The sequence below is a fragment of the Eubalaena glacialis genome, chromosome 20 (assembly GCF_028564815.1).
Source record: "Eubalaena glacialis isolate mEubGla1 chromosome 20, mEubGla1.1.hap2.+ XY, whole genome shotgun sequence".
NCBI classification, from domain to species: domain Eukaryota; kingdom Metazoa; phylum Chordata; class Mammalia; order Artiodactyla; family Balaenidae; genus Eubalaena; species Eubalaena glacialis.
In genome coordinates, this window is record NC_083735.1 from 13,448,472 (window position 1) to 13,572,623 (window position 124,152).

The 124,152-nt window shown below is 44.8% G+C and overlaps 1 protein-coding gene across 1 annotated transcript; it reads right to left on the reverse strand.

The window, feature by feature from the left end:
• Positions 1-6,051: 6,051 nt before the first annotated feature.
• ENPP6 (ectonucleotide pyrophosphatase/phosphodiesterase 6) lies at positions 6,052-99,847 on the reverse strand. Its single transcript, XM_061177402.1, has 8 exons — positions 99,525-99,847; positions 55,779-55,958; positions 34,190-34,301; positions 29,500-29,641; positions 28,147-28,326; positions 25,417-25,554; positions 10,868-10,991; positions 6,052-6,297 (listed from the first exon to the last, which is right to left on the reverse strand). The coding sequence occupies exons 1-8, from the start codon at positions 99,763-99,765 to the stop codon at positions 6,092-6,094; spliced, it is 1,323 nt and encodes a 440-aa protein (XP_061033385.1). The 5' UTR covers positions 99,766-99,847; the 3' UTR covers positions 6,052-6,091.
• Positions 99,848-124,152: the final 24,305 nt, after the last annotated feature.

A 124,152-nucleotide genomic window follows, 5' to 3' on the forward strand; every position in this document is an offset into this window, starting at 1 on the left:
GTCACTGTGGGAGTGGAGGGGTCCTTCTGAACACCACCTGGTTCCGGAATATGGTGGAAATTCAGCTCCTGCCTGTCCTACTGACACCACACTGAAGCCAGACTTTCCTAAGCAGCAGAAGGGCAGGGGTGGAAACACAGTTATTCCAGGAAGGGGATTTTGTAAACACCGCTTTCCTCCCTCTGAAGGCTTTTCTCCACTTCCTCCTGTCATCCACTCCTCACTTCTCAGTAGCAAAGGCAGATCAGACTCAGAAGGCATAGGAGGGAGGGAGCCGGTGACTGCGACTCTTCCTCCTTCTCCACATGCTACGTCTTGAGCGTCCAAGGCTCTGAACCCCCTTCTGCTGTCTCTTCCAAGCCGTAGGGAGATGACAGTACAGGCTTGTGTTAGCATCTTGTTGAAAAGTCGAATTAAGCATGGTGAAGACAGGGCTCATTTATCTTTTGTTCCTTTCTTCCCATCTGCTGCACTTCCTCGTGTTCATGGCTAAAGAGGGGGCCTATTGAAATGCTGAAAAAGAAACCCCTGCCCTCTGGATTCCGTGTCACACATTAGTCATTTGTCAAATCCTCCTACTTTCTACAAAATGTTTCCTAACTCTGGCTTTTCCAACCCATTGCTACTGTGAAAAGCTCTGTCCAAATTTAGGTGACCTGACCAGAGTGTCCTAACCTTTTCCCCTCCTTCCTTCCTTCCATAATTCATTCATTTCATTAGGCAATTATCAACTATTTTGTGGCAGATTTTGTTGGTGCTGCAGATCTGGTTTGGAGACTCCAAAAAAGAAGATTCAATCCTGGCATTCTGCTTAGCTTACAGCCTCGTTGGAGAACACTTGACAACAAATTATTACAAGGCAATGTGACTTGCTTTGCAATAAACGAAACAAGAAAAGAATGTGAAAGCACAAAAGCCTTACAGAGAATCTAGGCTCTGAAGGATAAATGAAAGTTTGCTAGATGGAGAGTGGGAAGGTCCATCCCAGACATGGGGCCAACGTAAGAGAGTTGACAATGGCACATTCAGGGGCTAAGCTGAGAAATTTGAGATGAAGCATTGAGAGATGTAGGGGGAAGTCAAACTGTAGAAAAGGATGGGAAGCAGAATTTGGAATTTAATTCCATAGGAAAGAGAGACAAGGGTGGTTTTTTAACCAGGTCAGTAATGTGATCAGCCTTGCTTTTGCTGCCAGATAATCCTGCAGGCCAGGCAAAGAGCCGACAGGCGTGGGGACATCAAATGGCCAAGAGCAAGATCCCAGAGGAGGCAGTGGGTGAGGTTCCTGACACCAGCTCCTCTACTCTAGAGCTGATGCCTTCTTTCAGTAACAGGTGTTACTCCTGTTTTCTCTGAAATTCTCTCCATGCATTGCCCATAGCAACTGGAACATTTTGTTCTACAGAAATGAGAATTCAACTGTGTTCAAAAATGGAAGAAATGACATAGGGAACTATATTCAATATCTTGTAATAAACCATAATGGAAAAAAATGGAAGAAAGGAAATGACTCTATTGTGAGTTCTGTGAGGACAGTAATGGTCTTTTTTCCTCTATGCATCCCCAAAACATAGCCCAGTACCTGGTGTGAAGGAGGAGCTCAAGAAATCTTTGATGAACTAGATTGACTACTCTGAAAGCAATTTGAAGGGGGTATTAGTTTCCTGTAACAAATTACCAGAAACTGGGTGGCTTAAAACAACAGAAATGTATTCTCTCACGGTTCTGGCAGCGAGAAGTCTGAAATCAAGGTGTCAGCAGTGCCGTGCTCCCTCTAAAGGCTCTAGGGGAGGATCCTTACTTGCCTCTTCCAGCTACTAGTATTTTGATGGGTGGGGTTGCATGCAGCTGGTGTAGAGAGTGTACAGCCGGGGGACCTAACCTGGTCAAGAGGAGTGTAAGGAAACATTTAGCCGGAGTTCTAAGGCAAGGGGACACTTACTAGATGAGGATGGGGGTACTAATCAAGGAGGAGAAAGTGATGTGAGGGAAGTGCCCTAAGGCAAGAAGAGCTTACAGAGTGAAAGGGAGAGTGACATGAGATCAGGTAGAGAGAAGGGCGGACATGGTGCCAGCCCCGATGAAGCTACAGGTGTGAGATTAAGACGTGGGGAGTCAATGTCGGGGTTTGGGCAGGGACGTGACCTGGTCTGACTTGCATTTGAGAGAGACCCTCAAATGGAAGAGAGGAGAACGAGCTGGAGCCAGCCCTAGGCATCTCAAGGAAGCCTGTCAGGAAGCCAACACACAATGATACATAGAGCTTCTGGCTGGGATGCTGGTGAGAAGGGGCATGTGGGCTGTTACTGGTTTCCAGGGTGAAGCCATAAGGATGCTCTGGGAGGTACTGAGTACATTTGAGTGGTAACATTGGCTATAGACTGAACTCAGGATGCCACAGGGATCGTGGTTATTGCATTTTCATGAAATATTCCAAATAGGCAAATCTGTAGAGATAGAGTGCAGCTTAGAGGTTGCCTGGGAGCCGGGTGGGGGGAAAGGGGGAGTGAGGGCTAACATGCTCGTGGATATGGAGTTTCTTTTTGGGGTGATAAAAATGTTCTAAAGTTAATTGTGGTGATGGTTGCACAACTCTGTGACTATACTGATGCTGTTAAACTGATACTTTAAAGGGAAGGATTGCATGTGAATTGAATCTCGATAAAACTGTTTTATTTTTAAAAAGTAAATATGCTTAGTATATTTAAAATCTAATCTCCTTCCTTCCTTCCTTCCATCCATCTGTCAAGTTTATAAGCTTGAGATGGAATATGCTTAGTCCATGAAATGAAGTATAATTATATTGTCAGCTGGGTGATAAGAAAAAATAACAACCCAAAAAGGAAAGGTTTGTTTAATTTGAGGAACTACAGACAAAGAGAGAGAATATCTGCTGTGTAAGCAAGTCTGCTCAGTGATATTCATTCTTTTTCTCATTCAACACATATTTATGGGACATTTATGAAACATTTAAGGTACCGCACTAGGTGCTATTTTATGATTTCAAAGCAACACACAAGTATAACTGCCATAGCAGAGACCTGAGACCAAGTTTCCCATGTTTTATAACCAGGCTGTCAAGGCTACCATCTCTCTTCCTCCTAGTAAGTAGTTTACAAGAGCTGACTTTGGTCTATCACAGATTGCTTACAAAGATTAAACACACTATCACATTTGGAAATCTCTCGATATTTACAGAAATGTAAAACACTTTCACAGAAAATTCATAAAAGACCTGTGTGTCTTGAACAGTGAGTTTGTCTGATAGCACCGTTGGGGATCTTAGACTTACAGGGACTTGGGTGTGGAGAAGCCTCTCCATCACTGGGGCTTACAGACCCGCTTTGGTTTAAGAAGGGCGGGAATCTGACCCAGCTGGGATCAGTAGCCAATGCCAGCCTGATGGCTCCTGAAAAAACTGGCAGATTATGAAGTTGCTGTCAGGAGACTCAGGTCTACCAAGGTCAAATCAGAACCCATCTCTCCTGAGAGCAAACCCAGACCTTAGAGTCACGTGACTTAAAAGTGTTGTCCATGCCAGATCCTCTGAACCTGCATCTCTGGAAGACCACATGAAGCCTGCAGTCCCAGGAAGTTTGCAAACTGCTGTCTGTGGCTGAATTCAGACCTGCTGTGGATTTCCAAGAGCCCTTTAAAAGTAAAGAGAGTTGGGACTTGAGCCCAAGTCTGGGCTCTTGAAGGCTAGAAAGAATTTCCTGGGCCTGCTCTTATTTAAGTCTTCAGAAGTTAACTGAATTGGGTTCTGGCGATTAGGCCTATGGGCAGGGAAAGTAGCCATTCATCTTATCTTTAATTTAAAGATCATTCCTTTCATCTATCTTAGGTATTTGCAGGTCAGCCCAATTACCTTCCTCCTGGAATTAGCGGTGAAGTAGTAAAATAATCCAGGAGAAAAGGTGTGTGTATAGTCCTAGCAGATATTATTCCGATGGAACAAAATGCGTTTAGAGAAAGTAGAATTTTCCTTGGGAAAATGACATAACTTTAAAACAAAAATCAAAAGAAAAAATTCTAGCCAAATAATTAAGCCACTAAAATATATGCATTGCTTTAGGTAAAAAGTTTTTTCCTCCATTCAGTGTCTGAATTTTCTTTATTATTTACCAATAGTCATGATTCCAAAAGTATCTTATTCTCATTTATCTTTTCAAGACTACTTATTGAGTAACTACACTTTGTCAGACAAATATCTGAAATTTTATTATGTAACTTGAAGATGTTAAGGATGAGGGAGGGGAAAAATTGGTAGAACAGAGCAGGAAGGACAAATCCAAGACCGTGTATCTGTTTGTACCCCTCCGGACTTGGATGATCCACTTTTAATTGAATCACTGGGTTTCTTTTAGGTCTCCTTCCTTCACAAGGGAGCACAGTGGGCTGCACTGGATTCATTAGAACCCAGTCCTTTAAGGAGAAAGAAAACTTTGAACAATAGATGCCTATTTCAACAACCGGTGCCAATGTTCTGAAAGCACTAATTGGCTTTCAGCCGGAGAACAAAGGCTGATTTGCCTTTCCAATTGATTCGATGGTCTGCTGGCACTTTAAAAACCCATTACATAAATCCCTAGAAATCTTTTGTGAAGATAAATTTGATATTTTTAAGCAGTGATCCTTTGCTCTCATGATTCAAGGCCCAGGAACGGTTCCCAACCTTCATGAATCAGGGTGAGCATAGATTTTCATTTTTCAAGGTAAACAGCACATAAGGGCTTCATCGTCCTGACGAGACCTGATCTTTTGCCTTTTCCTGACAAAAAGCCTCATTTGCAGATGTGCCTCATTTAGTGCAAACTCATTTTTAATGCGATGATATATGTATATGACTCTGATCATATAGAAATGCAGTTATCCCTTGTTTTGCAACAAGAGCTCCTACAGCAAACTTAGAAGACTAAACTAAAAACATTTCGTCTCAGGCTCGGTGCCTCTTCTTTGGGGTTTCTTAAGGTCTCTGAGGTGGCACTTTGACCAAACTGTTTCCTAATCCAGGGGCTAAGTGGTTAGTGACTGGGATTTGACTCCATCATGTTGCCTCCATTCCCCGTGCCCCACCATTTTCCTTGGAATTCTGGGTCACTCAGGGGTCCACTTTGCTGTGGTGGTTGAACAAGCAGTGCTCCAGGACCCTGGTGCGTCAAACTTACGCTTAATTGCATCACCATTTCAAGCAATGAAGTGAGATTTCTTTAAGTATGTCCACACCATCATCAGCCAGACACCCCTCTCCCCGCCCGTGATGATGTCAGGGGTCGCTAGTGTCTACACTCTGTATGGGGATCCAAAGAGAGGCAGCCTCTGAGTGAGCCTTCCCACAGGCAGACAGGCAGGCAGGCAATCCGACGCCTGCCGTGTGCATGTTCACAGCATGATATGCTACGAGGAGGCTCACAGAAGCCCGTATCTATTGTAAACTTTTCTGCTCCTTAAGGCAGGGAGAAACTTTCGTGCACTCAGACTTTGGGAGGGAACGCATATCTTTCACTTTGTTCCATGAATCCTGCAGTTCCCATTGATTTTGATTGCTGGGTGGGCCAAGCTAAGCTATGTCCTTTCTGGGACTTTGTATAAGGTGAAGAAACCCCATGAGCTGAGTTAGAAATAGCAGCTACTGCTTCACATGGGCCTCCTTTGTCCCAGACGGAAGGAGCAGTACGGGATGGTGGCCGTAGACACTGAGGGTGGCTCCCGGGTTTAGACAGGGCACAGACAAGGGCCTGCTTTGTGCAGAGCAGGACAGAGAGGGGCCGGGAGTCCACGGAATACCCGCCCAAGGTCTGGTCACTACAGGGGTAGGCCCTGCTTAGTTCATCTGAGTACATGGAAAGAAAGGAGAAAATAACCTATAGTTGAACAAATGAAAAGCTAGGAGTTTCCTTACCTCCGGAAAAAGCAAAGTATTTTTGTTTTTGTTTTTGCTTTTTTAAGAAATAGGGACTTTTATGTATAGAACCATCCAAGACTAATATATTTACAATTGTATGGCCTCGATTGAATTGACGAAGCTATTAGTGAAATAGGAAACGGCAAGGCCTCCCCCGTGGGGCACGGCACACACTGCGCTAGGAGTTCAGGACAGCAGCGCCAGCAGGACCAAGGCCAATGTGCAGGCGCCCGGCCGCGGTGCCAGGGCCGAGCTGGCCGGGTCCTTCAGCATGCACGTCACCCGGGACCAGGACCCGTTGTTAGGCAGGGGGGCGACACCTGCCACGTTGCACATGACGTTGTAGACATCCACGGATCTGATGGGAGCGGCTCTGAAGTTGGATTTGAAATCTGAAAGGGAAAGGCAAGCAAAGGAGTTGTCATGGTCACTCCTGGGCAGGGCAGAGACAGGGATGGAGTCACAATGCGGAGGAATTACATTCAGCATCCAGGCATCTTGGGACTGGAAAATCCGCCTCGTCCGTGGGGCCTGGACAAGGGATTGTGAACCTGGAAGGAGATCTGGAAGGTTCTAAGTTATGATAGGAGGTTGCTTTCTATGGCTCGTGGAGATGTTTCTTTGAAAGACAGATCAGACAACAAACTCTCTCTGTGCATAACTGTGCTTCCCTTGTGACAACAGAGCTTTCCTTGGGGACCCAAGGGCTGTCTGAAGCTGCTCATTTCTGCAAGCACTGCGGAGCCACTGTGGTCACAGAAGGCTGACTGTCCTGCCGGGCTCCCCAAACCCAATCCAGCTGCATACTCTTCTTCCAGGACACCTATCTGGCAGGGACTGGTTAGCCTAGGTGCTCCCCAGTTCAAGAATGTTTCCCATTTTCCTGCCACATGGAGGTCCCAGGACTGGATGGAACCTGAAATTATATCGTTTCCTCAGTGTGCCTAATTCACAAGCAAAAGCAACGGTCTCCTAAATATGTTTGGAAGATCAGTTGAACATTCCTTGGGAGCCTTTCACTGGCAGATAGAGTAACTTAGCTGTGGGGAAAATAGAGAAACTGTAGCGGAGTTAGAGACCTGAGTGAAGGCTCAAGGGAGCTCGTGAGGGAGAGCGCTGTGCCTCTACCCAAGGCAGTGCCAGACTCCACGGCGACACAGGCCCCCGAGGGCCCGGCTGGCTATTCACAGCATAGCAAGTAAGGGTGCTGAAGGAGGGGCTTCAGTCCAAAGTGGACCCTCTCTTTCTCCACAGGAGGCAGAAAAGATGCTGAATGAAAAGTGTTTGTTTAAAGAGTGAGTATGAGACTTTAGTAATATTCATAAGCAGCTTCACTTTTAGGTTCCCAACCAGAGCTTCCAACAAAGTACCCAAAACTTAAGAAGCTGAATTCAGGAAGGAGTTTTATCCATCAATAAAGGCCCATGCATGTGACTTTTGTCCCTCTAAAAAAAATTTTTTTAAAACAGGTAGTTTGGGGGCTGTAAAGCCAAATTTTCTATCTTAGAAAATAATCTTTATAATTGCTCTGCTAAAATGATCACATATACTTGATTTAAAAAGCAAACAAACACCAACAGCAACATAGCCCAGAAGTGTCCACACCAAATTCTACTCTTGTATTAACCCTGAAATTATAAATACAGAAGGAAGCTATACACTGAAAACTCTGCCACAGCGTATGTTAGACCCAGGGCAACTTCCCAAGTGGCGGGTTTTGCTTATTTTGAAGAATTAAAGTTGAATTCAGTATAAAGAGGTTCACAGGCTCTACAACCAGCCTGTAGCCACTTACTAGCTGGGTAACCTCAGGGGACAGGCATGGAGATGGCGCCTAAATCCTAGTTCCAGCCACACTGTATGTGCTCAATAAATGGGAACTGTTATTAGTAATAGAATAAACGCCCAGCAAGGGAAAGTATGGATTGAGAATATTCACCCTATAGATTATTTGAAGGGTTCACTTTACTTTTAGGGCAGGGAGGGTAAGAGTCAGCATCACCTCAGGGTAAACACTTACTTTAAAAAATCCAGAACTCCCTGGAAAGGAGAATGTAGAGGATGCCCTGGAATGCCAACCCTTCCAATATCAAGGACAACACTACAATTAGAGAGGGTGGTGGTAACGCTTCCCCAGAGAAGAATCAGCTGCAGCTGAGAAATCAGTGGCAAGGTTGCCCCGGGGACGTGGGAGCGACTCCTCTCCCTCTGACTTGCCGTGGACCTGGATGTGAGATCATCCTGCCACATCGCCTGGTGGCCATGTCCTGTCACATGGGAGGGTGGCAGACAATAGCATATCCAACACAGCCGTCCCCAGCCTTTCAAACATCTCCTTCTTTAACATTTGGCAGGAAAATTTGAGATCAAGCTCTACTGACAAAAAAAAATGTTAGAAAAGATCATCTTTTTATGTTGAAAGTACAAAATCAAATCCGGTACATGTAAGCAGGAAGGAAAGTTGGGGTTTCTTTCCCACTCCAGCTGGTTCACGGCTTCCTGGTCTACAGGGCTGGGATTTTGGGCCCAATGCAGAGATGATCCAAACTGGAATGAGAGCTTCTAGAAAATTCCTGAACAGCAAAACAATACCTGATCCAATTGGGGGAGGCCAGCCAAGCCCTGCTAGCTCAAGATGGTGTCTGAACCTGGAATGGGAATCCAAGTTATTTCCATGGATTTACATTCTTTGGATATTTAAACTGTTTCTCCTAAAGAGAGAAGGTTCTGGAGGCTCCCGCTGTGCCTGACCACCTTGGGCTGCTTTCCAAGTGAGGCTTGCTAGCTCGCTGGCAACTCACTGAATCACACTCCTGCTGTCTTATCTCGAATGTGGAGTTCTCCACGGCAAGATTAGGTTGTTCAAATTAGAAACTGGGATGAACCAGAGAGAGGCTATCTTCCAGAATTATTTCCCTTTCTCTTAGCTGGACCAGACTTCCTGACTTCTAAAGCTGTATCTGGGCAGCCGCAGCGATGCTCAGCGTCCTCCATGAGCGAGAAGTACCTACAATTAATCAGGAGGGATGTACCTTTATCTCAAAGTGCAGCTAGATAGCTATTAAAGGCCTCGCTCTTAAATTTTCTTCTGAGTAAACCGTCAGTGTGTAAAGCTGTTCAATCTTTCATGAGAATTAGAGCCAGAAACGTGATGGTTTGCGGGAGGCTCTCGAGGCTCTATCTGCCTGGAAACATTTTTGCAATTAGCCCAGTCCATTTTCATCAGGGGTCGTCTTTCTGTCTATAAAAGGCTTAGGCTTTTAGTTTTAAAGGAACGGATGATGGAGGCCTTTGCTAATGGACAAAATCTCCCCACTGAATTTAAGCTATTGCAGCTTTGGGTACAATAAATTAAAATTTTCGGTTTGTTTAAAATTTTCGGTTTGACGCTAGATGTGCTTCTGCTTTAAAATCTGCCCGAGACTCTTACTCAGAAACACTCCAACTGACAACTGTTTTGCATTCATGATCTGATCCCTCTCTTCTGGGGAAGGAGGAGGCAATGTCTTTGAATGAGCGCCCTGCTGGCTAATGTTCCCCCATATAAAGGCCGTGGCCCTGGAATGTCTCTAACCTGATCGAGCAGCTGTCACCTCAACAACATCCTCAAGGCTCCATCCTGAGTTCACTTGGCCTTTGAGCTGCGCAGCTCTAGCCCGGGGCTTGGCTAACAGGGAGGGCCTGTTAACTGTTATCGGTTGATGGCGTCATGCTGGGGCATCCTCTGAACTCTCTCTTAGGCCAATGTCATGACCCCAGTTGCGCTCTATAAATGTTTGCTGCTACTGGTGCTGATGCTTACTTAAGGACATGGGAACCTGGATGACATGTGGGCAATGATTTGGACTGACATGTTCCCTAAGCTCAGGCTCCCAGAGGCGCCCAAGGAGGGTGCAGAAGCTGACACCTTGTAGTTCTCAGCAGCTATTTTGTGGTAGGTAGAGTGACCTGAGGCAGATGGAATGAAGGGGGCTGACACATTTCTCTGTCCTGTTACATCAAGGAGAAGGGCAGGGCTTCCAGGCGTGATCTCTAACCTATAATTTGAAAGGAAAGCATGGACTTTCATGGGCTGAAACATTTTGATCAACATCCAGAAAAAGGAACTTGGAATATGGATATTGGGGTAAGCTTATTATGTTTAATAAGGAGTGTGGACAGCAGGAAGGAAGATTAGTAGCTCATGAGCCAGTCCACTGATTGCTGATGGCTGTTGACGGCTTTTTACTCTATTTTTTTTAAAGGGGGTATCCAGGTAGTAGTATGATCTTTAGAGCGTTTGATAAACTTTTCTAAAATGTGAATTTACAGTGCTGTGTTTATTAAAGCAAATAACCAAAGAGGCTCTCTCCATCTCCCCTCTCTTCCTGCCCTGGGAATGTAGGTCAAGGAAGGCACAGTAAATTTGCTTTCATCCAAGACATCCCGAGTCATTCTGGCTCATTCTCAAAGTCAGTTACAGAATAATTTCCTAGCCTGCCCTTGAGCACATCCTAGCTTCTGGTGGGCCCTAAACCAAATGACCTGCACAGGGGTGGGTGCTCTAGCCAGGGAGGAACTGTGGAAGAGTCAGACCCTGTGAAGCGATCGCGTCAACTTCAGGACGCGCAGCTGTCAGCAACCTGGTGCCTGATAAGCTTTCCTGGACATCAGATGGCTGTGAGAGAACATTTTGATGAATTAAGTAAAAAATGAATCATAAACATGTGGAACACTTTTTTCACTGCGCTCGAGATTTAAAACTTACAAGGAAAAGTATTTGGCCACGTTTGCCAAAACCAAGAAGCATTTGAAAGCCAGCCAGCCAAAGACACTTCATGGAGACCGGCTGGGTTTGCTCAGCTTTGCTCATAAAGAGGGTCCATAAAGAAACCACTCCAGCTTTACTAGTGCCGTCAGCCCCTGCTGGCTGACGCTTCCTTAGGAAGGGATGACTAAGAGAATTTGGTCATGTCTTCCTACCGGGTCCGAAGGCCAGGAAGATGCCCCTCATGTCCCTGAGCTCGTTGTCGTATCCATGCCATCCGCGCTGCCAGCCTTCCCTCTTGCCAGTGCTGTTCATCCAGAATGGAAGCGTCTCTCGATTCTGAAATCAAGCAAGGCATTTACATCGCCCTGTGTCCAGACATCCGGATGAGTGAGCATCCGGTCCAAACTACCACCCAGCGGATTTCCTGCTCAGCGGTCTCAGTCAGGGTCATCCGACCTCAGCTGGATCACTTCCTACTCCAGGTAGCTCAGACCTTTGGAGACGGCCCATTAAATTGCCAAAGAGCTCTAGTTCTGAAGGTATCTTCTTATATCGGGCTGGACTGTACCTTGTAAGCAGTTTTAGAGTCACTAAATATAGCATGTCAGAGACAGAAGGGACGTGAAAGTCTACCTGTGGTATAATAAAAAATATAGTTGGCCTTTGTCCCGGGTTCCCTGGCCCAGAATGCCTAAACCCTTGGAATTTCCTGAGTGATAGGAGTGTTTTGTTATTCGAAGTGAGCCCCTTGCTCTGATACCTGAGTTTATGCTAATGAGGTGACTCGCTGGGGTAGGGAGCTACAGAGCTTCAGGATAGGGACTGCTCACCTGAGGAACCAACCACAGGATGAGAGGGTTAGAACTTTCAGCCACATCCTCTGACCTCTAAGATTGAGTTCAGTCACGTGGCCATGCCATCGCAGTGAAACCCCATATAAAACCCCGGGAACAGCATAGTCCAGGGAGCTTCTGGATTAATGAACACACGGTTGTGACGGGAGGGTGACGCACCCAAAGAGGGCCTGGGTTCTCTGCACCACTCACCCGCAAACTTTGCCCTGTGCATCTCTTCCACTTGCTTGTCCCTGAGTAGCATCCTTTGCAATAAGATTGTAATCGTAAGTATGGCACCTTTCTGAGTGCTGTGATTCATCCCAGTGAATTATCGAACCTGAAGGGGGGTTGTGAGAACCCTCAAATTTGCAGCCAAGTCGGACACAAGAGTGGGCAGCCTGAGGACCCAGGACTTGTGGCCAGAATTCAGATGTGCAGGCAGTCTTGTGGGACGGAACCCCTTAAAGTGTGTGTCTGCTCTAACTTGGGGTGATGTCAGAATTGAATCGAATGGTAGGACACCCAATTGCTATGGGAGAATTGTTGCTGGAAAACACAGCGTCTAATCGAATCACTTTGTTTCCTTAGTACAGCACGGAAGCCCTGAGGCAGCCGGCTCACCACAATCCCAGGGCGCCCACCGCAGGAACCACCCGTCCTGCTTTCTTCCAGCTCCACCCCGGGGGGTGACTCAGAGCATATTAGTCCCCTCCTCTCCATTTAGTCAACATTTGAAGATAGCACCCGTGTTCCTCTGCTCCGGGCCTTGTGTATCTTCACTTTCTTCGCCCATTCTTCACTCAGGATGGCTTCCAGAACTGTCACTGCCCTGTCACCCTTCTTTCCTGCAAAACTAAGTTTTCTTAGACTGCAGCTGCTTACTTGAGAGACAACAAGCTTAAAGAAGGTTTTGCAAATCCTAAGGAGGCTGCAGCCAGTTGGACACAACCTGAGCCCTTCTTGGCGGACTGAGCCTCCATTTCCGATGTTCCAATCATCTTCTTGCTCAGCACAGGGTTTAATATTACAAGCTTTCCAAATGCAGGAGGTAGAACTGACTGGTCGTGATGACTGAGCGGAAGCAGGAGAGCTCAAGGACCAGGGATTCACAGGTTGGCTCACAAGACTCGTAACAACACGTGTATTTTCTGTGCTGTACGGTTCACCAAGAGCCTCCCCCAACATCCACTTAATCACCACCACCTCCCACTGTGGATGGTATTATTTTTCCTACCTTGGCACAGAGAGGTTAAGTGACACTCTTAAAGTCACACAGCTGTTGAGAGGCAGGGCTGGGATTGGAACCCAGGTCGACAGTCTCCTGGTCCTCATGCGCCTTCCGGGACCCCATAGCCAGAGGTCGCTGCAGGGCTCCTGCCAGCACTGGACAGTGGGCTGTCCCTGTCCCTTGCCTCTTCACTCACTGAGTGGTGGCCAGTTACAGAGTATGGAGATGAGATTTTGGAACAGGATGTGGGTTAAATTCCAGTTTGCCACTTTCCAGCTCTGTGATCCTGGGCAAGCTGCGTAACTTCTCCAAGCTTCAGCTTCCTTGCTGGATATGATAATACCTGCCTCACAGAGATTCTGGAGGATAAGCTGGCTGTGCGCTAAGCCCGGAACACAGTAGGTGCTCGATAAATGGCTGGGGATGGTCACCAGATGCCACTGGCTGCGGGGCGAGGCGCTCGGGTCCTGTGCAGCAGGGTCAAACCCTCCTTTGCTTATTTAGCTGTCATATCGCATTGCACACCCATCCAGTCTCACCCCATAAATCACTCCCTGGCATTACTGCTTTCCAAATCACACTGTTTCATTGACTCTCTGTTTCCTGAATTGCCATCATCCCCTATCCCGCCTTCTCCAGCTGTAGCTTGTATTTTTCAATGGGAATATATTTATTAACTTACTGCATTTCTGACTTATACTGTTTTTTGTTCTTCGTCTGTGGTGATGATCACAACACATCCCAATTTAGCTTCGTTTGCTAATCTCACATGCTGTTCCCCCCTCCCCCAGTCTTTAGTGATTCCTGAAGAACTAGGTAGAACATATCACTAGTGCTGTCACTAACCATGAACCCCATGGGACATATGTGTCCCGTGACCAAGGGGCAGGTGGAAGAGAGATGAGGACTGATGGCCCTGATTTTAAAATTCCAGCTTAATTCCACAGTTACACACACACAGCAACAACAAATCTCAGCCCTGAAGGTCACTGGGGATCTGTCTGATCATAGGTCAATCCACTAGTTCTTATTAACACGACAGGTTGCTCCAGTGAAACTATTCTTACTGATTTTAAAAAGTAATAGTAAACTGGCTGGTTATGTGAGAAGCTAAGTGATTGAACGGATTACATGACACAATCTAATTACATTATGTAATTAACCTCAAGAAGGTGCAGGGATGATCTCCTTCCTTGTCCTCTCCTGGTGGCTTTCACCGTTTCGCTGGGTTCTGTATCCCCACATTAGCATCCCAGCGCAGGCCTGTGCAGCCGTGACACATACCACACAGGGGCAGCCCTGCAGGTGAAGCGCCCCAGACCTCCCCGCTCCAGAGCACAGTCCCCAGGCTGGGGGTCCTCAAGCTACTGGCTGAGCCTCACCCCTCCTGACCCTACCAGGCCCAGGGGCTGCCACACAGCGCCACCTAGTGACATCCCGGGGAGGTGCCCGAACCCTCCAGGAGAGCGAGCTTAGAGGGGTCTGTGTGTGTGTGAGCGTGAGTGTGTGAGCGTGAGTGTGTGTGTGAGCGTGTGTGTGTGAGCGTGTGTGTGAGCGTGAGTCAGTGTGAGTGAGTGAGCGTGAGTCTGTGTGAGCGTGAGTCTGTGTCTGTGTGTGTGTGTGTCAGAGAGAGAGAGGAGCCACTATGAGGAAGGAGGCCACCAGAAGGCTCTAGCGCAGAGCGCGGGCAGCCCTGCGGCTCCCCAGTAGCGGCCCCCAGGGAGCTCTGAGCGGCGGAAGGGCTGACACAGAGGAGGCCCTGCGAGGCCGGGGGACCTTGTGTAGTGACCGCACGTGGGGAGAGCGTGAGAAGAAAGCACCGTGAGGCTGTCGGAAGGAGTGAGGCGGTTTCTACCCGAGGTTGTGCCAGTCCGACAGGGTGACCGACTGTCCCGGTTTGTCGGGGACTGAGGGGGTCCAGGGATGCAAAACTTCCTGTTTTAAAGCCAAGACAGGCCTAGGCGAACCAGGGCAAGTTGGTCGCTCTGTAATGAACACTCTCTTGTCAATTCAAATAAAATCCTCACCAAGTCCATTTGTTCAGCACCTTCCAGTACCTTCCGGGACCCCTCCTCTGTACCTGGGTGGACAGCAGTGCCGGGACGCCCCCCTTCATGAGCCCCTAAACTAGTTTGTCATTTCCAACAGGAAGGACGCAGAAAGAGTTCACAGGAGGAACACCATGAGGAATGGTTGTTATTATGTTTATAGACGTGGGTTCTTTTATTTGGTGCCTGTGTTGTATTTTAGTGCCTCACTCCACTACCAGAAGCTTGCTGAACTGGGGAAGCCAGGAGATTACTTATGAGATAAGAGTTGTAGTTTCTAGACTAGATCTTTGTCTCATTCATCCTTGGCATTAAAAAAAAAAAAGTAGCACTCACTGTTTACCCCCAAATCAGCAAACCAGTTAACGAAGTTTGTTCAACAATTGCCTGGACCTATCTCTTTGACTTACCATGTTTGGATTCCTTTCTGCTGCTGAGCTGCGATGTCTCGGTAGCACAGTCATTAAAGGGGGTGGCACTGGGAACGAGGATCGGGGTGGAAGCGGGGATGGAAGGCTGGGAAGAAGCAGAGGGTGGCCTGAACAGTCTGTAGTCATTACTGTCTGTCTGCACGTGGCAGAGGCACTTGCTTCCATAAACTGTCTGGTCATTTACTCGCTTTGTACTGTTGCATTTGGGGAATATATTAGCACATATATTTCTCGACGGCTCCTTCCGATTTCCCCTGGGCGTAGATCAGAAAATGGTTACTAACCCACAGAGAAGAATACTCCTGAGGGGGCAGGAAATGTTTTCCAACTCCAGGAAAACATCTGGACTCCCGGTCTTGCCTTGCACCCCAAAATGACTTCTCTTGGGGCGGCCAAGGAGGTGGTAATCCGTTCTTCGTGGGTTCCCTCCCAGGCCAGAGGCGCCGTTCGGGGTCTTGTCTGGGTCCCCCTGCTCCAGCTGGGTGACCTCCTCTCCCGTCTTCCCCCTTGAAACTCACCATCTACACTGCTGGATCCCAAGCTGGCTGTGCACACAGTGCCCTGAGCGTATCCCGGCTCCCACCTTGGGTATTTGGATTCAGCAGGTCTGTAAGGCAGGGACTCTGTCTATTTAATCATCGTCCCCCAGGTGACCGGCATGCATCCTCTGGCCTGGAAACCGCTGGGAGTCATTCCCCTGGCTCTGTCCTGTTCTGTGTTCAGTGAGTAGCCATCGTTTCCTGAGAACGCTTCGCGTTATGCTGGGTTACCACGCTGAGGTCAGAGGCTGTGCCTCAGGCCCCTTCGTGGGGTCCCACACAGCAGCGCAGGGCCTCCCTCCCAGAGAGAGCACAGGGCCTCCCCGCGGCAAGCTCAGAGTCCAGCACAGAATCGCTCACACAGGCTGCTTTCCAAAGAGGAACCTGGGCGGCCGACCGGCTTTTCCCACCTGCCACCCAGGCTCACTCGCTGGCGCCAGGTTCACTGTTGGTTAAACATTTTGACCATCACCCCTCGGGTCAGCCACTAAAAGTGTAATTCCTGTCGAGGAGTAGGGTCAGGGGCCCGAGGGTCCCCTCCTCCTCTCTTGATGAGGCCTCTCACCCCATCTCTAGGGCACTGGGGAACAAAGTTGAAATCTGGTCCGATTAAAATCAATAAATAAAATGTGAACACCTGTCTAAGGTGTGTGAGGGGCCTGATACAAATGAAATCTACGTTATTCCCCTAGGACAGGGTTATAATAGCGACTTCCCACACCCTCCACGTTGCAATAAACTCACACCATCTCAGGCTGGAAAAGGCATCCAGTGATGTATCAGAAGTGGCTTCGATTAGAACTCTTGTGGAAGGGAGCGCAGTCTGGCTGGCTCTGGGCTTTTGCTGCTAGGGTTAAGGTCGAGCTAGGCGTCTATTACAAAGCACTGTGTCTCTGGTTTTGTGGCATCATCATTTTAAACCCTCCTCCCGAGAGGCTTCCTGTGGGGATGACTCCTTGGAGCCCCCCAGGAATGGTGGTCATGAACCTTCAGATGTGTGTTTGCCATGCACCACTGCAAAGACTTTTCCCCCAACGGTTTCTCTTTCTCCGTCTGAGAAGGCTGCCTCTTTCTAGAACAGAATTTAATTGCTCAGGCCTCACCCTGGTCTGACTCTGGCAAGCCCGCTGCCACACGCAGCCTAATCCTGGAAATGGAAAATGCCAGACAGCAAAATCAGCAGGGACCAAGGGCGGCAGAATTCCTTGGAGTGGAGGGAAGCGTTGGAGGAGAGCACCGAGCGGATGGGCTTTCTTTTATTCTTTTCTCCCCCTGGACCACGTTTACTGAAGCGTGCCAACAGTGAGGAGGGCGCCCGTGTGCTCTCCGACATGCGTACCAATGACCCTAGTCACCCCCGGAAAGCAAGCAGCTTCCAGCCCCCAACATCAGCTTCCTGAAGCTCCATTACTTGGGCCTGGACAAAACCACTCCAGCTGCCACTAAAACTCAGAAGCCACATTCTCCAGCTTGTCTTGATTTCCCCAAATATTTTGGGTTCAGGCCTAACTGCCATTCAACCCCGGGCCTTAGAATTGAGCCCGGCATTTCATATCCTTTGCCAATTTTCAAAGTAAATCTTTCCTCTGGAGACAAATTCGGGCCTCCCTTGGAAGCTTGGGCCTGAATTTGCCGCATTTCCCTCCACTCAGACGAGAGTCCAGAAGATCAACAATGAAGCACCCTGTCTCACAATCTTTCACCAGCTTCTGGCTGCATCTGGCTGCCTTTTTGAGCACAGTGGCATGAAGTGGGCACTGCTCAGGAGAGGCCGCAGGAATTAGCCCCCTGGAGCTGAGTAGGGACTGGGGAGAGCTGATGTATCCGCCCGCCCTTGGGCCCCAGCTGTGGGCTAACTGAAGTTAGGACAGTTGCCGTTAGTGGTTTCAACACCTTTTTTTCTGTTGAAATCTCTTCTAGGGCTACTAATAATTAGCCAAAGTTAAAGGCCTGACTCAGCTTTCCTCTCTGTCTACTTGGTCACTGATTTACTAACCTACAAAATAAACAACCTATCAACAAGTAATCAAGAACCAACTGTCTCAATATTTATGAATTCATCTCTTAATTCATATATCACAAACATGTACCAAGTTTCTCCCGTGTACTAGGTTCCACAGAGGAAAACAAAGGTCAAGATGCCACAGACCTGCCCTCAGGGAGCTTCCACCCCAGGAAGGAAGAGTTCAAAAGCAGACAAACAAATGCAGCACCTGGGGAGTAATTCAGGGTTTTGTGAGATTCCAAGATGGAGGAAATTAGGGAAGAGTTGGGTATTTCATGGAAGAGATGGTATTTGAGTTGGGCTTAAAAAACAGGCGGGAGTCAGGAGGAGAAGGCACTCTGGATCCTACTGATGGTTTATTGGGCTATTGATGGTACCAGAACCCACTGAGTACAGGTGTGGACAGCAGGTCAGGAGAGCATGAAGTATGTTGGGATCCAACCACTTGACATCCAACGCTTGAGTCTTGCATTAGAAAAATCATTTTCACAAATATGAAAATTCTGGTTCAAGTATGTGCAAATCTCCCATGTTGGTGAGAGGAAAGGAGAGGGCTGGTTAGGAAGAGTTTTTTGCATTGTGACAAAAGCAAGAAAAAAATGAATGCCAACGTTAGAACTTTTGTGAAGGAGCTGAGACTTATCTCCAGACCCCACTAGGAATCAGAAGGGTGAGTCCATAATTCTAGTCCACGAAATCATAAATACCTTGAACATTTTAGTGGAAGATTTGAAGGCTCTTTGGAGAACTGGATGGACTTCGTGCTTAACGGTTACATCTGGGTTGTAATTCGTTGTCACTCCTAGCTCTGTGACCTTAGTCAAGACATTTAAAACTCTGAGCCTCACTTAACTCAGTAAAGTTGGGATAACATCCACAATGCAGAAACAGTAAGCAGGGGACACTTAATTCAAGGTAGCTATTATTACTGTTGCTGCTGTTGTTGTTGACCAACATTCTTAAAAGACAATTTTCTAGATATATTTATTATCTGAAAAATGCACAACAACTGGATGCATGTGTCATTGAAACTTTTGGGGGGCGGTAGTGGGGAGCTCATTCTAAAGGTTCTAATGATCCGTGATAAAGAAAGATTAATTTTACAGTGCTCACTGTCACTAAGGAAAGGTGTATGAAAAAACACTGATAGGGCTTCCCTGGTGGCGCAGTGGTTGAGAGTCTGCCTGCCAATGCAGGGGACACGGGTTCGAGCCCTGGTCTGGGAAGATCCCACATGCCGCGGAGCAACTAGGCCCGTGAGCCACAACTACTGAGCCTGCGCGTCTGGAGTCTGTGCTTCGCAACAAGAGAGGCCGCGATAGTGAGAGGCCCGCGCACCGCGATGAAGAGTGGTCCCCGCTCGCCGCAACTAGAGAAAGCCCGCGCACAGAAACGAAGACCCAACACAGCCATAAATAAAAATAAATAAATAAATAAATAAAGTGTAAAATTAAAAAAAAAAACAACACTGATGGTCTCTGTATTTAGTGGGTAGACATAAGAAATATAAGAACTGGGGGGGACTGCTCACAGCCTCAGATGCTCAAACTCTGTTCTTCTTGTGAGCTGTGCGTTACAGTATCCCGAGGATTATGGAGCACGCCCCCGCCTTGCTGAAATTCCCGATGGTGTTCCCTTGCACTTAGGTGGGATTTGAAGTCTTGCCCGTGGCTGGGCCTGCTCAGGCCCCATCGCCCTGGGCAGCCTCAGACGTGTCGCTGTCCCTCTCCTCACTCCCCACACGTGCCGCTGGGTCCATCCCTTCAGTTCCTCTCATGCTCAGGGCCCTTTCCTGCCTCAGATTCCTCCAGCATCCCGCTCCGTCGGCCAGGAAAGCAACCCCTTCTCCCTGCCCCATCGACGGCCACTAATCCTTCAAGTTCCAGCCTGGAGGTCACTTTGTCAGAGACCTTCTGCCCCTCATCTGAGTCAGGCTTCCTCTCCTCCCAGACCGTCTCTTTCATGACACCCTTTCTCCATTGTAACACAGTGCACTTTGTAACTGCACGCTTATTCCTTTGTATGGCATGCGTGCTTATTTAGTATTTGGCTCCTTCCCTGGGCTGTAAGCTCCATGAGGGCAGGAGCTCCCAGGGGCTCCTTACTCTCACTGGAGTTAGAACTTTGGTAGGTTACATGGAGCAGGCACTCGGCAGATGTCTGTTGAATTTAGCAGATGAGTGACTTTTTTTAGGTATGTGGATTTTGGAAGAATGTACTTGAGTTTGGCGGAAACTACCCACAGAATTTCTCCACTTTGCATTTTGCTCTGTTGTTCCTATCTATCCTATATGCCAAGGACATTTAGCATCACTGGACCGGCCTCCTGAGGGCCCGTGGACCACCCTAGACATTGTGACCACCTCAGTCTGCCCCAGCCCCTTTCCAAGTGCCCCCTGGTGGAGGGTTGGGTGCAGAGCATGGGTGAGTGAAAAGGGCTGTGAGAAAACCACATGGGCTGGGAGAGTGAGGCCCCCTTGTGCTCGGCTCAGATGCTTCCGTGAACAGCGTGACCCTCGTCCCCTGGCAAGGACAAGCAAAGAGAGGGTTTACAGAGGATGGTGACCAGGTCTCAGGGAGACAGAGGGGTGGGGCCTCCATTTAGGGAGCCCTGTTTCTATCCTTGAAGAAAGGAGCTTGGCAGGTGTGACAGGCTGGGGCTTAACCTAGGCAGGTGGCCTGTGTCTTTTGCCTCTTCATGGTTAGTCCTCTGGGAAGATGAACACCTTCAGGTTTCTGCCCCTGCAGGGGCGGAGGCCAGAGAAGGGACTGGCCGTAGTTGGAAATCTAGTCTGTATATTAAGGAGCACAGGGAGAAGCAAACTGGGGGAGCCACTGGGCAGGGATGATGCCAGCCGTCACGCCGGATACTTGTGCAATTCCAGGTGACAAAGTCAATAGGTTTCCCTCTCTATCTTTTTCAGTGACATCTCTCCAAGTGACCATTAAGAAAAAAAAAAAAGAACTCAGTTGCGTCTTCCTGTTAGAGCAGCTGCCTTAGAGTCCACAAAACTTAAACTGGTGGCAAAAAGTTGGTATTTATATGGGAATGGCATTTTTGCCAAGGAAGCCAAATCTTGTATGTTTACGGGATGGTGGTTGTAGGGAAAAAGGAAGGGGAGGTGGGATTCTATTTTATTGGCCCCAACCAGCATCGATTTGTCCTGACTCAGCTGTTTTCCTAATCATGTCAAAGCCAGAAAAAAAAAAGACTCCTCTGCTATCCAAGCCTGGACCCAGAGAAGTTGCTTTCAGGGCTGAGAATTCGCCCTGCTGCAGATGCAAAGTGCAATCCAGACCGTCCTCACCCGGGCTGTGCACTGGTATTCAGGTTACAGAGCAAACACAATGTTCTTTTACGGTGTGGGGAGAGAGTTTGCAAATAAGGATGTGGGAGATTAATAGTCCTGGCACAGTGCAGGAACAGGGAGCTAGAACGGCGTTTTCAATTCTCTATAGTCAAGTAGGTATAATAAACAACAGAGAGATGTAAAAGAAAAATGTCTAAGACAGCAGGGAAAGAATGGGCACTCGTTTTTAGGATTTTTCAGAAGATAAAGAGATAAAACCCCAATATTAAATCTAAGTAGGCTCAGAAATTATAATTTTCATATATGAATCTTAAAAATAAAAATCCATAAATTTGAAGACAGGAGTAAAATGATTAAGGTATTCAGTCTAGAAAACTAAGGTACCACAAAAGATGGACTAAAAAATACCTAAATTTCTCTCAGGACCAGGGACCGGCATGATTTTCTAAAGAAACATTTATGTTTTTATGTTACAGACACCGTAAGTTACATTGATATAACTGATTGCACTTTCTTCTTTGAGTTGGCGGCTAGGAAGCTCAGAACCACCTTGTGTTCCATTCTATGTTATGGTAAGTGATTTTCAGGACTAACAATATCTACAATGCAGAGTCATGGAGAGAAACAGAAATAGTAACTAGGAGATACTTAATCCCAGATGGCTATTATTATTGTTGCCGATATTGCCAACCAACATTTTAAGAAGAAATTTTTCTTGCCAGATTTTTTATATGTGCAAAAGGCAGAAAAACTTTATGTTCACTCCATTGAATCTCTGGGGGAGGAGTCATTCTATAGTATGTAATGAGCCAGGCATGATAAGGGAAGATTAGTCTTATAATACCCATTATTACTAATTAGAGCTATGTGAGGTGACATCGACAGTCTCTCCATTTAGGGGGTTAACACTAGTCCTTCAGAACTAATTTTATTTTTTCTCAACCTATTATCTTCCTTCTGATTTCTTTCTTTAAAAAAATTTCTGCATCAAGTATTTTAAAATTACCTCAAATCTCCTTTTTGAAATAATTATATATTTTTAAAAAGCTCTTCAAGTCATTGTCGGTAGTTAGGCATTCTTCCTTCCCGTTCTTATGGCTTCTCTCTGCTTCTTAAGCCATAGGATGAAATACCAGGTAGCCCTTGCTAACTGGTTGACTCTTAGTTCTGATTTACACAAACAAATGTGTGTGTGTGTGTATTTGTGTGATACATACAAAAGTAATATAATATGATATGATATGATATATATGATATATGTGATATGATATGATATAATATATAATATATAGTGTGCAATTACCATATCGCGTCACTCTCAACAGACAGTGGAATATGCCAGTTTTCTGCAGGGGAGCAGGTACTTGGACCTCAGCAGGTGGATGCTGGGAGGCGGGGGAGGTATGAGGGAAGTGAAGCCGGGGCAGGAGGCGGCATCGTCAGATTCATCACTGGGCTAAGCGGCCACCACCAGTCAGAACGTTAGCGACGGTGCTGTTTGTCCTCGCTCTCCTCTCCCCTCCTTTTCTCTGCTGATCTAAGTTTCAGCCACCTTGTCTGCCTGATTCCCAGCTGCTGTATCACACTGGTCTTGCGATTGTGGTCCCCTGGCCTGCATTTCAGCACAGTACCCTATCTTAGGACCAAAGCAGACTCAAGGCAGGAGTCTTCTAGCCACACTGGTGAGTTGAGTGATGAGACCTAGAGGGAAGCTTGCTGGTGGGTTCTGGGCTGAGGCGGATTTATGGTGCAGTTACAGAAGCTTAAGCATCAGGACGTCTCACTTGCATGGGTTTCTTCCAAGTCCCTGTATCTAATTTTATATTCATAATTAAGTACTATTTTCTTAAAGAGAGACCTCCTCCCCCCAATTTTATTATAATCATGAGAGTCCCACAAAACTTCTATCTGCCTCTGATTCTGGGATATATATTTTGCTCCCTAATAAAAGTATGAGATGTACAAAAAGAAGCCACATCCCTGCTTTCCTGCTTTGGGATGAACTGAAGGATGTGATGCTTGGAGCTACAGCAGTTATCTTGTGCTCTGAAGGGAAAGCCAAAAGAACTGCAGAAGAACTGACTCAGGGCCTTGATATCGAGTTGCTGGATGAACCACCCTGGAACTTCTTACCTCTAAACTTCTAGTTATGTGAGATAATGAATCTTTATTATTTAAGCCATTTACTCAAGCGGTCTATGACTTACAACCAAGAGCATCTTGACTGATACCCCAAGTTTCCCCATCACTGTGTTTTAATCACTCATTGGGAAAACTTGCATCGTCTTGCTAGATGTGCTAATGCCAAGATACTGTATTGACAGTTCAGATACTTCCAGACTGAACCTCCTCTGACAGCACTTACGGCTGGAGCAACTTCCCTGGTGACCGTCCACCCCTCCTGGAGGAATTGAGATCGCTCCTCGTGAGTTGTCCACTGTCTTCATGACACCCTCTGGCTTTGCCACTCTCCCTATGTAAGCCAGTTTTTCCATAAATTACCTCAAATCACCTCTGTACTCTTATAACCTCCCTCCCTGCCATGGACCAGCCTCTCAGTGTGGTTGATTTCAGCTAAATATGAGAAAGTAAACAATAGAGGCACATAGTCCTACAGAGAAATGAGTGACAGTTAACTGTGGATTAACCCTCAGCATCTATTTGCTTTTAAAAACTTAAAACACTTTTACCAGAATATTCTAAATTGAAAAAGTTGCAAAATGTAAGTCCTTTTGTACGGCTTGGGAAGTTGGCTTTATGGAATAAAATTGAAGAGGCACCCAGTCAGGTGACCCACTTGACTGCACGTGTGTTCAGTGCAAAGTCCTAAGAAAACCACTGTAGATGAAAATGCTGTGAGCCTAGAATAACCTCACTCCAGGTGAACTTCAAACAGTGTGATAAAGTGACCAGAAGCATTAGAGCGCTTAGAGAAGAGAGCGTTAGGGGGCAGAGGGACCTTCTTGGAAACTTCCAAAATCACATGGCATAGGAAGCCAAAGTCTGCTGACCAGAAGGACCCAGCTTGGCTGCGGAACAGTGCAGCTGACACTTCTGACCAGTTCTGCTTTGCTTCCTCAGCGACCAGCTGCTTCTCTGGTCTGAGAGCACACAGGAACAACTCAGTCCTCCTGAACGACTGAGGTTTACGTCAGGGAATCCCCGTTTTCCACACCTGGGTCGCTAGACGTCCACTCATTTTGCCTGATCAGTATTTCTGCTGATCGCCACCTGCCCTCACTCTGGCAGGTTAAATACCACTCTTAGGCCTTAGACAGTCGTCCCGCGGTATCCACAGGGGATTGTTTCCAGGACCCCCTCGGATACCAAAATCTGTGGATGCTCGAGTCCCTTATACAAAACAGCATAGTATTTGCATATAACTACACACATCCTCCTGCATATTTTAAATCATCTCTGGATTACTTATGATACCTAATACAATGAAATGCTATGTAAATAGTTGTAAATACAATGAAAATGTGATGTAAATAGTTGCCAACACCCAGCAAATTCAAGTTTTGCTTTTTGGAAATTTCTGGAATTTTTTTCCCCTGGATATTTCTGATCAGAGTTGGTTGAATTCTACAGATGCGCAACCTCGAATTTGACTGTACTTTTTTGGCCTTGACCAACAACTCTCATGTGCCAACATCTGCTACTCTCTTCTACCCTGTAGTCTGATCAGTTCGTAACCCAGCTTCATACTCACACCGACAGTGATCCAGGCCCTGTCTGGGAACTGACTCTAAACAGGACATGACTGCGGATTCCCCTTTGGGGTGCCTTCCCAGCTGGCCGGGTATCAGAAGCTGATGCAACGGCCTGGGGAGCTTGGAGTCCAGGTGGGCAAGGAGGAAGCTGCTGAAATCATCCGGGCACCAGGCAATTAGGGTTTGGGCCCAAAATGCAAGATGAGCTCTGTAAAATCAAGGGGGCAAACCAGAGACCTGGACCTGTGGACTTTTGTTTGCCAATCATTTCTCTTTAAGGTGAAAGCAAAGCCAAGCCTCTCCTGGCTTTTCGCTGCCCTAAAGCAATTGCTTTGGTTCACAGTAACTGTTCCACTTTAAACTGAATAGGTTACACTGTAAGCCTGGGTAATTGAGTTAAGGCCCATTTGTTAAAATACAGCAAGTCTGGAGCCATGAAGTCTAAACCATGGCTCTGGGTCGGAGTCTCCAGTTTGCGTCTACAAAGTCACTTGACCAAGCCTTTGGATTCTCTAAAGAAGGAAATAATACAACAAATGAGACTTAAGCAAAAACCAAATTTTTCAGGTGGAAAAGGTGAATAATTATTTACCTTTGGCTGTTTGATAGAATTTGTATAATGAATATCTTGTCATATGTTTTATATTTACCTCAGTTATGAACCATCCTTCATCGGCCACTAGGGTCAAAGGAGAGACAAATTTCCCTTTCTTGTAATAGAACCTGCTCGGGATGGCCTCCTTCTCGTAGACAGTCATGTGCTCCACTGTTCTCAATTTGTCATATATCTGCAAAGATAACCAAGAATGACCAGGTTTGCATTCTCTCTCTTCAATGTATGTGAATATTTATTGGACCTGGAGGAGAGGGAGGACTTTATAAAAACTTATTTATGTCAAAAATACTATAGTAAAATAAAAAGGTGAATGAGAAATTGGTCTGCCTGATGTTAAATACCACCAAGATCAAAGAAAAGCATTTATTCTTTGACTAGACCTAGAGCATGTCCTATCTACACCAGATTTTTTTAAAAATAAATTTATTTATTTTATTTTTATTTATTTTTGGCTGCGTTGGGTCTTTGTTGCTGGGCGTGGGCTTTCTCTAGTTGCGGCGAGCGGGAGCTACTCTTCGTTGCGGTGCGCGGGCTTCTCGTTGCAGTGGCTTCTCTTGTCGCGGAGCACGGGCTCTAGGCGCGCGGGCTTCAGTAGTTGTGGCACGCAGGCTTCAGTAGTTGTGGCTCGCGGGCTCCAGAGCGCAGGCTCAGTAGTTGTAGCGCACGGGCTTAGGTGCTCCATGGCACGTAGGATCTTCCCAGACCAGGGCTCGAACCCGTGTCCCCTGTGTTGGCAGGCGGATTCTTAACCACTGCGCCACCAGGGAAGCCCTACGCCTGATTTTAAAATACTAGTGACTGTTTGCCATTAATTACACTGCTAATTTTCTGATGAAGATGTAAACCCTGTACCTCTTTCCAATATTTAGCAGCAGCTTAAATCTTTATGGCTAAAATTAAAATCAACTGGCTAGTGTTGATTTGTTGGCCCTTAGCCAAAGCAGCCATATATTCCTGGGTAGAACTGAATATAAAATTAAGTTTATCAATTCAACTCTGGAAAATAATTAGTCTTTAGGCTGTTTAGTAGAGAGTTTCTACTGGCCCCAGGAGTTATGATTTCCTACTTAAGAAAATCCATAATTCTTAAGGAAAGTAGGGTGCATTACTAGAAAGATTTTGGATAAGTGAAAACTCTGATGGCACATAACGGGTCTCACAAACTGTTGTGTCCATCACATGACAAACTGTCACCCAAACATAGCCCCAGTTCTGAATAATCTACCAACTGCTTTAGGCAGCTTGCAACTGCCTGATGTACACACCACATTGGAAGAAAGAAGCTCTTCCCAGCTCGTGAGCTGTTGATACTCTAGCATCCTGGAGACGCCATGTCCCTAGGTGCCAGATAGGAGATAACGGATGACGTTCCTTGCCAGGAAAACAGAACTTCTTTGCAAGAAGCCATTTACTGTGGGACCTGCCAACGTGTAAAATATTCTTCCCAGTTTCATATTTAAGGAGTTCACGAGAACCCTGTGCAAACATATTCAGCACCTCCACTTGCTGACCGTGGAGCCTGAGAAAAGGGGGCACCCGTCGGGGGAAGGGGACGAGGCTGGGGAGAAGCCGCATTGCGGGCACGGAGTTCCTCAACCCCAGACAGACAGATCTCAGACTCTCATGTGGGAGGGAGCGGGCAGGGCTGGGAGGAAGGTCTCTCTCTGGGCCAAAAGGGACGGACCCCAGCCTACACCAGTGCTCCATCAATACCAACCACGTCACTGCCGTGGGGAAGCAGGCCCAGCCGAGGCTGATTCCTATCTCCCTGCGGATGCACCGCCCCTGGCAGCGGTGGAGGCCTCCCCCAAGGAGGAGAGCGGTTTTCTCCGGGCGCGGAGAAGGCCCAGAGCCTGTGCTGGGAGACGACCAGGTCACACGGGGCAAAGCAGGCAGCCGGCAGTGCCACTTGCTCCTTCACCTTCTCAGCGTGGTTTACCCGCCACTCAGAGAGAAGGATTGTTTGGAGGGAGGGGTAAGTAGAGGCCTTGTCATCCGAGCATGCCAAGTCCCCGGGAGCCCTGCCCCACGTCACCTGCACGCCGTGGGAACTCCGCCACACCCTCGTGGGGACGCCCCCCTCGGATGGTGATAATCGTCATAGGTGACACACACATCGTCCCTGCAGCGGGCCCAGCATGCTTCTCCGTGCTTCACGGCCGCCCGGGAGGGCAACGACAATGTCGTCAGCACACACAGCAGAGAAGCGGCAGGAGGGCCGGTTAGGGAGCCGCTCAGCTTCTGAGAGCTGGGGTCTGGACCCCGGCCGGGGCCGCGTGGCTGCAAGCTGAGGAGCCGACCCACGGCGCACGCGGCCTCAGCCTGTGTTTGTTCGTCACCTTCTTCTCTCCAGTCCCTGATGAGAACAGATCAGACTGGCGGCTTTCCTCCAGAGAAGGGCCTTCTGTGCAGGCTTCCGCTGTCCCAGCTGCGCAGGAGAAGTGCTGCATTTTGGCCAAGAATGAAACGGCCCTGTAAGGGGCTAAGCCCTTAACGTGCTGAGCACCGGACGCCCTCGTCTCGTTTCGGGTCCACTAACGTTCAGTGGCCGTTTCAGAGAAGAGAAGACACAGGAGGATGAACCGCTGGCCAGAGGCCACTCGGCGAGTAAGGGGGCAGGTGGGTCGTCTGCCTCCAGAGTCCCGGCTCCCGAGGCTGCTCTGTGCTTCCGCCTTAAAGCTACACACAAAGACTCAGCAGAGTCACGGCCTTTGAGGGTGTGCTCTGCCCCCGTCCCCCCACCACCCTTCTCCCCCCATCTTGCCTCAGAATGCTTCCCGGGCGCCGGCCACAGGCTCACAACTGGCCCTCGGTCCTTCACCTGCTGCAGGTCATGGAGGCTGATGTACTTATCCAGCTCAATCACTTTGTCCATCCAGAAGATGTCAGTCATCCCGTGATCTGAGAAGATGATGACGTTGAGGTCGTCCTGCAGCTCCCGCTCCTGTGGGAAGACAGAGGCAGTCGGGGCGGCGTCCAGAGGGGGAGCCTCTTACACCAGCTGTCTGCCAAAGAGGTGTTTTCAACTACAGGTTATAGGAGGAAGCCCTCTTCCCCAGTTCTGAATTTAATCATCTGCTTGTCTGCCCTGATAAGACACGGTTCAAAATCATCACAGAAGTGCTGCGGGGAAGGGACGCGAGAGCTCAGTCCCCAGCCGATTAGTGCGGAACATAATGCATAGGAGGCTCCAGCCTTTTAAGATAGCCTTTCTGTTTTCATCCTCTTTGGGTCTTTCAACCAACTTGTGTGGGAATACGACAACTATCACTCGCCCGTTTGACACATGTGAAAAATTAACCCCACGAAAGTTTAAAAAAATAATATTTTAAGTCAGACAAAGACAAATATCATATGATATCACTTATATATGGAATCTAAAAAAATGATACAAATGAGCTTATTTAAAAAACAGAAATAGACTCACAGACAGAAACCAAACTTATGGTTACCGAAGGGAAAGTGGCAGGAGAGGGATAAATTAGGAGTTTGAGATTAACATATACACACTACTTATATAAAATAAACAACAAGGACCTACTGTATGGCACAGGGAGCCATATTCAATACCTTGTAATGGCCTAGAATGGAAAAGAACCACATATAATCTATCTATCTATCTATATATCTATCTATACATATATATATCTGAATCACTTTGCTGTACACCTGAAACTAACACACTAACACAACATTGTAAATCAACTATACTTCAATAAAAAATAAAATTTTAAAAAGTTTAAAAATAATACTTTGCTTAAAGTCATTCAGTAAGGGTATGGCAGGATCAGGGAGAGAACCCAGGCCTGGGTTCCACACCCACACCAATGTGGTTACCAGACTGAATGGTTTGGTAAAGCATCAGGCCATCTCGCCAGCTGAGCCAGGCGGTAATGCAGATCTGGGTCATCTCAGTGCCACTGGCCTGGCTGTAAGACAAGGGAGCTCGTGGTACCTGGGGAGGCGTTGTGTGAAGAAAAGAGACCCCTCAGACCCTTGAGCTGGCCCAGTCAGCTCTCAGCAGTAAGAAGGAAGATGTCGAGGGGTGTGACAGTCAAGGAGACAGAAGAAGAGTGACAGAGGGAAGGTTAGCCCAGTGGTCCTGGTTTTCGGTCACCTGGATCCACTTGGTCATGTACTTCAGGACGGTGTCCACAGCCCTCAGGGCTTCTTTCCTCTGCGGCGACGAGGGCCCATAGTGGTGGCCTTCCACATCGATGCGCTCGTAGTAGATGGCCACCAGGTCCGCCTGGCCACTCCTGCGGAGGGGGCGGGCAGGGTGAGAGCTGAGAGAGGCCCTGCCAGCTTTCTCCCCTCCCACCCGGCGGTCCTGGCGGAGGCATGGGCGTCCTCCCGCCCCTGCCCTGTGGTCCAGGCACAGCTGATACCTTAAAAAGAACAAGGGGGTTCTCCAAGGGAGAGACAGGAGTACTGCACCAAGACGTGCCGGTCCCGAGCACCCTGGTGACAAAAGTCAGAGAGCATGCTTATGGGCCACCTCCCCTCTCAGCTCATCATGGCCCAGGAGTCAGAAGAGGTGGCAACAGGCAGGGGACAGTTCTGATAACTCTCCTCACCACCGGCTGTCCTCAGAAGATCAGAGAAAAGAGAAGCGATCATTCAAAAAACGTCTCCTCGGATACGGAGGGTGGGAGGGAGACGCAGGAGGGAGGAGATATGGGGATATATGTATATATACAGCTGATTCACTTTGTTATACAGCAGAAACTAACACACCATTGTAAAGCAATCATGCTCCAATAAAGATGTTAAAAAAAAAAGTCTCCTCCATTATTGCTGGTCTTCGAGGAAGCCTCTAAATAAAACACTAGACTGTAGGTTTCACTGACCCGCAAGAATAAGAACAGGCTTTACCAGGCAACCTTGCAGGAGGCAGACAGGTTTGTGTTTGTGTTCAGGGCCTGACGTCTCTGGGGACCCAGGAAGGGTCAGCTCCAGGGTGGGCACAGGGTGAATTCTAGCACTGACCACACTTTCTGCATCCCAGAAAAACGCCCCCCTCGGCTAGGGTACTGGTGGTAAAAATCCAACTATTTAACCCTCCGTGCGAAGCTGAGACTGAGTGGGAACTAGTGACAAACCTGGAGTAGGAGGCTGAGGGAGTCGGGGAGGGGAGAAAACACCGTGCGATGTGCCCCCTCCTCCACACAGCGCACAGCTTCCCACTGTGACTGCCCTGCCCACAACGTCCCCCAAAGCACCTGAACAGAGCAATGATGCTGATGACGGTGACGGTGCGGGTAGCAGTAACAGCAACTGACAAAAGAGGAAGCAGTGGAAAAGGGATGAAGGCCAACTGCTCTGTCTGGACTTTAAGGGTTAATAACTAATCCTCTTGGCAGACTGCCTTATTTCTCTTGAAAAACTCTATTTAAACAAACACACAAGCGAGGCGGCCTGGTCTCTCCTGGTGTGGTCTCCCCCGACACTTGGACTGAGAGAACGTGTATCCTCAGCGCCTGTGGTGCCTTGGACCTTGCAATCCACAGAAGAGGAAAAAGAACCTCACAGTAGTTCCACAGCGTGGTTTGCACAACCCCACCCATCCTTCTGGTCTCAGGAAGACGGTGCTTCTTCCAGGAAGCATCCCTGATGCCCGGGCTCAGTTGGGTGGCCCTCCGGGGCACTCCCACGGCTTTCCTGGTTCATCTCTGGGTTGTGATTTTTCACACTGTGCTGTCATTGCCCATTTATGTGTCCTTCCCTCCCCTCTAAATTGCAGGGTTTTTCACCCTGGGATGCATTCATTCTCCATTGTGTCTCAGCTCAGCCTAGGATCTGGCATCTGGAGCTCTGTAACTGTCAGCTGAAGGTATAATAATAGTAAGTGCTCAATAAATGATAGTTATTCTAGGTCAGGCACTATGTTGAGGGCTTTTCATACATTATCCTAATTCATCCTCACAGCAACCCTATCAGGCAGGAATACATTAAACAGGGAGTTCAGTACTGGTGCCCACATCACACAGCTCGTGCGAAGTGGAGCCAGTACTGAGACCCAGGTGGAGCTCCAACACCCTGACCCAAATACTCTGAGAGAACTCAACAGCCCGCACCAATGGGGAAACATTCTGCTAAACCCAAATGACCATGTGGAAATGGTTCTTATTCTGCTATAAGAATCCCACCAACCCCAAGAAAGTAGGGCGTGAGACAAGGCAAAGGCAGCAGTGAAACTGAGTCACTTTCATTTCTCGGCATGAGCTCTATGTTTGTGGCTTGGATGTGCCTCTAAATTCTGGATCTGAGATGAAAAGCGTCCCTGGAGAAAAGCATTTGCAGATTTTGCAGATGAGGAAATAGGCCAAAAAGGATTCTAGGCCTCACAGACCTCTGAGACGTGGCTAGGACTGGAAATGTGAACTTCCCACATCCAAGGTCAGAACACTTGATTCCACCAGCCCGGGCTTTTGAATGTCCACACCGACTGCATTCACTACACGAGGATCGGTTCCAGAGAATGTTCAGCCTGGCGTCTTCCTTCACCATGGTCATACTTGCCAAGAGGGCACAACTTTTAATGATGCTGTGATGTTCTCGTACCCTGAGGTGTACTTCATCCACAGTTTGGAGGATATACTGGTTTCCAGTTAAGGGAAATTGCTAGTCAAGTGTTCTTTTCTCTTTTTAGAACAAAACAGACTGGCCCTTCTTTAAGGCCTACCATGTCCACCCTCCTCCACAATGGGGATTGGGGTAAGTTATTATTTAGTTGTTTCTCACAAATAATATTATCATCATTCATACTCGCTACTCTATGAATGACTAATCCAAATGCCCCCTGCATCTACAGACAGCAGAGAACAAAAAGTCACTAAGGGTTCCACACGTGTGTAGGCGGTAGGGAAAAGTTCTAACTTGGGAATGGCATTTTCATACATATCCCTAAACTCTTTTGAGGCCCATGTTCATTACACTGAGGGACTGATGGCATTTCCTCCACCACGTGTGAACATAATGGAACTTTCCACAAAATCATGCCCTCGGATATGTCTCCGCATTTAGCTGCCTTTTGTACTTGTGCCTGTAGCATCCCAGATGTGCTGGTTCACACAGAACATCCTATGTTTATGTGTGTACACGTCCAGGGTGGGGCTTGTATGTGGGAAAAATTTCACAAGGTTTACTGGTTGCACTAAAGCTCAATGAAATGCTTTCAGGTCACTACATTTTAGACACTTCACCTTAATACAGCAGCCACTGGGCTGGTTTCTTTAAGGCTATTTGCCATATTCATAAATCTCCGTGTGATCAGAAAGCTAGCAAGTCTCACAGATTTACCTGATGGCTTTGTGTTAGGAAGCTGTCAACCCCAGATGCCAGGAACACTGGAATTGCGATGCTTGAGATTCGGGGATTTATACACATGCTTTTTGTGAAAGACTTCTATGTTGGAGCTCGTTGATTCATGAGGGACCTGAGTCTTCAAGGGCTAAGAGCTCTTGCCTGTTGGAGTTTAGCTGACAAATTCTTGGTGGCCAGCTGTTTTCCACATGGGTCTGGTCTCCATCACTGGTCAGCTCATTTGTAATGGAGCGGTTGGGTGAGGAGTGATGGGTGGAAACGCCTGCAGATCTGTTATTGGCCATTTATAGCTTTCAGCCCAGGAACCATGCCAGAAGGACATGTGGCCATCAGCCCAATTACCTGAGAGATGCAAGGGGCCCCCAATCCTGGACTTCAGGGACACCCAGATCTCCCATCACCTTAGGATCCTGTCCAGATTTCTTTTCAATGTAAAGAGTTCAGAATGTCACATCCATTTTCCTTACTGAAGTGGGTTGGAGAGAATTAGGGAGAGAGAAATGGAAGTAGTTTAAAGGAATGGTTGAAGTTGCTGAGTGTTAAAAAAAAAATTGAGGGACTTCCCTGGTGGCACAGTGGTTAAGAATCTGCCTGCCAATGCAGGGGACACGGGTTTGAGCCCTGGTCCGGGAAGATCCCACGTGCCGCAGAGCAACTAAGCCTGTGTGCCACAACTACTGAGGCTGCGATCTAGAGCCCACGAGCCACAACTACTGAGCCCGTGTGCCACAACTACTGAAGCCCACGCGCCTAGAGCCCGTGCTCCACAAGAGAAGCCACCACAATGAGAAGCCTGTGCACCGCAACAAAGAGTAGCCCCCTCTCGCCGCAACTAGAGAAAGCCCGCACGCAGCAACGAAGACCCAACCCAGCAAAAAATAAATACATACATACATTAAAAAAAAAAATTGAAAACTTAGAAATAAGTCAGTTTCCCTGACACACTCTTGTGTGCTATTCAGACCATTACTGATTTCTGCATTTTTCAAACTGGGTGTGATAGTTCCATGTGGAAGAGAAAAAAAAAAAAAAAAGGTTCTATGTTCTAATATGCTAATAGGCTTTGTACATTTCCAAGAAGATGGCAGAGTAGGCAATTTTTCCAAACTTATTCCATCAAAGATCTTCCTTCTTTTGTCAAAAACTTATATCTTCGGAGAGTCAGGCATTCACTATATCATGATTAGAGAAACGCTGACATTCACATTGCTTCTCTATTTTCCATTAACACAGAGAAGGAAGTCCTAAACCCCTGGGGACTTCCTTGCTCTCAATTCAACGTTTCCAAAGAGTGCCCCTACCTAAAATTACTCAACGCACAATCATTCTCTACTAGAGGGTAGCAATCACCGTGTGAGAGGCTCACTACCTCTCTGAGACATATTTCACCTATACCAAGCCTTCTTAATCCACTTTAGCATTCATTATTGGTCCTGGAAACAGGAAGAACAGTGGCATGGCTAAGAATTTGGGACACTTACTTGAAGAAGTCAAGAGCATCGCTGACTGCATTGACAAAATTGATATCCGTTGGGACATTTTTATATTCTAGGCAGTAAGTAGGTCTGACACCAAGAATCTCAACCTCACAGCCTAAGAAGGAAAAAGATGGTAAATGGTTACTTTCTTCAATAATCAAGGTAGGGTTATGAGCCTATTTTAGGAAGCAAATACCATTAGTCAAAACAAAAATTGTGTTCCTTTTCATGAAATAAAAGAATGTATTATTGATAAGTGGTGTATTTAACTCTAATTTTGTTTAACTGGAGCAGAGGCTCTTAAATGTCATTCCTATACAGCACTCACGACAGGGACTAGCAAAAATTGGTTAATGGTTGTCTTTCCCAATTTGAAACAACAATAACAAAAATTAATTAGTACACAGAATGTCTCAATTAAAACTTTTTTCTATAGATTTTTTATAACTAATTATTCTAGTGCATCTTTGCCTATTCTAGAACCAAGTATGAGGTAATATCTGATTAGCCTGGGAATAAGAAACTAAAGACTTCACTAGTCTAACTGGACTCAGAAGTACTGCACTGATGGGCAAGTCTAAAAATCACTGAGTTAAGGCAACGATCCTGAGCCATGCCCTTAGCTCTCCCAAAATGAAGTAAAAGAATGAAAGGTATTCAGATGTTAGGAGCTGCTGTGGCCTCAGCTTTTCTGCCCCAGGCCCCTGAACAAGTTGAAATGGTTGCCCCGAGGAAGAGACATCCAACCTCATTATCAGAAAATAGGGCAGGAGAGGAATGTGCCAGTCTCAGTTTGTTAGTTGGGTGTATTTATTGGGCACCTACTATGAACTAGTCACTATGTTCAGACATAGTGTCTCCATCCTGTGGCATCCCAGAATCTAGCCTAGTAGGAGGAGGATTCCGTGCAAACAGTGTAATAGTTGAAGTCTAAAGTGAAGTGCACATTTACTGGGTGGTGAGGGAACTCAGACGAGGCACATTTAATTCAGATATTATTTCCTTCTGGAAGCTTTCCTCGAATCCCCGTGTTGGGCTCAGTCTTACAGACTGTGTCTGGCCGATGCGTTGGGGTTAGAAGTGGGAAGAAAGGGACGTCCAAGCGAAGAGAGTAGCGGAAGCAAAAGTTCAAAGTGAGAAACAATAAGGTGTGTGTGTAGAACAGCAAGCACGGTAACGTTCCCAGGCAAGGGGGGTCTGGAGACCAGATGGTGAGCTTTCTTGTAGCCCAGAGAAAATGATTCCCACTTACACTTGGTATGATCTTTATGAATCGTATAAAATAGCTGATGGTGCCTTCATTTTACACAGGAGGAACTGAGTCGAAAAGGTGAAGAGACTTCCCCATTGTCTCAGGGCAATAATGAGGAAGAGCTAACATTTGAATCTAGTTTTATCTGACTCCAAAACTTTAGGTATTCTTTTAAAACAGTATCTGACGAATTCAGACATGCAAGGACAGACATTATGGACATTAAGGACAGACAGACATTTTTCCATACTATTAAGATTTACTCAAGCTTATTGAGAAATAAGTCAAAATAAAAGAACGCAAGAATGAATAAGATAGGGTTTTAAAATAAATAGCAGTAAACGGTGAAATCACAAAATATAGTTAAGTATTAGTAATATTAATGTAGTTATGTGAAAATATTTTATTGAAAAATAAGGTGCATATTTTAAAAAAATGTCTAATGTAATAACCTGGATCTAAAGTTCCCAATTATTTCAACAAAAATGAAAGGAAAAGCATTTTCATTGTTGTTGGAGGGAAGGGATGGTCAATATATAGTGTTCATTCTAGACACTGATTTAAAAGTTTGGAATATACAGAAGAAAGTTGTATGCATAACTTCCAAATCACTAAAGGGAGAAAAAGAAGCATACAAAATTAATCAAATATCAAAGTACATGAAAAGTAAAAAAAAAAAAAAAAAAAAAGGAAATATCTAGGAAGCACTAATATTGAAAGCATAATAAAAGAGAAAATCAAATATATTCGTTTCAAAATAAATGTGAATGGGTTACACTCTACAAGAATGTCAACATGAAGTAACTATAAACTATTTTTAAAATTTACAGGTTAAGTAAAATGACACAGCAAGGTTAGATATAAAAGAATAGACCAAATAAACTCCCCCAAAAGTAAACCAAAAAATCAGCTCTATCAATAGTATTAAAGTTGATTATGGTCTCAAAAGCCCGAAACAGCTACAAATCCACATTAATAGTTTAGAATGTAAATGAGTATTTATATATCATAAATATACACAAATATACATAATTATTATTAAAGAATTCTTATAAGAATGGAATTGTTATAAAAACACAAAAGTTGGAAAAACTGATCATATCCTCATCCACAAAGAAAATCTCATTAACTTCCAAAAAAGTAGAAATTATATAGCACAATGTATATTATCTGACCACAGGTAATAAAACTATAAATTAATTATAATAGTTAACTAAAAATAAATCCAACTCCTTATAAATAAAAAAGAAAACCTTTATGAAATGATGTAAAGAGGAAATGAAAACTTCACTGACAGGCTAGTTATTAACAGTGAAAATTCTACATTTCAAAACTTCATGGGGGGACTTCCCTGGAGGTCCAGTGGTAAAGAATCTGCCTTACAGTGAAGGAGATGCAGGTTCAATCCCTGGTCAGGGAGCTAAGATCCCGCATGCCGCGGGGCAGCTAAGCCCGCGTGCCACAACTACTGAGCTCACACGCCTCAACTAGAACCCACGTGCCACAACTACAGAACCCATGCGCCCTGGAGCCCGTGAGCCACAACTAGAGAAGAGAAAACCCACACGCCACAACTAGAGAGAAGCCCATGCACTACAAGAAAGAGCCCACATGCCTCAACGAAGATCCTGCGTGCTGCAACTAAGACCATATGCAGCCAAAAATAAATTAAATAAATAAATAAATAATAAATAAATCTTAAAAAAAAAAACTTCATGGGACACATTTTCATTTAGGTCTGAAGCAAATCAGGAGCGTTGCCATCACCGCTATAATTTGTTACTGTTATAGAACTTCTTATCAGGGCAATTAACAACAAACAGAAATTTAAAATGAGTGCTGGAAATCAGGAGGCATGCATGAGTGTTCCTCTATGGGAACATTTAAAAAAAAATTTTGTCTGTAACCCTTGGCAAAATACTCATTTTGCTTCATGACACAGTACAGAACACACACTCTCACAGAGGAAACAGAAGTTTCACTAAAATATGAGCAAAGCACGCTAATACTTTATTCTATTCTATTCTGTTTTATGTGGGTTTTTTAAAACACTGGTTAACGATCCACAAATTGATGTCACTGTCCGTTATGAATCAAGACCAGTGTTTGAAAAACACCAATATGAGGCACACAACTAGGAGTGGATTTCTGGGTCACTCTGCTCCAGAGTGGCAATGTTTGGCAATATTTATATAATTTTTTTTAAATTAATTAATTTATTTATTTATTTTTGGCTGTGTTGGGTCTTCGTTTCTGTGCGAGGGCTTTCTCTAGTTGCGGCAAGCGGGGGCCACTCTCCGTCGCGGTGCGCGGGCCTCTATCGCGGCCTCTCTTGTTGCGGAGCACAGGCTCCAGACGCGCAGGCTCAGTAGTTGTGGCTCACGGGCCTGGTTGCTCCGTGGCATGTGGGATCTTCGCAGACCAGGGCTCGAACCCGTGTCCCCTGCATTGGCAGGCAGATTCTCAACCACTGCGCCACCAGGGAAGCCCTATATAATTTTTATTGTATACATGCTTTTCCTTGAAAACCACTTCACAGAACATATTCTAAGAAAATAAATTTGTATATACAAGCACCTTTATTACAGTATTATTTAGAATATAAAATTAAAAAGCAATTTAAACATTTGGTAATAAAGGTATGGTTAAATTACAGCACATCCAAATAATGAAATACCATGCAGGCATATAAAATTATTATGCCATTTGTATTTACTGCCATACTATTTTAAGTGAAAAAAGGCTAGTAAATAGTTTGTGAAGGATGATCTCATTTTTGTAAATATTTAAAGCATATTTAGGGCTTCCCTGGTGGTGCAGTGGTTAAGAATCCGCCTGCCTGGAGAGGGTGTGGAGAAAAGGGAACACTCTTGCATTGTTGGTGGGAATGTAAATTGATACAGCCACTATGGAGAACAGTATGGAGGTTCCTTAAAAAACTAAAAATAGAACTACCATACAACCCAGCAATCCCACTACTGGGCATATACCCTGAGAAAACCATAATTCAAAAAGAGTCATGTACCAAAATGTTCATTGCAGCTCTATTTACAATAGCCAGGACATGGAAGCAACCTAAGTGTCCATCATCAGATGAATGGATAAAGAAGATGTGGCACATATATACAATGGAATATTACTCAGCCATAAAAAGAAACGAAATGGAGTTATTTGTAGTGAGGTGGATGGACCTAGAGTCTGTCATACAGAGTGAAGTAAGTCAGAAAGAGAAAAACAAATACAGTATGCTAACACATATATATGGAATCTAAGGGAAAATAAAGGTCATGAAGAACCTAGTGGCAAGACGGGAATAAAGACACAGACCTACTAGAGAATGGACTTGATATGGGGAGGGGGAGGGGTAAGATGTGACAGGGTGAGAGAGTGGCATAGACATATATACACTACCAAATGTAAAATAGATAGCTAGAGGGAAGCAACCGCATAGCACAGGGAGATCAGCTCGGTGCTTTGTGACCACCTAGAGGGGTGGGATAGGGAGGGTGGGAGGGAGGGAGATGCAAGAGGGAAGAGATATGGGAACATATGTATATGTATAACTGATTCACTTTGTTATAAAGCAGAAACTAACACACCATTGTAAAGCAATTATACTCCAATAAAGATATTAAAAAAAAAAAAAAAAAAAAAGAATCCGCCTGCCAATGCAAGGGACATGGGCTCGAGCCCTGGTCCGGGAAGATCCCACATGCCATGGAGCAACTAAGCCCATGTGCCACAACTACTGAGCCTACACTCTAGAGCCCAAGAGCCACAACTACTGAAGCCCACATGCCACAACTACTGAAGCCCACGTGCCTAGAGCCGGTGCTCCGCAGCAAGAGAAGCCACCGCAATGAGAAGCCCACACACCGCAACGAAGAGTAGTCCCCACTCACTGCAACTAGAGAAAGCCTGCGTGCAGCAATGAAGACCCAATGCAGCCAAAAATAAATAAATAAATAAATTTATTTTTTAAAAAGCATATTTATGTCTAAGAAACAGTGGAAGTGAATATAACAAAATATAAGACAGGGTAAAATTTGTGTGGCTGGCTTGGTAGACATTTTTTGGCTAAACTGAAGCCATTCTGAACTTCTTTCTTCCTTCCCATCCCTTACTAAAGAAAGAGGAAATCTTTCTCATCTGCCCAGGGTCCCTTGTGAGTAGGAATGGTCATGTGACTCACTACTGGCATTGAGATCTGCTGAGATGCTTAGAGTGGGAGGCTGTGCTTTGATATGAAAAAATTAACATGAGTTGCTAGCACTACTTCTTTTCTTCCTTTGCAGTATGGAATGTAGGTTTTAAGGACATGATCCCTGGACCGGCAGCAACCATTCTGAAACCATGAGTCAACAAGCATGAAGGTAAAAAGTTAATATGCTAATATAGAGCAGAAGGCTAGAAAGAGCCCAGGTTTTTAAAGTGACGTTGTTAAACAGCTGAACTACATAAAGCACGTACTTCTTATGTGATACAAATACATTCCTATATGTTGAGTCACTGTTGGCTAGGTTTTCTAAAACTTGCAGTAGATAGTTTGTAACTGATACAGAAGGATAACAGTTGACTTTTATATTCTTATTATTGCTTATTGAATTGAACTAACTTTCCTAAAATAAATATCTGTTATTTTTGTAATAAGAAACCAAAAACATATTTTTAGTGATAACTTCCAACTTCTTTCTAATATACCCATTAGGACACAAAAGTTCTATTGTATGAATATCCAGTTTTTAAAAATTATGAATAATGCTGATATAAACATTCTTGTACATGTTCTTTGATGCACTTAGGTATGCATTTCCGTTGTAATATGTGTAGGAGTAGAATTGCTAGATTTGGGGTATGCGTATGTTCATCTTTATTAGATAATGCCAAATAGGTTTTCAAAGTTGCTATATTAATTTGCTCCTCCTGGCACTATATGAGCCTTTGTTACTCCACCCTTGTCATCACTTGGATGTATAACTATTAATTTCCATTTAAGAATGACTTCACTTGCATCCCACAATCCAAATATCCATAGTCACTTCTTCTTTGAACCATGAGTTATCTAGAAGTCTCTGGTTATTTTACAAATATACAGAATTAAAATTTTTCTTTTTATTATTGATTATACTTTAATTACACTGTAGTCAGAGAACACATTCTGCATGATTTCATACAGTTCCAATTTGTTGAGAAATGCTTTATGGCTAAAATACGGTCATTTTTGACAAATGTTCCATGTGTACTTGGGAATAATGTGTATTTAGTGGTAGTTGGGTACAGTGTTCTAGGAATATCAATTAGGTAAATATGTTAATTATGTTACATAAACTTTCTGTATCCTTCTGTTTTTTTATTTTCTTATATTATCAGTTACTGAGAAAGATGTCTTAAAACTTACTATCATTGTGAATTTACCCATTTCTCCTTTTGGTTTTATCAATATTTGCTTTATTTATTTTGAGATTGTGTAATTAGGAGCATGAAAATTTAGAATTATTACAACTTCTTGGTAGATTGAACTTTGTATCAACGTGAACTGTCTTTATCTTAAAAATAGTCTAAGCTTAGAGTCTGTACCGACTGATGTTATAGCTGCACCAGCTCTCCTTTGCTGAGTGTGTGCTATGTCTTTTAAAAATGCTATTACTTTAAACTTTTCTGCATACTTACATTTAATGCACATCTTTTATAAGCAGCATATATTAGTTTTTGCTTTTATGCAGTCTGATAGCTGTTTTAAATGTGAATTTCTATTAAAGTTTAACATAGATACATACAAAGTGAATAAATGATAAGTGTACTGTTCATCCTGACAAAGTAAATGCAGCTGTGTAGCCAGCACCCAGATCAGGACACAGAACATAACCTTCACATACAGGCACCTCCTCATGCCCCCTTTTAGTCACTGCTCTTCCAAGTGTAAACACTATTCTAACACTGTAGATTAGTTTTACCTGCTTTTGAACTTTATATAAATAGACTCGTTCAGATTAATTGGAGTATTTAATGAAATATTAGTAAAAAAAATAAACGTTTACTTGCAATGTACTTAAGGAAATTTTTATGTTTAAATCAGCCACCTAAATACATGTCTTGTATTCATTACACATTTGACAGTTTTTCTCTCCTTTCTTCATTCCTTTTGGATTATGTATGTATGATTATTATTGTTCCTTTTCCTCTCCTCTATTACCTTGCTACTTGTAATTTTAATTAATCTCTTTATGGAATAGTGCCCTAGAGATGATTTTTTAAAATTGAAATATTGGTCAATCGAAATCTAATATAAATTTGCACTCCCACAACTTCCCAGGCAATGCAAAGACATTTGAACACTTTAACTTTGAATTTTACATTTCTCCTACCTTCTGTGCTTCTGTTGTCATGTATTTCCATTCCGTATGGGTTTTTAATCTAAAAATTATTATTATTACTATTATTATTAATTTAGTTTTTCCTACACATTTACCCTTTCTGTGGCTCTTCATCCCTTCCTCCATCTCTGTGCTTCCATTTGTGACAATTTTCCTTCCACCTTAAGAATTTAGCATTTCCTCCACTCTAAACGTGCTGGCAATAAATTCTCTCAGTGTTCTGTCTCTAGAAAAAGTCATTATTTTGCCTTCCTTTTAAAAAAAAAAAATTTATTTATTTGGCTGCGCTGGGTCTTAGTTGTGGCATGCAGGATCTATTTCCCTGACCAGGGATCGAACCCGGGCCCCCTGCATTGGGAGCACGGAGTCTTAACCACTGAACCACCTCGGAAGTCCCTTGCCTTCATTTTTGAGGGATATTTTCACTGGATATAGAACTGATCATTATTTTTCTTTTATCATTTGGGGATATCATTCTATTGTCTTTCTGGATTCCAGTATTTCCGTTGGAAAGTCAGCTGTCAGTCTTATCACTGCTTCTTTGAACAATTTTCTATTGCTGCTTTTAAGTTTTTCTTATTTCTGTGGTATCAGCAGTTCTGAAATTCATGGGTTTCACAGCACTTCTTGAGTCTATGATTTGATATTTCTTGTCTGTTTCAGAAAGTTCTCAAACTTTATCTCTCAAATATTACTTGTGTCTCATCCTCTCTCTCTAATCCTTCTGTGGCCTCTTCACTATGTCCCATATGTCTCGAACATTCTTTTCTGCCTTTTCCATCTTTTTGCCTATTTAAGCTGGAGAGCTGTCTTCAGTTATAGAGTTCACTTTTTAAAAAAGATTCTAGTTTACTAGTGCAAGTCTCCATTTTGTCATTTAGTTCTTTTATCATAGCTCTCTTTAAAGTCATATCGGTATCTGGACCAGTGGGTTTGAGTCAATTGTCCACTGTTTTTCTCTTGATTTTTCAGTCAAGACTTGTCTGTTTATTTCTCCTGAGTTTCCAGTCAGGACTTGTTTTCCCATATTCTGGTTATTTTTTATAACTGAATGCTGCATATTGTATACAAAAAATTGTAGATATCATTTGACACTCCATATGTTGTTATCTTTTTCTAGAGAGCACAGGCTTTTGCTTATGAAGGGCACCTAGGCTATAGGCAGACCATCTTAACCCAGAGTGGATTTAGTCAGGGATTAAGATGACTCGAAGCTCAGCTTGGGCTTTATGAAGGCTTCAGTCCTCCAGAGGGTTTCACCCCTAGTTTACTTCTAGCTCCTTCTTACTCCAAGGGCATTGTCCTTTATTGTCCCAACTGAAAGTCTAGGATGTTTACTAGATATCTTCTGCTTGGTGGCCCGTGAACTTTTGTCATTTCCCCCGTCCTGTGATTCTGTCAAAACCTCAGTTCAGTTTCTTAGTCTCTCAGCTGCTGCTTCAGCGATCAGTGTTTAAATGCAGGGGAGACATGGTGCCAATTTCCAGATACACCTTGTTCTCTAGGTCTTAGTCTGTCTCTGCTCCATCACACCGTGTGCGCGTGCATGCGCGCACACACACGCACGGAGTCCAGCAGCGTTTTCCGTTGTTGCTGGCGAGAAGAGTTGTTGCAAAGTGGCTTTGCCTGTCATTGTACCAGTGGAACCCCGAATTTCAATAAATGATTTTTCAAAATAAAAAGTTACATTTTATTGGAAATGCGTCTCATAATGAAAGGAATAGGACGCTTTTAAAAATCAGTTTGTATATCCATGGATGAATATGATTGATCTCTAGAATGAGACAAGTTCAGAATCCATTCTATTCCTATTTGTTAAATCTAAGTGATAAGAAAGTTGTTTACGTAAATAAGTAGATGGAAATAGAAGTAGTCTGTCATTTAATTCTTTGAATGGCTTCTTTGAATGCCAACATTCACATAGTGATCTATCATCATAAATTTTTAAATAGTGTTTCAGCTGACAACTCAATTAAGTTTTTCTTAAATAATTTAAAAGAGAGCATTGGAAAACACTTGACTATTTTTACGTTTTGTTATTTTGTCACTAGATGCATTCTTTTCTATACACCTACACCAGCATTTTGAACTGTTTCTTTGTTCGGCCCTGGAGGCTTTTATATACGGAGGCAATGCACCTTAGTGAGGTCCTTGACTGCTGAGGGGTACCCCTTCCTTATACAAAGTAGGAAAAGGACATGTTTTTAATCAGGACAATTTTTGCAATATATATGAAAGTTGATGATCTTAAAACAGATTCCCTTAAAATTAATCTTGCTCTTGGAAATCCTTACAGTTTGAAGACCCTGAACCAGGAAACTAGGCATTAGTGCTGCTACTCTAAGGGAACTGGAAAGTTCAGAAAGCAGCAGGGCTTAGAGTGGTGCAGGCAGTTGGAGGTAAGTATGACTGACAGTTGTCATTTATTCTCAGGGTTGTTCCCCAGCTGAAGCTCTGTAAGCTGAGCAGAGAGAGGGAAAATCTTCACTGCAGAGCAAACGGAGCCTTATTGCTTACTGTCTCTTCAGATAAGCAGAGAGCCAGACAGTGGGGTGAAAAGATTGTGTCTCAACCCAGCAGAGATGCCCTGACGCTGCAGACACAATTAATTTGGATTGAATCTACATACCTTCATGTGGCCCTGAGAAGGGAGAGACCGGCACCCAAGTTCACAAAAACTGAGGCAAGTGCAATCATTCTGCGCTCTCTGTCCTGAATGGTCTCTCCCAGGTGAAATCTCCAAAGGCAAAAACAGTCACCAGACCTCTAATCTTAAAACCCAGAATGAATAAAAATGACTGGCAAAGGAAACAGCCAGCAAGCAATGACAGATGCCACGATGCAATGGAACATGGAATTAGTGAAAGTGGTAGATTTAGAGAGAGCAAGGCTCATCATTCCTGGAAGAATTAGTCTGGGGGCTTCGTTTTGTTTTCCTTAGTCTTTACCTGATAGACTGGAAGGGGTGTGCTGTGTGGATCCCACGAGCTATTTCTCTAATCAGGAGTCTGTGGGCCCCTTCCTGGACCCACCGCGGGCTCAGTCTGTGAACCTAGGAGCACTGCTCAGCCTCTTGGGCTGTTGCCTCCAGGCCATTTTCATGGCCTCCCAGGGAGTGTGGATCTGGTCAACTGAGGTCCTTCAGGTCAGCCCACCGTGCCTGAGGAAATCAGGGATTCCTGAATCTCTGCACAGGGGTCTGTGGGGAAACAAAGGCAGTGGCCTGGCTTTTGCATTTTCAAAGACCAACCAGGAACTTGGCAGTAAGATTTTGGTTTCACCAGTGCTTCAAGGACAGGCTTTGGCTTTACTCCATCTTATTTCCTCATTGTTCCCAGGGAACTTGAAAGGGAATTGCCCTTAATTAGGGCTCATTGCTCAGGTCCTCATCTTATCTCTGTCTAGGGTCTGCCTTCCTGCTGGATAGTCCCACCTCAGCAACCTAATAAATATATCCTGAGCAGAAAATATAGAGCTAGAGGGAACTTAAAGGACAACCAAAGAGGACCACCACTAAACCCATGCATCTTTGTGCCAAAAAAAATTTTTTTAAGTCACTTCTTCTTCAAAACACTTAACTTACATCTGATAGACAATTATTTTACTATATCTATTTTGTCATAGCAACATGACTGTCACAGACCAACATATTGTCAAAATAAATATGCAAATCTATGACGACTATAGTGTGAGCCATGCCCCCGTGGACGCAGCATCTGGGCACAACGAACAGCTTTCACGGCCCTTCATGGCAGCCTTACATCAGTGCCTTTTATTTTTCAGCTGAGAAAACAAACGCCTGAGATGGGAGAAGTGACTGTCCCAAGGTCTCCTTGCCACCTAGTAATCAGCTTCCTGGCTCTGGTACTTTTCCACTGCTTTCCTGACTGATCCTTGCTTCCTGCCAACTCTCTCCAAGGAAGTTGAGCCCATGAAAATCGCATTCTTCTAAACTTCCTAGAACACAGGTCCCGCCTTCCAAGTGCCGCTTGGCTTCCAACTTCCACACACCTTGTGACAATAACCCCTGTGAGCTGCCTTTTATGGGATATGAGGCAGGTGTACTGAGGTTGAATATGTGTCTCAAGAGAGCTTATTAAAACAGCTAAGTCAATTAACTCTTAGAAACATGTAACCTTTTCCAGGAAGATACATCTGAGGCACAGGAGCTTATGAGGACAAGTCCTTGGGGAAAGTGTGGCCTTTGATCTCAGAGACCCTTTCCCAGGTCAGCCGGGCCCACAGGGCTGGGAGGTCTCTTCTGATCTGGGGAGGGGATGGTGGGCTGGCCTGAACACAGGATGCCATGCAGACGGGCCTTGTGCACAGGAGCGGACAGATGAGATGAGAAGCACTCATCCATTAGAGCAGATTCTGGAAACTCAACTGAAAAGGACTCACTGGGCATAAAAGGTGACTAATAGGAACCTGAGGGCAGAGGGGCATGTGCCTAACCCAGGCTGGGTGTCTGCTTTAGGAAGGCAGTGGTGAAACCTTAGCAAGGCATCATGAGGCCAAAGGTGAGATGCGATCTCTGCCTCTGTGAGTCAGCTTTAGATGGGAAAGTCTCTGTCCGAGGGTCAGGGACCGCACTCCTCCCCAGCAGGCCCAGGTGAGGAGTGAGGGACTCCTGGTGCCCCTCATATCAGCCACGAGCAGCATCTTTGGGTCAGAGGCACATGCCTCAAGGTCATCTTAATCTTGCAAATGATTGCATGATTACAGTGACGTCATGCTCCCCAGGGGGAAGGCATCTCGACTGCTGCACACGTGGTGGTCCCCACCAGAGCCTCCTCCCGGAGCAGGTGGCTTCCTGGTATTTGGATCCAAGAAGGCTGGGCCTCCTCGGGATGCAGGATGCCGGCAAGCCCTTGACCCCAGGCTCAGCCTTGCCAGCGGCTTTGCTAGAACCCTAGCGCCGACCCAGGGATTCCTCATCCCCCAGCCCTCCAATTCGAGGCTGTGATCTCCAGGTCTTACAAACTGCCCTTTTCCTCCCACCATGTATCTGGGGGAACCTTGGTCTCCCCAACTTCTGAGGTGGTTCTGAACCACTTCCAGGAATGGCTGGGAGCAGGAGTGAGTGCTGCATGTGGCCCTGAAAAGCCAATGCTCTGCACACCTTGGGCAAACAGCCCGAGGGCCGCTCCAGTGGCCACACCTCCCAGCAGTCAGCGCCGCCTCTGCACAGAGTCCTGAGTGCACAGCTCACCCTGCCCGTGGCTTCTGGCCCCCAGCCCTGAGACATCAAAAAGCCAGACTCTGTCCTCTTTCCCTCCTCTGATGACCCAGTGGCCAGATCCCTCCATCCACCCCTTTCCTGGGAAACTCCCTGCCTGTCCCTGACTGGCCATGATGGCCTGTCTCAGAATTCTCATGGCGATTTAAAACAGGACTTGTGTTTCACTCTGTGGCCTTTGCTGCAAGTGTGTATTTGAATCCCTGATGTGACCTTGCAGCATTATCTTGGGCCAAGAGTGACCTGGCCAGAGCTTCCCCTTGCCCCCGTGCACCCTATGTGACGCATTAGAAGGACACAGGCTGAAGCTCCCTTTTAAGAATCTGGGGGCAAGGGTGGGGTTACTATATAGCTATTAACCATATGTTCTGGTCAGATACTCTGTATATCCTATCTCTTTTCACATGCCCAGCAAGCCTGAGAGGTACACGTAGTCATTCCTGTGGGACAGATAAGGAACCCGCTGCACAGAGAGATTAAGTGACTGTCCCCAGGTCCCACAGCAAAGAAGTGGCTGAACTGGTCTCAGCTGTTTTCTCTCCGGTCTTTACGTTCCCCTGAGGTTCCTCAGGCGCTTCACCCAGTACAGCAGGGAGAACAGGAGGGGAGAGGCCGGGAGGGGACAGAGCTCTCTGCACGCAAAGGGCTCTGGTGAGGTGAAAGCGCCACGTCTCTGTCCCACCCTAAGGAATCCCTCTGACAGCCGCTGGATCCGACAGCCAGCGGCCCACCAGCTGGGAAAAGCACTGCAGAGGCGGCTGAGCCCTCCTGCCCGCTGACAACGAGGGCGTGTTTGGTGCCGAGGGGGAAAGTGGAGCAGACCTGGGGGTGGGTGTAGGCCTCCCTCGGCCACCAAAAGCCAAGCCTCCAGCATTCTCTACCGGGGACTGAGTTTCTACAGGAAGTCCCGACTCTGGGCTTTTTTCTGCACTTTGTCAGGATCCCTCCCCCTGAATCCCTCCGCTCTCACCCTGGGCAGTGGGGGGGAGTTGAACTGGCGAACCTGGGATGGCCCGTGGGAAGACCCTCCCCGGCCTCGGCCAAGCTCAGGGAGGGACCCTGCACGGGGCGTGGACTCAGGCAGCCCCGGCAGCAGCCCAGGCGGCTTACTGTGTCCCGGCTGTGTGTTCTGGGAACTTCCATGCCCCCGTCTGTAAAGTGGGGATGACAGCAGTCATGTCTTAGGACTGCTGTGAGGATTGAGTAAAATTATGTCTGCGAAGTGCTGAGTTCACTTCAGATGCTCCAACTACTCATCTCTTTTCCTTTCCCTGCTGATGTCAGGTTTCAGACAGGCCAGCGCCAACGACACAGAGGGACCCTGGGGACTGGGACGGGGGGGGCGAGAATGACGGGAGGAGGCTTCTTGGGACAGTGTAACCGGCAGAGATGGGAGTGCGGGGCTGGCAGCCATGCCAGGGCTGTGGGCACCCAGGGCAGGCACGCCAGGTCTGTGCACCGGGCCCACTGCAGAGGGTCTCTCGCTGTAGTCCTCAGCCCCTCGCCCCACACCAGAGACGTCGGAGCCTCTGAGGATGCAGCCTGGGCTCTGATATTTCACAATGGCCTCAGGGGATTCGTAACGTACCCAGGGTGGAGAATCACTCCTAAGGAGGGAGAAACAAGGACAGAGATGTCCCTTAAACGGCAAGAAAGGAAGACCCAGCGGGAGTAAAGAGGATCATGACCTCGTCCAAACTGGATTACTTCCCAAGGCCTCACCTCCAGACATCACCACATGGGGACTAGGGCTCCAAGGTACGGATTTGGGGGGCACGTTTCAGTCCCCACCAGTGTCTGCACCCTTATTCAGAGAGGCAACTACTGATCACAGTTACCCGTTTCAGACTTTCTGTAGCAAAAAATAAACTTCCATTGGGTTAAGCCACTGAGACTTTGGGGCTTATCTGTTTCTGCAACTGATATGACCTAATACACCTTTGTTCCTTAAACGCAAGTCCCTTTACATACCAGAGCCTAAGTCCCTGGTTCTTAAGATCTGGCCATTTCCAGCTTCCGATCTCTTCACTCCTGCCTTAGTCACTCAGCTGCAACCTTGTCGTATTCTTTGTAGTTTCAGGAACACGACATGCCCTTGCCTGCTCGTCTTTGAACCTTAGCACGCGCTCCTTCCCTCTGCCTCAGATGCTCCTAGAGATCTGTCCCACCTGTGCATCCATTACCGGGTCTATTATAGTCCCGGCATCATCCACGGTGGATGGTGACTGCTGACTCCTTGTCTGGCCTCCCGACCTGAGAAGACGTGCTTGTTCATCATTAGAATATACGAACTCCAAGCGGGAGTCAGACGGTTCACTAACCAGAACAATAAAAGATGTTTTGGTTTTGTTTTCTTTTTATGTTACTTTTCCTGTTTAATTGAAAATCGTCTTTGTGGAAAAAATCATGGCAAATTTTATTCTTTGTATACTTTGTTTCCTTCAAAACCAGTATCAGATGAGGTACAATGATCACTGTCGCTATTCAAGCAGACTCTCCAGCAATAGAGGGAAACTAAAGGCTACGCTGGGGTTATTATAACGGACCTTTCTTGAGACTAAGTTGAAAAATGTTAAAGAAATTAACAACTACAAAGTTCAGAGCTTGCCAGCGATGCCCCAGATAATAAATCCAGACGCTGTCTCTGCCGCCCCGCAGTGTCGCTCGACAGTGAGCCCGGGGATGGCCACTCCCCTCCTGAAACCATTTGGTTCCTCTGGTCTCTGTAACAAGAGGGGCCAACAGATTTCAGCTGGTGTCGCTCTCCAGTGGCGCCTCCCCTGCCTCTCAGGTGACATCAAGCCCCTCATCAGATGCCTTCAAAGGATGGCATCACTCTCCTTGTACTTTTCCCAGCTCTTCTGGCTTTTCTCCTGCTTCCCGAGGAAGTCCATCTTTGGCTCCTCCGCAGACTCACTCGCCCCGTCTGGTGGTTAAGCATGAACTTCCTCCAGGCTGTGTCTGGGGCCATCTCCTCTCTTCACGTCGGCTCTCCCCCCGCTGACCTTCCTGCCCACAGCCTCACCGGCCCCGGGCCCTCCCGAGAACCACACGTCTGTGTATCTCCAGCTCACTCCTCGAGCTCCAGGCACACGACGTGACGTGTCTCAGAGTCAATGCAGACGTTCCTCTGCCTCCCAACCACTCCTCTTTCAATTTCCCAGGATAGGCAAAGACACACCTTCCCTCCTTACAGTCCTGTAAGCCAGAAACCAAGTGTCATGCCCATCACTGCTTGATCCCTTAATCCCAAATCCAGTGCATCACCAGGCCCTGGCAATTTTCATTCCTAAATATGTCCCCAACCCACCCATTTCTCCCCACTTCCTTTACCCTCATCCACACTATTCTCACCTCTTTCCTGGGTCTGTGCAGTACCTTCCTGACGGGTTGGTCGCCCCTCATCCAGCCCCTCTGGATGCCTACGTTCCTTTCTCCACGGTGCTGCCAGAGTAATCTTGCCAAATTCAAATATGGTACTGTCACCTTCTTCCTTAAAACCTTCCAGTGACTTCTTACTCCTCTCAGGAGAAGAATAAATTCTTCAGTTGGCCCATGGAGCCCGGCCTGGCCTCAGCTTCTCTCCAGCCCATCCACGCCACATCCATCCCTTAACATATGCCGTTCGCTCGGTCTGGATGCTCCTTCCCGCCAGCTCCCCCACTCCCGCCCCCCTACCCTACCCATCCCCTCAGGGGTTAACTCACGTCACCCTCTGGGTGAAACCAGATCCCCTATTAGATGAGGTCATAAGGCAATATACTTTTCACTCTTATACTTTAAACAAGTGGACTTTTCATTTCTATGGGCAAGTATTAGATTATCATGCATCCCCTTGACTGAATGGATGGTAAGTTCTCCGGGGGGGCTGGGGGTAGGGTGGGGAGAGCCCGTATCTGGTGTTGCTCACAGTCATCTCCTGAGAGCTTATTACAGGGCCTTGAGTCACACCCTTTTAAGATGTTTTATGAAGAAACAGATTTGCCATGATTTGTGAAGAATGGACGTTTGTCCCTGGATTTCTCTTTAAGGCTTCCTAGTTACCGTAACGGATGCTGCTGAGAAACTATGGGCTCTTTTGGCCAAGACACCATCCTGCAAAAGGAGACTGGATGTGGCTGGACAGCTCGGAAGGCTTTCGAGTGCTGGGGGAGTCACCCCTGCAGGCAGCAGTCCAGAAAGGCACCACCTCTTCAATTTCTCTGCAGCAGAAATGGTTGACGCCTAGAAATCCTGCAGGATGCTTTTGAAGATAGATCACTTCTCTGAGACAACCTCTAACTTGCAACGTGAATTTGTAATCTTCTTGTTGCTGACGCAGACAGACAACAGCAATGATGCAGACCTTACCCAAGTTACCAACAAACAAAGGAAAGGACTCAAGGTGAATCTGACCCAGAGAGTCTTAGAGAATTTTAACCCAAGCCTACTCTTGGCAGACAACATTAACTAGAGGAGTTTGGGCTTCACTGATACTTTAGTGAGTTTCTAAGACGTTTCCCTCACGTTGAAAAAAATCAAATCAACTAGGTATTATACATATGTATGTATTGCCACGTCAAAGGCCACCGGGCAGTCCTCATCATTGTAGCCTCTTGTATTACATGAGCACAAAATTGTGTGTATAGTAATGTATGCGTTTGTTTTTCTAATAAAAAAAAATCCATAGTTTTTATCAGTATCCTAAGGAAGTCTTGATTTACAAGTGTAGGAACCAGCAAACTACATACAGAATAAAGCCTCTTCTGGTCCTAAAATTACATACCTCTTAAAGCTTAATGCCAAATTGGTGGCAGTGTTGGAAAATTTAGTGAAAATCTGGACCCCCTGTATTTGATTGTTAAATATTTGCCTGAAAAAAAAATTCAGTTTTTATGCAGATATTTGGAGTCATGTAGATAGAGTCCAAGACCTTGGCTGTAACGTTAACCCACACATTTGCATGATTGATGCTGGGCTCCTGACCTCCTCTGAGCCTAAGTGCATTCATCTAAGTTCAACCCAATGGAAGGTTGTCAGGGACCCAGCACAGCAGGGAAGGGGAAGATTCTGTGAACAACCACAATTCCTGATCCATAGTCAGTACGTGCCTCCTCACGCATCCAGAGGAAATCCTCTTTTTAACAACCAAAACTTGACTGGGGCTGAGTCAGATACCCACCTGTTAACTCCCCAGCCAGCCCACCTCTGGGAAGTAGGGGAGGAGAAGCCAGCTGGAAATGTGTCTTTCCCCACATAAAAGGTGTCTTATTTGTCTCAACACCTGCACAGGACGGGAAGAGGCCAGCAGAAGACCCCAGACCCACACCCAACACCCTCCCGGGGCCATATGAATGGTTGCCCCCAATTCTTCCTGACTGCTTGGCCATAAGGAGTTAATACTGCAAAATCATGACTGAAGATGTAGAACTGAGAGCCTTCAGACCCTTGCTCCAAAGAGTTTTTAAACTACAGACTCCTAAAAGGCTGCTGTTTTTTGTTCCTTTTTTTGTATTTCATGATAGCCACAAGAATAAACTTAAAAACTGCTGCCACTATGTAAGGGAGCATCGACTGTCCAAGGAGTTCAAACTCTACTTCCATGCAATATCTTATCAATACTTATCCTCCTATATTCCCCCACTTCACCTCCTCCCCCAAGGCATCCTTCTCTTTGGGTTGCTCTTGATATGAAGTGAATATTGGAGCCTCTTCTTTCCCCCCACTTCAATGAAACTCCTTTGACCTCAAACCAGAGGGATGGAATAGGGGAATAAAATTAGTGAATGACACACACTCAGCTCTCATCCTTTGCAGAGCACTCCTAGGTCCTGGTGACGCTGGTCCTGGCTGATTTTGGGGAGCCTTCCCCCCCAGATATTTGAGTTAGGGCCTGGGATCATTCCCTGAGGCACATTTTCCTCTGCACAGTTCCACGGCACCATTGGGTGGGGTAATAAAGGGTCTGTTTACGATATTAAATTTCTCAAGGCTTGAGGTGGGGTCTTTTGGACTCTTTACCAGTGATCAATTTTTCAGTCTGCTGCTTTATCTACCTGACAGGAAGACTTGAACTACTGCCATTTCTAAATTGCACTTCTAAATATTGACTTAATGGCAAGACTCAAAGTGTCATAACACAGCTCACTGGAGCAATAAAGATTTTCCAGGCCTCATCAAGAGGTCTGTACAATGTCCGGTGGGGAGTGGAGAAGGAAGAGGAGGATTTGAGAAGAAAAATAAAACCAAGTCATGTTTAGAAGAAATGCCACTGCACTTCACTAAATCTTGCAGAGACAAATGAACACTCACTGGGCTATGAGCTGTGGCCGGAGGGGACCAAGGTGGAGGGAGAAAGGACAGCAGTGATCGTTAATCCCTCAGCTGTCAACCAGTAAGAATGGAGGGGCCAGAGCATGCCTGGCTTGGGCTGGGCGGCAGGGCCTTCAGAGACAGCTGGTTCTCAGGGAGCCTTTATTTGTGGATCCAGTTTAGAAGGACTGGACAGTGTCTAAGAAACATGAGACTTTTCATCCAATTTCTATCAAGACTTCAACACGGCCAGATGGTTAGCTAATCTTCATTTAGATCACTGAGGAAATTCTAGGAGGTTATCTGTTTTAGCTTCTGCCCTCCTGATAGGTAACACCGTAAACTGATCTCAAGGCGTGTTTGTCACATCACATTAGCTGTTGAACTGTGAATCAAAGAAAGCGATTGACCGTTTCTTGCCCTTCAGGAGCTATTTTGGAGGAGCGACAAGATATTTTACATTCACGTTAGCATTGAGACTTTGTAGCTACTCAGTGATACATAAGTTCAAATTGCTGATTATGATTAAGGAGCCAGACTCTCCAGGATGAGATAAAGAGTGATGCTCTGTAATACAGCGGAGAGAAGTCTGAAATATGGCAACTGTCTCCTTTAAGATCTTCCCCCCCTTTCCACGAGCATTGGCATCCATGGCTACCCAGAAGGCCATCAGAGGAGAGTGTATGTGGAGGAGGCATGTGGGGAGCTGGGAGGAGATGCCGGGGGACGTGCTCTTCAAAGCAGGAAGAACTCAAGTTCCAAGACACAGAAAGTTAAATTAACCGGATACCCTGGAAGATGGCCCTTATGGAATCGGGACAATATTCGTCTTGATGGTCCTCAGGTTCGTTTTGAGGTGGTCCCTGAGACCGCGTGTTTGCTCCCTGCCCCTCCTAGGCCTATGCCTGTGGGCCCTTGTGTTTGCTGAGGATGATTGCTGAGAATGACCTCAAAGTGCAGCAACATCTTTTGGCTCTGGATCTCATCACATTGGGCTGAACCTGAGCTTGGCTCCTCTATCAAGTCTGATTAGCTTGGCTGATGCACCAACTTGCTTTCTTAATCTTATGTCCAACTCCGTGAAAAGTTGAGCCTCCATTTAAGGTAGAGTTCTCTTCAACCCTTCCCTTGCTTGAAAGCTTCTTCTTATGTCAGCCCAGGTAGCCGCTATGGACCGAACCCCAGGCGTCCTCTGAAGCAACCCCAGCACTCCCCCGACACTGCATCTGCCCGCAGAACCAGCCTGTCTGTCTGTTCTTCTGCCGGGTTTTGAAGTAACGCAGCTGCCCTGGCCGTCCTGGGCTCACCTGTGGATGCCAGTCTCTGCTCTGCGGCACCTTTCAGGGCACTCAGCACAGCGCAGCTGCGGGTCTGCTTTCCCTGCTCTCCATCTGTCCTTGCTTGACGCTCCTCCTCCGAGAGCTGGCACAGCCTTGAGCACCCAGGGCAGCTCTCCACGTGACCACCTCCAACCAGCATCCTCCAAACTCTCGCTCCAGGCCCACGTCCTCGGTGTGGGCCACCTGTGACTCAGCCCGGGCTCACTCCTCCTTCTCGCCACACTCCCCCGCCCCCCAGAACCTGCCACGCTCTCACAGTTCCATCAGGCTGCCTCTGTCTCCAGCCCAGGCCAGCAAGATCCCTCCAGATGCTTCTCCCCACTTATCCCTTCGTTTCTTCTAGGCCTCCCTGATCTCTTCTTCCACAATGACAATCATCGGTATTACACCACGAAGAATTAGGAAAAACGTGTCTACAGCCATGTGCATGGAAAAGTTATATTGTCCACTCACTAGGAACACATCCTACCAATGGGAAGTCAGTGGTGAGCTGAGTATTCTGTTGTCACTGAATCCTGTCATCCTTAATGAAAGAGTTTGGCTGACAAGATGAGAGTCTCCTGAAGCCTCCTCACAGCAGCCAGGGCAGTCTGCATGAGTGCTTACCTCCCTCACTGAAGTAAGTTAAGTACTTTAGTTTCTCATTGATTTAGGATGTACAGGAGGAATATTAATATAAAGGGACTTCATTTAATGCACAACCAAAAAGTTGTAAGAGCTTTGAATCCTCTTTTCAGTATTGTAGGGGAGCTCAAAATCTGTAGAAATGGTACTCCAAATTCTTTTGTAAAGCAAATAAGCACCCTATAATTTATGTCTCCAGTGTATCCAAAATTTTACCCACGAAAACGCATGATATACTGCAGAAATATTGCTGAACCAAGGGAATTAGGAAATGGCATTATGTCTGGTCTGATGTTACAGAGTTTGAACCAAAATTTAAAGAAACATGTCCACAAGACATTTCTTGAACAAAGACCCCATTTTCTAAATCCTGGCTTGGTCTCCAAACATGTCTACATGCTTTGTTCTCAGAGACTCCAATGGTGCTTTGAGATTTGGAAGGTTGGACAGGCCTGGATGTCAACACACTCACCTGGCCAGTAGTACATGTAGACCTTCCTTTTGGCCTTGGTCAGAGTGATCCACAGAGGTTCCGATCCATTCCACCAGAGAGGCATCAGGCTGTCTCTGTTGACCCCTATGTCAAATGACTTGTTGGTGGCGGGGTCCCACATGTAGTTCCCGATCATCTGATGGACCTCACAGTGGCGACCTACGTTAATGAAAACACAAGGCTGTCAGTTTATTGCTCTAGTATTTTTACATTTCATCTTTATTTTCTGAATTTAAAAGCCATTCAGGCTCATTTAGGGAGCACAGAACAGCATAAATATTTACTTTTGATTTTTTAAAAAAAATCATAGATGTTTCTTCTCTCTTAGATTGTACCAGAAAGGCAAACAATCCAGTAAGAAGTCCAATATTGATTGAGGATGGGGACATTTTGAGTGAAGTTAATTTGCCACGTCTGAAGCTATTTTAAGTTAAACTGAGGGCATCAGGTGTAAAATCTGACCCATTGTTCGTGGCTTGACGTCTGAAGAAGAATCAGTGTGGACACTGTAGATTCCCTTGGGACGTGGGTTATATTCTCAACCCAGAGCTCTCTGCACCCTTTCCACATCCTCCTCCCACCAGATCACAAATCTAGATGCTATGGAGTTTGTTCCCTTTTTTCCTGGATAAGAGGAGTTATCACTTCAGCGCTGAACAATGATAGAACCTATGACATTTGGAACAGGATGGTGAAAAATAGATTCTACTTTTTTTTTTTTTGGAGGGATACTAAATTTTATTTTATAACAGCTGTATTGAGATATAATTCACTTGCCATAAAATTCATCCTTTAAAAGTATACATCCAGTGCTTTTATTGTGTTCACAAAGTTGTGCAACCATCACTACTGTCTAATTCTAGAACATTTTCATCACCCCCAAAAGAAACCTCATGCAAATTAGCAGCCACTCTCCATTCCCTCCTGCTCACAATCCCAGGTAACCATTCATCTACTTTCTGTCTCCATGAATTTGCCTATTCTGGATATTTTGTATAAATGGAATAATACAATATGTGGCCTTGTATGTCTGGCTTCTTGCATTTAGCATAATGTTTTTAAGGTTCATCCATGTCGTAATATCTATCAGTACTTCATTGTTTTTCGTGACTTAATAATATTCTACTTTGAAAAACAAAGCAAGAAAACAACCCTCCCAAAGGCATGTTACATAGAGACGAGGGTTGCTTCTGTTGGTTACAGAAGTGAAAGACACAGCGCTTGGAATCTTCTGAAACATTACGCTTAAATTATTTATTTTGGAGCAATCTGTTACATCTTTAAAGTAAAAATAACACAAACATTGGCACGTGCATCAAAAATTGCTGCAATTTCAGTGAGCGTCATTTGGCGTCGGGCTGAAACACGCTTCACGGAGCTCACTGACTGTGCTTAATCAAAGTGGCTTTTTTTGTTTGCTTGTTTGTTTGCTGTTGTTCTGTCTTCTTGCCAGCAAGCCCCCCCAACACCCACAATTTATTTTTAATCAAAAAAAAAGGAGAAACCGTAAAATAAAATTTTGAAAATTTGTAGACCCAAAATATCTTAAAGGAAAAACCTTTTATTTCATCACAGAAACCCACGCATTCCACAAATGATGCTTTCAACTTAAAGCCCAGAGAGCCAAACAAAATGATTTTTACCCAAAGCTGTAGAGTTCGTTTTTTGACCCTGACCGAAGCTTTCACATGTAAACTGATAAAATTAAAACATAAAAACTTTGAGAAAATGATCCAGTGATTAAGGAACTTCTTAGTTTTATTTATTCCTTCAACTAACATTTATTAAATGCTCCTATGAACTATACATTGTGATAGGTGTAGAGACTCAAATCTGAATAAATGTAGTCCCCATCCTCAAGTGCATTGCTATGTAATACTCAACAAAGGGTCCTCTGCATAAAAGAGACAGGCCTCCTGGGAGGGGTTAAGAAGAGGACCAGGTTGTAGTCTTTTTTTTTTTTAAATAAATTTATTTATTTTATTTAATTATTTTTGGCTGCGTTGGGTCTTCGTTGCTGTGTGCAGGCTTTCTGTAGTTGCGGCGAACGGGGGCTACTGTTCGTTGTGGTGCACGGGCTTCTCATTGCGGTGGCTTCTCTTGTTGCGAAGCACGGGCTCTAGGCGCACGGGCTTCAGTAGTTGGGGCAGGCGAGCTTCAGTAGTTGTGGCATGTGAGCTTCAGTAGTTGTGGCTCGCAGGCTCTAGAGCGCAGGCTCAGTAGTTGTGAAACACGGTCTTAGTTGCTCCGAGGCATGTGGGATCTTCCTGGACCAGGGCTTGAACCTGTGTCCCCTGCATTGGCAGGCAGATTCTTAACCTCTGCGCCACCAGGGAAGCCCAGGTTTTCGTCTTACTTGGAGAATTATGAGGATTCTCACCAACTCGGGTGCTGAGGATAATTCTTACTATTAAAAGTAGAGGCATCCTTCTTATTGGTTCATGTTCAGAATATATGTTATCCTTTTTGGTGTATCAGAGTTTAACAATATTAAGGGAACCTGCCTTATGAGTAAAAGTTCTTATCTATTTCCTTAACCCAAAATACTGCATCCCTTATCTAAAAATTTCTATCATCCTAATGATGCTCACTCACCCTTTCCACGAGGCAAGATAATCATGATAATAGTCATGGGAAATGTGTCCTTTAGGGTCTTTCTCTGTAGATGCTCTCTAGCGCTCTCCCAAGGGCAGGGAGGGCATCTCACCTGGTGCTGGTGTGTACAAACTCACAGGAAGGGTGAAAATTAGAAGGGGGTATGAAAAGCGTTACTGAAGTCAGCAGACCAAAAGGAGCCTCTGAATGAATCGCCAGGAGAGCGTCGGAAGGGCTACAGATATCAGATACGGGAATAGTAAGGGAAGGTACCAAGTGGGGGTGTGTGTGTGTGCAGGAGTCTCTACTTTTAACTGGAACTGTTTCAACTATTCTAGAAGGAATGCGTGAAACCCAAATCTAAGCAGGGGCCTCATGTGATTCAGTTTTCAAAACGTGCTACATTCAGAGAAGCATGAAGCAACTGAAAATATTTTTTTAAGTACTTATAACCTTTACTTATATATCTCAGAACCCCACAATATCATTTGATAAAATTTCCCTCTTCTTTTCAACACTCACGTTCAACACTCTAGACCCAAAGGGTGGTGCAGGCTCTCTCACCCTCCTTCGCTCTTTTCCTCATGGGTAAAATATTATGGCCTCCTTTAGATTGTAGAGCTGTAGTATGACTGGATTGTGGGGTGGGGTGTGTGTGTGTGTTTGTGTGTGTGTGTGTGTGTCAGAGAGACAGAAACAGAAAGAATATTCTTCCAGAGAATTTCTGCTAAACTAAATTCTCTACCTCTTACACTTATTTTTTTTAAACACCCGTAAGGCCTCATTGAGGAGAGGTAGGATCTATGTGTGCAGTTAACACACAGTTCTACCATATTTTTACATTCAGATGATGAAGTCTTGTTTCCTGTGGTTCTCTCGGCCCCTTGGCTGTTTTCATAATGGGTCTTCTCTCCTCACCATTAGGTAGGATGTAGCATTAGCTTTCATATTTTCTTTTCATACCAATTGGTTGTGGTGCCCGTAGACTCAGGTGAGCTTCCAAGACTTTAATTATGGCATTCTTCAGGGAAGTGTCTTTGAGACAAGGCCTCCAGAGACGGCTTTGGTTCCTGCTCCCACCTAGCATCCTGGCTGGTCTAGGCTGGCCCAGAGAGGCACATCCATTCTAAGGGGAACTCAGACCCATGGAGGTAAGTGATCCATTCCCACTCCCCCAAGACCCAACTCCTCTCCAAAGGCTGGACGTGAGGCACCAGCATGGAGGGTCCTGCCCACTTCCTGTGAGTGAATGGTGCCGAAGAAGATCCTGGGACCAGTGGTTTTCCTTATATGATTAAAGGGTTTCCAAGTGTAGAGGGAGCTGTTTCAACAAGAAGGTCATCTCAGACCCCTGTTTAGAAAGTGGGTTTTATTCTTTTAGTGGATTGGGCCTTGAGTTGAAGTGAGAGGGTGTGTTCTTCAAAGGCTTAATCACAGATGCAGTGCTAATCCCCAGGGGCACCCCTTTGTTCTGGGAAGCACTGCCTTTCATGGAAGCCGGCAGGAGACGTCAGCTCTCCATCTCATCATCTGCTCGAATCTTCTCTCCCAGCTGAGCTGATTTTCCTTCCCATGAATATATTAAGGCTGGTAGTCTGTGTTCGTAACAGTATGAGTCTGCTCTTCCTCAAGCTGGTTTCCTTACCTACCCAGGCCCTCTCTTGCTCTTTGGTTTTTATTGCTTGGCTGAAAGAACACAGCACAACACAACATGATGTACTGGCTTCTGCAGCCTACAAGCTCTGGTCTCCATATTTCTGCCTGACCTGTATCTATTTTTATGCATCTGCAACGTTTCTTGATTTTTCTCTGCTTTGGGCTTTCTAAGCAGACCTTGCTGTAGTTTGATTATTTGGACCCTTTGCTCAAGGAGTCAGTAGAAACTTTCCTGACACCGTCACAAACCACAGATCTCAGGTGGTTTTCGGGTGTGGTGTAAGGAAGGTCTACTTCCGCTCCTCCCCCTCCTCTCCCTCCTCCAAATGCAGCTCTGTGGGTCTTTAAAATTTGTGCCAGGAGGCTCAGTACTCACTGTGAAAATGCAGGCAGCTCCTGGTACAAACATTTCCAAACATAGATGAACATTTTTCTCCCTTTCCCCCCCTTATCCCTAAGACCTAAGAGTTTATAGACTTATTAATATAAAAAGTGGCAGTCAGCCCGACACTTGACAGAGCTGTGGACTCTTAACCCATCTGTAGACCCCACCTCAGCTCAAGAGCTCCTGCATTTTACTGGGAGCTGCTAGTGGCTCTCGCGCCAGTGGCCAGGGTGGGGCCGCTGTTTGTCTCTCTCCAAGTGTAGTGGGAGCTGATGCAATAGCGTCCATACCTAGAACTGCTGTAAGAAAGCAGCAGGATACGACACCTTCATTTTTTATTCCTCAAAGTCTTAGACAGGTGTGTTCTGATGTAATGACCATCACCAGAAGTTTCTTAGCAAGTACCCATAATCCTCTGCACCATATTAAATATTTCCAAACATCTCAAAAATGGCTGGCATTCACATCAAATGAGATGCTCGAGGATCTGCCCATTTTACCTGGAACTGGGAATCAATAAGTTTGCTGCTAGTGTTCAATCAGTCTTAATCTTTTCTCATTATTTTCAAACACTGAACGTTAATTCCTTTTATGGTTTCTTACTTTGTTTACATGCCAGGTATACAAAAATCAAAAGATGTGGTCCCTGTCTTTGAAGTGCTCAGAGCCCAGTATGGGCAACAATAGTGGTTAAGGGGACAGGTCTTGGTGTCAGAGTGCATAGGTTCAAATCCAAGCTCTACTATTCACTACCTGCATGACCTTGGACAGGTAGCTTAGACCCCCTGAAGCCTCAATTTCCTCATCTGAGTAACGGGCATAATAATAGTTACCATGAGACATATACATAAGCAGTCCTCTCTCTGCCTGGCAGTATGTGGCCATAGAAATGACCATGCTAGCTGAAACCATGCAAAGCTATCTTAATAATCAATGGGGAAATTACAACTGTTCCATGACCTTTAAAATTATTTGTCAAAATATTTTAAAACTCTCTTACTGTAAGTTATAAAGAAAATAGTGAAATTAATATTTATTAGTACACTGTAATTTAAAACATTAGGAATATTGAGAGTTAAAGAGTTTTACTTATTTAAAAAAAAAATCTTATCAAGAATGGTGTGGGGGCTTCCCTGGTGGTGCAGTGGTTGAGAATCTGCCTGCCAATGCAGGGGACACGGGTTCGAGCCCTGGTCTGGGAGGATCCCACATGCCACGGAGCAACTGGCCCGTGAGCCACAACTACTGAGCCTGCGTGTCTGGAGCCTATGCTCCGCAACAAGAGAGGCCGCAATAGTGAGAGGCTCGCGCGCCGCAACTAGAGAAAGCCCTCGCACAGAAACGAAGACCCAACACAGCTATAAATAAATAAATAAATAAATAAATTTATTAAAAAAAAAAAAAAAAAAGAATGGTGTGAACGGTGCTTGACTTCCTCCCAAGATATAAAACAATATGAGGGAGCATCTTTTCTATACTGAGGCAAATTTTCAGACCCTTTCTAAGTGTGGATCATCTTCAAACATTTTATCCTTTGTGTTTTCAATGTCATGAAATATGTCTGAGACTTGTTTTAATGTGAAGTAGTTTTGCTGGTGTCTCTTCCTCTAGGACATCTTCCTCCTTTTCATCACAACCCCTTTCTTCGTCGATAAGTTCGCCTTCACTAAGCTCCTCTGGCTTCATAGTGAGTCTCCAGTAGTGCCAGTGTCAACATTCCCATGGTCAACTATTTCCTCTATGATTCCAAGTCCTTTTGATTCAAATCCTGCAAAGTTATTTGCACAGTAAATGCAAAAATTTCTGCCACACCACACACATATTACTTGCTGTCACTTTCTGCCACAATGCTTGAATGTTTTCAGTTGCATGTTCTATGTCATATTTCCTCCAAAATTCAGCTAAAGAAATTGCATGATCTCCCACTGTAGCCTCAATAGCCTGTCCAAAAGTCCATCTAAGATAATAGGCTTTAAAAATTGAAATAACTCTGTGGTCTATTTGCTGGATTATTGAAATTGTTTTTGTCATAAAAAGAAAATGTTCAACTCTTCGGGTGTCCAAGAGAATCAGGGTGACCTGCAGCATTATCCAACAGTAGTAGTTCATTAAAAATTAAATTATATGCATTTATCACTGGAAGACAAAGAGGCAACACAATTATATGCTTTGCTGTCTGTGCATGAACTAAATAACAGATGGGCAGCAACCAATCAGCAACAGACCTTGAAAGAAATGATGTGATTGGTCACTGATTATGATGCACATTTGTTATTTACACAGTGATTTGTGGACTGATGAGCTAGGAATGAAGTTTATATTTTATGCTGCAATAGTTACAGTTAAGGCTGCCAGACTTATTTTAGTTAATATACCATGGTAACTGAAATTTGAATCATGTTGCTGCAGAACTGGTATTATTCAGCTAAACTGCAGTAACTGGATTTTGTGCTTATGCAAACAGTGCAAAGGAAGGACCGTGCGTGTGTACACATACACATGTAAATACATATATGACTACGTAGCACACAGTAAAAACTGTTACGATTAACTTATTATCATCAGGATAGAGAGTCATACCAACAAATGCAATCTAGAGATCAGCTGAAGCCTCCTTTCTTTTGAGCTCTCCACGTGATTTGTCCCAACCCTGTTTCCACCAGATTCTTGCACTTCCCTGTGACACTCACTAACTTGCAGGCATCTCTACTTCTAGCCTCCTGCTCCCATAACATATGGCTCCCCAGAAGTGAGGCTCAGTGCTTTACGGCATTACACAAAGAAACCCACTCACGTGACACAGTCATGAGGGGGGTGAACTTTACTGGGGATTCAGTGGGGTGCGGAGGGGAAGATTGAGAACAGTGCAAAGAACTTCAAATTGAGTGTTAGACATCCAAGTTCTTAAAAGTCTTTCCGGCTACCCCCTCCAGGGCCTCCTCCTTGGCCCCTTACTGGGAAGATCCTCGCCTTGTACATCTTACTGACTCATCTCTGCTCCATTCCCTGCTCCACAGCACCCACCTCAGAAATTTCTCTCCGGACGTCAAAGTTTTCTCAAAAGCAGTTCAGCCCCCCAGAGCTCCTGCTCAACTCCTAAATTTGCACAGCTCATTAGCTTATAGAATGCTAAAAAAATATGGGGGCGGGGGGGGGGCAGGAAGAAAATAAGGAAGGAAAAAACCAAAAGAAAGTATTTCTTTGAACAGGAACCGCCGACTTTAGAAGGTCATTCTAGTCAGAGTTGCCAGGTTTATTTTAGCAAAATAAACAAAACAACAACAACAAAAAAACGTTGGAAGTTTCCCAGTTAAATTTGAGTTTCAGATAAACAATTTTTTACTGTAAGTATGTCCCAAATAGTCCATGGAACATACCTCTGCGAAACAATCATTTGTTGTTTATCTAAAATTCTAACTGAATATCCTGTACTTTATCTGGCAACTCTAGAGAAAGCACCCTTTATTTGTTCCTATTTCACAGTAACAGTAAAGGAAAAGAAGTGGAATCAGGAGGTGTGGGCGGAGCCCAAAAGGAACGTAGAATGAGGAGTGGCGGAGACTGCCTGGAAGAATCAGAGGAAGCTTCTAGAGGAGCTGGGAGTTGACAGCTAAGTAGGACGTTTCCGGGCACAAAGAGCGCTGCAGACAGAGGTGATGGCATGTGCAAAATTATGATGGGATTGGGGGGTGTGGATATTTCTTATTCAGGTAAAATGTAGAATCTTGCTCTCCATCACTCAGGGTTCCCTTTCCTTGAAAGGCGAGATGCTCTTAATGATATGCTGAGCTAATACAATTCAAGACAGTCAGAGCTTCATTCAGCCAAGGTCCTGGCACAATACATCAATGGTCATTAAAGGGGTGATTTGCAAAGGGGTGGCCAGGGTTCTGGGGAGCCAAGAAGACATGGTGAAGCAACCCAGGTTTAGTGGTCGCAGGGAGCCACTTCCACCCACCCTGCACCTGCCCCCCAGGCTTGAAGAGCAAGGGCAGCGGGTGTGGCCAGCAGGGAGCCTGGGGGAGATCGATACCCCGACTCTGCTGTCCTCCCGCTGTCCAGCTGAGGCACTCCACCTCCTGGGGCTCCAGGCAGGCCAGGGAAGGGGGAGTAGGGCAAAGAGGCAAATAGACAATATCCAGCACAACCGCCAAAGAAAATCATAAGACGTGGATTTCTCAAGAAAATCATGTTGACCTCTTGGGCAGGAGTCCTTAATTAAACATGGGAGACGACCTGAGCCTGAGGTCCCCAGCAGAGGGTCTTATGAGTGTGTATGATGCCACACACATCTCAGAAATGGAAGGGCCCTCAGCTGGCCTCCTGGTCTATCCCTCCACCTGTAAACTCAGAAGTGAGGGATGACTCTCTGCATTTTATATATATTAGCTGCAAAAGGGTTGAATTTTTTGCTCACTGCCCCAGTGCTAATAAATGGTGTGTGGGGTGCAGGGGCAAAGACAGCACGAACAACCTGAACGTGAATCACCACTCTTTCACCTTCCATGGCTGCAATAGATTTAGTGGTTACATTTGTATTCTGGAACATGAAACTATGCTGATTTCAAGATGAGACCTCTTGGCTCTTTTTTAAAACCATTTACTTATGTCTCTAAACACACATGCAGAAAAACAACTACATAGCGAATGGTATCACTAAACACTCAGGTTCCACAGCCAGTGAGGAATTTCTCTATTACACAAAAGTCTTTCTTAATTCTTGGTGTATAATCACCTTTACAAAGTAATATTAAAGCCATTCGTTGTGTTTTTCTGACGTCCATGTGTTTCCATTAGATGAATATGGCTGTGTCTACTAGATATCAAAACAGCCGGGTGAAAAGTGAAAAATTAAGTTATATTTTAGGCACATCAATTTAGCCAAAACATAGAGATAAATACAGGTTACAAAATATTAATACAGACCTTGGAAATGATTCTTTCCTTAGAACATATACATTTTCACCCAGAGGCAGCACTCAGGTGAGTGGTAAGTCCACAGCTGCAGGCGGGCCTCTGGGGCCACCCGCTGGAAGTCTGGGTTACAACCATGTGTGACGGGCACACGGAACAGGCTGTGGGCAACCTCTCCATCTCTGGGAGGTGACGACGGACATGTGGTCAGACAGATCAGAGTTGGGGCTAAGGGGTCTTCCCCCTTTCTAGTTGTGCGGATTGAGGCTAATCTTTAACCTCTCAGAGCCTCATTTTTCCATCTCTAAAATGGGAATAACATTACTTCCCTGGCTGGATTGTGGCGAATATTAAAGATAAAAATAGTTAACACGTGTGTAATGCTTACTATGTTCCAAGGATTGTTCTAAGTTCATCTGTTACAGGTTGAATTGTACCCTCCCAAAAAAGGTATGTTGGAGTCCTTAACCCCTAGTACCTCAAAATGTGACCTTACTTGGAAATTGGCTCTTTACAGAGATAATCAAGTTACTGAATAAAATGAGGTCATAGAGTGGACCCTGATGTCCTTATAAAAGGGGAAATTTGGACACAGAGACAGACATGCACAGAGGGAAGATGATGTGAAGCCACAGGGAGAAGACGGCCATCTACAAGCCAAGGAACACCAGGAGCCACCAGAAGCAGCAAGAGGCGAGGAAGGACCCTCCCCTAGAGCCTTCAGCGGGACCACGACCCTGCCAACACCTTGATTTCTGACTTCTGGCCTCCAGAACAGTGAGACAATACGTCTGTGTTGTTCTAAGGCACCCAATTTGTGGAATTTAAAGCAGCCTCAGGAAACTAACACATTTAATCTTCACGACTGCCCTAAGGGATAAGTATTATTGGTAGCCCTACTTTGCAGGTAAAGTAACTGAGGCCCAGAGAGGTAGCTCGCCTAAATTCTCACACCAGTAGGTGGAGTGGAGCCAGGATTCAACTGAGGGAGGCTGGACACAGAGTCCTCGCTCTTAACCACTACGACCCACTAACACTAGTTCACCAATGTATGACCTGGCACCTGACACAATCCTCAGCCTTAATAAGCCCACGGAGAGGGAGCTGCTGCCACTCTGTGCTTGCTTTCATGCCATCTGTAGAGCTTCTGCCCTCAAGGACAGGTTGACTTCAGGGGACCGTTCAGTCCAGGTGTCAGGTTCCGGGGATCAGCCCACTCAGGAAGCACTTTACCTGGGGCACCGCATGGATGGGCTAGAGGCCAAGTTAGACTCAGGAGGGGTCATAACCTGAAGGCCGAAGGCCTGAGCCAACTTGACGGGTATCTGCTGATCAGCTTAGTAACAGGACTAGTTACCAGCTCTTGGCCACCTTCCATGTATCTGAAACTAGGTGCTTTGTGCTTCCATCTCATTTAGTCTTCAACACAACCCTAAGAGTTAGATAATACTGTCCTCATGTTGCAGGTGGGAGAACTAAGGCTCAAAGTGGCTGAGTGGCGAGGCTAGCGCCACGCAGCTAATAAGAGAATAGAGCCCCAGTTCAAAGCCAGGTGTCACTGACTTAGTGCCCGCGCTCTTCCCAGCAGCTGCTCCCTTCGGGCGCTCACCAGCCCCCCAGGGCTTGGTCATTTTAATAGAAATTGCCCCACAATCCAGGACTGCCTCTAAGACTCTCACCAAGGTAACCACACGGAGGTGCTCAGATCTCCAGAAAGCCAGATGCTCCTGCCTCTTGCAATGGATTATCATGCACAGACTTTACCATAAATATCTCTCAAGGAGGGAAGGCTGCCAGACGAGGGATACGAACAAAGCGGACGGGAATCTTACCTTCCCTCTCCCTCTGGAAGGGGTCCAGCTGTGGAATGAGAGGCTCCCAAAGGTCTGAAATCTGGAGATCTCAAGTTAATGGGTGCATTTTAGAGAGTGAACGTATGTATATACATCACCTCAAATTGACATGACGCCAAGAGGTAACTACACACCAGATCCAGAGCCGGGCAGCCTGAACACGTTATATAAGCCAGACTTTCCACCACTAGACTCCTCTCTGAGCTTTTCCTTGAGCACTTGGAGGGTCTAAAGATGAGTTTAGACCCTGTTTAGACTAGTGAATTTTCAAATAACTACTTGATACCCAAGAGACTTGAATTAACAGTGCATTGCTCAAAGTTAGCTACCTAACTTACAAATCGAAATTTGCTTTATGGATCACCTCTGCTAGGAAATATATCTTATTTTCTTAACTTGTTCAAAGACAGAATTTGGTATGTTAAAGAAGCGGTTTCAAATGAAATATGCAAGATCAAGCTGAAAGAAAAGTTCACAATTTGCACATTTTTAAACGCAACTACTGATGTATGTGCCAGACCCAGTCCTGATCAAGTCTGAGTCACAAATATTGCAAGACCAAGATAACAGGCTTTGATTATAGCGTGAAGTATACGGACTGCAACAAAAATAACCCCAAAATGTTAAAAGGGGAGATATTTTTTGATTAGAGATATTCATGCTCATAGTTTTGAGGTCACTGGTTTCTGGAGTGTACTAGCTTGGTGCAATTATTTAATAACTAGAATACAGGGACAGAAACAAAAATTATTTTCCTGAATAAGGACAAAAATGTAAGTTTGGGACTTTTTGTTTTAAACACTCTTTATTTGGGGAAAGCTAATTTTTATCAAAGTTCAAAGAAATTTCCAGACAATTTAATCTATCCTCACCTCTGTGCAGAGGTGGAAAAGAGCTTGAATTAATGACTGCATTTAAGATGGAATCCCTTTTGAAACACGCTCCCATTGTACTAAGTGTTTCTAGGGACTTCCAAAGATGGTAGGTGTTTGGAGGGGGACAGTCCTTATTCCCAGCCCTTATTCTTCCATACATGAGAGAGACCCAGCCAATACCTCTATCCACTAGCTTCTCCACTCTCTCCCTAGTCATAAAGCATCCATCTCCTCCCCACCCATTCAGCCACCCTCCCCTCCCCAGTGACATCCGGTCAGCCACATTCCTCACGCTACTGGGAGTGGTTACTTTGGCATAAAACAGGCTCCAGCCCCCTCCCATCCTGTCTGCCCTCAGGTGGTGTAAGGCCCCTTTTTCGTTCCCTCCCCATAAATTCACCCAGGACAGGAGTCCTCCTTGCGCCAGGGCAGGGGGTTTCTTTATTTCTCCAGCTGTCCTGCCTGTGACTGGGGCAGGGGTGGGATAAGGATGGGGAGTTCAATGCTGTAAAAAAAAGAGGGGGCACATTTAGGTCTTGGATCCAAGCCACGTTCCCCAATCCATCTTTTCAATTGGTGTAGAACCTGGAATGGCTGATGGGTGAGTTCCAAAGACAGGTACCAAAACATTATTGGATCAACCATTAATGTCAGGAATTGATAAAGAATGATCAAATTCAGCTATTCAGGTGTGTGAGGTAATCTGCAACTTTATTGGCTCAATCTAGTGTGAACCAACCAATCTACAATAAACAAACAAACAAAAACCTATGTGTGAAGTATGATGCTGGCCCATCCAAGTTCACTGCCTTGGGTCAGGTGTGACCACAGAATAGTGAGACCAGTCTCCCAAGTCACGAGGGGAAAAAACAGTTTAGGTCATGGTTGTAGCCACAGCTTATCTGCCCTGATCAACGAGCACCAGCGATCAGCATATAAACAGACAGTGTTTGGAGCTGACACTGCACCTGGCCTAATGATCTGTGTATATAATCCTCCTTGGGTGCTCTGAACATATATAAAATGTGTTGAAAGATAATTTGCCTTAGGGATGAAAGAGTAACTCAAATGAGCAATTCATCACTTGGCTAGGTGTGAGAAGTATCTTTTTGATGTATTGATAGTTTCCCAGTCCAAACAGTAGACACCTTTGGAATAGAGGAGCTTTTTGAGTTAAAAATAGAAGCATCAGGAAGGATGAAAACTGGCAGGAACTGATGACCTATGAGAAGCACGTGGCCTAGCGGAAAGCATTTGGGGGCCCAACAGACCAAAGTCTGTCCCTGCCCGGGATCTCACACAAGTCACTGAACTGCAGTGAGCCTCAGCTTTCTCCTCTGAAAAATGGAGATAATCATACCTTTGTCCAGAGTTAAATAATTTGGGGTAGGCAAAACTTTAGCACAGTGTCTGGCACGTAATAGGCATTTGGTAAATGCACACCACCACCTAAATCCCCCTTTAGAGGGCAACTCTGTCTCATATTTACATACCAACTGCTGAAGCAGACTCTCAAGTCCCCTTGAAGGGAAAAAAAAAAGAAAGCACTACCACTCATTACCATTGCTCAGGAAGGTTTGCAAGGAGTGAATCCCAAATTCAGAAACTAACCACGGGGCTCTGGATGGCTGAGAAAGTGCCTCCCCTGCGCCTGGGAAATGCCTGGCCTGACACTGCCCTCTACTGGCCGTCACAATAATCTCCACCACCCGCAGCCTCACCCACGGTCTTGCTGGGCGCCACGCACCTTTAAGAGCCTCGTATTTTGTCCTTGCATCTCACGATGTAAAGGCACCCCAGAATTTCTAGAGCTGCTTGTGAAGATACTAAATATGCCAAGAATTCAGGCCGAGGCAGAGAGCGTGGCCAGCGGGGCCACGTGGCCACACCCCCAGGGCAGCCCCCTTAAGTCAGTGCAGCAAACGTGAACCGTGCGCCCTGCGGAAGGAGGCGGGATCCCCTGGTCTGGACTTGATTCCTTCTAGGTCTCTGTTGTGTTTCCACGTCCTCATCCCCATACTCCAGCCCATCCTAATCCTCGTTTCATTTCACTTTTCTTTTCGGGATTGTTGCTCCTGTTTGGTATTTTATTATCCTTGACCCCAGCCCCCTATCCCCCTGCTTCTCTTCTTTCCTCTTTCGGTTAAGGTCAGTGATCTTTTCCTACCCCAATCCATAATGGTCACTGCAGTGGACATTTAACTTCTCTAGCACCCTTTGTTCTTTTAGGAGCAGCTACCACTGCCCCTTGGGAAATTCCTTCCCTCCACCCCCTACGCGTGGTCCTTTCAGGAGCTTACAAGACCCGACCTCTCTAGCGGCGGGTTAGTGGGCATCCATCCCAAGCTGTGCCAGTTAGAGCGCCCACCCCTGGCCACAGTGACAGTTGCTCTAGGATCCAGGCTGGGCGGGTCAGAGCTGTGCCCCCCGCACTCATGCTGGGAGACCCAGCTGGGAAGAAGTGCCCCCAGCGTGAATACACGCTCCCTGGGGGGAGAAATCCAGGCTGCAGTAGGGGCGAATGTGGACCACGTGGGCTGTAGGAAAGGAGCAGCGGAGGCCGAGGTGGCGGTACGGTCCCCGCAGGATTGCGCCCTTAGCTGTGCTCCCAGCTCCCCCTGTGCCGCTGAGTGCAGGGACTCCAGAACCTTCTCTCTGTCGAGAGTCACAGGCTTGGATTTCCACCACGTGCATCCTTCACCTTTTCCGGGACTCAGCTCCCTGGAGCTGGCACACGGGCTCTGTGGGCATTTCTGGGCACTTTGCCCTCTTCCCTCTGAACTCACAGTGCCTCGCCCGGACATGGCTGCGGAGGCTGCTTACTCAGAACCACTTTAGGTGGAGGCCCTGGACCTGGGTGGTGCGTGGCCTCTGAGCACCAGGCCTTAGCAGTCTCGCGGGGCTCCTTCCTCCAGAGCCTACTCATCCATGGCAAATCGCACACATCAGTTTGCTTTAAAAGTGCTCATGGTCTAAGTCTAGGCTCGCCCCTGCTGAAGAGCTTAGATACAATTTAAAAGTTCTCTATTATGGAAATTTTCAAATGTCCAAAAACAGTATGATAAACAACAACAGAGAACATTCTGCCCTGGTTTTGTATGTTTTCCTTCCCCTACTGGAATATTTTTAAAGCAAATGCCAGACATCATATCTTAAATCTTAAATACTTCTGTGCCTATCTCTCATACTGAAGAACTTTTTTAAAAAACTGACACTTTTGTTTCATACCCAACAAAATGAACGATAATTCTTCGACATCATCTAGTACCCAGTCCATGGTCAATTTTCCCTGATTATCTCAAAAATGCCTCCATGCAGGTGGTTTCTTTGAATCAGGGTTCTAACAAAACGCACATAGTGTATTTGGTTATGACTCTTGCTCTCCTTTAATCTATAAGGATTCACCTCTATTTTGTTTATTTATTATTTATTCACCATTTATTTATTGATGAAACTGAGTCTTTCGTCCTGAAAACGTCTCATATTCTGGATTTGGCCAATTAGAGCATCGTGGTGTTATTGACATGTTCCTTCAGCTCTTGTATTTCTTACCAACTACTAGTTTGATCTAGAGGTCTGATTAGATTCAGGTTCAATTTTTTAACGCAAGAATCCATTACAGATGGTGCTGTGTACTTGCTCCTGCACCACATCATGTGCTCAGAACATCTGGTTGTCTCGCTTTTTGTTAAGCTTGATCTGTGGGTTTGGATGGTGTCAGGCTAATCCATTTACTGTAAAGTTTCCCATCAACCTTCACCTAATGGTTTTAGCAACCACTGATGATCCTCACCTACATCCATCCCTTTTATAAGGGTTCCCAAGTGAAACTATTTTCTGAAAACACGTTCTTTTTTGATTCTCTCTTTGCCTGAATGTCCCTTGCATGGAAGTGGGTGGGTGTATCAGTTATCTACTGCTGTGTAACAAACAACCTCAAACCTTCAGTGGCTTAAAACAACAACAATCATTTATCCCACTCACAAATCTGTAGTTTGAACGGAGGTTGGAAGGGAAAGCTCTTCTCTGCTCTATGTGGCATCAGCAGGGGCAGCTCAAAGGCTGGGGGTGATGAACACCTGGGGGCTGGAATTATTTGAAGGCAGTTGATGCTGGCTGCTGGCTGGCACCTGAGCCAGGGCTGTCAGTTGCTATACTACACGTGACCCCTCCGCATGGCTGCTTGTCTTTCTCGAAGCATGGTGACTGTCTTCCAAGGGTGAGCAACCCAAGAGAGCAAGGAGAAAATACTTGGCATTTTTATGACCCAGACCCAAATGTCACATAGCATCACTTCTGTTGTACTCTATTGATTAAAGCTGTCACAAAGATCCATCTAGTTTCAAAAAGAGAGGGCACCAGAGAATGTCTTAGAGACATTCCAGTATAAATACCCATTTCTGGAGTATTTATTATTTTCAAGGCACAATGTCAGGTACTGTGACAAGCACAAGATTAGTAGGACCTGATCTCCGTCCTTAAGGGCCCTACAATTCAATATGGACCATAAGACAAGTATGAAAAACGTCACCCAACACTGATGTGAAAAATGCCAAAGGAAAGTATAAAGCCCAGTGGGGTCTGAAGAAGGAAGACCTGTTTTGGCGCTCCACCCAGGGAACATTCAGTTGGTCAACTCTGAGGGACACTTATAATTCTTGTAACTCTGAAGAAAGGAGATGACAGAGGCTCAGAGTCTAGTGAAATTTTAACTGAGTTAGAAATTAGAATAAAGGAAGCAGGAAGGGCAAGACGTAAAGAACCAGCTCTACTGGATAGTGAGAGAGGAAGCTCTTAGAAGAGGCCCTAAGTACTTTTATTGAAATAAGATAGGATATCAATCAATCAACCAATCAATTACAAAATAATAGATCTTAATGCTTTAATCCTAGGCTAAGCTACTGAAGTATACAAGGTACTATGTGCCTGCAACATGCTTAGTAATAACCAGTGAGAACCATATGAGAACAGAAGCTTTTACTATGTGCCAAGCACTGTGCTGAGAGGTTTCCAGAACAATATCATCATATCTTCACATTAGCTTTATGTGGCAGATATTTTACAGGTGGGAGAACCGAGGCTCAGATAGGTGAAGTTAGTTACCTAAGTTTCCCCTGCCAGGATTGGAACTAATCTGTATTTAATTTGCACCCCAACAGTATTTTAAAATATGATTTTTAAATGTGGTACATGCACTTGAGTTTACTGCTCCTGATCTGAGATACACTGGGAAATTCCCAGGGGACATGGAAGGGGAGAGGTGGTGACTTCAGGTACTCAGCGTATCGCACAAGTACCCAGGCCTTGGGGTCCACAGAGTCCACATGGAGCCCCAGTTCCATTAATCACCTGGCTGGTCGACTCCGGGGCCTCCCAATTTCCTCCTCTTTAAAATGAAGGAAATGTAACCCACGCACCTGCTAACTCTGCTTGCTCTCGTCTCTTGTTTTCACCCCACAGCAACTCATCACTTCTACGCACACATTGGAAATAATCCACTCCCGTGAAAGCATCAGTGAACAATGTACCCTCTACTGAGGGTTTCCTAACAATACACTGTGCGCAGCGCTTACTCTGAAACCCCCGCGAGATACAATTTCCAAGTCTCTCTTCTCGGCCTCGCAGCTCCCAGGACCCCACTCTCTCTCACCCCTCACCCTGCTCAGTTTTGGTTCCTGACTCCCTCCCACCCACATCTGTCCCCTCGTCCCCTCGGCCTCTCAGTCCCTCTCCTTTGTCTTTGGCAAAGGTCTTCAGCTCATTCCAGTCCCAGTTTCCAAACCTGCAAACCCACACCCATCTCCCTGCTTCAGCAAACTAAAACCCACCCCCCTTCCCAATCAGCGAGGACTATAAACAACCCGTTCCTTTCTTCCTCCACAGGGATGATAGAGAGAGAATTCATGTAAAAGAATCGCATAATAATCCCTGAGTTGAGTTTGGGATTGACGTGTACACGCTGCTATTTTTAAAATAGATAACCAACAAGGACCTACTGTATAGCACAGGGAACTCTGCTCAATACTCTGTAATAATGTAAACAGGAAAAGAATTTGAAAAAGAATAGATACATCTATATGTATAACTGAATCACTGCTGTAAACGTGAAACTGACCCAACATTGTTAATCAATTCTAATCCAATATCAAATAAGAATTTAAAAAATAACTCCTGAGTTAAAGGCAGCTGTGATTTTCATAGCAGCCCTGTTTTCTCCCTTCTACACCACTACTGAGTTGATGCCAAGGGTAAGTGACAGAAAAGCCCTAGGCTTGGGGCTACCTCTGCAGAAGAGGGCACTTTATCACACCACTGGGAGAAAGCAAAGCCGGTGCTAGAGTGGGAATCTATAAGTTGTCAACTTGTGGGCCAAAAATTAGGCACTCTCTCTAAATGGCAGCTCCACCAACTGCAAAGCTGGAGCTGAATTCTCATTCTGGAGTACCGAGAAGTAGGAGCCCACTTACATCAAATCTGGTCTGCACTCCCGCCCGCAGAGGGCCAGTGCCTATGTGAGAACACAACTAGAAGGTCTGGGCCAGACCTGCCATAAACATCAGGCCACGCTAGCACCACTGTCCCTCCAGTGGCACAAGGTCAGGTGTCCACAGAAGTGGCAGGTTGTGTGTGGGTGGGATGGAGGAGAGGACAGGTTATCAGGCCACAAAAGCCAGTACAAAACCATCTTATGAGCCGGGTACCATTGTTACCTCCACTGAACAGAGACTAGGAGAGGCTGAGTATCCCAAGGTCATGTAGTTGGTAAGGGGTAGAGCCAGGAATCCGACTCCAGGACCAGCGCCCTTGGCCATAGACCAAGGCCTCACCGAGCATCATCTTCACCATCACAGCCAGCAGGTACCAAATACTGAGTCTAAGTCAAGTAGGATACTAGGGGCATCACCAGAATTCTTTTTTAATCCTCACACCGACCCTGAGAAGAAGATACTACCATCATCCTCTTTTCACATAGGGGGGCAGATGGAAGCCCAGGGGACTCAAGTGGCTTATTCAAGGTGCTGAGGGGCCGGGAGAGAAGGTGTGTGCAGGTATCTGACCTGGGGTGTAGCTCTTGAGTGCCGTGCCACGCTGCCTGTCCCCCGGGCCACAGGGAGCACACCTCCCTCTGCCCTGAACTGCAGGAAGGAAGGACTGTGCTGGGGACCAGAGCTCTGGGCACCACTGGGTGGGGGCATGAGCTATGAGTGATGAATGTTCTCAGGCTGGTGGTGAGGGGGTCTAAGGAAAACCCTGTTAGAGTTGACTGAACCTTTTTCAAAGTGACTCAGTGGGAAATTTCATCATGAGAATTAGCACAGGATTATGAAAGCATCAAAGCATGAGCAACAGATATCTGCATACCACCTTTGCTGCCCAGGCCCTGAAGGTTGTCACTGACGGGGGAGCATGTGGGCCAGAGGAAGGAATCTGGGCCTTGGCCTTGAGAGACTCCGCCTTCAGCTACAACCTTCTGAGGCTCAGTTTTCTCATTTCTAAAGTGGGACTAAAAGAATCTCACCTCTTTGGACAAGATTAAGAAAAACTAAGGATACAAGAGTCAATAAATATGAAAATGTTTGAGAACTTTTTGGAAGAAAGATGCTACATAAACGTGGTGTGGTGTTTGTGTGTACTATGCGCACGCCATGCTTGTATATGTTATTGCACCGCGGGATTTTTTGCTTCCTATTAGTACTAAACCAGATTTTTTACGAATACTTCTTTCAAGGAAAGTTCCAATTTAAGCCCTCAGATTTCCCATAGACTAAGTTCAATCAAATACGAATTTTTTTTTAAAAAGGCCAAACACACAGAGAAATAAATCGTGTGGCTGAGGCAAGTAGTTCTCAGCCAGTGTCCCTTGCCTTCCTTCCATAGTGAAAAATCATTGCTGGGAAGCAACAGCCCGGCCAGCGATGCTAGTTTCCAGCCACCCTTGCGTCTAGGTGGAGCCATGACCCGTGCTTTGGTCAACGGAAAGAAGGCAGAAGTGGCAGATTCCACTTCCAGGCCTGGCCCACAGAGACCAGCTCTGGGATCCTCTACGGGCTCCCCTGTCCACGAGCAGAATGTTGGCGCTCAGGGTGACCCTGGAGGCCACGTGCTGAATATGGCAGAGCCTTCCTCAGTCAGGGTCCAGGGACCTTTCAGGAATGACAGCACAGAGCAAAGTCCCACCTCAATCTACCAGCTTGATGTTATGGGAGTAAGAAAAAAAGATCCAGAGTGTCAAGGCACTGCGAGTTTGGAGTTTAAGTGTGCAGGAGTTGGTTCTACCTTAACTAATCCGTCATTGTGCGAGTCAGCAGAAACAAGAAACCACAAATTTAGCACCAAGGGCTTTAGAGTTTGGAATTATCATATTTAGAATATGAAATAAGCCTTACGACATGTTTAAAGAAACAAAAGAGAATCAAAATTATCGAAGGGCAAAAGACTATCAAAAATAACCAGGCAGGATTAAGAAGGAATCAAACAGCACTTTGGACATTAAAAATATAATCATTTGAATTAAAATTTGGTGGTAAGCTAAACAGCAGAATAAACACAGCTGAAAAGACAGTGAAATGGAAGACATAAATGAATGACCCAGAGAAAAGAGATTAAAGAGAAAGAGATTAAAATATGAAAGAAAGACTGTAGTGGGCTGAATGGTGGCTCCTCAAAAGATACGTCCACTCAGAGCCTGTAGATGTGACTGTATTTGGGGAAAGCTTCTTTACAAGTGAAACTAAGGATCTTGAGATGAGATCATCCTAGATTATCCAAGTGTCCTTATAAGAAGAGGAGACCCAGACACACAAAATGGAGAAGGCCATGTGGAGATGGAGGCAGAGATAAGAGTGATGAATCTACAAGTCGAGAACACCGAGGAATTCTGGCACCACCAGAAGTTGGGAGAGAAGCACAGAATGTTCTCCCTCAGAGGCTCTAGAAGGAACCAACCCTGCCAACATCTTAATTTTGGACTTTTGGCCTCTCGAACTGTGAGAGAAAAAATTTCTGTTGTTTTAAGCCACCTAGTTTGTGGCAATTTGTTATAGCAGCCCTGGGAAACTAAGACAAAGGCTAAGAGATAAGGAGAATTAGAATGAGAGGTTCTATGTTACATCTAACAAGAGACTCAGAAGGAAGAAGAGGGAGAGTGGAGGAAGGGCAATATTATAAGAGATAACAACTGATACTTTCCCAAACTGATGAAATACACAAATCCTTAGATAAGTAATCCAACACATCAAAAAGCAGGTTAAATTGTTACACCGAAATTCATACCAAAACAAACTGTAGTGAGAATGCTGAACATCTGCTTCTTCACAGTACATACCTGGGAGTAGAATTACTGGGTCATGGGTAGTATTTTCCCAAGACAGTTCTGGTTTACACCTGTTGTTCCTGATTCTTAGCTCCTTTTCCATTTTCAAAAGTGTCCTGATTTGCACACATTTTGAATGTCACCAAATCCCCCCATAGAGACAAACAGAACAACACAAACATCCCATGGACAACATCTATGACAAAACTAAGTGACAAATTCTCCCTGTGAACCTCTAGGTAAAAGCCTGTGGGAACAACCCAACCAAGGCTACCAAGAGCCACCTGGTGTGAGCATCCATGCAGGGCAGCAGAGGGAGAGCTGTGGGGACCCTCTTCTGGAACTGCACGGACACCTTAGACCTTTTTACACTTGTCACCCTGTCCTAACTTGCATGACCCCTTGTCCTAATTTGGATTTTTAAAAATGTAGTATTCTTGCCAAAAAATGTTTAATGAATCTAACCATGAAGAAAAATCAGACAAATCTAAAATGCAGCCAGTTTACCAGATAACTGTCTGGGCTTTTCAAGTATGTCAACATGGTGGAAGTCCAAATGAAACAAAAAGGCAAGGATGTCACTCTTAATGGAGAGCAAAGAAACATGGCAACTGAATGGACTGCTTGAAACTTGATTAGATTTTTATTTCAGAAAAGGTTATACAAGATATTTTCTTGGCAATTGAGAAAATCTGAAAATAATTGTGGTCATATGTGAGAATATTCTAGACATGCCGCATTATTTGCGGAGCGGGGGAGATGAAGTGTCATGATGTTAGCAATTGACTTTCAACTGGTTCAGCAAGCACAAAAAACAAAATAAGACAGAAACCTGTATTTCTCAAGTGAGAATAAAAGCAAACATGCCAAATGTTAACAATTAGAGAATCACAGCACACGGATACTCGTAATACTATTTCAGCATTTTTGTAGCTTTAAGATTTTTTTTTTAATTATAAAAACTTGGGAGATATCCATATGATGGAATACTACTCAGCAATAAAAAGGAACACACTATGGACACGCCACCAGGTGAATGAGCCTCAAAAATATTATGCTCAGTAAAAGCAGCAAGACCCAAGGGACCACATATTGAATGACTCCATTTTTGTGAAATATCCATGAAAGGCAAAGTTAAAAAGACATAAAGTAGAGTAGTGGTTCTCTGGGGCAGAAGTGGTGACAAATGAGAACTACCAATAAATGTGCATGAGGGGTAAGACCTCATGAGGGATGAGACCACCAAGATGAGAAGAGAGAACAAGCAAAGACCAGAGAACAAGAACCAAACTCTTCTTGGAGCCTCAGCGTGAAGGGTTGGCAAAAGAGAAGTCAGTGGAAGTTACTAGAAGGGGAGATTGAGAGGAGGATGGAAACTTGGGACCCAATAAAGAGACAGTCTGTAGAAGGCAGGGATGGTCAAAAGGTAAAATTCCACAGAGAGAGGTTGAAAGATGGCATTGGATGTTGCTATTAGAAGGTCTTGGGTGAACTTAGGAAGAGCAGTGATGGTAGAAGGATGACATCAAAAGTTAGACTGCCATTCATACATTTGCCCAACCCTGCTTCCACCCTCACCCTCGCTGGTCCCTATTCTCTGCCCCAGTAGCCAGAGTGATTTTCTAAGATGAAAGTTATATCACACCACTCCTCTACTCAAAACCCTCCAGTGCCTTTCTCTGCACTCAGAATAAGGTCCAGAGTCTGCATGACCTCCAGGGACCTGATGTGGCCTTGTGTTAGCTCAGGCCCTTCGGGAAGGAGACACTGAGAGAAGATTAGACATGCATGAAATTTACTGAGGGAAGCAGCTGTTACAGATGAAGAGGAGGAAGCAGGAGTAGGCGGGAGAATCCTCCACTTGTGAAGGTCTGACATTTGCAAAAGGAGATGGAGAAGGAAGGGATTGGGAAGAAAGGGCCTCTGCAAATGTAAGAAAGTTTGGCCAGATTGATGGGGGTCCTTCAGCCAAAGTCACCTATTAGAGGAATGGGCAAAGGTAGGACCCCGGCCCTGCTCGGTCATTGGTTAGGATCAGCCTGGGAGAAGTGGGGCTTCGGCCCCAGCTCAGTGGTGGGCCCAGCGGGCAGCAGGGGAACCATGGGTTAACCAGGCTCCCCGCAGCTGGACATCAGAGCCGAGCATTTCTGTGGCAGCCACACCACTCGTTAGGTCCCAGGCCTTGTCTGCCACTCTCCCCATCACTCACTTTTGTTGTGGCTACCCTGGCTCTGTGCTCTCCCTCCAAGATCCCCAGCATGTGCCTGCCTCTGAGCTTTCATCCTTGCTGTCCCCTCGTCTGGAACTCTTTGCTGTCACATATCTATGTGGCCAGCCCCCTCACTCGCTTCAGGTCTTTGCTTGAATTCTATCTTATCAGAGAGGCATTTGCAGACCACTCTATATAAAATGGCATTCTCAGCATTCTCGGAGCCCTTAATCTTTTTCACTTTTTCCATAGAATTTTTTACTACATGACATTATTTGTTTATTTGTCTGTGGCACTTCACAGGAATATAAGTTCCATGAGGGTGGAAACTCTGCCCTGTTTTGTTCATGTGTATCTCCAGTTCCTAGAAGAGTGTACCCCTGGGCTCACGAAAGGCACTGGATGCTTTTTGAGTAAAAGATAAATGAAAGATGAACACCTCTCATGTCCACATAGCAAGTGCTCTGGGAATATTTATGTAATGGATGAATGAGTCAGGCACTGTTCCAGGAGCTAGGGATACAGCAGTGAACAAGACTCCCCACTATCACAGAGTATACATTCTTTAATAAAAATAAAAGACTGATTATTGGATGTTAGAGTCTAATAGATCATTTATGGAAGCAGAGGTATCTTGTCATAAGTCTCTCTGAGCTAACATTAAAGGCACATGCTCTCATAGGAGCCTAACCCAGGAAAGAATGTAACATGGCCATGGGTTGAACAAGCCCAGTGGTCTTTGCTTTCATTCTCACGTTTACGTTTCGATTCCAGAAGTCAAGCATTGGTTTTCATTGTGCCTGAAGCCTTTCCCCGTGGTGTCTCCTTGTGAAAACGTTAACTGAGCTCAGCTGCGGTGGGGAGATTCCGCAAAGCAAACATTTTCTTAAAATACCAACCCTATTCTAGTTAACAAAATCAAACATCATTCAAGTTTTTTGCTCCAAGTAAAGAAGGTCATTTCTTCACCAACTGCCGTTTCTACTCCTCCCAATATTATCTGAAGTTCTGGAAACCTATGTTCCATTTGTGTCATCGTGGGCACATGATGAGAAGCTTCCATCCTGAAGCCACACCTTGGCCTGACCACCCTATGTTTGCTGGTGGTTGCTAGGAATCCCCTCCGTGGGAGCACAGACGGGCATCTCTTGTAAGATGTAAAGGGAATTCAGGAGAAGCCACCTGTGAAAAGTGATGTCAAGTAGCTCCAGAGGTTGGAAAATTTAGGAACAATTTAGCTTCAGGGAGAAGCAATTCTGATGAGAAAAGATTCAGGAGAATGTATTACCAATTAAATGGTGGAGACATTTCAAAATAAAGACATCAAACCACAACTGTGAGATTCATTGGTAATCCACTGGGCCCACTGACAGGGCCATTTTTGCATTTTATTTGTTTCCGTATGTGATAGAATAGGTACTGATACCATGTAGAAGTCAACATCTGGTCTTATTAACACCTGACTTGAAACTGAATCCGTCTAGAAAGATTGATAGGAATCGAAACGACAGGCAAGGTGCTGAAGCAAGCAAATGTATTTGCCATTCTTTTAAAAACTTCATTTCCTGGATTTTCCATCTGTGACCCACCAGGGCGGCCACTCGGCCTGTCAGGCTGTTTCAGAGGTTTGGAACCCAGCAGCTCTGTGTGCCTGGCGGGCCAGCAGGCCCTGCACGGGGAAAGTGGATTGGAGTTGGTACAGTAAACAGTTCCCCCTGGCTACACCAGAGAATTCTTCCCTCGCTGTCCTTCTTTCCCTGCCACCACTCTACATGGGGGTTATTCCAGTGAAACAGAGGGGGATGGAGTCCATTAGGCTTTTCCCAAAAAAGAATTAAACTTTGTTCCTCAGGGAAACTGGTAGTGAAGGATGTGATTTTAAGTAGAAATTTCTGGCCTAGGCTTCTAATCCCCCAAATCCTACCTCAAGCCAGGCCATTTTCCCCCTTTTTAAAATCATAACTCTGAATCTTAACAGGGCGAGGCGTGGGGGGCAAAAACTACATTCCTGCTTTGAAAAATAAATGTATGGTCGTCTGGCTTCAAATGCTAACCGCAGCCGCGGTGCCCGTTCGGTTCAGTAGCGACGCAGTGAAGAGGGGCACGGATCAGCTAACAACACTGCCTTCCCCTTGACGTGAGCCAAGGTCAGAAGGTTCGGGGGAAGCAGAGCAGAAGTGGTCACGACGACAGATAAGAAAGAGGACCTTGCCACAGCACTTGAACTCACTCCTCGGAGCCCTAAACCCCTTCATTTTTTTCAGAAAAGCAACTCGAAACCAGAAAGACTTTGAGGCCAGCGGGTTTAGAAATCACCATAGCCGGACTTGAACCAACATCTCTTGCTTCTAATCCATGACCCTTCTCACGCAGACACCATCAAGAGACAGGGAGGAAGTGACCAGGCCAAGCCCAGAAGGGCACACGAACACAGAGAGGAAGGGGACTCATGTGAGGGGAGAAGTGGTTACGTCTGGCCGTGACCTGAAAAACTATAAAATATGGCGAAGTCAAATACAAGGTAATCTTGTTTGGGCAGAAGCATTGCCTTTTTATTTCACGTTATTAAGAAATTCATATTCTTCTGCTGACCACAAAACCACCTGGAGGTGGAAGCTGGGCAAATAGGATACCTTCTACCTCACACCAAGGGGACTGCTGTTTCGGAGAACTGTCCCAGACTCTCAGTTATAAATGGCTTAAACTCCCAAACCTGAAATCTCTTGGGAATAAGACTGAAGTTGTTTTAAGCCACCAGAGCTCTGGATTACTCACCAATTTGGAATTTAGTGAAAAGGTAAACCATAGGAGTTTTAAATTGGGTATCTACTTGCCTCTTGAAATATTTGACAGAGTTTGCAAAATACTTACTTCTACCCATTTCTGCTTTGCATTCCTAAAACCTGTCCTGGGTTGGGTATGGATTGGGGCTGAGGAGAGAGAGTCGTAGGGCAATGTCTGAGGCAATCTTTGCCACGTCCATCTGGATTTTTCATCTGCTGTGAAACTAAAAAGGTCCCCCTTGATGGCCTAGCAGCAGGGACTGCCCTTCTGTAAGGAGTGAGGGGTAGGATGGGGCAGAGAATAGCTTAAAAGGAAACTGGCTGAGTATTTAGGATAAAGCAGCTTCCAAGTAATTTTAAAACAAACACAAAGAGACTCTTACGGAGTTCCTGCTAAGTGCGAGGGTAGATGAGACACTTGAGTGGGCGGGTCCTGCCCTCACCGGGACCACCGTGCCCTCCCAGGCCCCCAGAACCAAGCGTACTTACATGCAGCTCGTCCGGAGCAGCACCTCGGTGGCCTGGGTCAGTGTCCCAGATGGGGCTTCTCAAAAGAAGCCTGTTTAAACCATTCCTCACAACTGTTCAGCCGTGGCCATTTGAGATAAGCAGCTGAGTGTCTGAGGTTGAATCCTCTCTTTTGTACTCAGCCCCAGAAGCGCTTGTTGTTCGTATTGTCCATTGAGACACACAAAGGAGGGTTTAAAAACAGAGTTGTCCGTGAGGCGGCCTAGTCTGGAAGAAACTTGGAGGGGCCGTGACACATGCACCGTGGAATCTGTGTGTACAGGCGTGTGTCATGTGCGTAACGCAGCTACAAGGTCACTGTCTGAGGGACGGACACTTAGATGGCCACACAGGACGGTGCTGCTCTGAGAGCCACTTCTTTGAAGGCAGGAAGTCCTAACAAGAGCACAGGATTTTGTACTCACAGTTCTGCCATCCTGGGGCTCTGTGAGCTTGAATGAGTAAGTTAAGAGCTCACACATAAAAAGAAACGAAATTGAGTTATCTGTAGTGAGGTGGATGGACCTAGAGTCTGTCACACAGAGTGAAGTAAGTCAGAAAGAGAAAAACAAATACCGTATGCTAACACATATATATGGAATCTAAAAAAAAAAAAAAAAAAGGTTCTGAAAAACCTAGGGGTAGGACAGGAATAAAGACGCAGACGTAGAGAATGGACTTGAGGACACGGGGAGGGGGAAGGGTAAGCTGGGACGAAGTGAGAGAGTGGCATGGACATATATACACTACCAAATGTAAAACAGATAGCTAGAGGGAAGCAGCTGCATAGCACAGGGAGATCAGCTCGGTGCTTTGTGACCACCTAGAGGGGTGGGATAGGGAGGGTGGGAGGGAGGGAGACACAAGAGGGAGGGGATATGGGGATATATGTATATGTATAGCTGATTCACTTTGTTATAAAGCAGAAACTAACACAACAATGTAAAGCAATTATACTCCAATAAAGATGTTAAAATAAATAAATAAATAAATAAAAATAAAAATTAGGATATCCAAAAATAAATAAATAAATAATAAAAATAAAAATTAAAAAAAAAAAAAAAAGCTCACAGCCTCGGTTTCCTCATCTATAAAACCAGGATAACTACGCCCACCTTACATGGTTTTCTGAGGACTGACTGAAATACTATTTGAAAGCACCTGGGACTAGGCGCTTTAGACACATGGATGTAGGAATCCGGCAGACGTTTGGGAAATGTACATCCTGTTCCCTCTTGACTAAATCTGGCGGCTGTAACAAAGGAGGACAATAGGAGTGCTGCAGAGACAGAGGCCTCCATCGTCCTCACAGACTCTGACTCCACCAACCAGAGGCTGCATGGTGAAGACGCTGAGTGATGGACTGGGCTGGCGGAATGCAGAGGTCCTCGTTCTGGTTCTGGTTTATCCACTTCCTGGCTAGGTGACCTCACACAAACTGCATACCCTCCCCAGGCTTGAGTTCTCTCATCTGCACATTTGCCCTTACGTAACTCCCAAGGTGATTATAAAGATCATCTGAAGGTATCAAGATTAGAAAGGAAGAAGTAACTGTTTTTATTTGCAGGAAACATGATCTTGTAGATTCTTGTGATGCAGAGAATCCTAAGGAATAGGATAATTCCACATAATTCTATCAGAACTAATCAAATTCAGCAAGGTAGCAAGATGCAAGATCAACACCCAGAAATCAGTTGAGTTTTCATACACCACAAAAATGAAATTAAGAAAATAATTCCATTCATAATAACATCAAAAAATAAAATGCCTAGAAATATTTTAAAAGAAGTGCAAGACTTGTGCACTGAAAATTATAAAGCAGTGTGGAAAGAATTTGGAACCTGAATAAGTGGACGTCTCATGTTTATGGATCAAAAGACTTAATACTGTTAAGTTGGCAATATTTCCTAAATTGTTCTATAGATTCAACACAACACCTAACCAAATCCTAGCTGGATTTTTTTCCCAGAAGTTGAAAAGCTCATCCTAAAACTTATTTGGAGATACAAGTGACTCAAAATAGCCAAAACCATCTTCAAAAAGAAGTAAGAAGTGGGAAGACTTACACACCCCTATTTCAAAACTCACTACAAAGCTACAGCAATCGTGATAGTGTGGTCCTGGCATAAGGATGGACATAGGAAGTAAAACTGAGAGCCCAGGAATAAACTCTTAACATTCATGGTCAGTTGATTTCCTACAAAAATATCAAGAAAGGAATAGTTTTTTCAACAAATGGTGCCAGAGCAACTACCTCACACCATACACAAAAATTAGCTCAAAATGTATTGCAGACCTAGATGTAAGAACTAAAAGTATAAAACTCGCAGAAGAAAACACAGGAGTAAATCTTCATGATGTTGGATCAGTCAATTATTTCTTAGATATGACACAAAAAGTACAAAAAGAAAAGACTGAGATATTGGACTTCATCAACATTAAATGCTTTTGTACTTCAAGACACTTCAGGAAAGTGACGACAGCCTGGGAGAAAAATGTTTTCAAATCATATATTCCATAAGAAATATATATCCAAAATATATAAAGAACTCCCAAAACTAATAATAAAAAGACAACCCAATTTTTAAAAATGGATAATAGAATTTGAGTAGACATTTTTCCAAAGGAGTTATCAAATAGCCAATAAGCACATGATGTTAAGCATCTTAGTTCTTAGGGAAATGTAAATCAAAACCACAGTGAAATACCTTGTCACTCCCACTCGAATGGCTATAGTAAAAAAGGAAAGACAATGACAAGTGTTATTGAGGATGTAGAAAAATGGGAACCGTCATACAGTGGGAATATAAAATGGTACAGCCACTTTGAAAAACAGTTTGGCAATTTCTCATGTTAAATGTAGAATTACCATATGACCCAGCAATTTCATGTCTAGGTATCTACCCAGGAGGAATGACAACATATGTCCACACAAAGGCTTGTACATGAATGTTCATAGCAGCCTTATTCATAATAGCTGAAAAGTGGAAATGACCCAAATGTTCATCAGCTGGTGAATGAATAAACAAAGTGTGGCCTATCCATACAACGGAATATTTTTGGCCAATGAAAAGGAATGATGTACTAATACAACATGGATGAACCTCAGAAGCATTATGCTGAGTGAAAGAAGCCAAATACAAAAGAACACATGGTTCCATTTATATGAAATGTCCAGAAAAGGCAAATCTTTAGAGAAAGAAAGAAGATTAGTGGTTACCTAGGGCTGGAGGTGAAAATGGGGAGCAACTACCCAGTCCAAGTTTTCCTTTTGGGATGATGGAAATATTCTAAAATTATATTGTGGTGATAGTTGCACACCTCTGTAAACATACTAAAAGTCATTGAGTTGTACACTTACAATGGATAGATTTTATGGTATGTAAATTATTCCTCAATAAATCTATTAATAATTTTAAAAGATCACTTGAGAGCACAACTATAGACATCCACATATAGGACCTCATTAGCATATCAAGACTAAGTTACATCCCTCAGATTCCCAGCTACACAGTCAAATACCAGCCCCCAAGTCCTCCAAACGCAGGCTTTACCTACAAAGTCTTGTCCAGACTTTCCATCTCCCTACTGGTCTCCAAACCCTGCTGCTACATGCAAAGCCCCTTTTTTGTTTCTTCTTTTTAATTTTTCTGTTTGATAATACTGTCCATCTCCTATAGAAACTTCTTCTTTCCTTGATTACTCTGACCTTGTTTGACTCCTGATTTTCATTTGAGGTCTTTGCTAGAATGTTCTGTGATAGGTCTTTACTTCTTCCTTGTCTCCTTTCCTGTCTCTTCTTCTATGTCGTGCTCCCTAAACGTAAGAGGGTCCCCCAAGGTTTCATCTTGACCTCTTTCCCTTCTCTTGACACAATCCTCCCAAGGAGCCTCATCTACTCACATAATTTCCACCTCTATGAGGACAACTCTGAAATCTGTATCTCCAGCCTTCATGGCTAGTAAAGAAATCACCACCCAGGCGTCTCGCAAGTGCCCAAAGTATGAGACTTAGATACTGTACTGATATATTTTATTGAAACATTAGCCAGTATATTCCCTCCCATCATGTTTCAAGTAGGTGTCCAGTCCCTTTTGTCTTTGGAGAGCTGATATTACCTGCTGGACACACTCCTTCCTTTGGGACTTTTTATCATCTCAAACTGAGCTCATTTAAACACACGGTGAACATGACTTTAAAGGGGAGGGGAGGAAGGAAGGCATATATGCCTTGAGGGAAGCAAGGAGGACAGGAAAACAGGACGGGCTATGTAATTCTGGGGACTTGACTCCCAGGCTCCTTCATTCTCACCTTGGATTTGGATGGCCTCTCCCAAACCCACACTGCTCAGAAATGTCAGAGTAATCATCTCAAAGCCCACTTCTGCTCTCCAAACGCTCCCCATCGTTCCCGCCTCCGCCCCTTGACTTGAGCAACGCCATTCACCCTTGTGGCCCTTCTGCCAGGTTTCAACTTGCCCAAATCCTTCAGGCTTCGCTCAAACACCGTCACCTCAGCAAACCTTCCCTCTTCACCACACACCCTTAGAAATGGTCCCCGCATCCCCTGTGCCTACTCTGTCCTTATTCTGTCCTGGCCTGTGACTACTTCTTTCTGCACACACTGAGTTGCTCAGCTTAACTGCAAGCTCATGCAAGACCGAGGCCATGTCCCTTCAGAACAGCACCTCTCGCCCAGGAAATGATCATATGTCCCCGCATAGGGAATGATCAGACACAAATGTGCTTTATGAACATACGTCAACATTACATGCTGTTGTAATTACCAAATTCTGTGGTTCAGACAGTAAGTGGTAAAGGAGCCAGCAAATGGATGAAAATGAGATCTCAGAGCGCCATCCAGCTCTGAGATGTTACTATCTGTGGGTCAAGGCCTTGTAGAGGGGGGACATCTTATTTTGGCTTCAAAGAGAAAGATGGGTGGAGGGCAGCTGGGTCCGGGTTGGGGTGGAGGCTCGGGGGTTCCAAGGAGGATGGGAGTAGAGCGCTTCCAGAAGTAATAAGTAGTGTAAGCTGAGGGAAGGAGTGGGCGTTCTCACAGAGGCCTCCAACCAAAACAGGGAGGTCAAGAGGTCATCCTCCCAAATTCCACTCCCACAGGGGGTTCACAACTGGCCACCAGAACCCTGATGACCCCTGTGTTTGAAGGGTAGGAATCAGTCTGTTTCCACTGATGGAAGCTCCTGAGGTGAGATTCACCACACGGCTGGCTGGTCAGTTCAAAAGGCTAGTCAAACAGGTGGTTGAGAATTGAGTAAATAAAGGCATTTTTGTTTCCATTTGATTATTTTAGCTTTTAGCAGCTGTTAGCACAGTCTGAGAGTGAAGTCTTTGGGCTGTGACTTTCTTATCTGTTCCATCAGAGCTTGGTGAGGTCACTTAAGGCTTGTGAAGCACAGCAGCCAGCCTCCGATGACCAGCCAAGGCCTGGGGAGTTGGTGGGGGGGGGAATGGCTGAGCTGAGTCCAAGCACTCTCCACCCCCAACACACACAATCTTCTAGGCGCTTCCACCACCTTCCTGACCGGATCTTTGATGAAATCTACACACAAAGCTTCTTTGAATCCCATCTCCACTTCGGCTTACACATCTCGGGAGACATTAAGGAGGGTGAGAAAAAAGCAAAAGCAACCCAAGCAGGGAAGCCCAGCCAGGAAAGAGAGGAGCGCTCAGAGAGCACAGGCAAAGTGGCCGGTGTGGATAAACAGGCAGGAAGGATTGGAAAGGATTCCTCGGCTTCCATCCCTGTACATCTGAGGGAGGCCAGACTCTGGCCTGACTCAGAGGCCTGCGTTTGGTGAGGTTCTGCCCTTATATAGATGCTGGAGCCGAATCTCACGCCCCAGTCTCTGTTCTGCACAATGAGAAAATAAATGCACTGGCATTCCTAAGCATCTTCTGCTTTTCACATTTTGTAATTCTGAATGTCTCTGGGGGAAATTTTGGATTGGGATGTAGTGGGTTTTGTTACATAGTTCCAAGCTCATTCATACAGTTTTAGTGTTCTGTTTTACACCGACAAATGCACACTAAAATGGACTATGAAAGTCACACACAGAAACGTACAGGGAGGGGTGTCATGTTTTGCGGTGAGGCCAGCTGGCTAAGCTGTGGGGGAATGGGCCAGACTGGGAGTAACCAGAACCTGGAATTAGATCCACCCACAGAGCCCAGCAAAACCGGGAGAGCCTTGGGTGCTGGGAGGTCCAGGCCAACAGGCTGAATGTGGCGGGGGGGCTCGTTTGGACCTGGGAAGGAGAAGCACAGCCCACGCGAGGATGAAGGAGGGAACTCAGACGCCTGCAGAGTATGGCTGGAGGAATCCAGGATCCAGTGAGGTCGAAACAGCAGTTTGTTAGAAAATAGTGGGACCTCAGCAGATGAGGTTCAGCAACAAGACTCCAGAGACTTAGAAGACAGATAAATAATATAAGGCTTCCACCATGGGATCGAACACAAGTCCAGTTCCTGGCGCCGAACCAAAGAAGTGCGACAGACACGAATCAACTGTCTCTTCTGAGCAAGCTCTGGGCCCAGATGCTTTGACTGCCCACGTTCCACTAAACTCACTGTGAGTGAGTGTAGACCAGCAGCAGGGTAGATTGCCAGACGGATGGCCTGGACTCCAGTAGGCGGAAGGCCTTCAGAGGCTGGACCCAAGGTGGGGTCCGGTAGACTGTCTCTCGTCCCCCCTCAGAGGGAAGCCCCTGACTCCCTGCCCACACTCTTTCTGCTCCACCAGGGCTTGCCAATCTGCTGCCCATCAGACATTTTTGTTGGGCAACCTGGGGTGAACAGACAAGGCTGCTCCTCCCAAGGGGATGGGGCGGGGGACCAGGCCCCCGAGCACACCTGTAACCCTCTCATGGCCCACACACACAGGTGCAGATGCTCTGCTGCAGACGCTTATGTGAGTTCTCACAATGACCGCACCTGTCCTCCTGACTCGGACCTGGCACCACAGGAGCGCTCACTCTTAAAGGCGGGCGCCCAGGGGACGTTGCTTCATCAGGGGGTGAAGGCTCGGCATTCCCCTCACCACAAGTCTGTCTGTGATTTCAGCCTGGGCAGCCCTTCGTCCAGATGAGTCTGCCCCACGTGGCTCTGTGACCTGTTTGTCAAGCCCTTGCTCCTCTCCTCCCTCCGGAAAGCGCCAAAGACAGGAGTAGGTTATGATCAAGCACAAGATCTGACGCGAGCCAAATGCTACACACAGGACGCAGAGGAACCCCAGACCTGCCCTGGGTCCTCGCCCGGGAGACCATGGACACAATGGCCTTATTCACGGACGGGGACTCTGAAACCCCAGTAGGTGTTGTCTAAAGTGTCTCTGAAATAAATGTTAACATGCTGACCCAGGCTCCCTCTGAATCCATTCTAAATGTTCTTTAACCCATTTGTGGCATAGCACTGATGAGGAAGCAGGTCCTGAGAGCAGCCTTGGCAGGAGGCCTGTGGTCCCATCAATCAGCAGTGGGGAGACGGGAGGGGGAGTGAGACAGGAGACCAGCCTGGTATGGAGACCACCTGGCTCCAGGAAGGGAACCTCCTAAAAGAGGGTTTGCTGTGCTTATAATCAAAGACTTTCACCACAGCTCTGCCCGCCAGCCTCTCCGTCCCCTCCTGCAGGGAGTACATTTCCAGCAGCCGAATGAACACCCTGGCATCACAGTGGAAGCCAAGAGAAACATACTTTTTGAAAAGTGGCACTTCAGTGTCGAGAGGTCTGATGATGGGAGCTGAAATAATGACGTGCCGGGAGAGATTATTTTTGTAAATTCTTGGAACGTGTTTTTTTCTCCGGGCTTGAGCCGGCCAGCCGGTTTCTGCAGGCGGCTTACTCAGGACCCATGACACACACCATAGCTTTAAGTGGAAACGTGAAAAGATGTTGTTAGGTGTCTCTGGGAAGTAAGTGACAAAACTGAGACAAGAGTTCATGCAGATGAGAAGACAGATTTAATTGTGTGTTTGTGAGAAATGTCCTCTACCAGCCGTGGGGCAAGCAGAGAGATGAGAAGTCCATATACTGGGCTCCACTGGAACCCACAGGAGCAATTTCTCTCCTTGACCCCCATGATTATTCTACATGTTTCTGGAACTCTCCTTTAAGAGATTGTCTCTGATCCCCTAAAGGGCCAACTCCAGGTGAATATCCTAATCCAACCTGAAATCTATTCTGATGAAAATTTACTTCGTCAAATAAACAGCTGTCCAAACTTTCCCATCTTTGCTCGTAGGAGCCCCAGACTTCTGAGTTTCTTGTAGGCTTGGAATTGATTCAGGTTCCCTTCTTTTCAGCTCTTCCACATTCACTCACTACCCAATCAGCAAGTTCTGCCTCGAGGGCGCTCCTCAAATTCAACTCTTCACTTATAGCCCATCGGAAAGAACAGATGCTCCAACGTTTGAAGTAGAAAAAAAGGAAAGGTGGAGCCTACTGAATTATCTTCAATTTAGCTTTCAAAGCCTTCTATCAATTGCACGTCTTTTTTCTTTTTTTTTTAAACAAATTCACCTCTCTCTCTCTAACCCTCTACCCTATACCGGGATGGTGAATGGGTTTAGCACCCTTCTGTCTGTCTTGTTAATGTGTCTCTGACTTTATTTCTCTGACTTTACTTGTGCCATGTCCCTCATCAGTCTTTATAGATTTTTTTTTTAAGATCTGGCCCAAAACTTATCTCCACTAAAAATCTTTCCAGTCATCTTTCAATGTTTATTCTTAGATCCACCTTCTCCACGGAACTGTTCAAGACCATTATAACTCCCAATAAGACCTGTCTCCCTGAGTTGCAGACACTTAATCTCTATGCCATTCGTTTAAATTAAGACCTACAAGTTCCTTATAAAATGCACCTAATATCCATTCAGTGCATAAATGTTAAATATATTCCCACCACCTGTATGTGAGGATTATATATCCTGAACTATTGGCGTCAAGCTTGACAATATGATTTGCTTTGGCCAATGAAACGGGAGTAGATGTGACTTGTGCCACCTCTGAGCAGAACTTTTAAGCATCATTACACTGTTCGCCATTTTCCCTTTTCCCTCTGCCATGCGAGAAGCACGTCTCATTTAGAAGTGGCTTTTTCAGCCTGTGTCTCAAAATGAAGAGGAAATGGGGCAGTTAATCCTTAAAGTCCATGCACATCAGTGAAAAAAAAATCTTAGTTGTGGTAAGCCTCTGATAGAGCTTGTTACTGCAACATGATTGAGCCTAATCTTACTAGTAAAGTGGGTAATATGTACAATTTTTATAATGGTGCTTTTACACAAAGTTTCTCATTCTGTCCTCACAACAAGCCTATTGGGTAAGTTTTACTTTCTCCATTCTACTGCTAAATAATATTAAAACTCAAAAGCACTTGTTCAAATCCTGCAAGTCAGAAAGTGAGAGAACGGATGAAATTAGATCTTTGGCAGCAAATCCATAACTCTTTCCACTATACCATGTACTGTGGGTTGAACTGTGTTCTCTAAAGAGTTATGCTGAAGTTCTATCCCTCAGCACCTGTGAGTGAGACCTTATTTAGACACAAGGTCTTTGCAGATGTAATCAAGTTAAGATGAGGTCACGAGGATGGGCCCTAATCCCGTATGACTGGTGTCCTTATAAGAAGAGACACACAGGGAGAACGCCATGACAGTGAAGCAGAGATTGGAGTGACACTTCCATGAAATCTACAAACCAAAAATACCAATGACTGCTGGCAACACGAGAAAGCTAAGAGAAAGGCATGGAACAGATGCTCCCCTAGAGCCTTCGGAGGGAGCGTGGCCCTGCTGGCACCTTGATTTCAGACGATTGGCTTCCGGAACTATGAAGGAATAATTTCTATTATTTTAGGTCACCGCATTTGTGGTAATTTGTTACAGCAGCCCTAGGAAACCAAACACCGTGACCACCTCAATTTCAGGGCATAAACCATCAGAAATTCTCAGGAAGTAAGTTTGGGGGTGGAAGTGGTGTGTCTAAAGAAGTCTACATTCTTCCATTGGCTGCCCAGTGTCCCCATCCTGCCTGTGTTAGTTTCCAAGAGCTGTCGTAACAAAGTACCACAGACCAGGTGACTTGAACAACAGAACTTTATTTTTCACAGTTCTGGAGGCTAGAAGTCCAAAATCAAGGTGTCATCAGGGTTGGTCTTCTCTACAGCCATCTCTCCTTGGCTTGTAGATGGCCACCTTCTCCCTGTGTCTGCATATGGTCTTCCTTTGGTGCCTATCTGTGTCCTATCTCCTCTTCTTAACAGGACATCAGTTATGTTGGATTAGAGCCCACCCTAACAGCTCCATTTAACTTAATTGCCATTTTAAAGACCCGATCTCCAAATGCAGTCACATTCTGAGGCACTGGGGGATAGGACTTCAAGATATACATTTGTGTGTTGGACAAGGAGGACACGATTCAGCCCATAAACCATTTCATGTTTTCAAATATCTAAGGAGCCTCTCATGAGCCTTAAGCAATCTGGAGTGGAGACTGAGAGCACAAGACGGCCTGACCCTTTAAGTCGCCAGACCCATCCCTGGGTCTGACAGCCAGGACCACACAAAACGTGGCCTTCGCTGTCCTCTCACAGCTGTTCACACGGTTCTGAACCATTTGCCTTGTTCATGCTTCACTGACGCCTCTGCCTTCTTGGCTTCGGCAGTCTTGGCTGGAGTTAGGCTCTGTCTAGGGCTACACTGATGACTAGTGTTTTGCTGCACCCCCTACACCCCAGGCCTTTGAGGCCCAGCATCCTCCTCATGGGTGACTCTCTTGCACCCTCTTGCAGCCCTCTTGCAGCCCCTGACCTTATAGTCAAAATGTAAAACAAAACTGATAGACATATTTTGAGGTTATATAAGATTATTGGGCATAAATGGTAACCGGTTCACCTAAATATCTGTTCATTGCTTTCATAAAGCGAAGCATAATTTCAGTCTTTTCCTCTGCCTGCTAGTTTAGTAGTATCTAAAATCAAAATAATAATCAAGTTCCCTGAAACTCTGAACACTTTAATCATTATTATAATGCTTCTTCACTAGGATAAATGTTGTTTGAAGACAGAGCATGACAAGTGAAGGGAGGGTGGCCAGGGAAGACGTATCCACTGCAGTGACTTCGGGGAAGAGATCTAAAAAAAAGCAACGGAGTGAGAATTCCCTGGCGGTCCAGTGGTTAGGACTTGGTGCTTTTACTGCCGAGGGCGCGGGTTCAATCCCTGGTCAGGGAACTAAGATTCCTCAAACTTTGGGTCTTTCTGGGGAAAAGCATTCCAGACAGAAGGGACAGCAAGTTCAGGTGTCCTGGGATGGCCACCTGCCTGGAACAGGTGAGGAAAAAAGGGAGGAAATGGTGGGGAATGAGGTTGGAAAGGGGCTGGGTGACCTGGGGCCAGTTCTGTAAGAGCTTGAAGCTACTGGAGGGTCTGAACAGAGGAGTGACACCATCGAGCATGTGTTTTAAGAGGACTAGTCTGGTTCGCATGTGAGGCAAACTGTAGGGCAGAGAGGGTGGGGGACCAGGAGCTGTTGGGAAGCTCTAGGCTACCGAGGGTGCGCCCTCTGGGCAGGGCCCCAGGGACGGAGGCAGGAGAAGCAGAGGCTTTGCGATCCATCCTGAAAGCGGAGCCGACTCAGCTGTGGGAGAAAAGGTGGTGAGGAAGATGGGGAGGAGCCAACAGAAGGGACCGAGGAGGAATCAGTGAAATAGGAGGAAGCAGAGAGAGGAGGGCGTCCTGGAACTGAGGGCGCTATCTGGAAGGAGGCCACCAAAGCGGAGGACTGACCCTTGATTACCAGGAGGCCGCTGCTGAAAACAAAAGCATGACGGGGTTCTGCAGGAGAGAGAGTAAGCGGGGAGCAGCGGGCACCCCAGACAGAGGCATCTAAATCCAAGGAAGCCAAGCCCTGGGCTGAAGAGCCCCGAGCAGATGCTGACCCAGGGGCAGGAGAGGCCAGGGTGCCCCGGAGAGAGGCCGTGTCCATGCTGCTGGGGCTGTGGGCGTGCAGAGGCCGCCACAAGTGAAACTGATTCTCCAGAAGGCTGAGGATGTGGGCTTTTTTCCAAAACATGATTTCTCAAGTACTTTCTGCACTGATTTCCTTTGGTCCAAGTGACAGCCGGTTTTAATTTAAATCGGCTATTTTCTTAAAGGCAAGGGAAAGCTTGCCTTACCCGGCAATCCCTCACTCCAGAATGTGAGGCCTTGATATCTGGGAAGAATTTGCTTCACGTGTCATTTCTAGGAGGGCGGTCAGAACTGCATCGGCACAGATATTAATTCTAAGCAGTTAACATCCTTGGTTTTGCTTTGATTCCACTAGAGGATTAATCAAGTGCCTTTATCCAGGCTCTGGCTGCTTCCCGGACTGGTCATAAGGAGACCTCTGTCCTGGGTCCCAGGTCATATACAAAACCTTCTGGGCACGCCAGGATTCGGGTCGGGGCCCTGCTGGTTGCTGTATGAGAACTGGCCTCTGAGGCCTGCCCTCCAATCTCAGCCCTGCTACTGAGGCTCTTAGGTGTCTGCAGTGAAGTACCCAGTCTCCCTGCACTTTATTTACCAGTTTCTAAATGTTAACATGATAATAACATACTGTATAGCAAACATCTCAGGATATGTTCATCTCCTGGCAGATTATGTTCAGGAAGATTAAATTCTAGACCAGCTTCCCTGCTACTCAGGACATTTCTGGGCCACCTTCCCCAAACACTTAATCGGAAGTGCTCAAGAGTTACAAACAAATGTTGCCATTGGCTTTGGCAAAATGATGCTACCTTATGCTGCCTCAAAACACACCCAACGTTTTCTCTTACGCGTGATCTGCATTGAACAAATCACTGCTTTTTGTCCGTGGATGTTATGTTAAACTTTACTTAAATCAAATGGGGATTTACCTCAAAGAGAATAATTTTACGAAAAGATCCACAGTTAAAGATTAAAACAGAAAGCTTCCCCATAGCAGTTACACTGTGGTTATATTTTAACTAAAATTAAGTTGATCTACAGACAGCTCTTCAGAAAAAGAGCTAATGCATAAAGTAAGATATTATGATAAACGCCATGCTTGGGGCTGTTTATTCCAGCTCAGAGCCCACCTCCTTCAAAATGCTTTCACACGCTACTCCAACTGGAAGAAAATTCTCCTCTCTTCTGGTCTTGCATAGCATATTAGGAAACTACCCGTTGGTCCTTTGTGTGGTAGTCTGCGAGGGCTGCCCTAACAAAGTGCCACCCACTGAGTGGCCAAACAACAGAAAGTGATCTCTCGCAGTTCTGGAGGCTGGAAATCTGAGATCAAGGAGTCGGCAGGTCTTGTTTCTGGTGAGACCTCTCTCCTTGGCTTGCAGATGGCAGCCTTCTCACTGTCCTCATGAGGTCTCTTCTCTGTGAACGTTGATCCCCGACGTCTCTTCCTCTTCTTAAAAGAGCATCAGACATAGCGGAGTAGGGCCCCACTCTAAACAGCCTCATTTAACTTAATCACCTCTTTAAACACCGTGTCCTTAAATATGGTTACATTCTGATGTACTGGGGGTTGGGATTTCAACACATGAATTTTGGAGGGACACCATTCGGCCCTTGCTACTCATTTGAGATATTAGTAGGTACATGATGTGTCTCTCCTGCTCAACTTGAATGTAGGCTCCCTGGGTGAATGGCCCTGTTTTAAGATTCTATGCGTTCCCAGTAATCAATTGTTTGATGGATCTTCTTTCTTGCGGGGGTGGGGGGGCGCGGGGCGCCAGGCCGTACAGCTTGTGGGATCTTAGTTCCCCGACCAGGGACTGAACCCAGGCCCTGGTCAGTGAAAGCGTGGAGTCCTAACCACTGGACCGCCAGGGAATTCCCTTGATGGATCTTCTTGATCACTATTGGAATTCTCTTCACATTTGTCCTGATGCAAACACATTTTGAAGGAAAAAAACAGTCACCGTGGCTTCATGTTGATGACTGGGCTGGATGATTTCCAAGGTTCCTCACACATCCTGTGACTGTTCATTTCCCATCACCATCCCCATGACTTCCCATGAAATTCTCCTCTCTAAAGATCAGTCATTTGCTTAATTTCTAATATGTAGGCCTCCCAAGAGGTGCCAGTCCTAACTTTTTCTAATTTCATGCCTGCTTCTGGCAACACCTGAGATTCTGGCCGGATGAGGACCCAGAAGCTGAGGAAACTGAGATTCAGGGCAGTGCGACGGCTTGCCCAGTCTCCCCGACCCTGCAAGGACTCCAGCCAAGCTCTCCCAGCTCCCAGGCCAAGTTCCTTCCAATAACCCATCATTCCTCATTATGCAAAAAGAACACCAAGGGCTTTATGGCTTATGGGCAATAATTCATGTAAGGAAGTGAGATCACAGTCTGTCTTATAAATTCTGAGGAACCTTAAGACAGCATATCTTTTAGTACCAAAAGGATCTAGCATGATTCTTTCGTTGGTTCATAAAATGTTCATATGCTCAAACCATATGTTTAACTACTATTCCCAATGGATAGATCCTTCCTTATATGAAAAAAAGAGGAATTTTTCAACATCAGATGGAAAAAGAAGCATAGATATTGGGGGAAATAGTCTAGATTTCACGCTGAGTCAGTTCCAGGGCAGTGGAGATGGCAGCATCCTGATGGCCAGGCCACCCCAGCCCACAATCCCACTCCAAGCCTTTATGTCCACTCAGTAGGTACAAGACAAGTCACACCCAAAGACACTGCCACGTGAACGTGAGTCTTGCTGGACACATCCTACATACAATATTGCTTCTATAAAAGTGAAAAAGCCAACTTAAGTACCAAGCAAGCTTTCAAGTCAGATCATACATTTTACCATCAAAAACTCTAAAGGCGTAAGCCGTATGGAGAGCCTGTGGCTTTCTCGGGCTAGACTCAGTTTGAAAGTAAAGGTAAGATCTTTGTCAAACATTCATGGGACCTGCACTGTCCCACCACGAGGAGGGCCCTTCTGTCGTGCCTAGACCAGAGAAAATACCCACAGCCTGACAAGAAAGTGTCTGCGTGACTAAGGCTTTGTGCAAATTAGTCCTTGTGCTGATATCAGGAACGTGGATCTGACAGACAAAGGGCCGAGTCACTGGCTGCGTTTCTCCGCGGAGACTGTAATGGTCCCTTTTTGCTCGCTGGAGTCTGACTTGCTAAAACGGATTTTGTTCCTCTTCCACTGAGATTGAGAAAAGTGCACGTGGCAGTTCGTGAATCGAGCCTCGCAGCAGGGCTCTGAGAGACAACTGGTGTCGGGGTGGCTGCAGGTGTGAAACTCCCTGGACAGTGCTGAAGTAGGCCTGTGACACACAATAACCTCTATGTGTGGCCCGCAAACGGCTTCCCTGCAAGGGCAGATCCGTGCCAAGGGAGGACCAGGAGACTTTTGTTCATCTTCTTTATCTGAGAGATGCTGATTGTTTGTCTGTTGGGGGAGATTTTTGAAAATGAGCAGATAAATTCCTTGCTGTGTGCCGTCTGGACTTTTTTTTTTTGCTCTCCATGCCTTTATTTCTAATTCTCCAAAATCTCTTTCCCCGTTAATTTTATGGCATTTTTATGTACACATGCATACAGTATCCATGTATGAAGTCAGAGATAGCAATTTGTCTTTCCAGGATCCTTGGGCTTCGCTGTCCTGTGAAGATCCATAATGAGATACAAGAGTTCTCATCCCCTTCCTGTTAACGTAATTTATAGAGTTTTCCCTGTGCTCAGAGCACATAGCTAAGCCCTACGTAAGCATCAATAGCAGCGCGTTCTTACCAGCCTCCCCGGACAGCTTGCTAAATTCTTTCTGAGCGCCTCTTGCTGGCCCTCACAAAGGTTAGCTGATAAACAAACCGGAAGCTAGGAATCTCACTGTGTGAGCACAGATAGAGGATCAAATTCGTGGAATCACATTTGGCGTGCTGGCAATCCCAGATGAAGGTCATTTTTAGGCAAAAGTCAGCTTTTCCAAACCTAGGCACAGTCTGGGTTAGCTGGGGGGCTGGGTTTTGTTTTGTTAACAGATGCTAGAAGTTAAAAGTGGGAATCTGAACTACACATCAATTTTTTCTTCTCCATGTCATTTTACCTGGCCCCAAAGGGCAAAAGAAGGAGCAAGTAGCATTGCTAAGTAATACTTCAGGATATGACCTGAAAATTCCCTCCGAGTCATCCAGGAATCCCACATGTAACTTTCATAATCCAGCACATTGACAAACAAGCCAAAACAGCTCCAGGATGACAGATGACTGCAGGGCAAAGGGACAGAAGGAATCTGATACAAATGAAGACCTGCTGACTTTTTAAATTTGAACTTAGAAAATATGGAGTAGGCTAGAATTTTTTATTTGTAAACCAAATAACCACTTTAACAATCATCTATTCATGTAGTTCTCTGTTCTCCACACTGAGAATCCAAAACAGGTCCTGGGGATAACTTTTGGAAAACAACACACCCATGAAAAAAAAAAAATCTCAGCCAAGAACACACACTTCCTGTCTATCTCTGGTGTCCCAAAGGATGAGGGAAACCTGAACATTTACATGAGACTCGAATGCCAGGAGCTAACTGCTACCGTTGGACTCCAGCCCGCCCCTCCCCGCCCGGGGGAGGACTCAGTACTCACCAGTCATTAGGCTGTAGTAATTGGGGTAAGAGAGACTGGGAAAGTCTGGGGTCAAGTAATCCACTTTTACCCCCCTGCTCACAATCTCTCTGAAACCAGGCAAGGACTCCAGGGCCTCATCACTGATGTAGTCAGAGCGAAAACCATCCAGCAGAAACACCAGGAGCTTCCGGTGGGCCGGGGCTGGCTGTGCCAGGCTGAGAACAAGGACCAGCAGGAGGGCCCCGAGCTTCTCTGCCATGCTGCCAGGAGCCTGCCCGAGCACGGCTGGCACAGCCGTCCCTTTGCAGAGACTGAGGATGGAGAATCTGTAGCTATTCTCTCTTCTAGGGGCTGGACCTTGACTGCTGGCCTTCCTGAGCCAAGTTCACTTTCAGAATTTAAAGGTACAGCACCCCCTTTTAAAAACATCTATGCTCACCCTTTACTAGAAAGCCCAGAGATCGACCCCTTCGGAGAAGCCAGGTTCCCAAACAACCCAGAATTAACACCAGGGGAGAGAGTGCAACCTTATTATTTGGGGCGAATGTTCCAGAAATACAAGCGCCCACAGAGAGGTGGAATTTTAGAAGATGACAGAAGTCAACACTAACTTTGCAGCTGGGCTAACCATAGGGAGGAGCCAGGGAAAAGGGTAATCTCTTAATTTGCTGTCATCCCACGTCTCTGCCCGATTTAAACTCTCTCACTGACTTTTTCGCTTACAATTTAGTAACGCAAACCTCTTAACTCAGGATGTAAACAAGAGACCATAATATTCGTCTTGGGCATATCTGTGGACTTTTCAGCAGTGCCTCCATCTTCATAGCATTTAAAAACAAATTATTTTTCTATGTCTCAGCCACTTATTCTTTTCGTATGCATCTCTATACAGCGCTTATTGTTTTACTTTTCAAGTTGCCCGTGTCCAAACCCAGCTGTAGGAGGAGATGCCTCTCAGCAGAGCCATAGAGCCAGAAAGTTCCACAGTTGAACAACAGAGTTGGGGGTCATTATGGCAGATTGGTCTGAGGTAGCATTGCCCCAAGAGGGCAGCAATCAGACAGAGAGCTGGAGGACGAGAGTTTGAGATGGACAAGCACAGCCAGAGATAACCATGAGGCTTCATGCCAAGAAGGACCAGGCAGAGGAGGGACCGGGAGGCTGACCAGGAGGTCGGTGAAGGGCAGCAAACACAGGTGGGTCAGGAGACAAAGCACTAAGTCCAGATGCCTGCGGTTCCCTAGGCTGGGTCTTTCATTTGGCAGAAAATTAAATATAAAGGCTTGTAAAATGTGCATGGCCCATAGCAAGCCCTTAACAAATGCTATTTTTAGCATTATAACGTTGCTTGGATCCTGGTGAAACTTGCAAGGCCCTGGGCAAAGCTTCACAGGGACTGAGGGCGGTCAGACACCAGCCGCTCTGATCTTAATCAATTCTACAATGGCTGTCACCCTACCTCCACCCTCTGCCTGTGCCTTGTCTTCGTATCCTGTTCTATTGCATTTAGAGTCAAGCCCTCACATGAGACCACTGGTCACTTTCTACATTGTGCTGGGGAAAAAAAAAAAAAAACGCCTTGGCCAAATTACCATTCCCATCTCAGCTGGCTGAGACAAGGATCAGACTTCATTTTCCCAATAAAAGTAATGCTTTTTACAATTAAAAAAACAAGAGAAAGAGGACAGCTTATTCTTAATTTTTTTTAATTTGAAAACACAATGTTATTCTTATCTCTTTGAGTTATGTTGTACAGTTATTCTAAACGGAAGGAAAGAAGGAAGGAAGGAGTAAAGAAAAGGGAAAGGTGCTGATGCTGACGCGCCGATGGGCTGCCCTGGCCGTGACCATCACACACACACTGAAAGAATTTCCTCCGGTAGGGAGGGCCTGAGGAGGCAGCAGATAAAGCTAGATGCGCTGTCAGTTCCTGAGTATGTCCAGCGTAGGGGACTATGGAGATGGCATAATAACGCAAACCCACATGAACTGCCTTGGGGGTGGCCCCTGAGCTCCCTTGGGGAGAGGTTAAGGACTCCAAATGTTAAAGATGAATATAAAAGGGGCATCCACTTTCCTCCGCCTCTAGCGGGAGGCCCAACCCCAAATACGGCTCCCTGAGTGCCTCACCCAGTTGTTGAGGTGGGGAATCCTTAACTAACAAGCTCCAAATTAGAGTGTCCACAGATCCCCAGAGGACCCCAAGGCTCCATGGATAGTGCTGTGATGCGTCTGGGTGTGGGCATTGCTGCTGTGCACTATACTGTTTTATGATGAACATATTGTTTTATGATAATGTTTAGAGAGTTTCTCTAAAGTTTTGGATCAATAAATTACTGTAAATAAGCCTCTTTAATATACATACTAATATATGAAGGAAGAAAGAAAGAAACACATGGGATGGAATTCAAACCAAGGAAATCCCAGCACTGCCTCCACTCAGACTCCTGGTCTTATATTGCCCTGTGGCCTAGAAAAGGTTGGAAAGAAAAGCTAAAAGCCAACAAGGAAAGACAACAGATTAGAAAATGTGGTTATTATTAAGTGCCCAAAGTCTTGTGGTCCAAGACCTTGTATGTCTGTTATCTGGATGTCCTCAGTTGGGGGGTGGTCATCAGCATCTAATATGTAAAATTGCTCCTTGCCACTTGTTTTTCAAGGGTTGACAATGCTATAAAGGTCACTGCCCACAGGATTTTAACCCAGATAATGCAGAAAAATGAAAACTTTCCTCCAGAACTTGGAAGGAGCTTCGTCCTGAAAGCTGTTCCAGGTCTTGCTAGGGACGTGCATGAGCTCTCAGGAATGTGCTGTCCAGATGGGTCAGCACTCTGGCGCCCTGCCTCCATGGAGACGCAGATGAGATGGAAGGAAGTAGTCCTGGGCTTAGAGAAAGAAGACACGATTCTAGAGCCTGGGTTCTGGTATTCTGCAACTGTGTGATTCTGAGAAAGTTGCTGCCTTTCCATGCTTTAATTTTCCCCTCTGAAAAGTGACAGAGGCTTTAAGATCCTTCCCAGAATCAATTAGAATTCAAAAGTTGTGACCCAAGTCAGCCCATGTTAGCCAACATCAGCCTTCACTGATCCTGTTAATCCATCACATTTTTGCCAGCCCATGTGGGCCCATGTCAACCCTTCCCTAGAAATCAGCAGTCTTAGATCCTCAAAGTTCTCGCCCTAAAGCCTGACCATGGCAAGTGTCCCACCTGCCCTCTCTCTGGTCAGGCCTTGGAATTAGAATCTTAATACATTTAAAAAAATTGAAATCCTACAGAACGTGTTCTAGGTTCAGGATAATATTCATCTAAAATTAAGATTAAATAAAGACATATTCAGATAAATGAAAGCTGAGAGAATTAGTCCCCAACATACCTGTACTACAAGAAATACTAAAGAATGTCCTTCAGGTTGAAGGGAAATAATACAAGATAAAAATTAAGATTTACAGGAAGGGGATAAAGAGTATTAGAATTGGTAAGTATATGGATAAACATAAAAGAGTATATATTTTTCTTTTCTTAATGTCCTAAAAAATTGTTTAAAGTAAAAAATAACACTACAATGGAATATATAAATTTATAACTTATGAAGAATTAAAAGATATAAAAAACAGTAGCTTAAAGACAGGAGTAGAATGTTTAAATGGAATTAAATTGTTGTGACTTTTTTTTTCATTTATGAAATGGGAAAAGTCAGATGTGAAGAATAAAATCTAAAGTGATCAAATAGTAACTCTAAGTAGATTATAACAAGGATACATATTGTAATGCCAAGAGCAACCACTAAAAAATACTACGAAGAGGCATAGCTAATAGAGAAGTAAACTACCTCAACATAATAAAGGCTGCATATGACAAACCCACAGCTAACATCATACTCAATAGTGAAATGGGAAAGCTTTTCCACTAAGATCAGGAACAAGACAAGGATGCCACTCTCACTACTCCTATTTAACATAATGCTAGAACTCCCAGCCAGAGCAATTAGGCAAGAAAAAGAAGTAAAAGGCATCCAAGTTGGAAAGGAAAAGCAAAATTGTATGCAGATGATACGATACCACATATATAAAATCCTAAAACCCCCCCCAAAAAAGTTAAAAAAAAAACTAGTAAATGAATTCAGTAAAATTGCAGAATACAAAATTAACATACAAAAACCAATTGCTTTTCTATACACTAGCAATGAATTATATGAGAAAGAAATAAAGAAAACAATCCCATTTATACAATAATACCATCAAAAATAATAAATTATTTAGGAATAAATTTAACTAAGGAGGTGAAAAATCTGTACACTGAAAATCACAACACATTGATGAAAAAACTGAAGACACAAATAAATGGAATGATATACTATGTTCATACATCAGAATAATTAATATTGTTAAAATGTCCATACTATCCAAAGCTAGCTATAGATTCAATGCAACCCCTAACAAAATTTCAATGGCATTTTTCACAGAAATAGGAAAAACAATCTTAAAATTCATATGGAACCATAAAAGATCCTGAATAACCAAAGCAATCCTGAGAAAGAAGAACAAAGCTAGAGGCATCACACTTCCTGATTTCAAACTTTATTTGAAAGCTATAGTAATCTAAACACTATGGTAGTGGCATAAAAACAGACACACAGACCAATGGAATAAAGTTGAGAGCCCAGAAATTAACCCACACTATGCAATCAACTGATATTTGACAAGTGAGCCAAGAATACTCAATGAGGAAAGAATAGTCTCTTCAATTAATGATAGGAAAACTGTATCTTCCTATACAAAAGAATAAAACTGCACCGCTGTCTTACACCACTCGCAATAATTCACTTGAAATGGATTAAAGACTTAAATGTAAGATGCAAACCCATAAAACTCGTAGAAGAAAATATAGGGGAAAAGCTTCTTGACATTGGTGTTGGTGATAATTTCTTGGATACGACACTGAAAGCACAAACAACAAAAGCAAAAATAAACAAGTGGACTACATCAAACTAAAAAGCTTCTGCACAACGAAAGAAGCAATCAACCAAATGAAAAGGCAACCTATGGAATGAGAGAAAATATTCACAAACCATCAATCTGATAAGGGGTTAATATCCACAATATATAAGGAACTCAACATTTCAATAGCAAAAAAACAAACAATCCAATTTAAAAATGGGCAAAGGGCCTGAACAGTCATTTTTCCAAAGACGACATACAAATGGCCAACAGGTACATGAAAAGATGTTCGATGTCACTAACCATCAAGGAAATGAAACTCAAAACCACGAGATGTCACCTCAGACCTGTTCAAATGGCTATTACCAAGAAGACAAGCGATAACAAGTGTTGGTGAGGATGTGGAGAAAAGGGGACCCTTGTGTACTGTTGGTGGGAATGTTAAATTGGTACAAATATTATGGAAAACAGTATGGTGGTTCCTCAAAAAATGCAAAACAGAACTACCATATGGCCCAGCAATCCCATTCTGGGTATATATCTGAACGAAATTAAATCACTGTCTCAAAGAGATATCTGCACCCCCATGTTCACTGCAGCATTATTCACAATAGCCAAGACATGGAAACAACCTAAATGTCTATTAAAGAGTGAAAGTATAAAGAAAATGTGGTACATATATACAATAGAATATTATCCATAAAAAGAAGGAAATCGTGCCATTTGCAACAACATATAAAGACCCTGAGGGCATCACATTAAGTGAAATAAGTCACAGAAAGACAAATACTGTATGTTCTCACTTATATGTGGAATCTAAAAAACCAAAATCATAGAAACAGAGTAGCATGATGGTTGCCAGGGGCTGGGGGTGGGGGAATTAAGGAGATGCTGGTTTAAGGGTACAGACTCCCAGTTATAAGATAAATAAGTTCCAGGGATCTAACGTACAGTATGGTGACTGTAATTAACAATTCTCTATTATATTCTTGGAGGTTGTTAAGAGAGTAGATCTTAAATGTTATCCCCACAAAAAAAGGTAATTATGTGAGGTGATAGAGATGTTAACTAACCTTATTGTGATAATCTTTTCATAATATATATCTGTAGTGAATCAAAACAAAAGAGAGAAAGAACACTCCGCAAAGTATTAGAATTAAAGGTAAAAAAGAGTAAAAGGCAGCACTGAAGAAAATTCGCACAACAATCATTCTACTTGTTCCTACTAGGAAAGTAGTTTTATCTGTGCACACTTTAAATTAAACGGTCTTCAAGAACATACTCCGTATATAAAAGGCAGCTAACTAATCACACAGATTAGTTACGCAGATACTACGCGGACTATCTAAGAACTGTGAGCCTGACTCCTAATCTCACGCTCTGGTCCTACCTGGCCATTTCATGGTGGGGAGCAGGGCCCCCCTCTTGATCACTGTCAGCGGTCACTGAAGGAGAACCCACGATCAGCCTGCAGAGGGAGCCTCCGACTCCTAGGTCTCACCCCTCCAGAGTACAGACAAGGGCTGAACTCACCCCACCAAAATTCTAGTCTGCAGGACTGGGCTATTATATATCTTTTGAGGCTCCTCATATAATTTTGATCAAAAGCTAGGCTTGGGAACCACTGCTGACAATGACAGGCAGCAATGGACAAGCCTGAACAAGGTCATGTCATCATCAGATCTGCATTTTAGAAAGCAGGCTCTGGAAGCCATGGGGAGGCAACATCAGTGCCGGTGGAAGCAAGAATAATAACATCCATCTTCCTTGATATTAAGAACTTTACATGCAAAAATTCACTTAGATCTTCTGATAATTTTGTAAGGTAAGTATCTACACCCCGAAAATGCAAAGAAAATCAAGGTTCAGGGAAGCCTAATGTCAAATAGCCTGAAGTGTCAGAACTGAAATTCAAGCCCAGGTCTCTTTTATAGCTTTATATTTTAGGGGAATACATTCAATTTGTGAAATTAGGAAGAAAAATCAAAGACTGTGTAAAAGAAAAAAATAATAAACCCTAAGTATCTTTAGCTTATCTTGATTAAACTGAGAGGGGGGAATAGAAAACCACCATTAGAACACTGCAGAAATAACTGTCACAGGCAACATCCACTGACGGATGCTAAAATTAGTGGCAGAACCAGAAAGTGAGGAAGTGTACAAAAAGCAAAAGGATGGGGCACACCAAAGGGACATGGGAGCCAACCTGAAAGAGCTCCCAATTGCCAAAACCAGAATAAAATAAATGATGCAGTACTGGAATATTAACCCAAAGTATAAAATAAATACACAAGTCCATACTGGTATAAACAAATAATTGAACAAGCAAATAAATAGGGAAGAAGTGACAAATCTTCCTTACAAAAGAATTCTAGATAATATATGCCGATGCCCTCACGGCAAGAGGTAGTACTTAACCCCTACCTACTCGCCATCAAGGGTAGGCTAGACCTAGTGACCCACTTCCAAAGAAGAGAGTAGGGAAAAGGGAAAAGATGTGACTGTGCAGTGGAGAAATCTGGCAAACACATCACCCAAGTGATGGAGGTTAATATCACCAGTGATATCATGCAGACCTGATGTACCCCCTCATATAGCAAGATGAGACTGGCACGTCTCTCTGTGGTGTTCTTTCCAAAACTCCAAAACCCCAGTCTAATCGTGAGGAAAACACCAAACAAGCCCAGACTGGGGGGTATTCTACAGGATAACTGGCAAGGACTCCTTAAGAATGTCAAGGTTGTGAAAAACAATAGAAGATCAAGAAACTGTCACAAACCAGAGGCAGCTGAGGAGACATGACAACTATATGCAATGTGGCCTGGGATCCTGGAACAGAAAGAAACATTAAGCAAAAATCACTAAATCCAAATAAAGTTGCTTAGCTATTAGTATTGCACCAATGTTAATGTCTTAGTTTTGATAATCGTACTCTGCTTATGTGTGATGCTAACCTTAGGGGAAGTTGGGTGAAGAGCTATGGGAACACTCTGCCTTATTTCTGCAATTTTTCAGTGAGTGCAAAACTTTTTCAAAATAAAGTTTAAAAATTGAAATTGAAATCAGAAGCCTGGCATCAATAAGACAAGAGTGTTTTTGAGAATACAAAACAATGGAGAAACAATTGCCCTTGTTTAGAAGCTAGGAGAGAAGGCTATCTCAAATATACACAGTCAGCCCTCCGTATCCGCAGGTTCTGCAGCCCTGGATTCAACCAATTGTGGATTGAAAATATTCAGAAAAAAAATTCCAGAAAGTTCCAAAAAGAAAAACTTGACTTGGGGTTAGTAGATGCAAACTATTACATGTAAAATAGATAAACAACAAGGTCCTACTGTATAGCACAGGGAACTATATTCAATATCCTGAGATAAACCATAATAGAAAAGAATATTAAAAAGAATGCATATATATTTATAACTGAATTACTTTGCTGTACAGCAGAAATTAACCTAACATTGTAAATCAACTATACTTCAATTAAAAAAAAAAAAAAGAAAGAAAAGGGAATTCCCTGGAGGTCCAGTGGTTAGGGCTCCGAGCTTCCACTGCTGGGGGCCCGGTTCGATCCCTGGTCGGGCAACTAAGATCCTGCAAGCCACGTGGCATGGCCAAATAAATAAATAAGTACAGGGGAAAAAAACTTGACTTTACCACTCACTGGCAAATACGTATGTAATATTTACATTGTATTTACGACTACTTACATAACATTGGCATTGTATTAGACATACAAGTAATCTAGAGATGATTTAAAGTATACAGGAGGATGTGCATAGGTTATATGCAAGTACTACACCATTTTATATAAAGTACTTGAGCATTCACGGATTTTGGCATGGGGACAGGGGAGGGTCCTGGAAACAATCCCCTGTGGATACCAGGGGAGGACTGTACATACTACTACCACAAGAATGAAATCTGAGTTATTCTGCATCTTGTCATGGTAAAGTTTCTAAGCCTTCTTACTGAAAGAGGCAAAAGATTTTCTGTATATCAAAATATTTGTTCTAGTGGTTCCAATGACAGAAAGCTTATAACACTGTGACCATTAAAAAAAAAGTTTGTTAAAGGAAATCATGGATGCTGTGCTACTCCACTATGCCCTAGAGAAGCTGTCATATATGACAGAAGCTGTCATATTGTATAAGGAGATATATACACGGATATTTATTGTTGCAGCGTCAGTAATGGCAAAAAAAATTAGAAATAATCTAAAGGTTCATGAACAAGAGTATGAATAAGTGATATCAATATTCATAGAATAGAACAGAACACTATACAGCCGTCCAAAAGAATGAACTAGACATAAATGTCTAGTTCTTGAAGATCTCAAGAATAATGGTGAGTGAGAAAAACAAGTTGCAGATGGATACACGCAGTATAGAATATTAACATAAAAACATGCAGCACGATATTCTATATAATAATAGTACCAACACCACAGAAATGACAAACACCAAACTCATGATTGAGGTTTCCTCTGGAAAGGAGAGAGGAGAATGAAATCAGAGAGAGGTACACTGGGGGTTTCAACTTTGTTTGTAATGTTCTATTCATTTAAAAAACAAAACAAGGAATTCCCTGGAGGTCCAGTGGTTAGCACTCTGCAATTGTACTGCCCAGAGGGCCCGGGTTCAATCCCTGGTCGGGGAACTAAGATTCCACAAGCCTCAGCGTGGCCAAAACAAAACAAAACAAAACAAAACAAAACAAGAACATGAAGTGTATATATATGACAAAAGGCTACAATTTCACAAACGTGAGGGTTGGTACAAGGATGTTGTTTATATTATGCTCTTGGATTTTATGCAGTCCAGAAACATAATATAACTTTAAAAAAAATCAGCAGGCCCTGGTGATGAATTGAACATGTGGGTGGTAAGGGAGAGAAGAGGGTCTTGGATGATTCCCAAGGTTCTGCCTTCAATGACGCAGTAGTACATTTGTCAAGATCGGTGCTGTCGGAGAATCGCCATCTTTAAGCAATCACCTCATCATATAAATCAGAAAAAAGAGGGAAGTTAACCTAATTCAAACCATGATCCAAGGTAACAAAGGAACTTTATCTTCAACACAGAACTAGGGAAGTGATCTCAGCAGAGCCATCAAGAGGGAGCAATTCTGAGTCCTGGCTCAAATACTCTTGTACAAATGACCTAATGTTCTCTCTTTACATCTTTGCTGGATAAATAGAAATCATCAAGTATGCTGAGGAAAGTAAAATGGATTATTTAATAATTACATAAAAGTTGAATGTAAAAACTCATGTAAAACCAACAGAAACTCCTCAATGTTTTTCTTTTTAAGAAAACTGAAAAAATGGTTAGTCAAAGGAATATGTTTGAGTTTACATTAAATACATGAAATATGAAGGGAAAATACAGTAGCATGTAAACCTTGATAAAGAATTGGCACATCTTGGTTGCTGCCAGATGGGAAGAACTGCTTCGAAAAAAGTAACTAGAATCACAGAATTATAGAGTTGTGATTGGAGAAATAATCTAGTGGTAATCTGTTAATTTCGAAGAAGAGAAACCTGCATGTCAAATAAGTATAAGCACTTGCCTGAAGGATCGCAAAGGTAAATAACGGCAGAGTCCAGAGTAGGTATAATCTCCCATATTAAAGCTTTTTAAAATTTCAACTTTATTTATTCTGCCTCTCTTCCCACCCCACTCCCTTTCATTGTTTATCTGCCTGAAATACATTTATTTCCTGCTTGTAATGGTCCACAATCCCTTATCTGAAACTCTATATGGGGCCAGCTATGTTTGGGAGTTGAGCGTTTTTCTGATTTGAAAAAGTAACATGGTGCATGTAGAATATATCATATAAACACCTGCAGCTTTAGAAGCATCACCCGATAATCAAATCTGTTAATATTTCCACAGAAACAATGTATACACGTTCACACTAAGTGGGATAAATAAAGACCATAAGTAGCCTCCCATTACATCATGGTGAGTGCATGCCACCCAGTGAGTTCAGATAAGATCAGGATTTTCCTCAAGTAAGTTATCAAAATCTCTACATTTTCAGAGCCTTTTGAATTCCAGAATTGTGGATAACGGCATAGGCTTTGTTTGGGAGAAAACTCTAAATGTATTAGGTAAAGATATATACTTTGCTCTTAGTCTACAGGGCGTGGTGAGGCCACGTCTGTGCAGAGCGTGGTTAGAAAGACAGAAAGGGAGGGGTGGAGCCAGTCCCACGGCTGCCTGGGGTCCCTGCCAGCTCCATATCTAGTCCACGGTATTCTTTCAGTGAAGCCCATTTTCATAAGGGGGTCTGAGGGAGATGGATCTTGGCACCAACAACCAACAGTAAGACTAGTAGCTGTCAAGTCACATAAAGTACCTCTTTTCTACCCAGGGCCTCACTAGTGGGTTCCAGAAAGAAGTCTCCAGTCCCCCTCCTTGAGAAATTGAAACGAATGTTAATGATGCATCTGCCTTAACTGGTTCAGGCAGAAGCAGAAGTGGCCCAGGTCATCTAGGAAGATACCTTCTAGACCTATGTTTATCCAGGCAGAAGAGTTTGGTCTTGGTTCGACCCAAGCTCTCCCATGACTGCAAGGGGCTGACCCCAAACGTCCAGTTACTTGGAGTCTATTCAATGAAGAGATCCATGGATTGAAGCAATTTGCAAGTATGAATTCATTACAGAGACAGTTTATCTTACTGAAAACAGTGACTAATTTTGAACACCAGATGCTGTTATTATGCAAAATATGTGCAGCACTCTAACCTTATGCTGTACAAGAGCTAAATGTACATATCACAGAGAATGTATATTCCAAGCCAATGTTTGCTGCCTGCAACTGAAGTTTAATTTTAAATCTGGTTATAGAATTAATCTATATAGAGGAGTTCAGCCAACTTATCAGTTAATTGGAGTAGCCTCTTGATCAAGATGACACCATTTGCCAATAAAGCAAATGTGTTTACTTTAAAAAAAAAGGAAGTACGGTCAACAAATGACATGGGGATGTCATTTCTAGAAATATGATGAACTAAATACCAAGACTGACCTGCCTGCTGAAAACAACTAAAACGCCAAGTGATTTCATAGCGGAGACCCTTTTACCTCCTCAAAACACATGAGCAATATGGCACATGCCTGTTAGTAACCATGGTTTTTGCGCTAATTCTTCCAGGTTTGAATCAGAATCTCTGCGTGAGTGTAAGAGACAGAGGTGAGGTGGGCGCGTGTTATTATCCAATAAACCATTGCATCTCTGAGATACGCCACACAGGGCAGCAGGCTAAAGTCACTCGACTTCATTCCTACTGGGCCCAGTCTGCAGCCACTGGACTCCTGTGGCTGATCTGTCTCCACAGCGCTTCGACTAGGCTCACATGATCTCCACACTAGACATTCTACCTCACGGAAAGCAATCTCTTTAACACGGAAGTTGCATTTTTTAAACCAGGAGATGTCAGGAGCAAATCTTATGTTGGGAAACCCAGAACTCTCTAACAGAGAAAACACGCCCTGGTTCCCATTTCAGAACAATATTGTCGGAGGACACATGGTTGCCACAGGGCTTGTCTGGGGGAGCAGTGGCCTGTGTTTTAGACCCTACATGACAGCACTTGAAATCTTTGGGATTCTACGTTTTTATACAGAATCAGTTCTAACAACTTGTTGGGCTTTATCTCCACAAAGTTTACCATCAGGGAGAAAGAGAAGATTTTTTTTTTTTTTTTTTAACGATAAGCTGCCAATGGCTAAGTAAAAAGGACCTTCGCTTTCAGTGGCAGGAGTGACTATGGAAGAGGGAGCCGGGCGTGATGGAGAAGTTGTTCGCTGAGGCCTGCATTGAGGGTGAGTGCGGGATTTGCCCCCTTCATTGTCCACCTGTTATGTCTGCCCTGGATACCATTTTAAAACACAAACAGGATTTCATCTGTCTATGAGAAACATGAGAAATGGCCTCAGTTCTTCAAAGACCTGTCTCCCTCTAGTGGCCAAAGATTTTTTTTAAAAAAGCCTCAGAACCCTACAAAGGAGCCTGTGTCCCCTAAGAACATAAAACCACTCATCTTGGTGGGGAGTATGCAAACAAGCCTTGAATTTGGAAACATCGTTATAGCATGTAGTTTTGTAAGTTTCCTCACTATAAATCAGGAATAATGCCAGTTTCAAAGGGTTATTGTGAGAAAATGCCTGAACACCATCAGATGAGATCACCAGAGGAGCACCACAGGGTCACCGCTGGGAGGCTGGCGAGGCACACTCGCTGGCGAGGTGCTGGCTTTGGCACGGAAGCATAGAGGTCGAAGAGCAAACGGTTATGTGTCATGAACCCTGCCTGTCACTTCCAAACAGCGGGAACCAAGAACCTTCAGATCTTCAGAAGTCAAGACTATGGATGTCAAGGTTGGCTGCAGAGACTGCTCCTGACAAACTGGGGATGCTCTATGGTAGGCAGAATGATGCCCCCCATAGATGCCCATGGCCTAAGCCCTGGAACCTGTGTATAGGTTACATGGCAAAGATGCAATTAAAATTGCTAGAGACAGCACAGGGAACTCTACTCAATACTCTGTAATGGCCTATACGGGAAAAGAATCTAAAAAAAAGAAGAGTAAAAAAAAAGTGGATATATGTATAACTGATTTACTTTGCTGTACACCTGAAACTAACACAATATTGTAAATCAATTATACTCCAACAAAAATTTTTTAAAAATAAAATAAAATGGGCTTCCCTGGTGGCGCAGTGGTTAAGAAAACGCCTGCCAATGCAGGGGACAAGGGTTTGAGCCCTGGTCCGGGAAGATCCCACATGCCGTGGAGCAACTAAGCCCGTGCGCCACAACTACTGAGCCTGCGCTCTAGAGCCCGCGAGCCACAACTACTGAGCCCACGTGCCACAACAACTGAAGCCCGCGCACCTAGAGCCCGTGCTCCACAACAAGAGAAGCCACGGCAGTGAGAAGCCCGTGCACTGCAACGAAGAGTAGCCCCCACTCACCGCAACCAGAGAAAGCCTGCGCACGGCAACAAAGACCCAACGCAGCCAAAAAATAAAAATAAAAAAAATTTTTTTAATAAAATAAAATAAAATAAAATTGCTAGGGAGATTATCCTGGATTGTTGGAGTACGTCCACTGAAATCAGAAGAGGAGAGGGAAGTAGAAGAGGCGGTCAGGATGTGCTGTGAGGACTAGAAGACCTTGAACCACTGCTGCTGGCTTTGAAGAGGAAGGAAGAGGGCCACGGGCAGAGGAATGTGGGCAGCCTCTAGAAGCTGGGAAGGTCGAGGAAACGGACTCCCCCCAAGAGTCTCCAGAAACGAATGCAGCCCTGCCAGCATCTTGATTTCAGCCTTGTGAGACCCATTTTGGATTTCTGATATCCAGAACTGTAAGATAATAAATCTGTATTGTTTTAAGCCACTAAATTTGTAGTAATTTGTTACAGCAGCAATAGGAAACTAATACTTGCCCTAACTGCTATCCCGGAGGAAAGAGAGAATACTGTCAGACCTTGAATTTACTCTATTCAGAAATGACCTGCCAGTAAGCCTCACCATGGACTCAGAAGACTCAAATCTGACCAAGTTCAGATATAAGAACATGGACCCCATAGCGTAGTTACTCAGCGCTCCTCCCCATCTTGAGAGGGATTGGTCTTGCCATTCTCCCTAAGCCTGGCCAGGCAGCAAGCACATTCACGTGTGAAATCTATTTCTTCTCTTGTAGAATGAGAGGGCTGGATTAAAGAACCTCATTGGTCCCCTAGAGCTCTACAGAGTCTATGGATCTACAAGTCCTTAGCCTTTCAAGCAGTCAAAGTAACAACAGCGATACTTCTGCTTCTGCAACTCTATCTGTTCCATGATGGGTTCCATCAAAGTGAGACAAGGAAGGCTTTTCTGGCCATTTACCTGGGAGCCCAATCCTTCCTGCCCAGGAGAAAAAAGGGAGAAAACAACGGGTGTTGTTCCAGACAACCCCTACTCCGCTCAAGGCTGTACTTTCCTTCAGCTTCTCCTGCTCCAGCTGGAAGGCAGCCACCACAGTCTCACAAGTTCACACACGCTGCCTGAGGGAAGGCTTGAACAGAAGTGCCCCCGCCACTGCCAGGCTGCTGGAAAACAGGCTCGAGTTGCCATTCACAGGGGGCTTCAGGCTGAGCTGCTCACAGCAGCAGCATCACATCTTCAGCTTTCTTAACTGTCTGCAATAAACTGGAGGTTTTGGACCTGCAAAGCATGATACTGTATTTCACTAAACCCCACAGACCCCAAATCACTACCCTGTGCTGACTAAGTGTTTCTTAAGGGTGATACATTTCCAGAATGAGTTACAATACCTTTCATTCTCCAAGCTGGACAATTTCGTGCACATGACAAGCCAGTGCACATAAGGCTGTAGCTGGGCCTCCCACGTGACTTCTGTGGGGAGCCACTGCCATTTACTTTGGCTGAGTCTTTCTGGAGGACTTTACTGTCGAAATTCTCACTCTGCCTGCGTGGTCAGTAAATACCCTTTTCCGGCTTCATTCCAGGCTCAAAACCAGTGTGGATAAGTTTACTCACGGGTTTGATTCAGCTGCCTCTTGTTTCTATGGAAACCCAGGCTGCTCCATAAGCCCAATTCTCTATTCCTACTGCCCAGCCCACCTTTCACTGGCAACTTTAAAGTAGATTTTCACCTTCCCTGGGTATTAACCTTTGACTTTCAGAAGCCGAAGTAGCTTTGTGGAATGTATACTATCCATTTGCAAAGAACTCACTAAGAGCTGAATCCAAGATAGCCATTTTACACTGTGTGGTCTTCAGACATGGAAGCCCACTCAATGGTGAAGACGAACCTGGTGAATTCTCCAAGAAGATCAAGTTCAGCTGTGATGAGAAGGATGCTCGACTGCAGAGCGCTGTGATTGATTGGCAATGTCTGCCACAGGCTTGGGGGAGGCCGTGGGGGGCGCGTGTTCTCCCTGAATCAAACACTGTATGTCCACTTCAGAGCAAAACAGCATTTTCAGTCTGTTATTCACACGGGCCTCTAGAAGTTCAGATCCAGAAGTTCAGGGGTCAAGCAAGAAGGTCGCCGCAGTCACTTCTGATCCAGCCAGAGCACAACAGCCTTCTAGAGTCAGGTTCCTTGGGGCACGGGCGCTGATGGGTCAAGCTATATACTTGTCTTGAGCATTTGATATAAACCATTAAGAGTTAGGCCTGCCCTTTTTTTTTTTCTTTTCTTTTAAATTTATGTATTTATTCATTTTTGGCTACGTTGGGTCTTTGTTGCTGCGCGCAGGCTTTCTCTAGTTGCGGCGAGCAGGAGCTACTCTTCATTGTGGTGCGCGGGCTTCTCATTACAGTGGCTTCTCTCGTTGCAGAGCATGGGCTCTAGGCGCATGGGCTTCCGTAGTTGTGGCACACGGGCTCAGTAGTTGTGGCGCACGGGCTTAGTTGCTCCATGGCATGTGGGATCTTCCCGGACCAGGGCTCGAACCCATGTCCCCTGCACTGGCAGGCGATTCTTAACCACTGTGCCACCAGGGAAGTCCCTAGGCCTGTCCTTAAATGGGGGCAGGGAGTATCTGATTTCCCCTTCCTGGAATTGGAGACTCCAGGAGTCTTAACCAGGAATTTTGTCATTGCTGCTGCAAGAGAAGGAGAGCTGGCCTGAGTTCACTTAGGTGCAGCGTGAGACTATCCTTGGGGAGCGTGGAGAGCTCAGTGTACCCCGAGAGGGGACAGATGCAACTGGGTCCAGGGACAACCATCCTAGAAGGTCTCTCCCACAATCTCTTGTGTCTAATCACTCTGTCGGGACTTCCCTGGTGGCGCAGTGGTTAAGAATCCACCTGCCAACGCAGGGGACACGGGTTCGATCCCTGGTCCGGGAAGATCCCACATGCCGTGGAGCAACTAAGTCCGTGTGCCACAACTACTGAGCCCACGTGCTGCAACTACTGAAGCCCATGCACCTAAAGCCTGTGCTCTGCAACAAGAGAAGCCACCGCAATGAGAAGCCCACACACCACAACGAAGAGTAGCCCCTGCTCGCCACAACTAGAGAAAGCCCGCGCGCAGCAACGAAGACCCAACGCAGCCAAAAAAAAAAAAAAAATCACTGTCGTTGGCTCCAGACTCTCCCACCGGCTCTCCTAGAGAACCAGGCCTACTCTGTCAGCTCTGGAGCCTCTAATTCCCGATCAGCAGGACTGACTCCTTCCTTGCACTGCAAGTCAACGAAGTCCAGGGAGGGATTCTCATGGGCCTGGCTCACACGGGTAGACCCTCGGGACCAGCCACTGCGACCAGAGCTACAGGGGTCTGATTGGCCTGACTTTGGTACAGTGCCCACACCTGGGTCACTCAGCTCTGGGAAGGGACAGGCCTGACGACCCAGAGCTGTTCCCTGAGGCCCACTGCTACTTATCAGGGTCCCTCTTGGAAAATGAGCAGAGTGACCACTGGTGACCCCTCACTGCAGTCACCACCCCACCAGCCAAGACTGGGCATGGGAAGTGGGGGAACAGCCCTCAGCTTATAGGGTAGATTACAGGGGGTCAAAATCATCAAAGCCCCAGAGCCTTAGGTAATGGAAATGTGTCCAAAACATGGAGTATGAGACAGAGCATCAACAAAGGAGAAGTAATAATCATAATAGAAGTAGTAATAGTAGTAGTAGTGGTAGTAGTAGTGGTAGTAAGAAAAATAATAATACTATTCATTGAACAACTATTTTGTACCAAACATGTAAGAAGCACTTTGCATGCACTATTTCTAATCCTTTACAGTCCTGTAAGGTGGGTGCTATTAGTTCCATTCTGCAGTAAGGAAATTAAGATCCACAGACACTAAGAGACTCTCCTGCAGCCTCAGAGCTACTAACAAAGACACTAATACTTAATGCACATGACTGCATTAAGTATTAATTGTTTTCATTAATTACTAAAGAATTAAGTGAGATAATATACATGAGGAATCTTTGCAAACTACAAACGTAAGGCACCATCGCTGTTACACTATTTAAATTTACTTATGTTTAGAAGCAGTGGCCTCAGTAAGGACAGCCAGCAGAGGTGCGGCTGAAAGTCACACGAAGCCACACGGGAGTAGCAAGAACAGGGTCTTTGTTATGTTTTGAAATTTCCTGTTCATGATTCGGGCGGAACAGAGATATGAACACTTGATGAGGTTTAAAAAATAAAACCTCTCCAAAATTCAAGACAAAAGCCTAATTTCCTCCAATCTATTTTTTCCAGTTATTTTAGAATTATTTTAGAAAGATGAATAACGTTCAAAATATTTCCATACCGTTAGCCACCTTTACGTGCTCAGACGGTTTTCAATTCAATGATTCTTTATTGAGTACATCCTGTGTCAGACACTGTGCTAGGCTCGGGGGACTGCTGTCCTTGAAAAGTTCCGAGGAAGTCACTTTCTAAAAACTCTGAGTATGTGGATTTTTATGTAAACCACTGCTCACCGTCAGCATCTAATCTGAGTGCTCGAGCATAACAAGTGTTCTGCACAGGTTCTAAGACAATCTAGTCGGTGAAGGGGAACGCTCCAGCCAGAAGGAGACACACGGAGACCTAAGAGGGAGGAGCATCTTCTCCACGGAAGACAGCTTCCTTCTGTATGATCTACGCTCGTGAATACGGAACAACGGCAGAGGCGAGCTTCTGAGAATGAGTGGACAGAAAACAGAGTGCGTAACACAAAGTTTTGTGCAGCCAAGATCGCACTCAGTAAGTTTGCTGGGGTTGCTTGCTTACTCACTTTGCCTTAATTCTCTGTCCAAAACAATGCTGTCAGTCTTGGCTTGACTGCAGCTAGTAACAGGCAACAGAAAAGCAGTTACTTTCTTTAACTAACTATATGGTATTAATGGACTAGATGCTGATAAAAGCAAAGACTCTTTAACAGTCAACAGATTATAGCTCCATTTGAAACAAATAAAAAAAGCATTTAAATGTAAATTCATTTAGTAGGTTTATAATTACTGTCTAAACAAATAGACTTGTTTCCTAATGAACAGGCCACATTTTACATATATTTCTAATCTTAAATCAATCAATGATTACCAAAGTAAAGTCACTTGGTCACTTACTTTTGGGAGGACTTTTTTTTAAGTGTTTTATAATCACTGATGGGAGGGAAATTGAGCCACAGGCTTCTTGAGCCTGGAAAACATTCATCATCTTTGGCCCAGCCATTTTCTCTCTAGGAGTCCAATCTAAGGAAATAATTAGAAATAGAGAAAAGATTTAGGTATAGATATGTTCACATTAGTGCTGTCTATTATAGCAAAAATACTGGTTATAAAATTACATTTTATCAATAGAATTGAATACTGAAAAACCATTAAACATCATGTTTTCAAAACATATTTTGGGACTATACAATATAATGTTCACAAAAATAAATAGGATGAAAACTTTATAATAAATAAAATGTCGTATGTAAGATACATAATAAATTTATTTCATGTAATATATTTAATAATACATACATATTATGTATACACACATATATATCACTTAGGAAAAAAAGTGTAAAGAAATACACTAAAATGCTATCAATAGTTTTCTCTAGGTGGTGGGATTCTGAGTGGTTTTTTTTTCTTCATATTGCTTTTCTGTTGATTCAGGCTCTCACACAAGCCTGGAGATCTGCCAAGAAGAAAAGAACATGGTGGCCAGCTGACACAAATTGGATGGTAGACATGTGTGACGATTACACATCCAATTCTAAAATAATAAACTAACATTATTTTTAATTTCTTAAAATATTCAGTGGCAGTAAAAAAAAAAAAAATGATCATGATGAAAAATGTGGCAAGTACAGAAAAGTAAAAGAATCAAGGAAAGAATCATCCAGAATTCCACCAGTCAGAGTGAAATGCTGTTATCAGTATCCAGAGCTTGACCAAGTTAGTGGCTCTGAGCTGCGCCATGGAGTCCTGAATTCTCCATGCAAATGCCTCAGGAGTCGTCACAGTGGAGAGTGGGGACTGACCGGGTCCTCAGTCCAGTGAGGCGCCGGAACAGAACCCCTTCCCCACTTCGGTCAATCCATTTGCACATTAGACTTTCACCTAATATTCCACTTGAAGAAAGGCTCCATGGAAAACTACAAAAATAACATTTGGATACCTCCATATTAAACCTGTTTCCTAAAGCTAAACATTTAGGTTGCTTCCAGTTTTCTCTAACATAATGGAAAATTGCATGAATAGCTTTGTACAGTCATCTTTGCCTATATTTCTGCCTCTATAATGGAAATTCCAAGAAAAGGGTAATGATCATTTTCAAAGCTCTTGATGTTACCAAGTTGCCCCCAAAAGGTCAACCTGTTTATAATCCCATCCATCTGCCCATCTTGCCACACCCTTGCCTAAGCATAATTTAAAAAGAAAAAAAGCAACTTTGTTAATTTGATAGATTTAAAATAAGTCCCTCATCGTGCTTGCCCGTTTTAAAGATTGGCTTTCCTCCCCCTTAGGTACCACTTCCAAGAACCCTTCCGTCAGCAAAATCTGCTGCCCATGGTCCCTGGGAAGAGGACACGGGCACCCACCCCCTCCCTAGAGTAACCGGAGCTGTCCAAGGAGGCTTGTGCTTGGACATTTTCTCACTGGGTCCCAGGCCAGCCCCATGACCCGACCTCAGAGCAATTGAGCTTGTAGAATAAGGTGCCCCTGAGAAACGGCAGATGCCAAGGTCTAAAGTCCCTCTTCCTTCCTGAACACCCTCTAGAACCACAGAATCTCAGAACTGGATGGTGCCCTTCAGAGACTCATCCTTCAGGCCTCTAGTTACATAGATGACGGCTCTGAGCCCTGAAGAGGGAAACAAGTATACAGTCAATGGTACAGCCAGGAAGAGACCCGGGTGTCCTGGGAGTCTTGGCCCAGTGTTCTTCCCACCACCAGCCTCCAATATTAGAGGCATCTAATAACCATCAAGCAGCGGCCAAAGTGAGCCCTAACCCTTCGTCCTTCCATCTGATGACACTCTGGGAAGGGTCTGTTCTCATCATCTAGACATGAGAAATTGAGAACAGGAACTTGGAAGGGTTCCCGACCCAGGGGGCGAGTGGAAGCCGAAATCTAGTGCAAGTACGGGGTAGAAAATAACACCAGAAAGGAAACAAGTTCAGAGAGGTGCTTCCCAAACTGGTGGGTTCTTAGAACTCAACTTCAGAAGTCAGCCTTCAAATGGCCACTAGGTGGAGCTCTATTTTCAAAATAAAATCTTAATCCTTCGGCTCTGAACTGGCTTTCAACTCAAATGGCCTTAGCCTGACAATGTCAAAGCCTTATTGCAAGGATTTGCTCACCAAGCCCACTGGCTCCCAACCAGATTTTTTTGCCAACCTGCAGTCTACAGTCTGTAAGGCCGCCATGAGCTGAACTTTTTCCATTTCGGCCCCTAGATTATTGTCTTAAAAGTAAATACAATGGAGATACACATATATATTGAAAACAGAACCAGGGGAGATACAAAACGTGTTTATCTCAACAAAGAGAATTTTAAAAATATATTTAAAATATATTCTAACATAAAATATATATTTAATATATATTATATACGTAAAATGTAAAATACACTTATATATTTTATGTATAAATGTATAGAGTATATATTTAAATGTATATTTATCTACTGCATTTTATATATAATTGTACATATTACATATTTAAATCTCTTCTGTTGAGTGATAAATACATAGTTTGTAACTCCAATTATATATAAAACACCTGTTGAATATATTCTATATTACATATATTAAATATATATTTTATATAATAAAATATTTTAAAATGTATATTTAAAGTTCTCTCTGTGGTTGAGTGATAAATACATGCTTTCTGGCTCCAGTGGTTCTGTTTTCCCCATAATAATCACCAAAAACCCTGGGAAAACAGAATAGCCTTTTTATTGACCTGTTCAAGGTTTTTAAAATCTATGTTTCTCCAGCCCGTATTTGTTCAGATATAGTTGAAAATAGAAAAGACAAGGGGGAGAGATTCATTCAAAGAGAAATAGGCATTTGCTGTTGATCTTCCCTTAATCAGGACAGAAAGCACAGAGGAAAATAAGAGAATCTACTGTACCTATGAGGAAGAAAGGCTTTAAATAGTCTCAACCAAATATGTAAATATGAAACGTCTCTTCTAATTTCCTTTAGTGCCAGTTCCTAACATACAGCCGATTGAGAAAAAGTATTTAATATTTTATAATTATTTATGCTGCTTTGAGGAAAATCATGTCACTGTCTCACATAAAAAAAAAAAATACATTTTTGCTTTTTAATGAGATCTGATCAGCAACCCTAAAATGCAACTTCTCTCAGCTGCCCAGGGAAAAACAAAAACAAAAATTTACACCATCACCAAATCTCGGCTTAACAGATAACCTAATGGAAAATGTTGACAAACTCCATTAATGGCACGGCAGACAGAACTGGGTGGAAGGAACACCTACCCACAGTCTCCTCCTCAAGCACATCCAGGTTTCACTTCAGGAAACTGAGACCACATAAAAGAAGTTGGAAGATATGTTGTACAACCCTGCAGTCTGCCCTCTCCTTCCGGGACCCAGGATCTGAGCCCTGAAACAACCAGAAAATCACACAGAAGTTCCTCTTTCGTTGTGATTCCACTCCTATCCCATTCCCCTTTTAATCTATATTCATTCAGAGATAGGAAGAACTTTAAAAAACAAAAATCCTGTGCAGAAAGTAGAAGGAACTGGGGTTAGCTCATCACATTTTAGGAAAAACAGTGCCCACAAGTTCTCTAAGTAACAGAAGAGGACGAAATATACTGGTTAACAGTATATTAGAAACCTAAGTTTTCCATGCACTTCTTGGACTCAGAATACAGTATCAGAGAACCAATTAGACAAGGTAGGAGAAGTTGGCAGTCTGGTAAAACAGAGCTTCTACAGGTGAAAGTTTGCCAGAAATTGAGAACAGGAACTTGTATTGTCCACCTACCCTCTGGCTATTGGTCCAAGAATGAGATTCCACACAAGGGGACGTGACCACGGATAATCAGCTTGCCCTATCTCTTTACAAATACTAGCTCTACACAGATGTCACTTCATTTAAGGATGAACAAATAAAGGCGGAAACCCTATGGAAGGAGCTAATTCTAAAAAGTTACAAAAAATAGGAAAGGGATTTTATCTTGATGATCCAGAAGAATGGTTTCTCTAAAAATAGTCTACAGCAGAATCCAGAAGATTCAATGAACTGGCAACCTCTATAGGATATAAAAAGATATAGCCTCTATTAAGCAAGGGCAAGAAACCATAAAGAAAGAAGAAGTGAAGATGAAAATTGAGTGATATGAGATAAACTAATGCTTTCAACAAATATTTATTAAGAACCCATTTTGAGCCAAGCACCGTGCTAGGGGTGGAGAATACAGAGATGAGTGAAACAGACATAATACCACTTTGGATGTAGGTTATACTTAGGTGGGGTTCACGGACAATACAATAATAAACAAATAATTTAAAATGTGAGGGACTTCCCTTGTGGTCCAGTGGTAAAGAATCTGCCTTACAATGCAGGGGACGCGGGCTCCATCCCTGGTCAGGGAACTAAGATCCCACATGCCGCGGGGCAACTAAGCCCGTGTGCCACAACTACTGATCTCACGAGGTGCCTCAACAAGATCCCACGAGCCACAGGCAAAAATAAATAAATAAATAAATAAAATGTGACAATTTCTATTAAGAAAATGAACAGGGTGCTTATTTAGGGAATAACAGGGGGTACCTACTTAGATAAAGTCGTCAGGGAAGGCTTCTGTACAGGGGTGGTATTTCACCTGAGTCAGCTATGAAAGAGCAAGTAAAGCGCATTACTGGCAGAGAAAGCAGCAGGTCTCAGGGTGAAAAAAAGTGTTCTGTGTGCTTGAGGAACTGACAAAACACCAATGTGCCTGGCGAATGGTCCAAGATGAACTTGCAAACATAAGCAGTGGTCAGGTCATCTAGGACCTTTACAGCCAGGAAAAGCACTTTAAGTTTTAGGTACAAAAGGAAATTGACTGCAAATGTGTATGTGTATGTTTGTGCATGTGGGTGTATTTGTATGTATCTACTTGTGCACATACATATATGCATATACATATATTTAAATATATGCACACATTATTCATTGCTACAGTATAGAGAACACACGAGAAGAGACAATAAAGGAAGCAAAAAGACGATCTTAATTCAGGGATGAGATGATGGTGCCTTGAACTGAGGTGATGGCAGTAAAGATGGAGACGAACTGACAGCTGAAAAAAATATCTGGAGGTTGAAACAATTGTAACTACTGCTGGACTAGAGGAGGTCAGGAAGGGCAGCAAGGCATCAAGCATGACTCAGGTGTCTGGCTTGACAACGCAGATGAATACGAAAGAACAGTAAGAAAGACTAAAAATGCAACAGCAAAACTAAAACCACGCTGCAGGTACTGAAGAACAGAACTGAAATGGCAGAAAATAGAAGGTAGGCTGTGAGGGGCAAACTTGAGAGACTCTCCCACAACGCAGAGCGAAAGAGAGCAGAGATTAAGAGATGAGAAAGATGACAAAGAATACAGAACTCTTTTCTGGATACTTGGTATTTCTAAAGAAGGAACCAAAGCAACTGAGTAAAAACAATGATGGAAGAAAAAAGAACAGTGTCCTGAAATGAAAAATACCTAAGTCTAAAAATGTAAA

What these genes read in the sequence shown, in the direction of transcription:
- ENPP6 (XM_061177402.1), bottom strand. Translation starts at nt 99,765, where the DNA reads ATGGCAGAGAAGCTCGGGGCCCTCCTGCTGGTCCTTGTTCTCAGCCTG. An exon ending in TTACTACAGCCTAATGACTG is followed by an intron (nt 55,959 to 99,524) that starts GTGAGTACTGAG and finishes TCATTAACGTAG; the next exon opens with GTCGCCACTGTGAGGTCCAT. An exon ending in CTACATGTACTACTGGCCAG is followed by an intron (nt 34,302 to 55,778) that starts GTGAGTGTGTTG and finishes TTTCCTTCTTAG; the next exon opens with GCTGTGAGGTTGAGATTCTT.